Here is a 144,179-nt window from a genome sequence, read left to right as displayed (position 1 = left end):
TCCCTAGCGGAGTCACCACTATGTTATCACTCATATTTTCCGTAGAAGTTATGGGAAGAAGGAAAGGGGTCCGAGATAACCACAAACCAATATTTTAAGTACAAAATCTAGCCAATTTGTACTCAGAGAGGGCTCTCTCTTTATAATTTAGTTTTGTTTAGGTGTGATATTAAGCTAGTTACTAATGTTCAAGGTTGTTTTGTTTGAGAGTGGTGGAATTCTGAAACAAATGGGAAAACTAGGCTTCAGGTCATTGGGCTATGGAGTCAATCAGGGATAATTCACTGGATTAATTCAAATTGTTGAGGTAGGATTTCAACAGGAAGGATAACAAAGTAAAAACAAATTCAGGGCTTGAATGGATGATATTTATGTTCAAAACAAGAGGGCAATTAAGAATCCTCAAGTTAGGATTAGAAAGAAGAAAGGAAGATAGGTCAACTAGCATAAGGCACTTAAGAATCCTATACCAGGGACTTATAAGAAAAAACTACAAGCATAAAGGAGCAATTAAGAATTCCTTTACCGAAATAGTTTAGATGAAAACATGTAAATGGCATACTGTTGATAGCAGAGAGCAATGAAGCTAATTCTGATATACTTTGACTATTTTACCATTTAGTTTTAAGATGCATGGAACATTAAAACATGTAGAAAACACATAAATCACAAGGATAGAATACTTATTTGCAATTAGACTGCACATGAATATGACGAAATGTCCTCAACTTTTTTTCCTTTTCCAACAAAAATACAGACTTGAGTACAAAAGCTTTCTTCGCTTGATAGTGTAGAATTACAGAAATGTTATAGAATCCACCCTCAACACTTCGGATGGAGAAGTATTTATACAAAAATTGTATCAAAATATCTCATAACTAAATGAGATTTATTCTAGGAAATAAAAATATCTTGACAACAATATAGAGACGGATGGTCTAAAATATAGAGACATATGGTAAACAGATTGTTGCCGTCCCTTGATTTGTTGAAGGAGCTGGAGGTTGAAACTCGATTTTGGCTCTCGTTGTTGCCCTTGTAATTGTGTGCTGGGTCTTGATTGAATTTTCCCTACTGATACTCTTTCACCTGTTTCTGATACACTTTACCTGTCCACCAGCTTTCATCCTTTTTACCAAACTTTATTGTGGTAAATATTTCTATTTACCTTGCTGTTACCATAGTAATTTAAAGGATGTCTGTCATGTTAGTCCACCATTCTTCCTTTGGTATTTTCGTCCTTACCAACTTCATGTAAATTTCATCAACCTCAGTATATTTCACAAAATTAGGCTGGATTGTGAATAAGTGCTTTACTTCATGTTCAATGAAAAAGAGGTTCTCTAAACCATCGTAAAGCACTTTTCTTGTGGGTAGTGCCTTTGCTGAGGATGAACTAGCTTGAATTTCAGCTTGCTGATGTAGTTTGTTGATGTAGTCTATCTGAACCATTAGCTTATCATTGATGACTAAATGGCTTGGGAGTCCTTTACTCCTTAAGATTTCAAACTTTCTCAAGAACTCATTTGTGTCTTCCTACATAATTTGACATCTTCGCTCTAGGCCTTGCATTAAGTTCCTTTTTGTCAGAACTTTCTTCAGTTCGAGGATAGTAGCAATCTTATCCTCAATGTCCAGTTGCTCCAACTGTTGCATGCTTTTACTGTTTAGAAAATTTATTAACTGGACTGCCTCTTCAGGCTTTCCACCCAGTTCTTCTCTGGTCTTCTGAATTGCCTCAAGAGCAAGCTTAACCAAATCAATTTGTTCAAAAATAATTTGAATGGATGACCAAATATCATTGTGCGAATCACTGATATTGGTCCACGATATTTTCTTGATATCTGCTAAAGGCCTGTCAAATGTCAAGTCCTTCTCTAATGTCTTGATTTATTCAGCCATGCCTTTGTTTTTTCTTTTCTCCTCTGCGTAATTGATTTTTGAAAGCTCATACTTTTGCTCCAAGGTAGTAAATTTCTCTTTTACCTTCTATAGCTCTGTTACTTGGAGCTTCATTTATTCCATTGACTTAATTAAGTCCTCTGGGCTCTGTGTTGATGTACCTGCCTATGTTGTACCTTTTTCTTCCACTGGTGTGGTTGTTTCCAAAGGAATGGTTGCGCTAAAACAGTTGCCATAGTGGAAGGGATTGTTGTGGAAACTATTGGCACTACATCTTGAGGCTGGGAGGTTGATTCACTTTGCCCTGACTACAATACTTTCTCTAATTCTTACTCAGCTTCCTTTAATTTCTCATTCAACATAAGGACCAAGTCCATAAGTTCCTCATCTTTCTTTTTCTCAATAACCTCAGCAGTTTGACGGTGTATGAGGGGTGGCAATTTCAGTTGTTTTCTAAGTGCAACTATATCTTCATTTTTCTTCTTGATTAAGCTTTCTGTTGCCTTAACATCCTTTGGGTCATGACCCAACTCAATTACTAATTCTTCCAATGATTTTATTCTATTATCTTTAGCTTGTGATGAGGCTTTTTCTAGATGCAATTGAGTTGTAGTGTTGCTCAATGAATTTTGCAACCTATGAGCCATCATTGCTTTGTTGGTCAGTGTTGAGTAGACCATCTCACCCGTTTGCTTATGAAGCTCAATCTGGTCGATTAGGTGGATGTCCTTAGCTAAAACTTCAAAATCAATTTTAAGATAATCAGCCAAGGATTTTGGCTGCTGCACTGTGGGCTTTAGGAAACTCATCTACATTTTACCCTCTTTGATGTCAAAGGCTGACATCAGTCTGGTTTGGTTTGTGGGGACCATTTTTAAGTATTGAGCATAGGCTTGGGCCTTCAATTGCTCATTCTTTGTTTTGATCTCCTTTTATTTCCCCTTTACATCTATGATCTTCTCTGAAGAAGACCTGAAGGATGATACTTCTATGCTGGGTTTCCTTTCCAGTTCTTGCTTGTGTGAACTAGAGGGTTTACAACCTGTTGGGGAAGTCTGTAAGCTATCTGTTGCTTCCCTCCTTATGCTCTCTGTAGTCTCTCCAATGAATTCTTCCTCTGAATAAGGATTCAACCTTTTCCTCTTAGCAAAGGGTTGATCTGTGGGTCTACTAGAAGGGGTAGCTACTTCCCTTTCTCTTTTCAAGTTTCTTTCCTCATTTAGAGGAGTCTGTAGCACTGGAGGATTACCCATGTTTGTTTGAGTTGGTAGTGGCTATGGTGGAGCCAATTCTTCCAAGATCTAAGGTTTCTCAAATTCCTCTGGCTGTTCTGCTGTTTCTAGTTGTTCTGATGTAGGGGCACTTGTTTCCTGAGTTTACCTCTGTGAAGGCTCTGATGTGGGAGCACTATGTTCTGGTGTTAGCCTTTGGGAAGACTCTGTAGGTACCTATACAAAGGAGTCCGGGTCAAGTCTCTTCTCCAAATATTTCATCACATTTTCAACTTCCACTTTATCACTATCTTGTTCTATCAATGTCCCTTCCCTCCATTCATTTAAATTGGCATATTGTTCTATTTCAGGAATTCTGTGATGGAGGTAGGGTAACAACTTATGTTTCATCCTTCTATCACAGATGAAACTGTGAGGATCATATGGCCAGATAAAACTCTTTTTCAACCTCATTCTCTCAAGGATTTATTTTGCTTCTTGCCTTGTTTTTTTGTTGTTGCACACAAATGGGCCTAAGTGGTCTTTTTTCCTTAGCTGGGCTTTCTTTTTTGCTTTCATGAAGTGGATTTGATTAGAGTTGATTATTTGTCTGTAATACTCCAGGGCCAATAATCTCATGGGGACATATTTGGGCAATTTTTAGGGAGGCAATTCACACACATAAACTCTAATCTCAGTATGGTTCTTGTATAAGTACCAGTCACCAATCCTATACTGCTTGGACAACTGAAGGATTATTTTGATGTCATCACTGATTCTAGGGGGAGAATTTCCTGTCAGCATGGTAGTTATAGGATGGACAAATTGATCAATGAAATCTACATAAGGATAAGGAGAAGAAGCTAAACAGTGGAAAATTGAAGTCCAAAAAACAACAGACCTGGGATTCCCTCTGGTATCAAGTTTTTGGACAGAGAAAGGGAATTTATTAGACTCGTATTAAAGAAAAAGATGATACAAGACTGTGGAATATTTAAAAACTCTCTCATTCTCCAATCTCATGAATTGGTCATGTATCTTGTCTGCAATGAATGTGGCATAGTCAAATTTAGCTGCAGGAGGTTGACCAGGGGTAAAAATAGTCATGAAGGCTAAGGTCAACTCATCTACATACTCACTAGTAGTAAAACCCAAAATGCAAGCAATCATGGTGATGATATCTTGGCCCAGATTTGTAAAGAAGCTTGACATATAAGGAGGGGGTTCTTTGGGCCTGTATTTTTCCTCCATGAAAGTCTGATAGACTTGGTTGTTTTCAGAACTGGATAGATTGGTAGATTTCTCAAGTAATTCTGCAACAGAAAGAGGAGTGAGGTTCTGGCGAGGTTGTAATTGCAACATTTTGTTTATGGACTCAGTTGTAATGCTGAAAAGAACTTCTTGGTTAGGGGAAATTACGGCTCTCAAATTGGGGTTTTAATTTGCATGGCATTGATGAAAAATGTTTGGGAAGATATGGACAGTGGGGAACTGATGTTTGGGTAGGTTGGACTCCCAAAGACCTATTTTATCAGAGTGGTTCAGGTAATTGTCTTGGTACCTGCAGTAGAATTTCAAGGGGCTGTCATCAAAAGTAAGGTCTTTGATTTGAAAATCCTTATCGACCAAGGGGAGATAGTCCAAATCCCTGTGATGAGTAGTGATTGGAGCAATGTTTAGGGCAACTGGGGTTTCCATCCCTGGTTCTTGTGTGTTTAGGGAAGAAAATGGGGATTTTCAATAAATTGCTGACACAGAGGTGGCGGGAAGTATTGGGACTAAGCTAGTGACTCAATTGCACTAAAAACTTTGGGTTTTTTAAAGCAATTTAGAGGAAGTTCAGTTCACAACAAGGTTTTCGGGAAGAAAGTAAGGTAAATACCTGTTTTCAGATGGTCGAAGGGACAATTGGCTATGGTGACGGCTCTGCGGGTGTGCACAGTAGACTGGAGCAGTTTTGGAGTTCAGCAACTGTTGGCAGTTGATGGTTGAAAGTCAGTTTCTGGACTAGGACATACTCTGTGCGTGCATGGGAGGCAAAGGTCATTTTCTTGGACAAAAAGGGAAAACAATGAACAGTTTTATTTTTATGCATAAGTCAATATTTTGGCGGGTTAACGACAGTGATAGTTGGTATCAATTGAATGACAGGACATTTTTGTCGTTTATGGGAGGCGGTAAACGGGTTTCATCGCACCGCTTCTGGGGGACGAGTGGTTTCGGAGGAGGGTCACGTGATTCCATTGATTGATTGACATGTTGCATCGGCGAGTTTTGGAAAACCGTCCATATCGCGCACTTAACGTTCGACCAAAGGGCCCGTGCGATATGACCGATAGCCATCGGATCTGGGAGATCTGATCGGATGGTAGTCGACGTTGGAAAGTGCCGGGGAGTTAAATGGAGGGGGCCAACCATAATTAAATTCCTTAATCATATCGGGAGTGATGTGATTGGATGATAAGTTATTAATTAATCCGGATGATTAATTAATCCTTTATTAGGATGGCGAGGGGTTTGGTTCTTAATTAATCGTGGATCGATTAGTTAATCCCATTTATCAAACTTTATTATGCTTATTTTGCAAACCAATGGGGCGGGATACATATTTTTGGGTTTTTTAATAGTAATACGGGAAAGGGGTGATTTATTTTCTTGGGAGTTAAATAATAATACGATTTAAAGTTAATATGACCTTGTAGGATATGAAATGCGCTATGTTAAATGTTTTCGAAAGAATTTTCATCATTTAACATTTATGACTTAGGCTAAATGAATATGAGGGTTTTTCTTTATATACAAAATGTTTTTATAAAGGGGATGAATGAATTCATGAAGGGGAAATATTGATGAAGAGGGGTTAAGTACTTTAGGCATTTCAAATTATTGAGCTGAGGGTCTGGTCCCTCCAAAAGTCAAAGAAATGCTCTGAGCCCCTCTAACTTGTTGTAGGTGCCTTTAGTACTTAGGGGAAATTAGTAAAAATTAGGGGAAAATGATGGAGGAAGTTAATTAATTTGACTTTGAATTCTTGATATGTTGTCTTTACTGTGATCCATGCTTTGTCTAAGTGATGAAATAAAAACAGATTAAAGCATTAAACTTAACCATTCATCACACATTTGTTCTACAACCAACCATGTACTTACCCTACCTACTTAACCTAGCATTTTTAATTCTTTATTAGGGTGCACTTAAACTGGAAAACCCTTATCACACTTTCTTTTCTTTTACATATAGATATTTATCTAAGTCTAGCCTTATTACATCCAAGGGCTCAGATTAAACTGTTGAGCTCCTTTTATTCACTCTACCTATCTCCTTATCTGCCAAGATTAAACAGTTTGGTCAGATTTTATTCTCTATCTCTATAAACATGAAATTGAAACATGGAATAACCAAGTTTAAAATATTTTGCTACCATGGATTGTGGCATAGGTGACAAGCTACACACAACCTTTATTACATAAAAGTAAAGTAGTGGCATTTGGACTTGCACACTTTCATGGTCTTTTCTTTTTGTTGGGGTTCATTTTCTTTCATTTTTTTGACCTTTTCTTTATTCTTTTTGCCCTTTTATTCTTTTTCTAGGACATACCCTCTTTACATTTTTTAATTTTTTGTTTTTTCACAAATATGGAAAACATTTGCAACAAGCAAAGGTATGAGCATATTTCAGATTTAAACCAAGTCAATCATGATATATGACACCTATTGGTATAGAGGCATAACAAGGACCATAATAGTAATGATGGACGCATCATTGTATCTACCGTACTCCCTATGCTAGGATGACCTTCATTGATCTGGGATCAATGATACTGGTCTCGGACCAGTGGTAGGAGTTGTACCCACCATGACACTGACTTCGAGTCAGTTGAGGACTGGTCTGGGACCAGTGGTACATACACTGAGACTGACTTCGAGTCAGTAGAGTACTGGTCTAGGACTAGTGGTAGGAGTTGTACCTACTATGACACTAACTTCGAGTCGGTTGAGGACTGGTCTGGGACCAGGGATACATATTCTGAGACTGACTTTGAGTCAGTAGAGTACTGGTCTAGGACCAGTGGTAGGAGTTGTACCTACTATGACACTGAATTCGGGTCAGTTGAGGACTGGTCTAGGAATAGTGGTACACACTCTGAGACTGACTTCGGGTTAGTGGAGAATGGTATGGCACATTCTCAATCAATACTTCTTCTTCATGGTTCATCAGAGCAAAGTTGAGCAAAGCAGAGCCAGCAGAGCAGAGCAAAGTTAGCAGAGACAGTAGAGCTGAGCAGAGCCAGCAAAGCTGAGCAGAACAGAGTAGAGCCAACAGAGCTGAGTAGAGCAGAGTAGAGCCAGCAGAGTTGAGCAGAGCATAGCATAGCAAACAGAGCTGAGCAGAGCAGAGTAGAGCCAGCAGAGCTGAGCAGACCAGAACAGAGCCAGCAGAGCCAGAAGAGCAGGTCACTGACGACCGAGATAGTAGAATTGGACATATGGATCAGTGGATGGAGTTCTCCCTAGTTGAGAGAGTTCTCCCTAGTTGAGAGGGAGTGTTAAAATTGGAAACTAGGGCAAAACTCCATGTGGGTCATATTATTTATGGTAGCTAATATTTTTATTGGATCCCTCTCATTGAGAGGTGTAAGATTGATCTAAAGATCATCCGATTCCGATAAGTATTTATGAAGTTATGAATTTATTTATGTTATGGACAAATTGTTAAGTCGGCCAGCAACTTATGTAGGTTCAAAAGCCCAGCATTCATGTCTATTCAACCTCTACATTTTAGTATAAATAGAAGAGGACTTCAAGTCATTTATACACACACTTGGATCTCTTCCTCTCTCTACTTGTCTTTGGGTTTTAGTAGGAGGAATCTTAAGGAAATGCTGGAACTGTCGGAATAGCCAGAAAAGCCGGAAAAGTTGGAACTGTCGGAAAAGCCAGAAAAGTTAGAACTGCCAAAAAAGCTAGAAAAGTCGGAACTACTGAAAAAGCTGGAAAAGTCGGAACTGTCGGAGAAGCCAAAAAATCTGGAACTTCCAGAGAAGCCGAAAAAGCCGGAACAGCCGGAAAAGCCGGAACAGCCGGAAAAGCCGGAATAGCCGAAAAAGCCGGAAAAGCTGGAAAAGCTGGAAAAGCTGGAAAAGTCGGAACTGCCGAAAAATTCCGGAAGTGGCGGAAAAGCTGGAACTATCGGAAAAGTCGGAAATTTCGGAAATGCCAGAACTGTCGAAACTGCCGGAAAAGCCGAAACTACCGGGAACTGCCGAAACAGCCGAAGCATCTGTCTCCGAAGGAAGGAAACATGATGTATGAGATCATGGGTAGCATAATAAGCGTCATGATGATATGAGCATGGGTAGCATAATGATGCATGATGATATGAGCATGGGCAGCATAATGATGAATGAGATCATGAGCATGGGCAGCTTGATGATGAATAATACCATGGAAGATGCAACATGATGAGCAACATGAAGATGAGAGCAGCTTAGTCATCAATGTGTCACACGGTAATGTGCAGCAAATAAGACGAGATGCCGCACTATGATATGTGAATGAGTCACCTTAGAGAATCAGTTGAAGCAATATGTCTTCAACTGATCTCATGACGATATCAAAAGTCAAAGTGACTGACTTCTATTGTAAATGTACTATCTCTCTCACTTTCTCTGCTGAACTTTGAAGAACATTAAAGAAGAATTGATCAAGGGTTTCCCCACATTGTGGGGTTTGTCCCTAGCTAGCGCCACATCTTGTGTCCTCTTGTCTTGGCTTGTCTTCTGCGATTTATATTTATGTTCTATCTGCAATTTACTTTATGCTGATGTGATTGCTAATATGGAAAAGAAATTGAAATAAATTGCTCTAGCATAGAACATACCTAAAATTAACACTAACCTACTCTACTCTAGCCTATCCTACTCTAACCTAATTTAGCCTAACCTACTCTAGCATAACCTAGAAAACTCTAGCCTAGCCTAGTATACTCTATCCTAGCCTAGCCTAGGATAACCTACTCTAGTCTTTCGTATTCTAACCTAGCCTACTTTAGCCTAGTCTAGCCTATGATAGCCTACTCTAGCCTTTCTTATCCTAAACTAGCCTACTTTAGCCTAGCATAACCTAGATTACTTTAGCCTAGCCTAGTCAAACCTAACTTAGCCTACTCTAGCCTGGCATAGCCTATCCTAGATTAACTTACTATAGACTAGCCTAGCCTAGCCTAGCCTAGCCTAGCCTACTATAGCCTAGCCTAACCTACTCCAACCTTGCCTAGCCTAGCCTACTCTAGCCTAACCTAGCCTAACCTAACCTACTCCAGTCTAGCCTAACCTACCCTACCCTACCCTAGATTAGATTAGTCTACTATAACCTAGCCTAACCTACTCTAGCCTATCCTAGCCTACTCTAGCCTATCCTAACCTACTCCAGCCTTGCCTTGCCTAGCCAAGCCTATCCTACTCTAGCCTTGCCTTGCCTAGCCTAGCCTAGCCTGACCTAGCCTAGCCTAGACTAGCCTAGCCTAACCTAGCCTAGCCTAGACTAGCCTAGCCTAGCCTAGCCTACTCTACCATAGCATACTCTAGCCTAGCCTAGCCTAACCTACTCTACTTTAGCCTATCCTACTCTAACCTAATCTAGTCTAGCCTACTCTAGCCGAGAATAGTCTAGCCTAACCTAGCCTATCCTATGTTATCCCAACCAAGCTTAAACTAGGTTAGCTTAGCCTAGTATCCTCTAGCCTAACCTACTTTACTCTAGCCAAGCGTAACCTACTTTAGCCAAATCTAACCTAGCTTACTTTAGCCTAACCTAGCCAAATCTAACTTAACCTACTCTAGCCTAGCCTAGCCTAGCCTAGCTTATCCTACTATAGCCTAGCCTACCCTAGCTTAACTTTGTTGAAATGTGGCAACAAGAATATTCCAATTTAATTTATCCTTGAATTAAATTGTGAATTAAAATCAAATTTAGTCTTAACAACTGCTTGGAAATAATTAATTAAGTTATTTTGACTTAATTAGTTGGAGAAATTCAAGTTAGAAGTCTTTATGAAGTCATGCAAGAGTTATCCCTTAAATTAAGGACATAAGCCTTAAATTAAGGAGATAAGATTGAGTTATATTTGAGTTGTAATTAGTTAACTCAATTTACTGAGTTAAGTCCAATTAAATTAGTTCCAAACTATTTGAGGAACTAATAGAGAATTAACAGTTAGTTGATGCATGCATGCACTCAACTAGTGTACTCCAGTTAACAGAAGATTCCCTCATCAGAAACTCATGCATGTCTATTCTGAGAAAGACCCAGTTGAGATTAAAGTCAAGGACAATGTACTATCAGTTGCATGTGTTTTCTTATAAAGAAAACTCATGCATGCAGTCAAGGATCATTCCTTGAGGATTGCGTAGTTCTGATAGTGTGTGTGATCAGGTGATCATCCACTTGGTAGAAGAGTGTTCCACCTGGTTGAAGGTGAATCATGCCAGAGGAACAACGCAAGGAAATAGGAGCTTGGAGGGAAGAGAGGAAGGCTTGAGAGAAGCCAAGATTTCCTGTGAGCAGCTGTGAGGATTGTACTGAGAGATGGCTAGTTGTGAGAGCTAAGGATTTGTATAATTCCTATGTATTTCCACCTTGTATGATAATACAGATAGTGGGGTTTTTTGCTCAGGCTTTCCCCAAAGTATTTTCATGTGTATTGTGCATTGATTCTTCTTCTCCTGGTTATATTTTTCAGCTCAATATTTAAGCTTCCACAAGTTGATAGTAGAAGTAGGTTATAGTATTCTGCTTTGATTTATATTGCATTATCAGGTTAACCTACACCAGATTTTATACATGGTATCAGAGTTGGATTTGTAAAAATTTTCTACACCGTATCGGAGCTGTGAACAGTATACTGAGAAGAGAATTCGAATTTTGAAGTTTGGGATTGCAGGTGCAAATCGAATTCATATCATACTTCAAGGTTGGCCAATGATGTTCTATGGCTTGAGACTCAAATATTCCTTGGAAGGTAGCTCGAATTACATAGCATGGAAAGATAGAATGGAGGTTGTATCAGAAGACAATGGCTTGAAGGATTTCATTGATCAAGAAATCCAAAATCCAGCTTCAACTAATGCACAAGAGTTGGCTGAGTGGAAGAAGTGTGTGGCGAAGGTGAGACGGATCATCCTTGAGGGAGTTCGAGACCATATTGTCTTGAGTCTCCATGGGAAGGATACTCCATTTTCAATGTGGAAGACATTGAAAGACCTCTACCAGAATAGTAGCGACCAAAGGAAATTGGCATTCAAGGAAAAGCTTCGAAGAATCAAGATGGAGAAGGGTGATACTATTTCCACATATCTAAACAAGCTCACCACCTGCAGAGATGAGCTTGGCAATGTGGGAATAACTACTGTTGATGAAGATATTTTGAGCCTTGCTCTCCTTGGCCTTCCAAAGAGTTGGAATAGCTACCAGGACTCTGTGAATGGAAGGGAGAAACCGCTGGATTGGGATTGACTGTGGTCGGATCTCTTGTGGGAGGAGATCAGGAGGAGCACACGAGATGGTTCTTCATCCAAGGATGATGATGAAGAAAATCTGGCCTTAGAAAGTAAGGAAAGGAAAGGGAAGGGGAAGGCTTCCCATTCCAAATCAAATTCTTCTCATGGAGGGAAGAAGGGTGACATGTCTAAAGTGAGATGCTTTATTTGTCACGACATGGGACATTATGCGACTAAATGCCCATCGAACAAGTCCAAGAAGGGAAACTCGGAAGGATCGGAAGGTGAGGCATTAACCTCTTAGTTCGAAATTGAATTTACCCTCATTGCATGCATGGTGTCATCGATGATGGGTTGTGTCTAATATCTTGACAGTGGAGCCTCATTCCACATGACCGGTGATAAAAATTTATTCAGTGCCTTGGAGGAGAAAGACCTCAATATGCGCATAGAGATGGGTGATGACAGAAGGTATATTGTTTTAGGAGTGGTCACGGTTGCTTCTCAAAGGGAGCATGGACCTCCTATCACCTTGACAGATGTGATGTATGTGCCTAGATTGAAGAAGAACTTGGTATCGGTCACGATGTTGGAGGATAAAGGCTACAATGTTGTCTTTAGTAAAGGAAAGGCGTTCCTAAGACACATAGCCACGGGTCAGACCAAGAGAATAGGGATTCGGGTAAATAATCTTTATAAACTAGAGGTAGATGATTGTGTAGCATTGAGTACGAAAGTAGAATTGGTGCAAAGCCAAGACATTGGCGAGTTGTGGCACAGGCGGTTGGGCCATTTGCATCATGGGGCTTTGAAGATAATACAGCAGATATCTATAGGACTTCCCAAAGGTAAACTTGAGCAAGTTGTCACATGCAAAAAGTTGTGCCTTGGGAAAGTACACCAAGTCTTCATTTCATGATCGAGATAGTCGAGCAAAGGCTATCTTAGAGTGAGTTCATACTGATGTGTGTGGACCATTCTCAACAACATCCACAGCAAAGCAAAGGTATTATGTGATTTTCATTGATGACTATTCTCGTAAATGTTGGATTTATTTCATGCAGAAGAAGGACCAAACCTTCAGAAAGTTTTGTGAGTTTAAAGCTTTGGTCGAGAAAGAGTTAGGGAAGAAGATCGAGGCCTTAAGAAGCGACAACAGTGGACAATATGTCTCTCAAGAGTTTAAGGACTTATGTGTAGCAGAAGGAATTAAACGAGAGTTGACGACACCTCATAACCCAAAACATAATGGGTGGCCGAGAGGAAGAATAGAACTATTGTAGGGGAAACATGGGCAATGTTGCATGACCAAGGCCTACCACTTCACTTGTGGGCTGAGGCATGCAACACATTTGTCTATTTGCAGAATAGAAGCCTGCATCGCATACTTGGGATGAAGACACAAGAGGAAGCTTTCTTCAGTAAGAGACTAGATTTGGGTCACTTCAGCATCTTTGGCTCATCGGCGTATTTCCATGTGACAAAGGATGCATGGAAGAAGCTTGAGCCAACAATAGAGTTGGGGATACTTGTGGGTACACTGATACACCTCACAACTATCGGGTGTACTTGTCTACCAGTCGGAGGATAGTGGTTTGCAGAGATCTCAAGTTTGATGAGCAGAAGGTCATGTGAGTTTCCCTTGAGAGGGAGCTCCAACTACAAGCTGTGGAGGAACTGTTGGTTCCTAAGGAGGAGGAGCCTCAGACTGATGCAGAGCAGCCGCATGCAGAGGTTCCAGGAGTGGAGACATCCACTCAAGTAGAGTCTTCCAAAGATGGATGGAAGCACACAAGAGAAGCTGACAAATTGTTGGAGGATGCGAAAGAGAATGTGGGAGCACAATTTTCTCAGCGCACAAAGAGGAGGTCACCTGAGAGGTACACTGGATACATGGCCCTTGCTGGGGAATGTGTTGAGACTGAGCCATCTTCCTTTGAGGAAGTAGTGCAGCAGCCGATTTGGGTTGATGCTATGGTGGAGGAGTATGACTCCATAGTTCGTAACAGTGTTTGGGACGTGGTTTCGAGATTGGAGAACAAGTAATTTGTGAGTTCCCGTTGGATTTACAAGGTAAAGCAAGTTGTTGATGATGGAAGGATCATGTTTCTGCAGTAAATTTTGACAAAGGAGCAAGATGCTGACATTTTGACAAAGGCATTGTCAAAGTGTAAATTCAAGTTCGATAAAGATAGGATCGGGGTGGTAGATAATCCCTCTCTTGTTGAGAGGGAGTGTTGAAATGTGGCAACAAGAATATTCCAATTTAATTTGTCCTTGAATTAAATTGTGAATTAAAATTGAATTTAGTCTTAACAGCTACTTGGAAATAATTAATTAAGTTATTTTGACTTAATTAGTTGGAGAAATTCAAGTTAAAGGTCTTTCTGAAGTCATGCAGAGTTATCCCTTAAATTAAGGAGATAAGATTGAGTTATATTTGAGTTGTAATTAGTTAACTCAGTTTACTGAGTTAAGTCCAGTTAAATTAGTTCCAAAGCGTTTGAGGAACTAATAGAGAGTTAACAGTCAATTGATGCATGCATGCACTCAATTAGTGTACTCCAGTTAACTGAAGATTCCCTCATCAGAAACTCATGCATGTCTATTCTGAGAAAGACCCAGTTGAGATTAAAGTCAAGGACAATGTACTATCAGTTTCATGTGTTTTCTTATAAAGAAAACTCATGCATGCAGTCAAGGAATCATTCCTTAAGGATTGCGCAGTTCTGACAGTGTGTGTGATCAGGTGATCATCCACTTGGTAGAAGAGTGTTCCACTTGGTTGAAGGTGAATCATGCCAGAGGAACAACGCAAGGAAATAGGAGCTTAGAGGGTAGAGAGGAAGGCTTGAGAGAAGCTAAGATTGCCTGTGAGCATCTGTGAGGATTGTACTGAGAGCTGGCTAGCTGTGAGAGCTAAGGCTTTTTATAATTCCTATGTATTTCCACCTTGTATGATAATACAGATAGTGGGGTTTTTAGTTGAGGCTTTCCCCAAAGTATTTTCATGTGTATTGTGCATTGATTCTTCTTCTTCTAGTTATATTGTTCAGCTCGATCTTTAAGCTTCCGCAAATTGATAGTAGAAGTAGGTTATAGTATTCGGCTTTGACTTATATTGCATTATCGGGTGAACCTGCACCATATTTTCTACAAACTTAGCCTACTATAGCTTAGCCTAACCTACTCTAGCCTAGCCCAACCTAACATAGCCTACTCTAGCCTCGCCTGGCCTAGCCTATCCTAGCATACTCTATCCTAACCTAGCCTAGCCTAGCTTACTCTAACCTTTCTTAGCTTAACCTAGCATACTTTAGCCTAGACTAACTTAGCTTACTTTAGCCTAGCCTAGCCCAACCTAACTTAGCCTACTCTACTAGCCTGACATAACCTATCCTAGCTTAGCCTACTATAGCCTAGCCTAGCCTATCCTAGCCTAGCCTACTATAGCCTAGCCTAACCTACTCTAGACTTGCCTAGCCTACCCTACTCTAGCCTAGCCTAACCTAACCTACTCCAACCTAGCCTAACCTAGCCTAGCCTAGCTTAGCTTAGCTTAGCCTACTATAGCCTAGCCTAACCTACTCTAGCCTAGCCTAACCTACCCTACCCTACCCTACCCTACTCTAGCATAGCCTACTCTAGCCTAGCCTACTCTAGCATAGTCTACTCTAGCATAGCCTAGCCTAACCTACTCCACTTTATCCTATCCTACTCTAACCTAATTTAGCCTAGCCTACTCTATCATAACCTACTCTAGCCTAGCCTAACCTAACCTACTCTACTTTAGCTTATCCTACTCTAACCTAATTTAGCCTATCTTACTCTAGCCTAGCCTAGATAACTCTATCCTAGCCTAGCCTAGCCTACTCTATCCTAGCCTAGCCTTGCATAGCCTACCCTAACCTTGCCTAGCCTAACCTAGCTTAGCCTACTCTAGCCTACTCTATCCTAGCCTACTCTAACTTAGCTTAGATTAGCATACTCTACCATAGCCTATGTTGGCATTATGACTAGTGTAGTTGTCGCTGGTGTATGTTGGCATTGATGTCAACCTTGTAGCATGTATTGTAGGTGTTTAGTCATGCATATGTTGTATGGTTGTAACTAGTTGTGTTGACATTGAGATGGTTATTTTGGCATTGATGTCCACCTTTGATGTCAACCTCTTGATGATGTATCTAGTTGGGAGTATGGTCTTCATGGAAGATTTGTATTGTGCTAGCATCTGCTTCATCCAAGTCTTCATGCTTATGCTCATGGAGATGACTTATTGTAGTGATGGTTTTCCCTTATGATGATGATGGAGATGTATTACAGGTTTGTACAGAGATGTTGCAGCTTGTGCAACTGTTAGAGGTGAGTTGTTGGCATGGTGTCAACTTGTTGGAGACCCTAAATTATGTCCCTGCTACCGCCATATTTACCACCTAGGAAACCCAACGCCAAACCAGTCAGATACTCCGCAAATGCAAATAGTTGCACATTTACACCATTTATACCAAAGAAGATACCATTTGAAGGATAATTACATGGAAAAATCCCATTGTTGAAGTTCGAGGATAATGAATTCAACAACCTTGAAAAATACCTGCAGTTTGAACCAAGCAGGTACCTGAAACAGGTGCATTACCTAAAGAGCAGAGTAACAAGATTGGAACCAAATTAATGGGTGCAAGGGTTGGAGTGATCAAGCTTACTAAACATGTTGAACATGCCGCACTTTGGCAGAAGTACACCTAGCACAGCCTACATGAGACAATTACTTGTGCTAGTATGAGATAGATACCTCTGGTTTGGAAAGAGGATCCCCATTGACGAGATGCTAATATCGTGGATTGGTAGGTTTCCATATCAAGGAAGGGACCCCGCCAAAGAGTTCGTGGGTAAGGATTTGGACAGAACGATAATGAAGAGAATGAAGGACAAGTTCATCTTAGTTAAGAAAACATGAGGCAATGACATAAATTCCATCAGTGACCAAAGAGTACGCTTCGCTACGCATATCTAGCTGGGAAGATTATGCAAAAATGTCGAGCCAATGAAGTCCACACTGCAGTTGTTTCCTTAGCTACACAATGCAACAACGGGGTTTAGTACAACTGGGACAAATATTTGTGTAAAGAATTCCTAGAAGATTGTTGGGAAGATTGGGAGGAAGGCAAGACCTTTCATTACACATGGTTGATTATGATCATAGCCTTATTGACATGGAAGGAGCTAGATGATATGTGGTTTCCTCTAGTAGAAGTAGATGTGTGTGAAGTCGTGCAGTATGCATCACTCTGGTATACCAAGGAGACATTGCGAGCACAGGAGAATGAAATATTATTTGTCTTGTATCAAATGGATTTATACATGGTGGTAAATCAACACCTTAGACTGTCACCAAGATTGTACCAACAATATAAGTCTGTTGCAATGTTCTAAGAAGACTTTCATAGGGTCTACATACAGGCTCGAAAGAGTACAATGAAGACATGGAATCCTCTACCATACTTAGTCACCCAAGATGATCTTCTGACATTAATAAAAGAGTGGCCGACATAATGGATGACTGCGATGGAGAAAAATGCAGGAGATACTGAAACAAAGGAAGAAACTTCACATCATGGGGAAACAAATGGAAAATATAAAGACAATCATGAAGAGGAGCAAGAACTAGAGCACGACAAAGAGCATACTTGGGAGCATACATAAACAGAAAAAGGAAAGAGGAAGATACATTGCAGAAATTCACCAAGGAGTAGAAATAAGCAGAAAGGAGATAAATCCAAGGGCCCAATGCCACTGGTTCTTACTAATGGGGACCTATATTAAATTGGGGAGAAGGTTCTAGAATTCACGACAAAGTCATGGCGGAAAATATAGGATCGCTATGGCACGCTCCTGTCAGGTGTTGGTCAGAGTATTGCAGAATTGAAAATATTGGCGCAAACATCTAGATAGCTAGCACAGATTGGCCAAAGTCTCCATCCAGAAAGACTAATAGAGATGACAATTGGGATGAGGATAATGCAGATACCTTCCGGAGCTCCGCATTTTGATTCCTCCAAAGCCAAGCAAAAAGAAAAAGGTTGGGATCATGTCAATATGAACATGACAGCGTTGCCCATTCTGGTGTTACATGAACTACACCAAGGCATCAAAAATGAGCTAAAGGAGGGAGAATAACGCTCCTCACAATTAAATATTCACATAGAATAAGAGTGTGTTGTGCTGAAGAAATAGCTATAGTAGCAAAGATTAAGAGATGTGGTCAAAGCCACTTGGAGGAAATTTCGGACATGGATGTCTGCGGGGAGGAATTAGTAGAAGATAAGGTCCTGAAGATCAAGCTTGCCATCAAGGAATCAAAGAAGAAGATCCTAGATGTGCAATTTGAATATGAAGTAAATATCAAGGAGCTGCAAATGAAGTTGCAGCCAACCACGCCACAAGAAGTGCGCGAACAAAGGGAGATCAACCTAAAGACTGTAGTAGCAGGCATCTCCTAGACAATGGCAGAATATGGAAGATTATTGTACGAGACCGTGTAGATTTGGACTTCACTGTAGGAAGATCGGGAGATACAAAAGATAGAAAATGACATCCAGCAGAAGTGGAAGAATCTAGAGAAGATTTGAGCAACTGTAAAGACCTTGCGAGTCTCACAGAAGCTCGCGAGAATCAGTGAAGCCAAGGCACTTCAGAAACAGATCAAATAACTCAGAAGGGAAGAGAAAATTTTGACGGAGTGAACTAAACCATGGTAGGATGAGGCTCTCCATCTATTGCAGGAAGTGGATGGTAAGCTCTATGAGCTTAGCTAAAAGGAAGAAGCAGTGTTGCAGAAGACTGCAGGACCATTTATAGAGGCACTACTAGAAGAAGTGTGCAAAGAAGAGAAGCAGGCAACAAAGATACTACAACAGTATAACATCATCTACAACAACATCGGAGAAATGATTCGAGGCAAAGTAGCTCAGTGACTCAGGACAAGTCACATGTAAGTGTTGGGGACTAGTTGGGTGGAGCCCAACTTGACCCAAGTTTTGGTCAAGACTCTGCATTTTAGGGAGCATAGTGTGCGGTGCCATGGAGCTATGTACCATGCAATGTTTTAGGGGCTTCGGAGTGGGTCAAAGCCCCTTAATTTTGCAACGGGTTTGGGCAATCATTGATTTTGTTATTTGGACCATGATATTTTGATGTACCCATTGACGTAATTAGTATATATAGGAGAGAAGATGTTTGTCGAAGTAATGAATGAATGGATGAATAATGATATGATACAAGCATAATGAAATATCTTTGTAATATGTGTTTAGGTCTTGAAGGAAAGGCTCTGTAGGTGAGTGCGTGGGGGCTTGAAGTCTACAGTTGAGTGCGAAGACACCTGTAGCTCGGTTCGTAGGTCAAGTATTTGTACATTGCTTTCAAAGAATTAATATAAGAAGTATAATTTTTATGGACATTATTTGTGTATGATTATTATGTATTGTTTAGTTTTTGTTCAACATTTTGGTTATATTTTACTTCCGCGTAGTATTGGTTATGATTGTGAATGGGATGGTTAAGTAGATAATCCAACCTTGCGAAGTAATCTATGAGTTAAGGATAAAAGAACATAAAAATACCACATTACATCATCCCTCAAGGCTGCAGAAACATGGTTCTTCATCCTTCCACAATCACTTCGGGTGAGACTACGATCTCCTTGTAAGTTGTTTCTAAGAGGGCGATTGATTGAGGGTTTTATCGGTGCATAGTAAGCTCTAAACCTAAATCATCCCAAACTAAAGCCAACATTCCTAGCCTCGCCTAGCCTTCTCTAGCCTATACTAGCCTAACATACTCTAGCCTAGCCTAGGCTAGCCTCAACTAACCGACTCTAACCTAGACTAGCCTAGCCTAGTTTAGCCTGCTCTACCCTATCCTAGCCTAGCCTACTACATCATACACTACTGTATTCTACCTTAGGTTATTCTATTGTGCTCTAGTCGAACCTACCCTAGTTTAGCCTATTATACCCTTACCTAGCGTGCTATCTTACACTAGCATAGCCTAACTTACTCTATCCTAGCATATTCCACTCTATCCTTACCTAATCTAGCCTATCCTAACGTAGGTTAGCCTACCCTATCCTAGCATAGCCTAACCTTCTCTAGCCTAGCGTCACCTAGCCTACTCTAACCAAGCCTAGCCTACTCTAGCATAGACTAGCCTAGCCTACTCTGGTCTAACCAAGCCTAGCTTAGCTAAGTCTAGCCTAGCTTATGCTACTCTAGCCTAATCTAGCTTAGTCTATCCTAGTCTAACCTGACCTAGCTAGCCTAGCTTAGCCTAGCCTAGTTTGGCCTATCTTTGAACCAACTCTAGCTTAGCCTCAATTAGCCGACTCCAACCTAGCATAATTTTTTCTAGCATAGCCTATTTTAGCATACTCTACCCTATCCTAGCCTAGCCTACTCTATCATATGCTATTATAGTCTGGCTTAGGTTATTCTAGCCTACTCTAGCTGAACTTACCCTGGCTTAGCCTACCCTAGCATAGCCTACTCTAACTTAGCGTAGTTAGTCTATACTATTGTAGTCTAGCCTAGCCTAGCATAGCCTACTCTAACTTAGCGTAGTTAGTCTATACTATTATAGTCTAGCCTAGCCTAGCCTAATATAGCCTAGCCTAGTTTAGCCTACTCTACCCTATCCTAGCCTAGCCTACTACATCATACACTACTCTAGTCTACCTTAGGCTATTCTAGCATACTCTAGCCAAACATACCCTAGTTTAGCCTATCGTACCCTAACCTATCTTGCTAGCTTACACTAGCATAGCCTAACTTAATCTATCCTATCATAGTCCACTCTATCTTAACCTCATCTAGCCTATCCTAGCGTAGGTTAGCCTACCCTACCCTAGCATAGCCCAACCTACTCTAGCTTAGCCTAGACTAGGCTCACATTGCCTACTTTAACCTAGCCTATCCTACTCTAACCTAGACTAGCCTAGCCAAAGCTAGCCTAACCTACTCTAGCTTAGCTCACTCTAACCTAGCTTATGTTACTCTAGACTAATCTAGCTTAACCTGACCTAGTCTAGCCTAGCTTAGCCTAGCCTAATCTGGCCTATCTTTGAGCCTGCTCTAGCTTATCCTTGACAAGCCTACTCCAACCTAGCATATTTCTTTCTAGCCTACCCTATTGTAGTCTAGCCTACTCTAGCTTAGCCTATTTTATCCTACTCTACCCTACCTTAGCCTAGCCCACTCTATCATATGCTATTGCAGTCTAGCTTAGGTTATTCTAGTGTACTCTAGCTCAACTTACCCTAGCTTAGCCTAGCCTAGCATAGCCTACTCTAGCTTAGCGTAGCTAGCCTAGACTATTGTAGTCTAGCCTAGCCTAGCCTAGTTTAGCCTACTCTACCCTATCCTAACCTATCCTACTACATCATACACTTATGTAGTCTACCTTAGGCTATTCTAGCTACTCTAGCTTAAACTACCCTAACTTAGCCTATTTTACCCAAACCTAGCATGCTAGCTTACACTAGCATATCCTAACTTACTCTATCCTAGCATAGTCCACTCTATCTTAGCCTAGTCTAGCCTATCCTAGCGTAGGTTAGGCTACCCTATCCTAGCATAGCCCAACCTACTCTAGCGTAGCCTAGACTAGCCTCACTTTGCCTACTTTGACCTAACCTAGCCTACTCTAGCTTAGACTAGCCTAGCCTACTCTAGCCTAACCTATTCTAGGTTAGCTGAGTGTAGCCTAACATATGCTACTCTAGCCTACTCTAACTTAGTCTATCCTAGCCTAGCCACGCCTAGTCTAGCCTAGCTTAGCCTAGTGTACTATGGCCTATCTTTGAACCTACTCTAGCTTAGCCTTGATTAGCCTACTCCAACCTAGCATAGTTTTTTGTAGCCTACCCTATTGTAGTCTAACCTACTCTATCCTAGCCTATTTTAGCCTACTCTACCCTATCCTAGCCTAGACTACTCTATCATATGCTATTGTAGTCTAGCTTAGCTTATTCTAGCCTGCTCTAGCTCAACTTACCCTAGCTTAGCCTAGCCTAGCATAGCCTACTCTAGCTTAGCGTAGCTAGCCTAGACTATTGTAGTCTAGCCTAGCCTAGTCTACTCTAGCCTAGCCTAGTTTAGCCTACTCTACCCGATCCTAGCCTAACCTACTACATCATACACTATTGTAGTCTACTTTAGGCTATTCTAGCATACTCTAGCCGAACCTACCCTAACTTAGCCTATTGTACCCTAACCTAGCATGCTAGCTTACACTAGCATAGCCTAACTTACTCTATCCTAGCATAGTCCACTCTATCATAACCTAATCTAGCTTATCCTAGCGTAGGTTAGCCTACCCTATCTTAGCATAGCCTAACCTACTGTAGCGTAACCTACTTTTATAATACATATTTAAATATAAAAGCATTGTCACTTTATATTATATAAATTTAAACATTTTCTGATTATTTATTATATTTTTTAGCCTAGTCTACCCTATCCTTGCCTAGCCTACTCTATCATATGCTATTGTAGTCTAGCTTAGGTTATGCTAGCCTACTCTAGCTGAACTTACCCTAGCTTAGCCTAGACTAGCATAGCCTACGCTAGCTTAGCATAGCTAGCCTAGATTATTGTAGTCTAACCTAGCCTAGCCTACTCTAGCCTAACCTAGTTTAGCCTACTCTACCCTATCCTAACCTAGCCTTCTATATCATAAACTATTGTATTCTACCTTAGGCTATTCTAGTGTACTCTAGCCAAACCTACCTTAACTTAGCCTATTGTACCTTAACCTACCATGCTAGTTTACACTAGCATAGACTAACTTACACTATCCTAGAATAGTCCACTATATCCTAACCTAATCTAGCCTATCCTAGCATAGGTTAACCTACCCTATCCTAGCATAGCCTAACTTACTCTAGCCTAGCCTAGAATTGCCTCGCCTAGCCTACTCTGACCTAGCCTAGCCCACTCTAGCTTAGACTAGCCTAGCCTACTCTACTTAGAATAGCCTAGACTGCTCTAGCCTAACTTAGTCTACCTTAGTTGAGTCTATCCTAGCTTATGCTACTCTAGCTTAGTTTATCCTAGCCTAGCCTACTCTCAGCTAGCCTACTTCGGCATATGCATGAGCCTACTCTAGCCTAGCCTAGATTAGCGTGCTCTAACCTAGCATACCTTTCTCTAGCCTACCTTTCTATAGCCTAGGCTAGCCTACTCTAGTCTAGCCTAGTTTAGCCTACTCTACCCTATCATAGCCTAGCCTACTACATCATACACTATTTTAGTCTACCATAGTCTATTCTAGCATACTCTAGCTCAACCTACCCTAGCTTAGCCTATTGTACTGTAACCTAGCTTGCTAGCTTACACTAGCATAGCCTAACTTACTTTATCCTAACATAGTCCACTCTATCCTAACCTAATCTTTCATATCCTAGTGTAGGTTAGCCTACACTATCCTAGCATGGCCTAACCTACTCTAGCCTAACCTAGACTAACCTCACCTTTCCTACTCTAACCTAGCCTATCGTACTCTATCTTAGACTAGCCTAGCATACTCTAGCCTAACCTGTCTAGCTTAGCAGACTCTAGCCTATCTTATGCTACTCTAGCCTACTCTATCTTAGTTTATCCTAGCTTAGCCCAGCCTAGTCTAGCCTAACCTAGTCTAGCTTAGCGGACTCTAGCCTATCTTATGCTACTCTAGCCTACTCTACCTTAGTTTATCCTAGCTTAGCCCAGCCTAGTCTAGCCCAGCTTAGCCTAGCCTACTTTGACCTATCTTTGAGCCTACTCTAACTTAGCCTCGATTAGCCTACTCCAACCTCACATATTTTTTGCTAGCCTACCCTATTGTAGTCTAGCCTACACTAGCTTAGCCTATTTTAGCCTACTCTACCCTATCCTAGCCTAGCCTACTCTATCATATGATATTGTAGTCTATCATAGGTTATTCCACCCTAGTCTAGTTGAACTCACCCTAGCTTAGCCTAGCATATTCTAGCATAGCCTAGTTTAGCCTACTCTACCCTATCCTAGCCTAGCCTACTACATGATAGACTATTGAAGTTTACCCTAGGCTATTCTAGCGTACTCTAGCTGAACCTACCCTAACTTAGCCTATTGTACCCTAACCTAGAATGCTAGCTTACATTAGCATAGCCTAACTTACTCTATCCTAGCATAGTCCACTCTATCCTAACCTAATCTAGCCTATCCTAGTGTAGGTTAGCCTACCTTATCCTAGCATAGCATAACCTACTCCAGCCTAGCCTAGACTAGCCTCACCTTGCCTACTCTAACCTAGCCTAGCCTAACCTAGTCTAGGTTAGCTAAGTGTAGCTTAGCCTATGCTACTCTAGCCTACTCTAGCTTAGTCTATCCTAGCCTAGCTTAGCCTAGGCTACTCTGGCCTATCTTTGATCCTATTATATCTTAGCTTTGATTAGCCTATTTTAGCCTACTCTACCCTATCCTAGCCTTGCCTACTCTATCATATGTTATTGTATTCTAGCTTAGGTTACTCTAGACTACTCTAGGTGAACTTACCTTAGCTTAGCCTAGCTGTCTACATCATACACTATTGTAGTCTACCTTAGGCTATTCTAGCGTACTCTAGCCAAACCTACCCTAACTTAGCCAATTTACCCTAACCTAGCATGCTAGCTTAAACTAGCATAACCCACTATATCCTAATCTAATCTAGCCTATCCTAGAGTAGGTTAGACTACCCTATCCTAGCATAGCCTAACCTACTATAGCCTAGCCTAGACTACTGTGACCTAGCCTAGCCTACTCTAGCTTAGGCTAGCCTAACCTACTCTAGCCTAACTTAGTCTAGATTATTTGAGTCTAGCCTAGCTTATGCTACTCTAGCTTACTCTATCCTAGCCTAGCCCGGCCTAGTCTAGCCTAACCTACTCTCAGCTAGCCTACTCCGACATATGCCTGAGCCTACTATAGCCTAGCCTAGATTAGCCTACTCTAACCTAGCATAAATTTCTCTAGCCTACCCTATTGTATTCTAGCCTAGCCTAGCCTACTCTAGCCTATCCTAGATTAGCCTACTCTACCCTATCCTAGCCTAGCCTACCCTATCATACACTATTGTAGTCTAGCTTAGGCTATTCTAGCCTACTATAGATGAACCTACCCTAGCTTAGCCTATTGTAACCTAGCCTAGCGTGCAAGCTTACTCTAGCATAGCCTAGCTTAGTCTATCGTAGCGTAGTCCACTCTAGCCTAACCTAATCTAGTCTACCCTAGCATAGCCAAGCATATTCTTGCCTAGCCTAGCATGTTTTACCCTACCCTAGCCTAGTATATCCTACCTTTGCCTACTCTAGCCTAGCATACTCTATCCTCTTCTAGCCTACTCTATCCTAGCCTACTATACGCTACTCTAGCCTAGTCTACCCTTTTAGCCTAGGCTACTAGTGTATCGTAGCTTGCTCTAACTTGGCCTAGCCTACTAGCCTACTCTAGCCTTGTAGCCCACTCTAGCCTAGCCTAGTGTACTCTAGTTTAGCTTAGTCTACTCTAACCTAGCCTAGTCTAACTTACCCTAGCTTAGCTTACCCTAGCCTACCCTAGCATAGCCTAGTGTGGTCTAGCCTAGCTTTTTCTAACATAGACTAACTTGTTCCACGCTAGCCTGACCTATTTTGTCCTAGCCTAGCCTACTCTAACTTACTCTAGCCTAACTTAGCCTAGCCTACTATATGCTACTTTAGCCTACTCTACCCTAGGCTAGCCTAGCCTAGCCTGGCCTACTCTAACTTACTCTAGCCTAACTTAACCTAGCCTACTCTATACTACTTTAGCCAACTCTACCTAGGCTAGCCTACTCTAGCCTAGCCTAGCCTAACCTAACATACTCTAGCTTAGCCTACTCTACACTCACCTAGTGTAAAGTAGTGTTCTAGCCTACATTACTCTAGTTTAGCCTACTCTAACCTAGCCTATCCTATTCTAGACTTACATAACCTAGTCTACTATAGCCTTGTGTAGACTAGTCTACTTTAGCTTATCCTAGTACATTTTAGCTTACCCTAAGCTACTCTTAACTCAATCTATATTTATAAGAGTTTATATATATGTGTTGTAAATTAGAGATTTAATAAAATACATATTCAAAAATCAATCCTAAAAAAATTATTCACATTATAATTTAATTTTATAATACAAATTTAAATATCAAAACATTGTCACTTTATGTTATATAAATTTAAGCATTTTTATTATTTATTAATTTTTTCTAATTAAACAAATACACCCTCTATATTAATAAAATATAATTTAAAACTTAATAACATTAATTATCTAAAATTTAAAATTATTTAAAAAAAAAAATTAAACTAAATTGTATTAATAAAAATTTAAATTTAAAAAAGCCATAATTTAAAGTGAATCATATCTATTTAAATCCAATTTAATAAGTAAAACGCATTTGAACTAAACTATCTGCTTCTGGTTGGCTAAGAGCTCGTCTTCCTCGGACGTAAGGAAACAGGTTAACGGCCCAAGACCCAGAGGCATCTGGCAGGAGTGAAAGCCTGCTCCCTTACGGACCACCAGCGGGTTATTTCAGGTGGCGTGGTTTTCCTTGATAACAGTGATGTGTCAACTGACATTTGCGGATAGCAGCCAGAGATAGCTGTCCTCACTGTTGGTTTGACAAACTGAGTTTGATAGATTTTTCCACCTTTTAAAAAAAAAAAAAAAAGCAAGAAAAAATTCTAACATATAAATCATAATATATAAATGAAAACATATTTATAAAATGTAAAAGCATAAATCAAAATTATTTTTAAAAAATCAGTTAATCTCAACTACATTCTTGGATAAATTAAATTTAATAATAAAACTAAGGGCGGCAAGGAGAGACTGAATTTGAGGGGCAGAGTTTCCATCAACTACTTTTAATTATTGAGAAAGATAATTCACACCAAACTACACAGCTAATAAACTAATTTAAATAAAACTGGGAGAGATAACTCAGACCAAACTACACAGCCGATATACTAATTTAAACAGAACTAAACTGCTGAGGAAAAGCTTCATTGATACATTGACCGCCTCTCTTGAATAGCCGTTTCGCAAACAATGGAATCCTCTTCAAATTTTAAAATTGGTTCAACCCACCGTCCTAAAAAAGCATGCATATTTAGAAAGTTGGCCTGCTTTTATGTTTAAAATTTCAGTGAGCATTAGAATTTTGTAAACTATGTAGTTTAAAATTACAATTATAATAAATCTTTTGACAGAAAAATATATCTAAAACTGGTGCAAAATATATAATAATAAAATCATTTATTGTTTTTTTACAATTTTTTTATATAGAATAAATATCCAAACATTTTATTTAATATGAGTATTGAAATATTTTATTTATAAAATTTAACATATATTTTTAGTATAAGTCAATACTAGTTAACTATTTTTGCATATTGATTTTTTTTCCAATTTTTTTTTTTTCAATTAATAGCTTATTTTTTCAATTAATTCTTCTATTTCAACATTAAAATATTTTGTAATTATTAATATTAAAATCTTTTTTAAAACTTTCTATTTCCATATATACATATATATGACACTGAAATAAATTAGTGAATTGAAATATTTTTAATCTTCATTAAAAACATAAGTTTTTTTGCTTATGCTAAAGCTGATATAAAAATAAGTTATCTGAAATATTTTATTTAGGGTACAGAGAGATAAATATTTTATCACCTCCTTCATACAAAGTTGTAATATCAACAACTAATCAAATGTGAAATATTTTTACTACAACACCTTCATACTGAGTTATAATATTTTTAATTAACATATTTAAACAATAAATTATTTCTAATGTTTTATTATAGCTAATATTATCTTTTTTATTTAGAAAATATTTTATTTTTGAAGGGCACATGTCAACTTGAGGATGAACAAGGGAGGAATTACACATTTCCCTCATAGTGGTTGTAGAATGCACCTCTCAGCTCAACTAAAAGTGGTATGGTATGCAAATTTAGGATTTCAATAATTTTGATTGTTACCTAAAACAATAATGATATGCAAATTTAGGATTTCATTAATTTTGATTGTTACCTAAAACAACAATGGAGGTACCATGCTAAGAGCAAGTTAATGTTATCCTAGCAGCTAGAAAGACTTATATTATTTCTTGTACTATATGTGGATTAGTTCACTCTCTAAATCCTTGTTGGAGGATTGTTATTTGTAATAAATATATATGCTTTGTGATTACTAGTGGGAATGTCCTTATAACACCACTATCCTAATTCCTTTGATCTCTTCCAACATACTTCTTTGGTTTGACATTTTAATCTATTGTTTAGTGTGGATTTCACTTTTAAAGGCTTAGAGACTCAATTTTGTATTGGATGGCAATTAAAATGTTGATAACATTGCAAATATGGATATTTGAGAACACTTGAAAGGCCTCTACATGGAACTTCTAATGTTGATATAAACAATCTTATTCGAACATAATTCAATGAACTTAGGCATCTCACGTCGTTATATTTCTATTTTCTTGGGGTATTGCATTCTTATGCTCATTAGAGTTTTCTATATTAAGGATTTTAATGGAAATCTAGATTTTTCCCATTAGGAAAATATCAGTGCTAGCCATAACTACAAATCCTATGACAAAATGTGTGGCTAGAATGTGTTTCTTAGATAATATTGTCAAGTAGAAATTCTTCTTTGGAACTTAGAAATCAATCTACAATTAAGAGTTATTCATACGAAGTGTGAAAGCATGCTCATGCAAAGGCATGAGTGTATCTAAATTAAGTTTCCCAGTTCTACATTTTAAGGACAAATTATAAGAATTGTTTGGAGATCTGGATAAGTATTCAAGTTTGAGTGCTTGTTTATAAAGAATTGAATGACATGGATATAATTGTTTAGATATGAACAAGGTTGCTACTTTTAGGCATCCTCTTGTTTTTAAGATAACAAACAAGAAGCATTTAAAGATGCTTGAATTTAGTTTTCACATTTATCAACGCTTTCATGCTATTTTATCATTTTCCTAGTGTAATTCTATAGGAAGAAATTGAGCAAGGAATAAAACAAAAGTTTGCATTTGTAATTTCTCTGAAAAGAAAAGTAATCGATAACAAAGGAAAAACTAAAGTATGCAAAGGAAATTGCAAATGATCAAATCCATTGAATCCATACCTTTTCTGATTTGATTGCATTATCTAATTAGCATTGAATCTTTTTTTCTTATATATTAAAAAATATATATTTATATAATCTTGGTGGAAAGGTGACATAGGAAAAAGGGTTGAAGATTAGCCTTACCACAGATACTTTGACTCCATACACGCACATTAAAAGGATAAAACAAGCATTGCTATACAAATAGAAATGTGAATAAGGTTTCTATGAGTACTAAAGATCAAGAGGTAAATGCTTCCATAGACACTTCATAGGAGCATGTGACCATGCATCTTAACATTAATAACTATGGCATCTTCCAGTAATCAATGGTGCACTTGTAGAGGCAAATTGGGCCATGTGAGAAAAGCAAGGAAAAGTGAATATATAAAATGGATGGTGAAAACAATGTTATTATTGGTAAGAAAAATAAACTATTAAAATTTTTGGCATACCTATATTAAACCCGTTTATTACGAAATTACAACATTGGAGACTCCATAGTTGAAATACACTAGGAATTAGAGGGAAGTTATTATGATAATTTTGGGTGTGTGCAATATTCTTCACACAATTAGATACACGTGATTCAAGCGAAAAAGAGGGGTCATAGACCCCTCACCTCGCACACCACCCCCCCCCCCCCCCCCCACCCCCAAAAAAAAATGGGCTCGTCTTTTACATCCATTTTTATGGGTCTTCAAGACACAATTTTTTCTTTTGGCCATTTTATGGAACATGACTATTGTGGTCCATGATAATGTAATTCTTGTTAAGTAACTTCCATTGTATTCTAATTTTTAGTTAATGGGTTGAGGGTTTATGGATTCCAAATAATATATATATTATATTCTAACATTTTTAGGATATAATATAATGAAAAATCATCATGGTTTTCTCAATTTGGATTTCTAAGGTAAATTATCTTTGTTAAATGTGTGTGAGCCATTTCATTTTTTCAATTTTATTAAGAATCTATTTGTAGCAATTAATTTCACAAGGTTAAAACCATTAGAAAATTGCAAAGTATGTCTTGACTCTTAAGGTAACATTACTTTAACTGTGAATTTTGATTCTTAACACTTGCAACTTGACTCTTAAGGTAACATTACTTTAACTGCGAATTTTGATTCTTAACACTTGCAACTTGCAACATGTTTGCATCTCAAAGTTCAAGCATGAACTAAGCTATTGAGGAAAAAGATTGAAGGAATTGTCTATATTAATGGCAAGACAACATAATATTGTCTCTAATTTTTATATGTCAAAAATATTTGTTTTCATTTGTGGAATTGGCCATGGGTTTTTCTTTTGGTATAGTGATTAAATTACATATGTAATATGACTCGGTAATGCTAATTTATTGTAATAACAAAGTAAAACATGAAATGCTAACCTAGATAGTGAATTAAAAAAAGAAACCTGGGCCTATATATGGGCCCTAATGTTGTGGGGATAATATCCTAATTATTTAGAGAAATGTCTCTTAGCTCATACAATATATTTCGCTTAATTGATAACAACTATTATTTTGTATAAATACATGTAGAGAAATGGAAATGGAGAAGGAGGAATAAATCAAGTCACTTGTTGAAATGAATATATCATAAGAGCTAATTCATTAGACTATGTTTATTCTTGAATCATTTGATATCAATAATAGCCAATATTCATATGGATTCTATTCTTCTTATCGTAAATTATCTTGTTTCATGAGTCATGTTGAATTTTACTCTAGGTTTTCAACATCTACATTGAAAGAGAGATATATGAGTTGCATGCCAACAACCTTTGCCTATTTCATTTTCTTCCTATTTTTAGAATTTCATGCAACATTTGGGGTAAAATTCAATCTAGAAACTAAGCTCATGAATATATTATCCTATACAATTTCTTCTTTCTATTTTCATTATAACACTCCCCGATTTTTATAGTAAAGGGCTAGGGCCATTAAATAGAAATGCATATAATTTAAAAGAAATTCCTATCGTCAATTGGAAGTAGTAATTCTTAATGATAAATAGTGTAGTATTGTTAGGATCTTGGGAATATGATGCACTCTTTTTTAGGTTTTACCATATTGGATCGAAATTACACTATTAGCTCATCTGTAGAGTAGTGGTGCTATATGGAAGCATGTTTACTATAATCTAAGGACCTAAAATGTTGTTTTAAAATCAAATAATTAGGATATTTCAATCTAATACATAAGTTTGTTTCAAGAAAAATTTCATTTTTTCAAGGACATATTTACTATTTTCCGCTAACCAAGATAGTTTCACTTTCCCTAGTTATAATCCTAGGGAGGAAGTTCTTGATCCTTTTGAATACAATTTAAGCTATAATTTCATGTGAATTTCACAACATGCATTTAATATAATGGTTTCCTTTTGTTTTAAAATTATCTCTTTATCCCTAAATTTTATAGTGAGCCTAATAGTCTTAAGTATTATTTGTGTTTTCTGTCTACTTGATTATGACATCTTGTCACTCGTTCTCAAGTTTGGGCTAGTAGGATGTTAGGCAACTTTGAATTACTTTATGACCTACTATGAAGCTTTTGGTGAACTTGGATATGTTACTCTCAATTGGTTTAGATTCTATAGTTATTCGTAGTGTGTTCATATAGACTAGACATTTATCTCTACTTATTTTATGTGAAAATGTACCAACTTAGAGGAGCAAGAGAGAATGATCATATGCTTTGAAGCAATGTAATTAGTATATTTGGGATCACATTGAAACTTTTAGCGTGACAATTTTCTAAGCTTTGGTACCATATTGAGAGAGAATGATTTCATATTACTGTTGCATGAACTTAGTAGTGATTCTGATGGCCAAAATCAGCCTTTCTCAATTTCATGGTTAAGATTTTGTTGAGTAATTTATTTTTTATCTAGGATTAAGATAGATATATGCTATTTTAGTCTTTTGGTAGGCTATATCCTTTGTTGGTGTGTGGTCTCGAATTAAATGGGGAATTTTTTGGTCCTCTAGGACTAAGAAGGGACTTTGCTAGTATTTAACTTTTGAATTCACAAAATTGTTGCAGGCCAATCATATCTTCATGGAAATGAGATAGTTATATATATAAATTCATCCTAATTTTACCTCTCATGTTTAGCAGTTGAAACAAATAATTAGTATGCCTTAGTTCCATTTCAAAAAAATTGTATGATATTGAAAAATTTTGGATAATTGTTTTTCAGTAATATACATTTTCATGAGAATAATGCCCATTGTTAAAAAAAAATTGCATTAAAAAATATAATCTACATATTTGATACTAGTGAAAATTTAATCATATCCTTGGAAGTATTCATTTGTTTAGGGTTCTTTACAGTGTTGGTGACAATTTTTTAAATATTATCATTGTATTGGTATTAATAAAGAAATTTGGCATGGCAAGTTGGGCAGTAGCCATGACATGATTCAGAGGTGTTACTACCTAAATTGTATTGATTGATTAAATATCTAATCTGGAAGGTACAATCCAAGAGGACACCTCTAGGAAGGTCACTATTGTTACCTTAGAAATATTATGTTTTACAATTTAGGTTGTCTTTTCTCCAAATCAAGTGGGGTTTCGCAATTAATATTACTAAGACCAAAGTAATGAAGAACAATGTGAGGTTAATAGTATCCTTGGTAAAATAAGGTTTTAAAGTTTTTAGTGTTTTAAAGAATAAATAATAGAGGGACATAAAGAGTATTTCCCTAATAAAATAATCCTTTGGAGTCAAGGTGAATAAAATGGAAATAATGTCAAGAAGAATTTCTCCAAAGGTTTTGTTATTTTATTCAAGAAATATGTTATGAGACTAAACAAAAGAGGAAAAATAACCCTCATCCAATTAATATAAATGATGAATACAAGATGTATAACAAGGGAACCTTCAATGGTATACCTTCATTATCCAACATGAATTTTTTAAATGTCTCCTCCCACATTTAACCATGTTTACAAGCTCTCTAGGGTAAACATGAGAAGAGTGTCACTATGACATGACCCGACCTCCAAGTTTCAATTATGAAAGTGAGGCCGACACACCGAAAACTTACAAATATCCCTCAAGAGAACTAGATCACCCAGAAGTCAATCCACTACCTCTAATCACCAAATCCTAAGTTGGAACTATGTTTTCGCAAGCTTAACCCCTAACCGCACCTACACCACAACATGCATGTGGTTATGAGGCTATAACCACACTCATAAGACTAATTCCATGCAGTTATGACCTAAATTTCCTAGTTCAATGCCAGTGGTTTTGAGATATGAGCCAATTTTCGAGGCTAATCTCAAGTCCACTACCCAAAACTACCTATAAATTTCCACAATTATAATAAAATGAAAGCAATGTCAAATATTCAAACTTGAACCAAGGACTTTCCCTAGAATTCCTAGTATGCATGATACATTTCGTCAAACATATGGTAGATGTGTGAGTTATAGGTCATGAATGCATATCTCATCGTAAACTTTTGAGCTTCATTTGAGAATCACTAAGAAGGGTCCAAAGTCCAAACCCTCCCTAGCTAGCTACAATAGCACTTGATAGTGCATGCATTCATCAACCATTCAATAAATTTTCATAACATGTTAAGAGGCATAGATAGAATACATCATATAACCAACATATAACTAGTAAATAACTAGAATAGAAACAATGGAAAATCAACTGTAATGTCAACATGATAATAGGTACAAGTGCTCATAGATCATAATAGGAAAATAGATATTACTAACATATGAAAAATCCAACCAAGTCAGGGACTTCCACGTACTACATGACTATAGATTGGGCTAAGACAAATCTCTCTTTCAGCCTATCACCCCCATGCTATATTCCAAGCATGAATGTGGGATATCATGGGTTAAACAAAAACAAAACTAAACTAGGGCTTCGAAAGGCCAAACCACCTTAACCCTCAACCACAGGGATTCCACCTCTATAGTCCATAAATCAATTAACATCAACTATATCAGTCTTTACCCAAGTTGTCCAAGGATCTAGGAACTAGTAACCCAACCCACATCCTTCGAGGGCTCTAGAGCATTTGTTCCAACTGCGACTGTAAAAACTAGTAGCTCAACCCACGAAGAGCTCTAGAGAATTTATCCCAACCTATGGCTCTAGGAAGTAGTAACTCAACCCAAATTGTTCCAGGGCTTCTAGAGTGTTTATTCCAACCCGCAGTCATAGGGAACCTAAGCAACAATTAGAAAAACAAGTTGGAAACCTACAACGCCATGGATATCTAGGAAATGGCAAGGAAAGCTGAAACTGCTGCCAATCTAGGAAAATCTCTATGCCAATGACAACACATAACCAAGTAATCAAATGTATATGCCATGCATCCAAAAATAAATAAGGGGATCACACATGAAACCTATTACCTGCAAAGAAATTCAGTTGTAGCTAGTGATCCAACAATATCGTTTTGCTTCCATGATTTCCTTTGCTTTCTTCCTCTAATCCAGGTGGATACTAGAGTGCTCCAATCATGCTCCAAAAATTCTCTAAGTGTGTAAGAGTATGAGAAAATGAGAGAATGAAACGCGAGAGAAAAACAATGAACTCGAAAAATTTGTGAACATTTTCTCTGATGCCTTTTTTTTAGTGAGGTCTCCTTTTTTCTTCATTATCCTTCATGTTTCCTATAATTTCCCATGCATACAAATATGTGTCTCTTCACCTTCCTTTTCTCCTATTTTCCCATATTTCCGTAACTAAATGCCAATTATTGCCTATTTTCCTTTGTCAAAGACTTTTCCAATTTCCATAGTCATTATTACTCCACAAGTGATGGCCACTATAATGTTTTCCCAACATTCATCTTGGGATATGTGTCTCATAACCTTGGTCTTATTTCATTTGCATGGAAAATAAAACAAGGGTTGTTACAAACCCCTCCCCTTTGGGGGACCACCATCATTAGTGTTCAATAACACTTATAACTATAAAAACATGCTCCCCATGGAGCTTTAAAACATAACTCGAAGCAACATTTTCATCATACCAAACTACTAAAACCATAAACTCCATACTACTTATTGCAACTTTATAACACAACTCGATGCAATATTTTCAACATACGGCTTATTGGATATTTATAACAGAACACATTGCAATATTTACAATACACACACACACACACAGATAACCAAAATACATATATCAAACACATTTTCTTAACCAGAAAATAACGAAGGATGCATAGCCCGCATATGATAAGTCATCTCTCATGTAACTTCATCTAGCCCAAATTGTTTCCATTACACTTTAATATGCTTAATTTCTCTATTACAGAGCATGAGTTATTTTTCCTACAATATGCATTGTGGTTTTGCCTAGAATTCTCCCTCTGGTTCCACCTGCAATACATACCAATCAATCACATGACTAACATCTTGGACATATCTCATAAGAAATGAAACATGGAAAACATCATGGACTTTCACAGTGGGTGGCAGTGTAAGTATGTAGGCCATTGTTTCAATCCTCTCAAGCATCTAAAAAGGCCTAAAATATCGAGGTTCTAGCTTAGCACATGACCTAATCCTCAAGGAGCTCTTCTTGGGCTTGATTCACAAGTACACATTACCATGTAAACTTTGAAACAGGAACTATAAACTCAGAACGTGAACTCTAGCCAAAAAACCCCAAAAAAACATGAAAAAAAGTGCTAAAAATGAAAAGTGTTGATGCTCGAATAACATTTTTTTTTCTAGGGTAAATTTTCAACATGTTTTAAAAATGGCAGTGAAAACCAAATTTTTGTGCAAAAAACACCCTCAAAACGAAAAGTGTTGATGCTCGAATAAAACTTTTTTTTTCTAGGGTCAATTTTCAACATGTGTACCGTGAAAACGAAAGGGTAAAGTTTCAGCATGTGTACCTGAAAAAGAAAATTGCTGATGCTCGAATAAAAAAAAAATTCTAGGGTAAATTTTCAACATGTGTTGATGAAATAAGGTCTCTTTTTTTAGGGTAAATTTTCAACATTTTGAAATAATGGCGTAAAAGATTTTATCACGACTCTGAAAAAACATTAAAATTTCAAAAGAATAACGAAAACATAAGTTTAAAAATAAAAAACAAAATTTAAAACAATGAGAAAAAACAAAACAAAACAAAAAAAAAAACAAAACGTAAATAAAAATGTATATTAAAAAAAAAATTGCAAAAAAATCAAATATATAAAACAAACAAACAATCAATCATAAAAATGTTAAAAAAGAAAAACAACATTAACCTATAAAACATAAGAATTAAAAAACTAAAACTAAAAATATAAAAATATAAAAAAACTAAATAATAACAAAAACAAATTTAAAAAAAAAACATTAAAAATGTAGAAAAGAAAATTATCTGGTATAGCAAATGGAACAAATAATCTGATATAGCAAATTAGCTTGGGGCTTTCCATGGAGCAAAGGCCCCAAGCTAAGTTGGATCTCGAATGATGTTGATATTATATTGCTTGTTGAAACTTGCCAGCATAAAAAATCTAAGGTCCCTAGCATAGATGGCTTTGCACTATGGTCTACCTGGAATAAGCGATCCTCCCATACAGGCATTGGGGGTATAGCTTGTTCCATTAAGAAGAACATCTCCCCCTATGCTAGGATTTATAAAAACGACCCTTACACCCAATATAGTTGGATAGAGATTACTGACATTAGTGATAAAAATACCTACATAGCAATATGTTTTTTCCCCAAAGGGTCTAGATAAAAATAGTCCTTACAATGGTTTAGAGAATGATATTTCTAGCTTAAGAAATGAAGGTAATATCCTTTTAATGGGTGACTTTAATGCTCGAACTTCAAGGAGCCAAGCTATTCTTCTAAGCAATCATTCCAACCCTAATCCTCTTTGGTTAGACGAAGACCTTACTCTGGCTAGCCGGTACAAAATGAGCTCTGAAGACCTCGGGGAGAATTTCTTTGGGTCGGAGCTAGTCAACCTCTATAGTGCTCAAGATCTCATAATTTGCAATGGTCTAAAGAAGTGGCCCAATTCTAGCGAGATGACCTGCATCCATGGGCTTGGTAGCAGTGTGGTAGACTATGTTATTTCCGATCTCCCTTTATACAATGAAATAATAAATTTTTATATCTTAAACAACCATGAGCCTGAATCTAATCATAGGCCTTTACTTATAACTCTCAAATTTGTCATGCATAGAGATCCCATAGAAGATAATCCTTATAGACAAAATAACTTAATCTTTGATAGAAATAAAAACAATCTCTTTCTAAATGAATTAAAAACTAATTTGCTTCCTTTATCTAGTATAGACAACATAGAAGACCTCTATCATAATTTTACTACAACCCTCTCATATTCTATTAACAAGTTCTCAATTGAAGTTTCAAGTAATAAAAGAAATAGCAAAACCAACCCATGGTATGACAAAGATTGTAAAAGTGCAAGGAGAACAATTAAGGAAGTTGTTGATGAATCTCTTAAAATTGGCAAGATAAAAATATACAAATCCCTAACTAAAAGGAAAAAAAGGAAATATATTCATAAAAGACAAGAGAATCTCTTACACCTCTCTAAGGTAGCTCCTATAAAATTCTGGAGGCAGATTCTAACTAGGAAAACTAAAGATAATAATAAAATTCCTTTACATAACTCGAATTCATATCTTAAAAAGCTTTATGAATCTCCAAATGTCATGGATAACTTTGAAACCCTGCTCACAACAAAAGAAGTTTTCTCATTAAAAGGCATTTATTTTGGGGTTAAATGCATGGCAAATGGGAAAGCTGAGGACATTGAAGGTTACCAAGTAGAAATCTTAAAAATTGGAGATCATGTCCTCATCCCCCACATCCACAAGCTTTTCAATCAAGTGGTCAAGCAAGGGTTCCCTAAACCTTGGACTCAAAGCCTCATTATCCATATTTTTAAAAGTGGGGATACAAATAACCCATCTAATTATCGGACAATTATGATCAGCCCTCTCTTAGCCAAGTTATATGGTATTATTTTGGAAATGAAGTTGAGCATATGGCTTGAAAGTGAAGGTAAGTAGGCTAAATGTCGAGCGGGTTTTAGAAGCCGGCACTCAACAACGGACCACCTCATTACGCTTAGGATCATTGTGGAGGAATGAGGCAATGATAAATCCAATCTCTTTTGTTGCTTTGTGGACTTTAGAAAGGCTTTCAATATGGTTCCTAGAAACAACCTATCGAATAGATTAGAAGAGCTAAAGGTTCCTTTCGAGTTGAGAGTTGCCGCTATGAGGTTATACGAGAATGTAATTGCCAAGTTAAAGAGAAATGAGGCGTGGTCGAAAGATATTAGGTGTAACATCATAGTTAAACAAGGTTTCCCCCTCTCCCCTACCCTATTTGGCATTTACATCGACAAGCTAGAACGTTGTTTAGAGGAAGCAGGTTATGTTGGCACGATCTTAGCTAGGATAGTCATCATCCTTCTTCTCTATGCTCACGATATTGTTCTTCTTGCAAGGTGTCCATCTGATCTTGATAACCAACTTAGACTTCTTAAATATTCTACTCTAACATGGGTATGACTATTAACACTAACAAAACAAAAGTTATGATTACCAAATCCAAGAAGGACACTTACGTTAATTTTATGTATGACAATAGTAACTTGGAGGAAGTGTCTTCTTACAAGTAGCTAGGAATTGATATTGATCACAAGCTCAACTCGAACTATAGCATTGAGAAAAGGATTAATAGGGGGGTGGAAAGCTTATTTTAGTTCTGAAAATAACTGTAAAATGGAAAACCTCGTAATGTGGGATAAAAAGAAGTTCCTCTTTGAAACTTTAGTCACTCCTGTTATCTTATATGGATGTGAGGTTTGGGGTTGTAGCATCTCTAGAGAATCGTGGAGAAATATTGAGCAAATCCAGAATTTTTTTATACGTATAACCTCAAAATTAAAAGCAACACACCCTATCCTATTCTCCTTATAGAAGTGGGTCTTCCCCCTATCAAGAGCCTAGCTATGACTAGGCTTCTATTGTAGAAACACAAACTCAATAACATAGGAGACCATAGACTTCCTAAGCTAGCTTTAAATTCCAGCCAAAACCACATAAGGCTCAAACAAGGTTGGTATAAAGACACGAGGGCCTAGTTAAACCATTGGGAGATCGACGAGAATGGTGCATTGCAAAACATTAATAACATTAAAAATATTGTTACTTCTAAGTTCAAAGAAAAATGTGGTGTGAGAAAGATTTAACAGCTAAAAGAAAATTAAAATATTATAAGGAGGTCATCAACCCCACCCTAGAAGATCAAAAGTATCTCTCGATTTTAACTAGCTCAAAGAAGAAAATTAATATAGCCAAAATTAGAACGAACTCTCATGAGCTCCACAGTGAAACGGGTCATTGGGAAATTCCTAAAACACTATGGATGGAAATAATCTTCTATTTGTGTGAGAATATGAACATCGAGGATGAAAATCACTTCCTCTTAGAGTGCCCCGCGTACAACCACATCAGATATCAGTTTCATAACCTTTGTTGCAATACTGACCTTTCTAGCCTTTTACAATGTCAAAATTATAGTGAGCTTGGGAGGCTTCTCTCCAAGCTTTTTGAGCATAGGAATAAAATCTTAAATCCAAATAAATAATTCGCTTTCTTTAGGTCTGATAGATCAAAGTTTGGTCTGAGTGGACGTTAACCATCATCATCATCATCATCATCATCAAACTAGATTCAAAAAAAACTACAAAAATAACAAAAAATAAAAATAAAAAAGTTAAATTTCTTAAATAATTTATAAACAAAAAAAAATACAAAACTACTAAAATAAATTAAAAAGATTTAAAAAAAAAACAAAACAAAACAAAAAAAGTGTTTTCTTTTTTTTTCCTTTTTGTCTTTTTTTTTTTTTTTTCTTTTAGGTTTTTTTATAACTTTGTTGGGTTTTTTAAAATATTTTTAATTTATTCTTGGGGACGCATTTTTTTTAGTTTGATTTTTTTTAGTTTAATTTTTTTTTAATTGAGTTTTTTTTGTTTTTATATAATTTCTTTGTGTTTTTTAAAATATTTTTAATTTATTTTAGCAATTTTGTATTTTTTGTTTTCTTTTTCTTTATAAATTATTTAAGAGGATTCTCGTTTGCGGGCTCTGAGGTACGGCTCTGCAACATGATTTTACGGGGCTATGCATGAACGGGGTTTACAGGCCGGAAACGGCCCTGTAGCTCCCCGTCCCCATCACTTTATCGAACCACTCCTTTCGCTGAGCCGCGTCTCCTTCATCCTGCCTCCTCTATTTTGGTTTTTACCTTCTCCACTACCCCGCGCATCGGTTTTTACCCTGTTAGGTTTTTTACTTCGTCACGGGCTCACCTGCACGACCGAAGCTAGGGCTTCCTGCATAGCCGACAGCACACGACAGGGATCCTGCCGCGGCGACCTGGCGGTGCTCCAAAACCCTCCTGCTCTGCCTCATCTAACGGTTTTCCAAAACGGCCGGTGTCGACCCTGGGCGGTTACCTGTATTCGAGGTCTATACAAGCGGTTGGCGACATGGACATCGACGAGGTGGATTTTTCGGATTCCCCGCTGGCTGAAAGCTCCATCTGGCGCTCCACGTTCTCGACTTCTGGAGGTATGTACAGTGAAAATCTCACTGCCAGCTTTGAAGACCCATCTCTTTCGACTGATCTGTCCATCCCTGCCTCTCTGCACCCTGGCGAACCCTCCTCCTGGACTACTTTTTCAGCGCCTTCCCCGGCCACCCTTGGTTTCCTCGCAGACTGTCTACATCCCTCCCCTCAAGTCGCTGGTCCCCCACTACAGCCGGGCCTTCCTGACATCCTCCCTCCGCTCTCTGGGCCTCAGGAGGTTTCCGTCCCCTCTGCGTCTAACCCTCCCCCTCCACCTCCGGCTTCATCCGGGAGCTACCACGCCATCCCACCTCTCCCGGAAGTTTTTCCCCCCCCCCTCCTCAAACCCTATCCCCCCCCTCCTCAAACCCTATCCCCCCCCCGCCCCCCCACAGACGACTCCCGGGGCATCAGAAAACCCTAGACGCATGTCCGCCCGCCCCCTGAAGAAACAGCGCTGCTTCAAATCTAGATCTGAGGACGTCTTCCTTAGACTTGAAGAAGACATCCAGTGGGGAGATGCTATGGATCTAGCGGACAGAGTACTCGTGGGCCGCATTCGGGGTCGTCACATTTCTGCAGATAAATTGAAGACTTGGGCTTCGGAGATTTGGGGCAAATATCTGGTGGAGATCCCCTCTGTCCAGACTTTCGTACGAGGCTGGTTTGCTCTGAGATTTGCAAGGGCGGATCATACCAGTTGGGTACTGTCTTCGTTCTGGCATTATGAAAAAGCCCCGGTTCTCCTCAAACGCTGGACGCCTCTCTTTGACCCGGAGTCGGAACAGATTGGGATTGGGCCAGTATGGGTTAGACTCCCGGGCCTGCCGCCACAGTACTGGTCCGAGGATATATTTAGAAGAATTGGGAACTCACTGGGTACCTTCATGGAGTCGGACAAGTCATATATACAGACGGGGATGATGGCATACGCCCGGGTACTGGTCCATCTTGATACTAGAGGAGGCCTGCCTGAACACATCAACATTCAGTGGAAAACATCCTCAAGGAAGCAGAAACTCGACTATGAGGGCATCCCATATCGCTGCAGAAGATGCCATCAAGTGGGACATCTCTACAAAGACTGCCCTCTTCTACAAAAGGCACAGCAGTCCCCCACTCCTCAGAATGCACCGGCTACTATGGGTTTACCTGATCCCCCGACAGCGGCGGCTCCCAGAGCAGAGCACAATATTACATCAGATACGGTGGAAGCACCGTCGGCACCTCGGCAAAGGAAACAAGGAGTGATCCCGACCCGGCCTCCATCACCTCCATTGACGCGTTCAAAGGCTGCAAAAGGAGCTGTTTTCTCTTCGGGTACGTCTCTTCCTTTAAATGTCTCTGCATCGCTTACAAATTCATTGAGTTTTTCACTCCCCTTCCCCTCACTTAACCCGATCAAGATCCCCCCCCCTTCTTCCCCCTCTGCCCTTGACCTGGTCAAGGCCTCCCGTCTGTCTCATCCCCCTTCCCGTTCGCTCTACCCGACCTGCCCTATTCCCCAACCTTCGGGTATACTGTCCCCCTGCTCCCTCCCTTCCGTTCCCCCCCTCCCTTCCTCCTCGCCCTCCCCCTCGGTAAACTCCACACCGAGATACGCCACCCGCTCGTCCTCAAAGCGCCTTGAAGCGGACGCAGTTGGGCTGTCTGCGGAGCCTCTCATCCTCTCGCCCAAGCAAGGTAGAGGCAGACCCCCAAATTTAAACAAGGCTAAGGTACAAGCCGGGGTTGATGTCATCCAGGGCAAACAACAAACCATCGACAGGGCACTTAGAGCATCGGTCACCCTCCCCCACCCCCCTCCATGAAAATTTTATCCTTCAACTGCAGAGGGATGGCCAGCCCAGAAAAAAAACTGGCCCTGAAACGACTCTTATTTTCTGAACCGGTTGATATCATTTTCCTACAAGAAACTTTATGCAAAGCAGATTTGGCTACATCCATCCTGAGCTCTTGGCTGCCAGGCTGGTCTTTTTTCGCCTTAGATGTCTCTGGGCGATCGGGGGGCATAGCCATTGGGTTCAAGTCCAGTTCCATAAATCTGAAGAATATCTGGGGTGGATGGGGTTTCCTGGGGGCAGATTTTACTCAATGGATCTGGAGGAGGATCTTCGAATCCTAAACGTCTATGGACCCTGCATTAACAGGGAACAATTCTGGAGAAAGCTTTTTACCTCCCCTCTCCTACTAGCCGAGAACACAATCCTAGGGGGAGACCTGAACTTCTCAAAGGGTCATGCTGAATCCTGGGGACACTCGGCGCAGATTGACCCGCTCTCGGATTTCTTTGAGCAGCTGCTGGAGGATCACCAATGGATAGATATTCCCTCGGCAAAGATCCAGTATACATGGAAGAATAATCGAATTGGGGATCACAGCCTTGCCAGAAGACTGGACCGTTTTATTATCAAGGAGGTTTTCCACGGTAATCATCCCCGATCCAGGCAATGGGTGGGAAGCGGAGGGATATCGGACCACAGACCGATATACCTTGAAGTTGGAGCAAGGCAACTGAATCATAAGGCCCCCTATAAGTTTAACTCCACCTGGCTCCGGGACCCTGGCTACATGAACCTTATATCAGATTTTTGGAAGACACATCCTTTACCAGAAGATGCAGACCCGGTTCCCTGCTTTATAAGGAACCTTACTGAAATCAAGGTTCTATCTAGGAAATGGGCGCATCAGAAGAGACTACAAGATGATCAGACGATCTCCCTAGCTGAACAAGCGATTGCCGATCTAGAATCCCAATCGGTGGGCACTTTTATCTCCCCGGAGCAAAAATCTAGGTATGAAGGCCTCATCAATCAGAGAACACAAGTCCTAAGAGATCGAGAAGCTAGCTGGAGATTAAGAAGCAGAGCAATCTGGCTAAAGGAGGGGGATGAGAACACAAAATTTTTTCACCGATTCGCGAATGGCCGGAAAGCGATCAATACCATCTGGGAACTGCAAGATGAACAGGGCCAAAGGATCCACAAATCCAGAGAACTTGCTTTCTTAGCCTCCTCACACTTCAGGAATATATATAAAGCCCCAAGAGAAGCAAACCTGCTTGAAATCATGAGAGTAGCTGAGCTCTTCCCCAGATTTGTGGATGAAGAGGATGCAGCTGAGCTCACTAAAGAAATTACTATGGAGGAGCTGGAAGCTACAATGAGGGGCTTTCAAAGGGATAAAAGTCCGGGACCTGATGGCTGGCCCATTGAGTTCTACTTAGCTTTCTTTGAGCAAATAGGCCCGGACCTCCTCAAAGTAATCAAACACTGCTGCCACTCTGGCATTCCCTCTGCCATTAAAGCCACATTCATTGCCCTTATTCCTAAATCCGACAAGCCTACTTCTTATAATGATTTTCGGCCAATCTCGCTCTGTAACTGCCTCTACAAGATCATGGCCAAAATTCTTGCAAACAGACTCAAGCCCATCCTATCAGCCCACATTTCCCCCGAACAATTTGCTTTTCTTCATCGCCGCCAAATCCATGAAGCTATCGGCACTGCTCAGGAACTACTCCACTCGATGCACAGTAAGCGCTTGAAAGGCATGATCCTTAAGGTAGACCTCTCCAAAGCATTTGATAGGGTTAATTTGCTCTACATCCGCATGCTTCTCACCCATCTGGGGTTCCCCTACATATTTACCAAATGGATAATGAGCTGTATAACAGATGTGTCGTACAGTGTCCTCCTAAATGGGACCCCCACTCCCTTCTTCACTGCTGAAAGAGGCCTTCGACAAGGGTGTCCCCTATCTCCCTTACTTTTTCTTCTCATCATGGAAGGGCTTAGCAGGTTGATCGCATCAGAACACAGAAGGGGAAGGATAAAAGGGATAAAAATCACTGAGAACTGCTCTCTCACTCATCTGTTGTTTGTGGATGATGTGCTTATCTTCTTAAATGGAAGTCTGGCCGATTCCTCTGCCTTACGTCATGTTTTTGATCTTTTCCAGAAGGCCACAGGTATGATCATAAACATCCATAAATCCACTCTTACTGCTACTGGTTGTTCGGCCAACGAAATCATCTATATGGAAAACCGGTTCCCTTTCCAAATACACCAGATGGAGGAAGGACTGAAATATCTGGGTTTCCGAGTGAAACATGGGGGATATAAAATTGCGGATTGGACCTGGCTTATTGCAAAGGTGGAGAAAAGATTACATGTATGGTATAACAGATACCTCACCAGGGCTGGGAGACTTACCCTCATAAAAGTTGTCCTGGAAGCTACACCAGTATACTGGATGTCACTGGCTTGGATACCTAGAGGAATTTTAAATAGACTTCAAAGGATATGCTGTAGCTTCCTATGGAAGGGGAACAAACAAGGGAACCTCTTTGCATGGGTCAAATGGGATACTATAGCAAGGCCTAAAAAATGGGGAGGATGGGGCATAAAGAGACTGGATCTTTTTTCAAAAGCTCTGGCAGCAAAGCTAGGATGGCAACTGCTCACAACCAACAGTCTTTGGAAAAGGGTTGTAGTGGAGAAATATATAGCCCCGGAAAGTATATTCAGCTGGATCTGTAGGGAACAAAGGGAACATGGAAGACACTCAAACATCTGGAAAGCGGTCATATCATCCCTCCCCCTCATCCGGGAAGGTTTAACTTGGAGAATACATCAGGGGAACGCAGTCCGCTTAGGGATCGACCCATGGATTGGATGTGGCAATACCCATCAACTTCCAGAACAGTTAACGGATCATCTGAGGGAACAGGGTATCACTCATATTGCAAATATAGCAGACAATCAAAACTCCAGTCTTTTCCAACAAGCCTGGAAGACAGCTTTAGATCTACACATCCCGGAACAGTGGAGGACAGAATGGGAGAACTACACTGATGCCCTCAACCAAGCACACATCAGGATAACGGAGGAGGAAGATGAGTTGGTATGGGCACATGCAAAAAATGGTGCATACACTCCAAAGGAAGGGTATCTACAGCTTATGCAACATTACCAGCCTGAAAATGTACAGCAGTGGTGGAAGGCTATTTGGCAGCTCAAAGCAGCCCCCAGGACGCGCATGTTAATGTGGGCCATCCTATTCAATAAAATCCCCACTGGATCAAATTTGAAGAAAAGGTCTTTCCATGGACCCTTTTGGTGCCATTTATGTAGGAGCAACGAGGAAGATACTGAACATCTTTTTTTGAATTGCCCTGTGGTCATAGAGCAATGGACCCTTATCACCTCCCATCTCCCCTCCCCTCACAGATGGCAAGGACAGAACATCATTGAAGCCTGGATGCACTGGCTGGAACACCACTCGGGCAAAGACAGGAACATCCCCCTCCTTATGAGCTGGTCTATCTGGATGGTGAGAAACCGCTCTATTTTTTACCATAAAACCCCATCCTGGCCTTCCATCAGAGCTCATATCATGGCAGATTATGCCCTCCTCCCTGATGATCCCCCATCGGCCCCGCCTCGAACCATCACCCCAGAGCACATCGACAAATCCTACCCTTGGGCCTATTTTGATGGCTCAGCACAAGCAGCAGGATGTGGGGGGGGGCGCACTTCTCTTCCTTCGGGAGGCACACTGCTTCAAAATTCAAATGTTCTTGGGAAGGGGCACAAACAACTATGCTGAGCTCTCCACAGCCATGAACCTGATCCTTTTTGCTCTTGAGAAACAATGCACAAAATTACAATTATTTGGAGACTCTCAACTTGTTTGTAATTGGCTCAACAGAAAATCAAATTGCAATGTTTTTTCATTGAGACATTTACTGGAGGAGACACACAGGCTAACAGCAGTTTTTGAAAAATTTGATTGTAAACACATTTACAGGGAGCGCAACTCAAGGGCAGACCTACTGTCCAAGCAAGCAGCGCAAAGGCAAGAGGAAGACTGGCTAATCGAGGAAGAAGTGGATGGAACCTTCCACCGCCATTATCATAGGCCTTTTGTAGATCCACGAGCTCAAAGAGAAAATCAGATATAGAGATGGCTCCATCCCACACATACAGTTTTTTGATTTCGGTTTTGTTTTCATATTTGCTGCAAACATGTTTCGTTTAAATATGTATTTACAGACTTTGTTACCTACGGTCGCCACAGGCCGATATATTTCTAATTTTCTGGGTCTATACTCCGCAGTCCCTGCGCGGAGCTTTAAAACAGAGTATATTACAGGAATTATAAATGTTCACAGAGATCTGGAACTCCCTGCGTGGAGGTAAATGTCAATATTTTTTGGCTTTTGTTATGCTGAATATACATGGTGGGAACACTGTGTATAAATTATGCTACTGATCAGAGAGGAAGTTTGCCTCACTTGGCATATGTTATAAACATCTACAGAATGTAACTTTCTATTGACTAATGGAAATTACGACTTTTTCTACGGGAAAAAAAATTATTTAAGATTTTTTTTTGTTTGTGAATTTTTTAAGTTTTTTTTTTTTTTTTTTTATCTAGTTTATTTTTAATTTTTCTTTTTATATTTTTAGTTTTTTTTCAATGGTTTTTAAATTTTTTGTATTTTAATTTACTTAATTTTGTAGATTTTTTAATTATTTTTTCCAATTTTTTTTGATAATTTTTTTTTTACATTTTTTATGTTTTTTTTGTTTTTTCATATATATTTTGATATTATTTTTTCTAAGTAATCAACATTTAAAAAAAGAGAAATAAAAAACTAGAAAATTTGTTAACTAATCATGATTTAAAAAATAATTGGACATAAAAAATAAAAAAAATTAAAGTGTCAAAAAATGTAACATTTAAAAAAAAAATCCACACTTAATACATTAGAAAATTTAAAATGTCAAAACTAAACCCTCTAAAAAAATGGTTGACACTGCATCAACACGTTTCAAAATTAGTATGAAAATCACTAACATTTATAAAGAAATATTTATATTTGATACATAAGAAAATTTTAAGAGTCAAAAAAAAAAACTCCGAAAAAATAGAAGTGTATTCTGCATCACCACTTCCCAAAATCGAGTCAATTTTTTTATACCTCTACGAAATGGGTAATCGTATCAGTTCCCATTTCAAATTTTACATTATTACATGCTCCCCAACCTGAAAATCCTTGAATGCTCTATCCTAATATGCATAATTCTTCTAGCTATCTCGTGCTACCTTTAAATTCCTCTTAATTACCTACATCTCCTATACCATCTCAGCCAACATGTCCAGTCCAATCAACACCCTCTTCATTATATCGCTCTAGTTGATATGAATATTACAACCCCACCCATAAAGAGCCTCAAACGGATGCATCCTCAAATATTCCTAATAGTCATTGTTATATGGAAACTCCACTAGTGGGAGATAGTCCTCTCGCTTCCAATACTAATGTATGTCATACATTCTTAATGTATCCTCGAGAATCATGTTGACCCTCTCTGCCTATCCATTTTTCTGTTGATGATAAGCTGTACTGAAAACCAACTCTGTCCTCAGGCCTGCAAACAAATCCTTCCAATACCTAGAAGTGAACTTGGAATCTATGTATGATATAATCTTCTTGTGAACACCATGCAACCTCACTAACTATCTAATGAATATATAATCTACCTCACTATCTGAATTAGTAGACTTCACTGTAATAAAGTGAGTTACCTTTCTTAATATGCCAACCATAGTCATGATGGAATCATGTTTCTTCGATGTCCTTGGAAAACATGTAATGTATTCCATGGAAATGACCTCCCATTTCCATTCTAGAAATAGAATAGGATGTAAAAAAACCATTTGGATGCTTACATTATGCTTTCACTTGCTGACAATCCAAACGTCTAGTGACAAACTCGACCACATCTTTCTTCAAGTTCAACTAATGATAAAACGTCTTGACTGTTATCAATGTATTCTAATATCCTAGGTGACATATATATGGTTTGACATGAAACTCCCTCAATATAAGCTTATTGAGCTCACCATGATCCAACACATAAATCAAGTTCCTAAATCTGACCAAGTCATCTAATGTGTGATGATACTCCTAATCCCTATCACCTTCACCCTATTGTTGTAACCTAGATTTAGCTATTGATACCTATCATCACGCTGCCTTACCTGCAGTATTCACTCCTGCAAATTTGTTCCAGAAGAGCTCACAACCGAAATATGATTCACCTGCACTCTTTTACTAAGAGCATCTACAACCATGTTCTCGTTGCCCTTGATGTACCTAATCTCAAAGTCAAAATCACTAACAGTAGCCAACCATATAGCTTGATTGGAATTCAAATTGGGTTGGTCAAACAGATACCTCAATCCATTATTATCACTTATTAGAATAAACCTCCTTCCCAGAAGATAATGTCTCCACATCTTCAATGCATGAAAGATAAAGATAACTTCCAACTCAAGATTGTGAGTCACATAGTTACGCTCATGCTTATTCAACTTCCTTGACTCATAGCATACCACCTACCCATCTTGTTTCATAACTCCACCAAGTCCTTCCTTTCAAGCATTTGTACAAACAAGAAACTCCTTATCAGGATCTACAATCTTCAAGACTGGAGCATTTGTAAGCAAATTCTTCAACAACTCAAAATTAGATGCACACTCCTTTATCCATTCAAATTATTTTCTTTTCTTTACAAAGATGTAATAGGATAGCCAATCTATGAGAAGTTCCTAATGAACCTCCTAGAATAACCTACTAGTCCCATGAATGATCTAACCTCATCCACATTCTTAGCAGCTGCCCACTCCATGACAGATTTAATATTTTTTGAGTCCACCATTATACCTTCTTTAGAAACAACATGTCCCATGTAATGAAATTAAGTCTAAAAGAATCTACACTTGTTGATCTTGACATACAACTAATGCTCTCTCAACAATCTCCACACTACTTCTAGGTTCTTTGCATGCTCTTCATCATTCTTAAAATATATCAATATATCAGCAATGAACACTATCACAAACTTGTCGAGATAAGGATGCAACACATTTTTCATCAATCACATGAAAGTATTTGGATCATTAGTAAGACCAAAAGGAACCACCACAAACTCATAATGCCCATACCTGTATAGAATGCATTATTATAAATTTATTCTTCTTTGATGCACACCTTATGATACACTGATCTCAAATCAATCTTTGAAAACACTACTTATCCCTTCAGTTGATCAAAAAATTCATCAATCCTCAACAATCGATCATTGTTCTTGATGGTCACTTTATCCAGCTACATGTAATCAATGGACAAGCTAAGCATATCACCCTTCTTCTTTATAAGAAACAATGGTGCACCCCAAGGTGACACAGTTGGCATTATGTATCCTTTATCAGGCATATCCTTAACCTACAACTTCAATTCCACCAACTCCAAGGTACTCATCCTATACAATACCTTAGATGTTGGTGTTTCTCTTGGTTCCAACTCAATAGATAAACTGACTTCTCTATGAGGCGATAACTCTAAAATTTCTGCTAGAAGCACATCCTAAAACTATTGTAAAACAAGATACCTCTTTAGGAATTCATCATCTTAAACATCCTTTCCTTTATCACTAAAAACATGCTCTGCAAATAATACACATGCTTTCGTGCAACTACGCTTTTCTTGCATAGTTGTAACCATTCTCACTAATGTAGGCTTCTTCATTCCTTGCAATATTCTCTTTTCTCAATCATGATCCATAGACTCAATAGAATTCTCATACAAATATACCTTAGTCCTCTAAATGGACAATCAATCCATGCCCAAAATCATATTGTATGATCCCAAAGGAAGCACATTTAGATGTCTTAATTTAGGCATACCATTCAACTCAAATGCACAAGATCTCACCCAATGATGAACTCTTTTCTTGGCCCCTATACCCAGCTACACCAACCAAGAATCTACATACACTTATTTATTCAAGCCACACTTATCCACCAGGTCAGGACTAACATAATTATAATTAGATCCATGATCAGTCAAAATGGAAAACACTCAATCAAAAATCTTACCTTCCATATCAATAATGGATTCCTAATGATCCACCTTCCTATTATCAAGTGTGGCATAAATATGAGGAATGTTATGACCATCATATCCAACTGTTTGTGCCTCCTGAGAACTGTAAACCTGAGGTTTTCCATCCTGTTGTTGTGGACGATATCTTATGAGATGCTCTCCTCCACAACTCCTACACTACAAGGGCTTCCTGCTATCACATTTGTTCTACTCCTCAAAATAAAATCCATGTCCTTTGTCAACTACATTGAAGTTCTTATAAGGTGCCATATCCTCCTTATCACTTCCATCCTAATGTCTTCCTCGCTTCTTAATCCACTTTCCTTTAGTCTTCTTATTACCTTTCTAATCTAGTTTAGGCTCAAACTTTTGCTTAGAATGCTCATAACAATGCTTCAACTTTCCAATGACTTACTCCAATGACTAATAATCAGCATACTCAATCCAATCCTTGAATGTTAATGGCAGTCCAGTAATGAACCTTTGAACTTTTGTCTTCTCATCCTTAAGATATGGCACATCCTTCAACAACTCTAGAAACATATTCATATACTCTTCATCTGTCATCGAACCCATCTTAAGATCATAGAATTCATTAACCTTTCCATCTTAATATCTCTCAGACAAGTACTTCTTCTAGAAGAGTATTTTAAACTCATGCCAACTCAAATATTCTAGCATGGCGTACTCTACCCTAGGCTAGCTTAGCTTACTCTAGCCCAGCCTAAGCTAGCCTCACATAATATATCCTAACCTTTCCAAGCCTAGCCTACACTATCATAGCCTTGCCTAGCCGACTCTAGCATAGCCTACTCTAGCCCACTTTATCCTATCCTGCTCTAGCGCAATCTAGCCATGCCCACTCTAGCCTAGCCTAGCCTACGCTAGCCTACTCTAGCCTATCCTAACATACTCTATCCTACTCTAGCATAGCCTACTCTAGCCCACTCTCTCCTAGCCTACTCTAGCCAATTCTAGCCTTTCCCATTCTAGCATAGCCTAGCCTAGCATACTCTATCCTAGTCTAGCATAGCCTACTCTAGCACACTCTATCATAGCCTACTCTAGCCTACTCTACCGTTGCCTACTCTAGCCTACTCTAGCCTAGCATAGTATAACCTAGCCTAGCCCTTAGCCTAGCCTATTCTAGCCTAACCTAGCCTATCCCACTCTAGCAAAGCCTAGCCTCCTATCCTTCCTTGGCCTACTCTCACTTAATCTACCTTAGCCTACTCTCGCCAACTCTATCCACGTATACTTTAGCCCACTGTATCCTTGCCTACTCTAGTCTACCCTAGCCTAACATAGCGTAACCTGTCGTATTATAGCGTAGCATAGCCTAGCCTAGTATACTATAGACTAGCCTATCCTAACTTAGCCTAGCCTACTCTATCCTAACCTAGCCTAGCCTGCTCTAGCATGGCCTACCCTAGACTAGCCTAGCCTCTTATCCTTTCCTAGCCTACTCTAGCATAGCCTAGCCTAGCCTACCATAGCCTAACTTAACCTACCCTACTCTAGCCTACCCCAGCCTAAAATAACCTAACTTAGGCTAGCCTACTCTAACCTAACTTAGCCTGTCCTACTTTAGCATAGCTTATCCTATACTAGCTCAATTTTCTATCCTAGCCTATCCTAACCTACTCTAGCTAGCTTTAGCCTAGCCTACTCTACTCTAGCCTAGCCTAATCAATCCTAGCCTATTCTAGTCTAGTCTAGCCAATCCTGCCCTACCCTAGCCTACTTTATCAAACTCTAATTAGCCTAGCTTAGCTTGCTCTAGACTAGCCTAGCTTAGCCTATTGTATCCTACTAGCTTACTCTATCCTAATCTACTCTAGCCTAGCCTACTCTACCCCACCTTATGCTAAGCTAACTTTACCTAGCCTACTCTACTCTAACCTATTCTACTCTACCCTAGTCTAAGCTAGCATACTAGTTTAGTCTAAGAGAGGTTACTTTAGCATAACCAAGCTTATACTGGCCTAGCCTAGCCTTTCCTATCCTAGCCTGGCCTGCATAGCCTATCCTAGACCAACCTATGCTAGCTTACTCCAACCTACTCTAGCCTCGCCTAGCCCAGCCTACTCCAACCTACTATAGCCTAGCCCAGCCTAGACTAGCCTAGCCTACTCTAGCCTAGCCTACTCTACCCTGGCCGACTTTACTCTAGCCTAGCCTACTCTGCTCTAGGCTAGCCCACTCAATCCTAGCCTATCTTATTCTAGTCTAGCCTAGCATAGCATAGCCTACTCTAGCCTACCCTATCCAACTCTAGCCTAGCCTACTCTAGCCTACTCTATCCAACTCTAGCGTACACTGGCCTAGCCTAATCTAACCTAGCCTAGCTTAGCCTATTACAGCCCGCTAGTTTACTCTAACCTAATCTAAAATAGCCTAGATTACTCTACCCTAGCTTATCCTATAATATCCTTCCCTAGCCTACTCTACCCTAACCTATTCTACTCTACCCTACTCTAGCATAGCATATTACTTTAACATAGTCAAGCCTATACTAGCATAGCCTACTCCACCCTAGCATATCCTAGGCTAGCCTAGCCTACTCTAACATAGCCTAACTTAGCCTACCCTTCCCTAACCTAGCGTGGCCTAGACTATAACAGTCTACTTTAACCTACTCTAACCTAGCTTACTCCATCCTAGACTATCCTAGCTTAACTTAGGCTAACAAACTCTCGCCTAGATTACCCTGCTCTAACCTAGCCTACTCTGGCCTACTGTAGCGTACTCTAGCGTAGCCTAGCATACTATAGCTTAGCCTAGTCAAACCTACTCTAACATAGCCTATCCTACACTAACCTAACCTACTCTACTCTAGCCGAGCCTGCTCAATCCTAGCCTAGTCTACTCTAGGCTAGACTAACCTATCCTACTCTAGCCTAAACGAGCCTAGCAGAGAATACTCTAATCTAGCATAACCTATCATAGCCTATCCTAGACTAGCCTAACATAGCCTAGCCTAATCTAGCCTAGCATAGCCTAGCCTACTATAGCCTTCCCTAGCCTACTATTGCCTACTCTCACCTACCCAATCCTATTATAGTCTAACCTACCTTAGCCTACCCTAGACTACTATACCCTTTCCTACACTAATATACTTTTGTGTAGCCTAACCTATACTAGCCTATTGTACTACAGGCTAGTATACCCTAGCCTAGTATAGCCTAACGTAGCCCAGTCTAGCCTAACCTACCCTATCCTGGCCTAGCTGACCCTATCCTAGCCTAGCCTACTCTATCCTACTCTACCCTAGCCTAGACTACTCTACCCTAGCCTAGCTTAGCCTACTCTAACCTTGTCTTCCCTATACTAGCAAACTTTAGCCTAGTCTAGCATAAACTATCCTACCCTACTCTAGCCTAACCTATCCTTGCCTATCCTAGCCCAACCTTAGCTATCTTAGCCTACTCTATCATAGCCTAGCCTTCTCTAGCCTACTGTAGCCTAGCCTATCCTTCTTTAGCCTAGCCCTACTCTAGCTTATTTTAGTCTAGTGTATCCTAGCATATCCTACTCTACTCTGGCCTAGTCTAGCCTTGCATATCCTAGCCTAACCTAGCCTAGCCTATCCTATCCTAGACAAGACTGACCTAGCTTAGCATACTCTACTCTAACCTAGTCTACTCTAGCCCAACCTAGCCTAGCCTAGCATAGCCTAGCCTAGCCTATCCAAGCCTAGCTTGTCTTGGCCCTGCATAGCCCAACCTACTCTACCCTACTTTAACCTAACCCTATTGTAGCCTAACCTATGTAATCCTAGCCTTGCTTAGCCTACTATAACGTGCTCTATCCTACTCTAGCATACTTTGGACTCGCCTACTCTAGCCTGTTTTATTCTAGCCTAGCCTAGCCTAGCCTAGCCTACTTTAGCCTAGTTTAGCGTACTCTACTCTAACCTATTCTATTCAAGCCTATTCTACTCCAACATAGCCTATCCTATCCTAGCCTAGCCTAACCTACTCTATCCTAGCCTAGCCTACTATAGCTTAGTCTAGCCGAGTCTAGCTTACTCTTGCATACTCTACTCTACTCAAGCCTACTCTACTATAGCGTAGTCTAACCTTGCATAGTCTATCCTAGCCTAACCTATCCTAGCCTATCCTAGACTAACCTAGCCTAGTGTACTCTACACTAACCTACTCTACTCTATCCGAGTCTACTCTAGGCTAGGCTAGCCTCGCCTAGTCTAACCTAGCCTAGTCTATGCTAGCTTAACCTATCCTAGCCTTGCGTCACCTAACCTAGCCTATCCTACCCTAGCCTATTATAGCCTAATTTAACCTAGCACTACTCTAGCCTAACCTAGCCTAGCCTACTCTAACTACTTTAACTACTCTAGGCCTACTCTAGCATTCCTTAGACTAGCCTACTCTAGTCTAGTCTAGCCTTGCCTAGTCTATCCTACTTAGCCTAGTCTATCTTATTCTAGGATATGCCACTCTAGCCTAACGTAGTCAAGTGTATCCTATCCTTGCCCATATAACCCACTTTACCCTAGCTTACTATAGCCTATTGTAACATACTCTAGCCTACTCTAGTGTACTTTAGGATAGTCTAACCTAGCCTACTTTAATCTAGCCTATTGTACTCTAGCCTACTTTAGCCTAGCCCTACTCAAGCCTACTTTAGCCTAGTCTAGCATAACCTACTCTACTCTAGCATATTCTACTCTAGGTTATTTTATCTAAGCATAAATTGACCTAGTCTAGCCTATCCTAGCCTAGCCTAGCCTAGCCTAGCCTATCCTAGCCTAGTCTAGCATATCCTAGCCTATTCTAGCCTGGCTTAGCCTAACCTATACTAGCATATCCTAGCCTAGCCTACTCTAGCCTACTCTTGCCTATTCTAGCCCACTTTAACCTAGCCCTTCTATAGCCTACCCTATTCCATCCCATTCTAGCTTATTCTAGCATACTTTAACCTAGCCCTACTCAAGCCTAGCCTACTCTCACCTAACGTAACTTAACCCACTCAAGCATACTTTAGACTAGACTACTCTAGCCTATTGTACCCTAGTTTAGCCTTGCCTAATCTATCCTAATTTAGCCTAGTATACCCTATGCTACTCTAGCCTAGCCTATCCTAGCCGGGCCTAGCCTAACCCACTCTAGTGTAGCCTATCTTACTCTAACCTATTGTAGCCTACTCTAGCCTACTTTAGACTAGTCTAGCCTAGCCTTTTTTAATCTAGCATATTCTACTCTAGCATACTTTAGACTAGTCTAGCCTAGCCTTTTCTAATCTAGCATATTCTACTCTTGCCTATTCTAGCACACTTTAACCTAGCCCTACTGTAGCCTACCCTACTCCAACCCATTCTAGCATATTCTAGCATATTTTAACCTATCTATAATCTAGCCTAGCCTAGTCTCGCCTAACCTAGCTTAACCCACTCAAGCATACTTTAGACTAGACTACTCTAGCCTATTGTACCCTAGTTTAGCCTTGCCTAATCTATCATAATTTAGCCTAGTATAGCCTATGCTACTCTAGCCTAACCTAGCCTAGCCTATCCTAGCCCAGCCTAGTCTAACCCACTCTAGTGTAGCCTATCTTACTCTGGCCTATTGTAGCCTACTCTGGCCTACTCTAGCCTACTTTAGACTAGTCTAGCCTAGCCTTTTTTAATCTAGCATATTATACTCTAGCATACTTTAGACTAGTCTAGCCTAGCCTTTTCTAATCTAACATATTCTACTCTTGCCTATTCTAGCCCACTTTAACCTAGCCCTCCTATAGCCTACCCTACTCCAGCCAATTCTAGCATATTCTAGCATAGTTTAACCTAGCCCTACTCTAGCCTAGCCTACTCTCGCCTAACCTAGCTTAACCTACTCAATCATACTTTAGACGAGACTACTCTATCCTATCGTACCCTAATTTAGCCTAGTATAGCCTATGCTACTCTAGCCTAACCTACCCTAGCCTATCCTAGCCCAGCCTAGCCTAACCCACTCTAGCGTAGCCTATCTTACTCTAGCCTACTCTAGCCTACTCTAGCCTAACCTTTTTTAATCTAGCATATTCTACTCTAGCATTGTTCTGTGCACGACTGTCCGCCATGGAAGCTTCAAAGTCTATATAAAAAATGTGATGAAACTGCTTGACATTGAAACCCTCTCCTCCTCGCTGCGGATTATTCATCATGCCATTCTCCCCAGGCCTAGGCCTGCTCTCCAGCTTAGTTAAATTAATCTCTGGAAACAAAAATGCCAACAGAACTCTGAACAAAACATTCGTGGAAACCCCATCATAGCCAATCATGTCGGTGGGTCTTCTTCTATGCACAGATGTTCATTGAGTGGCTCTGTAAGGATCGTAGATGCGTCTTAAGTGATTAGTCATTTCAGTGGCATCGTGAGGACTGTATACATAAGTGATCAGTGTTTTAGTACATGCATGACACATTGTCTAGCCCTTGCTTAACCAAACTTTCTATATTTTTAATCCCCAATGCGGAGCTTGCCGCCACATCGATCTCTGTAGCCCTGATGTGGTGGCGGTGTTGAGATCACCATCTATGAAAAATCAAAACCTAAGGTGGACTATGTAAACTCCAATGGTTTTTTTTGCAAAATTTTTGGTACGGATAGAAATAATGCAAAATCATGCATAACAAAACATTACATGATTATGCTCAATATAAAATTATCAATAGAGAATCTTAACTACCTACGGTTCCACTTATAAGAGGGTGTACTAACTAATTTAGGCCTTATTAATAAAGAAGACCATATTAGAAATAATTGATTATTATCTAACTATTTAGTGGGTTTTATTCAGAAAAGGTGGCCTCATACATCAATAAAATAATGGGGTTAGGGTAAGACCCTAACATAAAAAGTTCAAACAAATCTTACTACCTCATTCTTTTCTACAAGATTTTGTAAATAGAGTAGATTTCAAACAATTGATTTTCATATTAAGCCCATAAGAAATTTACAATGCACTCAACCATAAGTAACATAGAATTATACTCATAACATGATAAGAAATTTCAGAACAATAAAGCAATACTTAAATTTTCAAATAAATGAATACCAAGCAAGTCATTCAAATAAAAGCAAGTTTCCACCAAACCATATGTTGAGAAATCTAGGGCATTAGTATTAGGTGATTTCTCTTTAATTGGTAATTGTTTGTGAGTATCTTTTACTTCATTAGCTTAGAATCTTCTCTTTGCTTAAGTTATTAGTGTTCTTCTTCATCAAACATCTACCAATGCGTGAACATAAATAGACAAGATACACAGGATGTAGTTTATCGGAGCCAGGGCCAAAACCTCTCACTCTTTGAGAGGAAAACCCGCACAAATTCTTCTTATAGAGATTCCAATGGACAAATACCAAGACCAAGACCCTTAGCCTATTAGCCTCTCCAAGACCAAGACACTAGTTCTCTTGATTGTCTTCTCTTCTTCTTGACTCTTCTTTCCAATGAGGTTCTAAAGAGCTACATCCTTCATAGTTGACTGTCAGACATCCTTCATGTTTCCTATGGTGATGTCACGAGCTCACTCTTCTAATGCTTTTCCTCTTTCTTGGACTTCATTCTTTTAGTTTAATTCACTTCTCCGGTGAAATGGACTTCTTTTCTATCTTTCTTGTTATTGCCCTACTTGAGTTTAGGAAAATATTTCCTTTAATGCTCACAGAATTGAATCTTAGCTATGCTCTTCTTTCCTTTCGACAAAATTTTTAAATCCTTTCATTTTATCCTTCAACACTTTTGCTCTCAACCTGTCATCTCCTATCTTGCATAGAAACCACAAGTTGTTGAATGGGATAGCTTTCTTATCCTCATAGACATTTATTACCTTGTTCATCAGTTAGTGCATTTAGAACAATGAGGATTATCTCTTCCAGATCTTGCAATTGAGATCTTATGAAGATAACCCTTTATCCTTTGATACCTTCAATTTGTGTAGATCAGATCTAAGTGATGTGACCTTCTTTATCACATCTTCAGATAATAGTTCTACTAGCTTCTCATATATATCTCTTTAATGTCTCCAATACTGCTATATGATGGGACCTTTCATAAGAATCCCTTTCATGTATTCAGAGGAGAACTTTTCATTGATATGTTCAATGATTTCACTTTCTTCGAGGACTACGTCTATCCTCTTTTTCCATGCAAGGAATTTCGATGACCCAACCAGCTTATAGATCTCCTTGCAAAATGAAGTCATTTTACCAAATTTGATTATAGAATGAAAGATACTTACTTGACAAATGAAGATGAAATCTTGATGACATTGATGGTGATTGAAGAAGATGTATTAGTGCTCCTTTCGGATGATCTTCATCCAAATGAAAATCCCTTATGCAATGAAAGGAGATTGCTTCTTTTATGATGACAACGCCTTTAGATCTAGCTCTCTTTGTTGGTGGTGATTGATGAGGAAGTTTTGATGCTTCCTCGAATGATCTTCTTCAAGGATAAGGAGGGGATCCTTGCTTCAATGAGAGGGAACTTGCCTTATATCTTTTGAAGATAATGACAATGCTTTCTCACCTTCAAGATACTTCGACTTCTCGGTGGTGAATGAGTGCAGATCAGAAATGCTTCTAGGGTTTCCAAGATGATGTGATCTTAGTCCTAGAAATGTTTCTCTTGGATGTTTATACTTTCGGTTGCCTTAGGAATTGTACATCTCTTCATCTTGATGAGGGTCTTTGTGGTCTTTTGCTAAGGACTCGATCCAACACTCGTGTTGGTGTAGACTTTTAGTTGCCTTGATTTGATGATCCTAAGACTCCTTGTGAAGTAGACTTTCTTCTTCAATGTAGATCTCGATTTCACTTTGATATCTTTTAACTTGCTTTGATACCTTCCTTGAAACTCAATCCTTGAGTATCTCTTTGATAAGATGTCCCTCCTTGACTTTGACACCTTAGCTCTGGTTCCATGTTGAGAAATCTAGCGTATTACTATTAGGTGATTTATCTTTAATTAGTAACTGCTTGTGAGTATCTTTTACTTCATTAGATTAGGATCTTCTCTTTGCTTAAGTTATTAGTGTTCTTCTTCATCAAAGAGCTACCAATGCATGAACATAAATAGACAAGAGACACAGGATGTAGGCTATGAGCCAAGGCCAAAAACTCTCACTCTTTGAGGAAAACCCACACAAATTCTTCTTATAGAGATTCCAATTTGACAAATACCAAGACCAAGACCCTTAACCTATTAGCCACTCCAAGACCAAGACACTAGTTCTCTTTATTGTTTTATCTTCTTCTTGACTCTTCTTTCGCTTCGACCTTCTTTACATCAAGACACAGTTATCATTGTGATCTCATCATTGTCTTCACGTCGAGATCTCCTTCTCGTTGTCATATCCTCGAGAACTTGCTTCGGTGATAGTCATCCTTCGAACTGAGATGGATATATTACTTCTAATTGTGATGGCATTCTTATTGTTGTAGGTATATGGAACCCTTATCACTGTAATATTGTAATCATCAAGAATGAGATGTTTCCTAACCTATAGTCACTATGAGGACCAAATCATATTCCCTGAGATAGTATTGAATCAGAGACTTCCTTCATGGCACCGAAATGCATGACTGTGATGTAATCTAAACTGTCCCATATCCTTTTTCGTTGCCACTGTAATATGAAATTCAGAGGGATCTGAATTCGCTTAACAACACCCAAACTCTACATCTATACCTTAGTCCGAACTCCTTTTGCTCTCTCATCTGAATCACAGAGATGTCCAAATTCTGAACTGTGTCTAATGAAAGTGCCTACACACCAATATATAGTTGTTTTCCCATTAATATAATCTAACCTGTCATTTCGAATAGATGTGACTCCTTATAATGTGAGCCGACATGAGTTTCTTATGCATCTTAAGGCCGACATGAAGAGTAGAACTAGTGCTTGTAGTTGGAGGGCTTCTAGACACCTTTATTGACTCATATGCATTTGGCACATGCTCAAGAAGAGCTCTTCATATGTGACATTAATTCTTTTGACTTTTATGACAAATCCTAAGGCTCTCAATGGGAGCCATCTAAATAAAATCTCTTGCTCATGAAACCCATGAAGCAAATATCACAAAATTAATTTTATTTTCTTCTTTTCATCATTTGCAAAAATCACAATTACATGACATCATGAAGACCGAACCTAGTTACACTTTTCAACACCATAGGCATTCCTCTAGGGATGTCACCCCTTAGCTGAGATGTGGTACAACGAGGGAAATGAAAACAATGAAAAACTCTCAAGTTAGCCTCACCATCCCATAAAGCAATAAAAGGTTAACCAAGTAAATCACTATCAATTTCTTTAATCAAAATTCCTTCTTTGCCCAAAAATCCCATGTGAACTCTTCCCTCCAATGGTTTTTAATGTGTTTAAAAAGTCCAACTATTTTAAATTTAACTCTAGCAAAATTTATCTTAGTTCCTGGGCATTTTATGATCAACTTCTTCAGGGATTATATGGGTGTATCTCCAGTCAATATGGTTTATATTATTGTACATTAGCCCCTTGCTCTTTCTCTGAATGAATTCATCTTCCTTCTATTGTCTACTAGGCTCTCACTGCTTTCTTTTATGGTCTATTAAGTCCCATAGTATGGTAGCTCCCTTTTTTTGAGGTAAAACTTTGTTTTTCCCTTCTCTAAAACCTCCAAAAATAACTTCCTCTTTTCCTATTTGAATTTCCTCTCTTAGCATGAGCAAAAGACAACAAGAGAGTCCTAATCCAAGATACCTTAGTTCCAATAATGTGAGGGACAAATTCTTAGATTGTAACAAGTGGTTACCTAAATATAGGAGATGCTTAGGTTCACTTATATCTCAAATTAAATTATAGGATCCCTTGGATACCCTTACATTTCCTTTCTAATGATATCAAAACCCCTTTAAGTGCTCATCCTCCATCAATTTCCCTGGAGCATTATTAATTTTTTATATACTTTTTAAAATTTCAAACATTGCATGTATGAATAGTCACTAATCAGACCTTGGCCTTGAGCTCCAAAACTAAGAATTTCTATAAGACATTTACATCATTTAAAACATATACATAGTCAACTCCAAGATATTTGAAGGGTCAAAATCGGGACATTACATCCCCTCACCTTGTCCCTAACACCATCCTCAATGTTCTCTTCTTTTTAGTAATACTTTGTGTCTTCAATCTTGTGTTGTACTTGTAACATGTTGTCCTCTTTATATTGGTGTAACTCCAAGTCTTTAGCACTCCAACATATGCCTACAACAATCATGTAAGCACATATATCATACCCATTTATTTGTAAAAAATGTTCCATTCACAAAATTTAAAATTTCATACTTGAAGCACATATGTTCATAAGATTAAGCATGCAAATTAGTCTAATGTTCATGAATATCTATCTAGTCCACATGGAAACCATTGGTAAGATTTAACTCATTGTCTTAGTTAATACATTGAATTTATGTAATGCACTCATGATCCTAACTAGCATGTAACATGAATCACTCGCCATAGATTCATTCAAGTCACGTATTCTTTGTAGTCACTCACCCTTCCAAGCTCATGCATCCCCTTCTCTAGTAAATAGTCCCTCCGGAAATTTATCACTTTCCAGGGTTTTCTTCCACAAGAATTGAACATACCTATAAATTCTTTACCAATGGGGTCTCCCACTGGCAACCTCAAATATAGCATAGCTCATCGTGATCAAGACATGTCACAAGGCCCTAGTGTCACCATAGTAGAATTCTTCCTATGCTTTCTAGTTTACAACAACCATCATCTATTCTTACTAGATTGATCCATCATCTCACTACCATATCCAAGAGAATTATACTTGCAATTATGTCTTTCTAGATATAACTTAATTTAGCTAAGGAAACTGTGAGTAATTATCTATAAATCTTTCATTGCAATATACAAACAACACTCAAATTAATTTCAGAATTATCATGCATTAATAATCAATCATTTTAATTATCAATAATTTAAATGCAATGAAACATTATTCATTGTACATGCATCATTCATTCACTACACCCTCACATTGGTTAAATTATGCCATTATGCCAATTCATGTGTTTGCCATAGACATGCGCAATATATAGAAACAATTATGCACTCACTATACAGCTTCATCAACATGACTCTTAAGGCAATTACATAGATAGGAGCATGAGTACTGCATTCATTAGCTCAAGTAGGAATTCTACCAATAATAATTGAAATCATGGGTTATAATATCCCTGTGCATTGAGAGGAGTCTCCCTGGTTTTTTTTTTTTTTTTTTAATTTAGGAATGAGTCAAGTGTGCTTATGGGCATTGAACAATTAAATGGAGTAAGGCCTATAGTTTTATTAACCATTGTTATGAAATGCGTAACCTATTTTGTTTTGAGTTTCTTATGGTTGAAACTGTTATTTTAGGGTTACTAGGAAGGGATAAGGTTCTTTGTGAAGTTTATAACTAAAAATAAGAAAGCACTGGAAATTGTTGATATTTCAAAATATATCTAGAAACAGCCTCAGTGGCTTTGGGAAATTGATATTTCAAAATATATCTAGAAACAGCCTCAGTGGCTTTGGGAAATGGTCTGAAATCGAGGCATTTCCATCCTCTGAGATCATCCCAAAGGCCACTTCTGTCACGAGGAGAGCTTTGAGAAACTGGAAACATGTTCAATACCAATCAGAAAAGGTTTTTTTGAATTTTACATTTGGAGACTTATTATGGTTTGGAAAAATGAAATTATGTACAATATGAAGACTTTACCAAAGGTAATTTTTTCATGTGGCATGATTGCTATTTCTTTCTACCATCAAATCAGAGTTTCAACCTGTATTATCAATACATTTCATTTTTTAATATCCAAATAATACATGACCTCTTTTGGTTGAAAGGTACCAATCACGAATTGAGCTGAACCCAAGTTTCCAAATTGCAAAAAATGGTACCATTCATGGAAGATGTATATAATTTTATACATCCATGTCACATGACACTAAAATGTATGAAATGGAGCAAATTAATTATCCGTGGAAAACACTTTTCAGGTGGCTTCAGAACTATTTTTCTATTCTGAAAAACCTCTTTAATAAAAACTCGAACAGTGGCAATTTGAATCCATTTGAAATGTAAACATATCCCCAAAAGTTTAAGCAAAATACTAATAATAATTACTTTGGAAAAACTAGAGTAAAAAAGTGTCTTTGGAAGCATAGATCTCATAAGAAAATATTGAGAGATAAAACAAAATCCATGACATGAAATAACAGACAGTTGCATAACAGCGTTAGAAACATCTCAGCTATATTTATCATTTAACAGTGTCGACACCATCTAGGACATCCTTCTAAAATAGAAGAAACTTTATAAACAGAATGATATATATTATAAACCGGAAGCTAAAGCTAAGAGAATTATGTATATATTGTCTGTATGTTTACTTCAAAATATCTACAGAGAAGAACCTTAATCAAGTACATATATCAATTCCCAAACTAAAACAATAACTCTGATGTCTACTGGCTCGATGGAGAAACATAAAACAGGGCTACACATTAGGTCAACCGAACACCAAAGCTGTACGGGAAAACAGCACTAGTAGATCCTCACTCAGTGATAATAGTTAGGAAGATTGTGTCGATTTTAGTTTATATGGCACCTCAATTTATCTTCGTCCAAAAATGAGTTAGAAATCATATATGACTTCCTTAAACTATCCAAAAGGATATACGAATTTTTATTCTTACACTTCATCTTCATGAAGCAACATATTTGGAATACCCTTGTTTACTGGAAATCGTCTACCAGTTTCAGGGCAAATTAGGGCACCTTCTTCTAGGTGCAATTCTAAAAGAGCATGATGAAACCTGTGCAAGAAATCATCATTTTCTAGCATATTTGCATCTGCTTGTTCTGGGAGATCATTGTCATCCATCTTCTTTGCTGCGTCATGGAGAGCCTTCCATTCGATCTTTGGGAATATATGCTTCAAGAAATCAGGGTTAAAGGGAACCTCCTTTGTGACAAAATTTTCAACTTCCAACTCTAAAGGAAACCCCTTCGTCACTCCCCTAATGTTACAGGATAGCATATTGTGTGTCAAAAGCCTCATCTTTACCAATTCTGAGAACCACAAAAAAATGCCCAACCAAACTAGCACCTGCAGCACCAACACTATAAATTAAAGCTTTATTAGAACAAATGAACAGTATGGAAAATATAGATCATAACTCAGATTGAAAGTCTAAATTTGTCACGGTTTCCAAATAAGCTTACAAATTTATTCCTGTTTTATTAATTATATATCAAATTTATAATGAAATTTGGATAGTCATAAGAAATATTATATCACTGTTTTATTATCATTCCTATTCCTTAAATTGTAGTTAAGTTTAAAATGCTATTCCATTTTATCAAAATCCAATTTGTTGTGTCCACCTTGTTATGTTATCAAATCTGAGCAGCACCATTTTATCAAATTTTGCATGCAATCTAACTTTAAATATGGAAAATCTCCACACTCTACATTGCATTCATGGGAAATTATTAGAAATGTATTTTAGAGTTCTATTCTAATCTCTTAAGCTCAACCAATCCAGTGAAGTCTTCTAACTTCTAAACATAATCATTTATATCAGCATTTCACACCTGCTTCAAAATGTCTTTTCATAGAAAACCATTCCAATCACTAATTCAGCATTTAGAAAAACGGCGTAACTGTGATTTGAAGATTCAATTAATGAACTGTCTTGACATACATTTAAATTAACCAATTTGAAATATATGCAGGCCAGACAGAAATAAGCAAGAAACGAACCCTAGAACCAATGACCCAAGGCAACTGCCTATATTCACTCAGGATTGCTCCTCAGCCAAGTTTAACCATTAAAAGAATGCCAAAAACTCTAAAACTCCTGCTCAATATTTACTGCCATAACACCTAACAGAGATCAATATAGACAAAAAAGAATCATATAATATAAAGCGTACACCCATACCCCTGTAATATATAAACAAATCCCAGAGCAATTTTCAATGCCTTGAAATCCCTAACGATTAAAAGGTCAATAACAGAGGCTTAAAATGCCAACAAAAGTCCCTTCCTCTGAGCAAGTCAAATTGATGCCAAATCTGGTATCATCCAATCAAATCCTAAAAAAGAGCCTAATCTTCCTTTTCTTCACAAAGAAAAAGAATATCATAACAGAAAGCATGCAAATCTGAAAACCCAAGAAAAAAACAAACTAATTATCTAAACCATCTGCATTATGCTTTGCTGTGAGAACCTGATCCGACCTCAGTTATCATAAAAAATGAATGTCAACCCCTTTGCTTTTGGATTGGCATCTGCTATAGCCTATGATGCACAACTACAGAAATATGTAGACAACAAAAATAAACTACAAATTTTTAATTTGTTTTCACCTGATCAAGTCCCCTCTTTTATCTCCATTTATATATTCTGGGTGTTCTATTAATAGTGTTTAGTATAATTTTAAATTGTATTGTCTGTTATAAAGTAATTAAAATAATACATGTATGAAAATAAAGGCCTGTGAGCCTAAACGAGGCAATGTAATTTGTAAAAAGAGATCTCTATTGAGGTGGCATGGTTCCCTAAAGGAAGCAAATTATGGACAGGTGGCTATATTATGAAATTTTATGCATGTGTTGGACTGGTTTCATGTATAGGTTGCACCAAGGGAGCAATGGTTTAAGTTCCTTTTTTAACTGCCACACACAACAGTGCAGTGTTTTAACTTTTGTGTGTTAGTTTTTTCTATATTTTGCATTTTTCACTCTGCCACCAGCTTCCATGTATATTATATGCACTTACGAACTACCACAAAATAATTGACTCTTGCCTCTAAAATGAAAGGTGGGATTGGTACAACTTTAATTTATGGGCACTCCTGCTTTTCGGTTTGTGTAAAGTACTGTTGAATGGTGTTGTCATTGATGCCAATGTTGGTCTTTGAACACTCTTAATATACGTATGTAGGTTGCATTGATTGGAAGCTTTAATAATCAATCAATCCTGGAAGGATGAGGTGCTCGTGGTGTGGCCATGATGCCCCACATTTGATGAGAAATTTGGATGTGAGGATCAGTAAATTTGTAGGTGAGACTATCCTCATTGTGTTCTCCTCGTCGTGCCGATTCCAATGGTAGGTGGCACACCACATAACTCCTCACAGTTAAGGAGATATGGCTGTTCAAATTTGAAACCACAAAATTTGGTCAAGGAGCCCCAAACTGTGATGTTAATGGCATCTTGTTGATTGGTTAAATGATGGCAATTTTTCTCAAGAAAAATTGTTTAAATTTATCAGCCAAGCTATCCTAAGCCCATTTTGACTTGCAAAGGAAGTTATGTCAAGGGTATTCTTAATTATGAAAATTGAAGTTCAAGTCAGCCTTAAAAGATATTCAAGTTTTGGCTCAAAATTTTTGAATTTTGAAAATTCAAATCTTAATTTTGTAAAGTTGGCTCCCTTGCAATAAGGCCAGGTTGGCTCCATTAGAAGCCTTGCCCCCCCCCCCATTCATCACTATAAATATATGCTCAATTTCCTCCTAAAGGGTATCAAATCATTCACAAGATTATCCTTCGTTCAGAGGCCAGGGGCTTACATGTTAATCTGAAGCAGGAGGCTGAAGTTCAGAAAAGTTTTGGGTTAATCTTTTTCTTGGTAAAGGATTCTCGCTAGAGTTGTGAAATGCTTTATTTTGGCCCTATTTCTGTCTCCTATTGCAGGCGTTCCGAGGCTCGGACCTGGTGTCCTGAAGCCATTTTGGCCTGCCTGAAGGCCACCATCTAAGGCATGGTTCGGCGATTATATTCGGCCTCCTTTGTCACAGTTCTCTGCGGCCCCTGAGGTTCAAAAAGAAGCAATATTCCACCTCTGTGGCAGACCTTGACACCTATTTCTGAAGCTTATTCTAGGACATCTGATCATTGAAATTTCATCATCATTCTTCGCTGGACTGAAGTTGCTTCGCATCAAATCTGAGGCAGGCTTATTCAATTTCGATCTTGGTAGGCCTTCACTGTCTTACCTTCTTGTGAAAGGCTTTCCAAGGCAGACTTCAGTATTATTCTCTGTGGACAAACTTTTGAATTTTTCTGTGTCACCTCTCTGGGGTTCCAAGTCTGATCTGTGGTCCATTTAGTATTTACATATCTGTTCTGGGCTCTTCTGAAAGTAACCCTTTCTCTGTTCAAAGTCCTCCAAGGCTGGATACTTATAGGACAAAGATTTGTGTTCACTGAGACCTATCTTAGGGCCAATCTGACATCTATCTCTGCGATCAATCCTGAGGTTAATATGAATTATTGAAAAACCTTTTAAAGCAGAGCAGAGTTTGTCTAAGGAAGACTTGTCGATTGTCTTTTGGATCTATGCCAAGGATTGGAGGCATTTCAGAACCAGATTTGATGGTTGATATATCTCAGCAAACGGAAAAACAATTTGAAGGACAGACCTCTTAGTTAGTGGCAGAGAAGGCATGTTTTTAAATACAGACGTAAGTAAGCCTGTCAGACTTATGATGACAAGTCCTTTCTAGAATCAGGTATAAGCACTGCAAAATTGAAATGTTAAATATCCTGAGGTATCATTAATGGCATTTTGCAATCAAAAGAAAAAGGTCATCTTCAGGTATGAATGCTTGGCAAGGTCTGAAGCATATCAGTAGCACAAAAGGCACACCTCATATCAGCAGATTGAAGTATGTAACAAGTTGTTCAATTCATGATTAAGTTGTTGAAGACGAGAGTTGAATAGAAAGCCTAAAGAAATATCCACGAAGTTTGGCAGAGTTTGGGACACCACTGCATATCTGGGCATGCATACTACAGTTTGGAAAAACAGTGACCTTGTTGCAATGAGTTCTTATTGATACCATGCATTTGTTGAAACTGCCATGGTTGTTTTTGTGACCAGATTAGAGGCTATTAGTATGGTATCTCAGAGACTTGTACCAGACTATTCATTGATCACTGACATTTGCTCATAGGGTTTCCATGTTGAGCAGATGCAGTTACATGTACCAGGGTCCAATACCTTACCGTATTGCAGATGTCATTGTAAGAAAGGCTGATCATTGATATGCCGATGGTATTAGGTTTTAACAGTGGAATCTGTTGAATTGTTGAGTCAAAGCTTGTTTCCTAAGGTTTGATCTTTTGAACAGAAGCGGTGCAGAGATGCTAGGGTTCTCTCATTGATGATAGAAGCAAAGTAGTTGTGATGATGCTCGATTTTTTGATAACTGTTGCTTTGAACAGCTAGAGTTTGATCCTTGTGCAAAGAGAGTTGGTGTTCCTACTAAAGTCCTTGTGCCGGTATTGCAGATCCACATAGCTAGCAGGTTGTTTTGTTGCAATTTATATTGATATTGAGCACAGGTGGATCCAGTTTGAAAATGAGAAGAAATCGTGGTCCATTGTGGTAAATTGAAGGTCAGAGCCTTCAGGGCAAGTGGTGGCTCACTGAGTAGGGCGGCAGGGTGGTGCAAGGCAGAGAGTGGAGTCTCCTTCAAGTTGGGGCCTGAGAACAGTTCAAGGTGGCAGGGTGGTGCTAGGACAAGTTGGAGCTTGTGAAAGGCATTGGAGCATCTTTCTAGTTGGAGCAGGGAAACCAGGGTGTTAGAGCATCCTTTCAGTTGGAGCTGATAAAACCAGGGCATTGGAGTGTCCTTCCAATTAGAGCTGGTAAATCAGGGTGTTGGAGCATCCTTTCAGTTGGAGTTGATAAATCAAAGGACTGGAGCCTCCTTCTAATTGTTGCTAAAAAACCATGGAAGTTGGAGCTTCCTATTGATGTAATCATTAAAGACCTATACTGTAAGACACCCTTCTTGTAATACTTCAGATTTGCCAATAAATGACTTTCTATTGTAAATTTCAGTGAGAGTTTTTGTCAAACACTTTGTTCACAAACTACTGTAGATGTCAAATTTTTGCTGGTTCAAATTATACATCAACATACCAAGATAAGAATGTATAACCAGATTGTAGCCAGCTACTAGCATGACATTTTTAACTCAAAAATAACTCAGATATGTTGATACAAATTGCATTACTAACACATTGGCAAATACAGATTCATCATCTCAATTCTGGTAAAAGAAATTTATCACAGTAAGCACAGTATGGAACCTGATTTGGTCATGATGAAACGCCCAGCCCTTGCTGTATATGAACTTATATATCAGCAGTGCAACTTTCAGAGAATAGATGTTCCATTCTTCCACTTTATGCCCTCTGCTACAACCATGTGAAGCTACAGGAATAGATTCAATTGAAGAGTCATAGATACAGTCAATCAAACGACTGCATCCCTCTAGGAACTCATGTTTCTGCTACTTGAAAGGCACACACAGTCAACAGAGAAGAAGAGTGGCTCTGTTCTGTGCAAACAGTGGTCTAATCTTCCTCAAAGAGCACCCAGCAAACATAATAAAGGCAGTGGCTTAGTTCAGCAAAAGAACACGGCTATCTCAGGGCCACTTTTGAACTCCAGAAAGGAAACCCCCGCAGCCAGCAAATAAAGAATGCAGACTCTCCCTTGGCAATGAAACTCGTGCCTTTGTACCCAGCTATAGACCCTCCAAGAAATCCAGACAGCAAGGCTCTTGATAACAGTGATAAAATCGACCCTTCAGCAGAGAGAAAGTAGGGCTAGGCAACAAGCAACTTGTCCCTGCTATACAAAGGGAAATCGGCCTCTATTTCACCTTCAGAACTCATCTTTCTTGGGCTTGGAGTCTTCAACTCTTTTATGGTGATGTGATTCTTGTACAAGAGATGAATAGAAAAACTATATTAGAGATAAATCAACTTATAAAATCTCTTAGAGCTCAATATCTCCTGCAAATTATTTTCTCCTTGAAAGCGCAATGGTGAAATCCATGTGATTTCACTTTCAAATCAAACTAGGGTGTCTAGTTTCAACACCGAAGTCAACTATGGCAGCTAGGGTTCCAAACCCTAAGGTTCTCCTTCAAACTCTCTCCAAGAGCTCCTTTCTCCAAAAACTCGAATGCACGAATGAACATAATAAAGGCAGTGGCTTAGTTCAGCAAAAGAACACGGCTATCTCAGGGCCACTTTTGAACTCCAGAAAGGAAACCCCCACAGCCAGCAAATAAAGAATGCAGACTCTCCCTTGGCAATGAAACTCGTGCCTTTGTACCCAGCTATAGACCCTCCAAGAAATCCAGACAGCAAGGCTCTTGATAACAGTGATAAAATCGACCCTTCAGCAGAGAGAAAGTAGGGCTAGGCAACAAGCAACTTGTCCCTGCTATACAAAGGGAAATCGGCCTCTATTTCACCTTCAAAACTCATCTTTCTTGGGCTTGGAGTCTTCAACTCTTTTATGGTGATGTGATTCTTGTACAAGAGATGAATAGAAAAACTATATTAGAGATAAATCAACTTATAAAACCTCTTAGAGCTCAATATCTCCTGCAAATTATTTTCTCCTTGAAAGCGCAATGGTGAAATCCATGTGATTTCACTTTCAAATCAAACTAGGGTGTCTAGTTTCAACACCGAAGTCAACTATGGCAGCTAGGGTTCCAAACCCTAAGCTTCTCCTTCAAACTCTCTCCAAGAGCTCCTTTCTCCAAAAACTCAAATGCACGAATGAATGAGGAGAAACCCCCTCATTTCCCTTTTTATAGCTCACTTACCTTTTCCCTCCAATTAAATACTTAAAAGCACTTTTCCTTTCTCTATTTAATAAAGTGACTTTTATAAACTAATTAAAGTAACTTTTAATGCCGGAAAATGCTTAATTCACCTCTATGGTCACATTGGCCAACCAAAGCCCCTTTTCATCATCCTACCCAAAGCTATTACACTAAGGTGTTACTCCTAGTAATCGGCCTGAAACAACACCTTAAGTGTATTTAATTAAAATATGTTTGTTAATAATGTCGTTTTACGGAAATCGTCGAAATGCAATGGAACCAAGAGCAAACCGTGCACAATTGATCTCGATGATGAAATATGGTAAGTGATCCCAGTCGGACCCATAACACTCCTCTAAAACCCTCTGGGCCCACCAATGTAGTAATCCAGCCCTTGTGACCTGGCTAACATAAGCTCCGGAGACTCCTCCTAATCTCATCATAAGATAATGTAAAAATTGGGGACATTACAATCTCCCCTCCCGAAAATTGCTTGTCCTCAAGCAATGTCATCACATGCTACTTCCCCAAACTAATACCAGGATCCCAAACCATGATCATCATGAAGCATTCCTTGCCCCACGCACTCCCCAACTAGGCATAGATAGCAGAGGCCCTTTGCATACTACCAATAAGTAGAGCATCTCGAAAATGCAAAATCTCCACCATCTCCTCAAGAAGATGCTCTATTGGAAAACCAACCTCATGCACCCAAAAGTGAACTCCTGGAAGTACAATCCAATTCTTGCTGAAAAGGGTCCTCACCCACATAAACCAAACATTGTCACCTTTGATGCCATCAATGAATCACTAAGAAATGAAACACCCTCCTTCAAACTAAAGTCCAATGGAAGATCTGAGTGATCTTCCCCTGTAAAGACTAGCTCACCCATAATGATAGTTGAGTTGTCGAAACCTGTAACGCCAGGGCCCCATGTTGGTCTCAAAAGGAGGCTACCTTGTTGTTGTTGCGCCACTCTGATCATAACTAACTATTGCGACAAAGTACTACTAATTGTTGGCGTGCATCCATGCCTCATCACTAATGCCTATATGCAACCAATAGACGGGCACCATGTATCACGAATCAATCCAGTGCATGCTAAATTGCCCTGCTCCTACCTAATCACACAGCGCACTCTACTATCCCATCCCCTAGTGATGTACCCAATTACTATGTGGAGCCCACACACCCTCCTATAAAAGAGGCCTACCATCCACTGTGCCCCATGCTCGTGCGATGCCTCAAAATGTCCTGCCAAATTTGTGTCATGCAAATCTCTCCTGACCATCTCCCCAAGTGTGTACTCAGAAGCAGAACATATGTTGCCTCTGTAGTGGGTCACGCCATCCCTAATCCTATATTTTTCAACTCGCGCTCTGACTGTTTGCCTTGACTAGGAAGTCATTCCCCTCTCCACGCTGCACTGTGTCTCACCCAACTGTTTCAAGTGACCCCCATGTGTCCTGCTATATGTGATGAGAGCATCAAAGAACAACAACAAAATCCTTTGTAATAGTATGCACACTCGAAAATGATAGGGGCATGGATCAATCCCAATGGCATGATCAAGAACCGATACGGATACCCAAAGGCAATCCTGCAAGTCTCCTGCTTTCCGACCCCGATCAGATGATATTCCAATTGAAGATCATTCTTCAAAGGATGCAATGTTCCATGACGCTCATCCATCCACTCCTCGATTCTGGGTAAACTAGACTCCATGGTATGCCTGACGTTCCAGTCCTCCAATCTCCTCGGAAGCAATGCTCCAAGATCCCGCTATGCAACACCATACATTACTGCATATGGCCACATAACCACGCACTCCAGTGCATAATACTGTAATCTGTGGCATATCTAGGTGCACCACTGGACACCCCTGCCTACTGTTGAACCACCTTGTATCATTTGGTATCCTGCATGTGCCAATGTATCTGCCACCCTACTAGTGGACTCATTATGATGTGAGTCATATCTCCTTCTCTATCTTGGTAGACCTAAGTGGCATGACTCCTCACATGCTAATGGGGATGTCACTGCTACGCCTATCCTCAGTGGCTCTTATGCCCAATACATCAGTGGAAGAACACCATCTCCATATACTACTCTGTCTGGTGGTATACAATTTACAAATGCCTTCCCATCTAAATAACTCTTGTCGGGGCATGTTGAACACCCCGCAACCCCAATCATGAGCGATGTGCCAAGACGTCTCCCGAAGTCTGCACACTCCATCAAACCAACTCACCACTAGCGTTGGCCAAAACTCTGGTGGAAGTGTGAAGGAACGTGAGTGTTTAGTCACTAGGTCAATCACCCTGTCAACACCATAGTCATCCTTCACACCTGGTGAATGATTGAAAACCCCACTTGGATCCCAATGCCAATCAGGGTCTCCAGCATGCACTCCAATCATGTCAACTAAACCTAGATCCCAGATGGATGTAACCTCATGTGAAATATGTATGTCTCCACATCCCATGGGTGTATAATCAGAAACCTATAAAACATACTTCTCTGCAAGTGCCAGTTCATCTAGGTGCTCCTCGTGCTCCATTATCACTAGAGGCTCCTCTATCATATCATGAGTGCCCCGAACATCTTCTTGTGTGATGGTTTCCATAGTTAACTGACTGTCTGCTATGGAGGATGAAGAATGCACATAACTCAACTCCATATAAAGTTGCTCAACCTGCAACTCTGATTCTTGAAGGACCATTTGAGTGCTCTTCAAGGACTCTTGGGCAGTATCAAGTTCATGTGTAAGCCTGTCAATTTCCTCCTCTTTCCCCACTAGTGCATCATGATATATCTTAGCAAGCATGAGTACGTGATCTTTGTCTAAGATGAGGTGTAGGTAATTAGATTTCATCTCTACCAATGTCTTTCTGAGGGTCTGAACATCTGCAAGTGAAGGCTCTCCTCCTAAACTACCATGTGCCACTGCACTTCTCCAACAATAATCTGTCACCAATACTAGTGCATCATCATATTGCCTCGTCACTGCCCTAATCTTGTATGTGTTCATCTTCAATTGGTTTTCCATGTTATAGGCATAAGTGGGCTTGTGAGCAACATCTACCTCATCAACTGATGGGTTTGGGTTTGCACTATCAACAACATGTGTCTTATCATCTTTACACACCCCTTGGGAATCATCATCAATTGTTGTAGCCTCATGATTTTCTTTGTACTCATCATCTAACTCAACAATCTCGCTAAGTGACGATAGGCATTCTATAGCAATTTTTTATTTCCTTTCATCCCAAACTCCCATTCCAACCTATTGGGGTGCATCTTTGATAGCTTAATTTTCAACAAGCGTGATTTTTCCCAATTTCGTCCTAGAAGATTTGGCCATGGTTTTCACCTTCAATCCTTGATTCTTGGTCCTTGACTACATTTTCATCTTTGGATTTGCTATTTCTTTTCCTATTTATTGCCTTTGATGAAACCCATGCTTCCATGTCCTCTATCACCTTTGCATATGTATTTATATATCAATAGTGCAACTTTCAGAGAGTAATTGCTCCATTCTTCTACTTTATGCCCTCTATTACAACCATGTGAAGCTACAAGAATAGAGTCAATTAAAGAGTCATAGGTACAACAACCAAATGATCGTATCCCTCTAGGAAACTTGAGTTTCTGCTACTAGAAACTCAGAAAGGCACACACAGTCAACAGAGAAGAAGAGTGGCTCTGTTCTGTGCAAACAATGGTCTAATTTTCCTCAAAGAGCACCCAACAAAGATAATAAAGGTAGTGGCTTAGTTCAGCAAAAGAACAAGGCTATCTCAGGGCCACTTTTGAACTCCAAAAAGGAAACCCACACAGCCAGCAAATAAAGAATGCAGACTCTCCCTCGACAATGAAACTTGTGCCTTTTTACTTAGCCATAGACCCTCCAATAAATCCAGACAGCGTGACTCTTGATAACAGTGATAAAATCGACCCTTCAGCTGAGAGAAAGTAGGGCCAGCCAACAAGCAACTCGTCCCTGCTATACAAAGGGAACTCGGCCTCTATTTCACCTTCAGAACTCGTCATTCTTGGGCTTGAAGTCTTCACCTCTTTAATGGTGATGTGTTGCATGTACAAGAGTTGAATAGAAAAACTATAATAGAGATAAATCAACTGATAAAATCTCTTCTAGCTCAATATCTCATGCAAATACTTTTCTCCTTGTATTAGTGGAAAAGTGTGAAGATGCTTGTGAAGAAGAAGATGAAGAAGATGATGGAGAGGGTGGAGGTTTGTCTCCATTCCCATTACCTCCTTTTCCATTACCTCCTCCTGAAGAGCCTTCTCCTTTGGGAGGTTTGGAACTTTCTCCTTGCAACCTGCTATTCCTCTCTTCATAGAGGACCTTCACCATCTTTGTCATATCAAAGAAAGCCTTCCTTACGATCTTCTCATCTTCTGTCATGTTTATAGGTTCTCCTTCATGAGACATGTTCTCTAGAGTCTCAACTACAACTTGAGGCTGAACTGGTGTTGGATATTGTGGCAACCTTTCTCTTCTTTCCCTTGACCCAACTTCAGGCCTTCCAACCAGCTTTCCTTCACCTCTTTTGGGTTTTAACCTTATTAGCATGGCACAAAACTAACAAACAATACTCCTTTGCACAATCAAATCTAGTAAGCAAAAACCAATGCTCTAATACCAACTTGATCTAAAATGGAGCAGATTAGTAATGTTGTGATAATTCCCCATTCAAAATAAAACCCAAGATGCTTATCATTTGCTTATCAAGTGCTCAAGGATTCACCATTTTTGCTTAATTAACTGATTCCCATGAGAGTTTCTTATGTAAATGTTATAAACAATTTAACATAAAACTCATGCTGAATAGCAGCAAAATAACAACAAAGAACATCAAAATACAACACACGACACAAAGATTTGATGAGGAGTTCACCCCTCCTGGGCTACGTCTCTTTGGTCCAGCTTCCAATGCTTGGGCCTTTCTATTATGCTCAAAATTACAACAAAAGTGTGCTTACAATGCTCAAATGCCTCTGAAACCTGTCTTAATGAGTTCAGAATAGCCAAAATTGTTAGAATTGTTGTTTTCTTTAACCTAATTTGGATAAGAACTAAAGAAGTTATCACTTCTCCTAGTTTTCCACTATTTGTTCCACAATATGCTCCACATTCGGCATGATCCTACAAGTTAGCCCCAAAAACCGCTAACTGGGTGAAAATTTCACTGCACGACGGGCCATAATCTGTCGACCGAATCGCAAATCGTAATCGGCAAGGATCAACAAGCTTAAGGTTTGTGAACACGACGACGATGTACGATTGCGATGAGCGCGGACCCGACGGGTGTATTAACCGGAGCCTATAACCTTATCGCATCTGAAATATCGCGATCGACAGAAAACTAATGGTCTTAGATATGCAATATTGTGCAGTATTGCGATTTGTGATTGCGATATCACATCGCAACCCTGATCTCGCTGGGGGCCGATTTTGTCGTACTTCACTCCCTTCACCGATGTGCGATTGCGATTTATTGCATCACAACCCTTCCCTGCTTGGGGTGGATTCTTTAACATGATTTGCCTGCGGACAATGGCGGCATGCCACTTGACGCCTCCTCATTCGGTGAAGGGCTGCCACGTCATCCAATCCTGCCATGTGTCTAAGTCAAACTTGAACTTTGACTTGCTCTAACTTCTGCATACAAGCTCAGATTTGAGTTCTGTTCACATCTTTGGAATTACAATGACGAGCTCTTTGATCTGAAGCTGAGTTTAACAAAATTCTGACACTTTAATTTTTGAGCATAATTTTGAGCACCTGTTCAAACTATATCTCAATAAAGAGCTCAGTTGGGCAAGAGAGAAAGGCCTCCTTATCTATATCAAGGATCAAGGATAAAACATCTCTTCTAGAGCTCACATAATAAGGTCTATCATCAGTTGCCAAAAGAAGGAGGACGAAGTGTCGGGGAACGAAGTGACGGAAGAAGGAAGACTAAGCATCAGGGAACAAAGTGCAAAAAGGAGAAATAACTTAACTTCTGCTTGGAGGACATTCTAGTCAAGGGTCTAGGGTTTGGCATTTATCAATAGAAGCTTCAATAAGAGAAACTTACCAAAGGGTTTTCCTCTCAAGAGAAGAGAGGTTTTGGCTGTGGAGGAGAGCCAACATCTTGTGTTCTCGTTCTTATGTTTTGGTAGCAATTTGATGAAGTACACACACATGCATTAATAATAAGAAGAATAAGATTAAGCTAACAATACAAATTGTAAAAAGACTTCACAAATTGTTATCAAGTCAAGAAGAATCATACTACACCTAATTGCCCTAGATTCTTTAACAATCAGATCCGCATTCGTCGTCTATGATCAAGGCTGAATGCGTTTTTGCATGTGAAGCGGGCTTTGTGAAGAATACCCAATCCAACTTCCTTGCTTTCTCCCCTGGGTAATAAGGGGCCAAGACCACAACATAATGTAGATCTGTCACCACGGTTCCAACCCTGCCGCCGACGTCCACCAGAGAAATCACTCCATTGAGGTCGTGAAATTTGGTAAGAAGAGTTGTCAGCACGATCCTCGAGTTGGAGGCATGGCTCCGTCCATTTCTCTCGATTCAAAAATCTCGATGCATAGTAATAATTGGTACTCGTGTTATTTAAACTTGAAACCATTAATGAAGCCACATCCAAGAACTCATACACATTTTCCCATTCTTTCATCCTTCTTTCTACAAAAGTTTGAATTCAAATTCTTAGTTGCTCGAGTTTAAACTTTGTCTTCTTTATTTCTCTTCTAAACCATTTCTTTAGTTCAAAGTCCCTGCAACTCCCAATGTTTCTGGCCATTATGGTTTTGAAGGTTAGAATTTTGAATTAGAAGATTTGTTGCAACCTCTCAAGGTCAATCCCTCCGGCTACCTATTTTAAAATCTTGATTAGTTTTGTGGATGTCCCGAGCAATGGTTCCTTGCAGCTAGGGATTATCTTCGGGGTTACTACATCTTCAACTGCGAGATATTTTTTCATATATTTTACCGACACTAAAAAACATATTTAAGAATAAAAATTAGTACATCGATAAAAATGATTTTAGTGGGGAACCAAAGATTAAAGGTTTCGATCTTTGTGGATATGTGGAGTATGATATGGATTTAGTACCATACATTGTTTTTTAAAATGGATTTTAGAGAGGTCCAATGTTTTCAAACCCATAAAAATATTTTTGCACATAAAGTTTAATGCATAGATAAGAAATGTAGAAAAGTTGGGAGCATGGTTTGTTATATTTTTTGCAATTTCAATTTTAATAAACATGTTTGATTCTTTGTGATAAGGTTAAAAGGATAAGCACCACACTCGCAAGGACATTTTGACCTTTGCTAAGTCACAAATTATTGACATTTGACTTACTAGCCGTTAAACATACTCTAGAAACTTACTAAATCATAAATTATTAATATATGTAAGGGGTAGATTATTGGATATCTTCGACATAGTATAATGGCAAGTGACCAAAGCCAAATTACTAAAATGAAAACATTTGAATGGAAGGTTCTCAAAACTCATCCATATAATTGAAGGGTTTCGGTTTCATAACCTTTGTTTTGTGTTAATGGATTTGATAAATGCATGATACAATTATTTAATTAAGCTATTAGTGATCAGGTCGAATAATATTGCTTGCAACTGTATAAACTTACTCTTTGCCTCTTTGCTCATCACTACGTCGTCGCGAACAGAGTAGGAAAGACCAAACAGGCTCAGTTTCTGCTTTTCTCATAGGCCAACCGAATTACTTTTTAAGGTAACCATCTCATCTTTTCCTTCAGAATTACTTCTCTTGACTACAATTTATGGAAATTCAAGCGAGATTTGTTGTAGCCTCTTTTATTTGTAACTGGAAATTCGTACGAGGCAGAAGTTCTTACTCTTTTTGAATTCGGAACAAATGCCTGAACTTAACTTGTTTAACTGTATATGATTTTTTTAATCCCGTAATGCGGTGCCCACTTTCTGCGTGTTCTTTGCGTGCTGTACCAGCGAAAAATTCTGCCTTGTGAATTGAACCTGCGGCCGACCTTTAATAGGCTGCGCTCTTAAACCCTAGGTGTAATCCTAGTTAGCATTTATGACCTCGTTTCTGTGCAGAAACGTCGAGAATGATTGTAATCAGTATAATCTTTGAGCTTGTTTTTGGTACAGGAAGATGTGAACACCCTTGTCATGTTATACACATTTTTGGTCCAGACTTTCTTGCGAAATAAAGCACAAAATAAAGATATTTATATGAGAATTAAGTCAGGCGTTAAGATCTTATCCTCCTCAAATATTGCGACTATTTTAGTTCCACACAAACTGCTTGCTTATATTCCATACACAAACTACTTGCCTACATTCGATACAGCAGTGGAGTTTTCAGTGTTTCATGCTTGTATTCTATTTTTATTCTTATTTTGTATTTTTAGTTCCAAATCTTTATATTAATATATGAAGCATTTACATTACCTGTAATTGTTTAGATTCAAACCAAACCAATGGCAAAATTGAAGGATTTTGTTCAAAGATTTCAAAATAAGCTTCATAGCCTTAACATAGTAGATAACAAGCATAGAAAATGGTGGCTTATCAGCAAGTATTGAGAGGCTAAAACTTGAAGAAACATGTAGATAACATAAAATGAAACATTGCTGCCACATGCGGCTATACCCAGAGTGTCATTAAGGTTGATTTGTTGGCTCTGCTGGATCAGGATTGGGTGGGGGAAGAGGATCCCTGTGCTGAAGTATGGCAGCCTCCATACGCCCCATTCTTTTGTCCATGTCCTGGTAAAGCAGTTGGAGCTTCTCCATATGAAGAGACAACTCGTCCCTGCTCTCATTGCATTCGAACAACACTTTGCCTAGTAGTTGCTTAATGTGCCAGTAAAGGTTAATGCTAAGTAAATATTGGTTTTGTCGAGCCCCCGCAGTTGGAGCTCCTCCATCTGAACAAACAATTCAGCCTTGCTCTCATTGCATTCAGACAACACCTTAACCAGTAGTTGCTTAATGTATCAGTAAAAGCCAATGGTAAGTAAATATTGGTTTTTCTGAGTCCGAGCATTGCCTAGGTCCAACATCCATTCCGAAAATGTAGCCAAAGCTTCTGAATATGATTGATTTTCTCCGTCCTTGATAACTACTTGTTTGATGTTGTGCAGTTTCTGTTGCACCCCAGGGGATCTGTTGGTAGTAAAGTCTTTGTTGAAGCACAGGCTCTAACGCAAGCTGATCCAGGTGGATATTGGTGGCCACTTGCCTATTCCACTTGGAACTCTAGCTGGTTTCATCAGTGTCCTTGATTATAGCACAATTAACTATTTTTAGCAGTTTTTCCAGTTCTTGAATTTCCGGAGCTGTTTTGACCCCCTAAACAACTTTTTTTGGAGGTTCACAACATTCTAGTACTTGGAGAAATCTTTCTAACAAGGTATCGTACACGCCAAACGAAGATTATTTGACCATGTTACGACCTCGAGAAAGTTGGATGTCCAACTAACCCCAACGGGGTCCACAAACTCTTGGCATTCCATCTCCTAGGGTTAGGGTTTTGGTTGTTTAGGGTTTTCCTTTGTTGTTCAATAATAAAAGGACCTTTGAGCCTCATTGTGACACAGTTCAGAGGCATGTAGCTACCACATCCCTTCTCAGAGAGAAGCTACCATCGCCTGAGCTAGTTTATTTCCATTTTGTATGTAAGCATCTTTCAGTTCTTTGATATTAATGAAATGAAGATTTATTTCTGTTGTATCTCTGTGTTTATGTTTATATTTGTATTCTGTTTTGCTCCTGCATAAGTCTAGACCAGTGGTATCAGAGCGGTCTGCTCTTTCTTTGTTGTTCTGTGCATGTCCCTAACGAAGTCCAGGTATAAGAAGTTAGGGCTCGAACTGGTTGGACCTTTGTAAGACCGACCTCGTCAACCTTGATGACCTCCCATGCTGTAAGAAAAGAAACACGAGGGAGCAAGAGATCCTTTCAAAATATTGCTCGAAGAAGCCCTTGAGCGACAAAGGAACGCGATGATGGACAACTTTGCCTAGATCCTTAGGCAGATGCCCAAAAGCGACGCTTTTTCATCCGACAACCACTTTGGAGGCGCCACTCCCTTTAAGGTATACATCAACTTTGACATTCCCATATTTGAAGGGTAGATAAATGCGAATGTCGTAGATAAATGGTTAAATTTGTTGGAAAGACATTTTTCGTTCATGATTTTTCCAATAGGGAAAAGATTACTTTTGCACTTCTCAAAGTCGCCCCCCACATTAAGGACTGGTGGGAAACCTACTGTGAGCAGAGGGACGAGAGGGAACCCTCACTGTTTTTAGCTGCATCCACTTGGAATTATTTCCAAGATGTCATCAAGGAACAGTATTACCCTATCGAGAGCTATGACAACAAGTACATACAATGGACTACGCTGCGACAACAAAGGGATCAAGATGTGCATGAGTTGAGGAAACTTTTCCATACCCTGCTCGCAAAGTTGGGTATCAAAGATTTCAAGAAATATCTGGTGCTCAAGTACCATTGTTGTTTGCACAAATACATTCAGGAGGAAATGCAGTTCTTGGACATCTCCTCACTTGGTGCAACATACCAATATGCTGCTAAGATTGAGTATAAATTCAAGCAAAAGAAGTAAGACTTTGGATCTGTGAACCCAAAGCAGAGCAAAAGCGCCCCCAAGCCACAAAGCAAAGGGCAAAGCTAACTCCTCGAAGCCGAAAGCCAAGAATAACGGGAAGGAAAAGAAGGACACCGACAAGTGGTGTGAGTTCCATAAAACTCCCACTCACAACACGAATGAATGTCGCACAAAGCAGGCGTTGGTGGCCGAGCTAAAAGACTCAGAGACAGATGCATGCTCTTTGATTCTGAGCCAGAACCTGACAAAGCAACTAACAGGGAAAGAAAATCAATTATGCAGGACTCACTGTGATGGTAGCCACCACCAAGCTCCAAAAGGCAGAACCTAAGGATTCAGAGGAGGGGGAGTGCCTCTTCCACTCGCAGATGAGGGTAAAGGGGTCGTTGATGCAGTTCATTGTTGACAGTGGGAGCCAAAAGAACCTGATCTTAACCGAGGTCGTTAAGAGATTCAGGCTGCCAGAAACACCACACCCACATCTTTACACCATTGGGTGGTTCCACTAAGGGCAAGATCTCTGTGTCAGCCAACAGTGCCACCTACCCTATAACATCAAGCCCTTTGCACCTCTGGAAGTCTGTGATGTTTTATTAGGTTAGCCATACCTATGGAAGCGTCATGTTGTATATGAATCCATACCTTGTTCTATTATTATTACTTTGGGTCAGAAATTGTACAGGATACCCAAGGTAGTGCCGCCTACTGCCTTTTCTTTGATCTCTGCTAAACAATGCAGTAAGATAATTTCCCAGACTGGGAAATTTGTCTTCCTTATGATTCGCCCTCAAAGCAAGAGGAAGATTATAGCCACATCCACAACCTCCAAATAGGGCTCCTCCGCATGGCAGCAGCAGATGGACAAGGTCGTGGAGGAGTACAGGGATATCTTCACCTCACCCATAGGGGTACCCCTATACTGTCAGTTCAAACACTCCAGTGATCTGACACCGGGCGCGTCGCTACCTAATGAACCGATCTACTGACGCTCTGATTTGGAGAACGATGAAATCAAGAGGCAGATTCGGGAGCTATTGCAGAAAAGGCACATCAGGCCAAGTTCATCACCCTGTGGGAGCCCGATCGTGTTGATACAAAAGAAGGATGGAACTTGGAGGCTCTGTATTTACTATTAACTATCGGGCACTGAATAAGATCACTGTCCAGAATAAGTATCCAATCCGACGGATTTATGACCTTTTGAACCCAACTCAAGGGTGCCAAATATTTCAGCAAGATTTACTTGAAGTCCTATTATCACCAGGTACCAATCGAACCCTCTGATGTGTGGAAAACTGCCTTCAAATTCAAGGAGGGCCTTTTCGAATGGTTGGTCATGCCTTTCGGGTTGACGAAGTCCCCCGCAACCTTCATGAGGCGGATGGATGACATCTTGCAACCCTTCACCAACTTGTTAGTGGTAGTGTATTTGAATTTTGGACGACATTCTAATCTTCAGCCTGAGTTGGGAAGAGCACCTACACCATATTCGACAAGTCCTCCAAACCCTGCGACAACACAAATTGTATGCCAATTTGGAGAAATGCACTTTTGGTATGACCCAAGTTCAATATTTGGGGTACATTAATGATGAGTAGTGTGTGCATGTGGATCCAGCCAAGAGACAAGTTATTCGGAATTGGCCAGCCCCAACCACTCTAATAGAGCTCCGCAATTTTCTGGGTCTTTCCAATTTCTATCGTAGGTTCGTGTTGGGATTCTCTCATATCACTTGGCCTTTGAGTCAAGTCACCAAGGGCAGAGCGAAAACAACATTCTTATGGTCCAAATCCCAACATAAGGCGTTTGCCGAGTTGAAGCATTGCATCTGTTCTGCACCAATGCTCACATTACTAGACTTGCAATAACCATTTGAAATTGAGACAGACGCCTCCGAAAATGCTATTGGTGCAGTTCTTACCCAGCAGGAGCATCTAGTGGCATATCACAGTGAGACACTTTCAGATATAGTCCAAAAGTATCCCACGAGCCACCTATAACAAAGAAATGTATTCCATTGTGCAAACCTGCCGATAATGGAAGCATTACATCCTGGGGAAGGAAACAATCATCCACACAGAGCACCGACCCCTGTAGTTCATACAAACACAAGGAAAGTTGCAGAACAATCGCCATCAAAAATGGTCCATATATTTGCAACAATTCCATTTGAACATTAAGTACAAGAAGGGCAGCACCAATAATGTTGCACACTGCCTCAGCCAACTGCCGGTTATGGCACTGACCACTGTGCTCGACTCTTGTGGACACGAGACTTCAAGATGGCCGCATCTTTATAAGAGTGATCCAAAATTTGACACCACATACCAGATGCCCTTGGAAGGCAAGAAAGTTCCAAACTTTCACCTCCAGGACGCACTATTATGCCACCTAAGACACCTCTGTGTTCCTTCAAGTGAGCATGCCAAGATGATTTGGGAGGCGTACTACAGTCGGGTTGCTGGACAGTTTGGGGTAGAAAAAACAGTTGCAGTGTTGCAGAAGTATTTTTATTGGCCGAACCTTCGACAAGATGTTGGGAAGTACATCAGATCCTGTATTGCCTGCACCATTGCTAAACCTACAATCAAGAAGCAAGGCCTGTATACTCCTTTGCCTACTCCTAGCCGACTCTAGGAATCCATCTCCATGGATTACATGTTGGGCCTTCCTTTTACCAAGCATGGCAACGACTGTGTTTTTGTGGTCATCGACAAATTCTCTAAGATGACCATTCTGGCGAACTACAAGAAGAGTATCACAACAGATCCACTGTCAAACTCTTATTTGAACGAGTGTGGGTACACTTTGGGATCCCACAGTCTATTATCTCAGATCAGGACAACAGGTTCCTAAGGACATTTTGGTCAAGCCTCTGGTCGTTGTTGGATACCAAGCTCACTAAGTCCACAAGCTTCCACCCCCAAACTAATGGCCAAAAAGAGGTTGTCAACAAGATGATCATGCACACCTTACGCATGTACAACTCGAAGCATCCACACACATGGGATGAAAGCTTCCCCTATGTCCAGCACAGCTACAACAAAGCTCTCCACAAATCAACTGGCCACAACCCCTTTTAGGTGGGGTTGGGATTCCAATCTCTATGTCCCATTGATGTTGCCATACCACTTGCAGCTACTCAGGCAAATTTGGCTCATGTCCAGTCCAAAGCTGACAAAGCTACCAACTTCATTAATGCATTCAACACATCCACCAACAGGTCCATGACATGTTGGACAGAGCAAATGCTAAATACAAACAACATCATGATTAACATTGAGTGCCACACAAGTTCCAGGTGGGAGACAAAATTTGGTTACATTTGCAGAAGGAGCGCCTTGTTGGGGCCCATCGCAAGCTTCGCCCGCTCCGATATGGGCCTTACACCATCACTAAGGATGTAGGAGACAATGCTTTCGAGCTCATCATTCCACCGTTCCTTGGCTTGCACCCAATATTCAATGTGGACTGATTGTTGCCATACTTTCCCCCATTGTTGGACACATAAGACATTGTTGAGCAACTGACACCAACAAAGCTCAACCCAAGTTGTATCGAACTGGTCACGATTGATAGGATCATGGACACACAAATGAAGAACAATCGACAACTGTTAATTTTAGATAGCAATGGTATGTTCTATGCTTAAGCACAATTTACTTCAATGTTCCTTTAGCAGCCCAATGACAATTTCCAATTATATCCAGTAGCAATCACATTCACTTATAAACATTGACAGTAAATGCAGATATAACATAAAATCATATGCAGAAAACAAGCCAAGGCAAGAGGACACAAGATGTGGCGGATGCCAGAGACAAACCCCAATGTGGGGAAACCCTTAGATCAAATCTTCTTATTATTCTTCAATAGTTCAACACACACAGAGAGTACAAATATCATAAGTACAAGCCCAAAACAGATCTGCCAAATCAGCAGTCAAACCAGCCCTAACCAGAAAGTCAACGATGGTCAAAGTTGTCCCAAAATGTCCTCCAAACAACAGTCCAATTCAGCCTTCCAGGAGAGTCAAAGTCAGCCCAAAACAATTCAGTTAAACCCAGTCAAAGGACAGAGAAACAGTGCTGTAATTTTCTACAGTCAAATCTGAATTCAACGCTTGTCAACCTGTCCCAAACTTGAATTTTATGCGAATAAATGTGATCTAAAGAAAATAGAATTTTGGCCCAAAAACAGAGGTCAACGCTAGTCAAATTCCCCTTGGTCAACGCTCTGAAACTCGACCTGTTTTGACCTAGAAAAACTTGGCTTCCTACCACACGTGCGAAGAAGAGAAGCTGCCTCCCAGAAGTACAAACCAAATAAGAGATGATGTGATGTGTGATGATTGAATGTCGAAATTGTGAAAATTCCACAAGAGGAACCCCTACTGCAGCATACTAATGTTACTTCTCCTACTTGTTAATCCATACAAGTTATTTACTGTGTGCTACGACAAATATCAAAGTAAATACCACTGCAGCGTTCACTTAATTAAATTATAAGTAGAAACAAGATACTGAGCAAGAAAGAAAATACAACACAATAGACAGCGTTATTTTTGGACAAATGTCCCCAAAAAAACCCAATGCGAGAAAATCGGTGCAGCAGCTCTGAGGGTTTATTATTATTAAGCAATGGTTCTGAATACAACTCTAGAAGCCCTTCCGGCAATCCAGTTACAAAGAAAAAGATATTGGCAAAAAACTTAGTGAGATTACCTCACTCCACCCAGCAAATCCTAGCTGATCCGGTAGGTGAACTGATTGTCCCCAGCTACAACTGTGCTACCCCTTCGTAGTAATAACTGTGTGGGCCTGCGTGGAGCTCTCTGAGGCTCTGTGTCAACTCTGCGCTGGGTCTCCCTGCCTCCTGGAGCTCTGACGTCAACCGTCCCGGCTGATCCGACAACTCCCTGACAATTTCAGACTTCTGCTGGAAGGCAGCTCTACCTCTGCGTTGGCCCTTCTAGCTTTGCATCAAGCACTGCGTGGGCCCTCCTGGCCTAGCGTCAGTCCTTCTTGGGTCTACACTGCCTACACTGGTGCTTCTTTGCCTCTCTGCTAAGTATTTGGGGTCTCGAAGAAGATACTCCAACCAACTATCCCTGCCCCTCAACTGCAAGAAATCTCCTCAATCGAATTTTCCTCCTAAGAACTTCTCACTTTAGAAAATCGATTTCTTGATCTTTCTTGGTGTATTTTCCAAATGACCCTCAAGCCCCTTCTTATATCTTTCTATTGGACAACCAACGACCTAGATTAACTCCTAATCAAAGGCTCAGATAATATTGACTCGATTTCCATATTTTTTCTAGAAGTTACACCCACAATTAGATTAATACCCATTATTATTTTAATTTTCCTAAGTTTAGACTTAGGAACTCCATTAAAAATACTAATTATTTTAATAAAATAGTCTCTGAGTGGAATTTCCCAAAATGGTTTCTGGGTTCTTTGGAATGCATGTGCCCAAGCGTCCCTGCAAAATTTTAGGCCTAGAGCACATCCAATGCTACCCCAAATCAACACTCCCTCTTAGCGAGGAATGTGCTCTAACAATATACTGTCGCTGCATACTGCTCTGACTCTAAAGCATCGTCCTCTGTGTTGCCGATGTCTGACATGTTGTCCACCAACTACTGCGTTGCTGCTGCAACTGTATTGTTACCTTTGACACTGCCACTGTCAATGTTACATTTATACTACAACTCCCTCTCAAATGCTGCATCTGCTATGCTGCTAGCACTGCCACTGCTAACACTGCATCCGTACTGCAACTCAATTGCTAAGAGAAGCAATTAAAAAACATCCAAAATTACTGAACTAATTGTGTTCAGTATGATACCACGTGAATGTTGGAATTGACTGCTGCTAGTCTCAGCACTAACCCTATGAATCTACGGCGTTGTTGCTGACCTCTGCTCCGTGCCATCTGCACCGCTGCCAACTCTGCTCTACGCTGCTCAGACTCTGGCGCTCCTAGCCACTGCAATTGTCTCCCCGACACTTGGCATCATCCAACACTAGTCCATCCTACTACTGCAAAACTGGGCTCCGTAGCAAGGTATTGATCCAAGAGGTGGACTCTTCAAGGATCCTACCCATCTGTAGCTCTTTTGAACTACAACTCCAAATCAGCCCACCTCCCTCCTGGAAGTATCTCGACTGTCATGGCGATTTCCTCCTCTTCGATCTTCGCGGCTGCAACCTTAGGATGCTTCTCATCCTTGTCCTTTTTCTTCAAAGGACACTGGGATGCATAGTGGCCTATCTCGCCACATCTTAAACACTTCACTTTGGAGACGTCCTTCTTTCGTCTTTGTTGCCCCTGCTACCCCTTCGATGCAAGGGCTGCATTATCCTCCTCCTCCTTGGGCTTCGACCCACTGCTGCTGCTGCTGCTTCCGTCAAGTTTGACCTCAACCAAGTCTCTCCTCAGCTCCTCTTGTTCTAGAGCTGCCCGCATCTCATCCCAATTAGACAATGTTGCTCTGCCTAGGATACTCTAGACAAAGTCTTGCCACTCATCTGAGACATAATTGAGGGCCAGTCTAACTAACTCTGAACCCTGAGGTGTATGCCCTGCAGCAGACAACTCATCACGAGTTTCCTTCAACTTCAGTGAGGAATGGATCCACACGCTCTCCCTTTTGCATCTGAGCAAATCTCAACTTCTGCTCCAAGTACACCTTCTGCTACTTGGAAGATCCCCGATATAACGTGGCCAAGGCATCCCACATCTCCTTAACAATTGATCTGCTAGCAACGTGACACACCACGTGATCCTTGACTCCATCCAAGATCATCCTCTTAGCCTTTGCCATCTGAGCGTAGTACTTCTTCAGCAGATCTACATCTACAGGTTCAGCCACCATGCTATCGACGTACGTCTTGAGGGCATGCTCATCTAGAAGGAAAGACATTCTAGCCTTCCAGATGACATAGTTGGAGGCTCCGTCCAACTTGTCCTGATCCCTCAAGCCACTGGTTGCCATATCTGCGAAAAATGTCGAAAATCCCCTCTGCTTCTCACTGTTGCTGCTCAGTCATTGAGAAAACGGACTTCTCGACAGAAAGTTTGCTGAGGAAAAGTTCACTCAAGGTGCTTCTCTTCTCTTTTCTGATGTTTTTCAGCCCAACAAATGGCCTACTGAAAATCTGCATCCCACTAGCTCTCTCACGCCGAGGCTTCAATGTTGCTCCCTCTTCCCCTGCAAAAATTCGAATTGGAAGTCCTTCTCTCCGTCGACTCACTCGGAGAGAGACTGCCCCGAAAATCTGCGTCCCGACTTGGAACTGTGTCAACCTTCTGGAGGTTTCAAACTGCTACCTCCTGCAGCTTTTTCGAACTCCCTTCTTCTATTCAGTGTTGGATCTATCAGCTCTACTCTTCTTGCTTCACTTGTAGCTTTGATACCATGTGAAAATTCCACGAGAGGAACCCCTACTGCAGTAAACTGATGTTACTTCTCCTACTTGTTAATCCATACAATTTATTTATTGTGTGCTATTTGTAGCCTTCACTTAATTCAATTACAAGACAAGATACTGAGCAAGAAAGAAAATACAACACAATAGACACCGTTATTTTTGGACAAATGTCCCCGAAAAAACCTAATGCGGGAAAACCAGTAAAGTAGCTCTGAGGGTTTATTATTATTAAGCAATAGTTCTGAATACAACTCTGGATGCCCTTCCGACAATCCAGTTACAGAGAAAAAGACACTGACAGAAAACTTAGTGAGATTACCTCACTCCACCCGGCAAATCCCGACTGATCTGACACCTGAACTGATTGTCCCCAGCTACAACTGCGTTGCCCCTTTGTAGTAACTGTGTGGGCCTGCATGGAGCTCTCTGAGGCTCTGCGTCAGCGCTGCGCTGGGTCTCGTTGCCTCTTGGAGTAATGACGTCAACCCTCCCGGCTAATTCGACAAGTCCATGGCAATTTCAAACTTCTGCTCGAAGGCAACTCTGCCTCTACGCTAGCCCTTCTAGCTCCGCGTCAAGCATTGCGTGGGCCCTTCAGTAGCGGCATCAAGGAAAGGCAAAGAACCAATTGAAGTCACTAGTTGTGCAAGTCGACAAACTCGTGCTTCCATTAGGTCCACTTCTATTGTTATTGGTGGCATTGCTCTCAGGGTGAGGCATCCTCAAACTTTGAACCAGATGATGTCTATGTAGCTCTTGATGATGATCATGTGGCTAGTAGTGGTGATGAACTTGATGATTGATCATGTGTACACTGTAGACTTGTAGTAGGCCAATGGCCTCATAGCTTGCAGCATTATTTTTGGACTTTATAGGCCATTTAGAGCCTCATTGCTTATGTATTTTGCTATTTTTTCGATAATACTCAGTGCCATTTTGATATATTCACCTTTACATGGTATATAAATGAGCAAACTTTGCATATTTTGTCTCTATTAGCTTGGAATCATGGTTTTAAATCTTAAAAATAGTTTTGTTTCATTAAAAATTAATTATTTAATGTATTTTTCTAAAACCGGTTCATTTAGACCAAACCAGTCCCGGTTAGACCGATTTCGGTTGGTAAACCGGTTCATTAGGTGGACTGGTCCGGTCACCGGTTCTGGTTTTAAAAACATTGGTGGCACCTAATATCAATGTGCTTGGAGCGGTCGTGGAACACGGGATTCTTTGATAGACGAATCCCACTCTAGTTGTCGCAGAAGATCATGGTGGTGTCTAGCACATGCTCAAATAGCTCACTAAAGAGCTTCCTCAACCAAACTGCTTCCCAACAAGCCATACTCACAGTGATGTATTCGGCCTCGGCAATGCTTAGTGTAACCAATGTTTGCTTCCTGCTCATCCAAGATATAGAAGTAGACCCCAAAGAGAAGCAACATCCAAACGTGCTCTTACAATCCACCAAACTGCCAGCCCAGTGAGCATCTGTATATCCATGTAGTCTCAAATCCTGACAATGTATCTTAGTCCATAGTGGATTGTGCCTCAGAGATATCTCAAGAGATTCTTGGCAGCAATCCAATGAATGTGATGAGGCTCGACTGTATATTGACTCAACGTGTTCACAACGAAGCATATGTCAGGACGGGAGTTGACCAAGAACATCAATGCCCCCTGCCCCCACAAGTTGACGATACTCGGAAGGGTTTGCCAATCCGGGCCCAGCAACACTTCTTCTTGAAGTTGAGTTCCATCGGAGTAGTCACAGACTTGCAGTCCATCATCCCACATCTCTCAAGTAGCTTCACAATATATTTTCCTTGAGAAAGGAAAATCTCACCTGGCTTTTGCCAAACCTCCAACCCTAGGAAATAATGCATCAGTCCTAGGTCCTTTGTCTCAAACTCGGAAGCCAACTCCCTCTTGCATTGATGAATGAGAGGGTCACCTTGTACCCAGTGAAGTGCCTTGAGGCACCACTATCAATCAACCAATGGCCTAATGTCTCTGGAGGAGAGCCGGTGGAGAGGGCAAAAATAAGATAAATTTCTTTTTGCTTTACAACATTAACTTCATCATACTTGGAGTTTCTCGACTTCTTGGGAGAACGACCACCTCCATTTCGAGCAGCAGGAGCATTCCTCTTTCCTTTATTATTGAACCTGTTGTTCCTTTGATTGCCATTGCCTTTGAATTTGTTGTTATTGTCATCATCTCTTGGAGTATCCTTCTTGTGAGGACATTCTCTGGCGAAGTGGCCAAACCTGTTACAATTGAAGCACCTTCTTTTCCTTCCTTCTTTGAATCCCGGCTTGAACCCTTGTCCTTGATTCCTTGGGCCAGCATTGTTCCTTCTCTTAGAATGAACGGAGAAGGCAGTATGATTGTTTCCATTTGAGGGCTTGTCTCTTTCCATCATCCTTATTTCTTCTTGCGTGCATCTGGCCAATAGTTCATCAAATCCCGAAATACTGTCATTGTTGAGGATGGTAGTGTTAAACACATCCCAATCTCTTGTAAGGCCACCAAGAGAAATAAGAGTAAGCTCCCTGTCACCAATGACTTCTCCAATAGATAGGAGATCATTCTTGATCTCGGTAATCTTCATGAAGTAGGATTGGATGGATTCTCCTCTATCCATCTTAATGTCTTTCAACTTGTTCTTGAGAAAGAGAACTTGATTTGCATTATTTACTTTGAACATCCCAACCAACTTGTCATACATTTCCTTAGATGTTTCCAAATCAGAAATATAGGCAACCAAAGTCTTATGAATGGAATCAACAATAATCTTCTTAGGTTTGACCTCACCTTTCTTATACTTGGTTTGGGCAGCAACGAATGCATTTGAAGGAGGCTCTGTTATTTTTCCTTTGACATAATCCATGGCATCATTCTCTTCCAAAGTCAAATCCAAAGTCATCTTCCATGCATGATAGTCAAACTTGTCCTTAAGCTTGTCCTCGGATTTGAAGAAAAATGTAGTCGTCATTGGGACTAGTTCCAAGTCCTTGTCCAACAACTTTTCTTAGTGATTGCTTTGTTTCACTCTTGCTTGGGATTTGTCTTCACCTGAGCTTTGAAACCATGTTAATTTTAGATAACAATGGTATGTTCTATGCTTAAGCACAATTTACTTCAATGTTCCTTTAGCAACCCAATGACAATTTCCAATTATATCCAGTAGCAATCACATTAACTTATAAACATTGACAATAAATGTAGATAGAACATAAAATCATATGCAGAAAACAAGCCAAGGCAAGAGGACAGAAGATGTAGCAGATGCCAGGGACAAACCCCAATGTAGGGAAACCCTTTGATTAAATCTTCATATTATTCTTCAATAGTTCAACAGAGAGAGTACAAATATCATAAGTACAAGCCCAAAACAGATATGCCAAATCAGTAATCAAACCAGCCCTAATCAGAAAGTCAACGTGGTCAAAGTTGTCCCAAAATGTCCTCCAAACAGCAGTCCAATTCGGTCTTCCAGAAGTTTCAAAGTCAGCTCAAAACAATTTGCTCAAACCCAATCAAAGGAGAGAAAAACACTGCTGTAATTTTCTGCAATGAAATTTGAAATCAACGTTGGTCAACCTATTCCAAACTCCTCGATTTTTGTGCCAATAAATGCGGTCTAGAGAAATCGGAATTCTGGTCCAAAAATCGAGGTCAACGTTGGTCAAATTCCCCTTGGTCAATGCTCTGAAACTTCGATCTGTTTTGACCTAGAAAAACTCGACCCCCTGCCACAAGTGCAAAGAAGAGAAGCTGCCTCCCATAAGTACGAACCAAATAAGAGAAGAGAGAGATGATGTGATGTGTGATGAGTGAATGTCCAAATGAGGGAAGGATCACTCCTATTTATACAATTCGTTGAGGGTGAGGAGACCAATCCATCATAGCAAGTCATCATCATGTCATCAAATATATCATAACAAGTCTTTACGATTGTCTAGGTTGTACAATGTGTTTACTTCTACTATAGCTTGTTTCATAAAGGGAAAACACGTCCTTTTCCCTTTTATCCCATTTATAAATTGTGTCCTTCTTGATCATCCTTTTGTTGGTTTAAAAATATTGGCATAGTCGGAGATGAACTTACGAAGGAAGTTGATATTTCCCAAGATAGACTACATGGCTTTCTTATTCACTGGGTGGGAAATCTACGTGATAGTTCTGACCTTGTCCAAGTGTTAAAATTGGCAACTAGGGCCAAACTCCATGTGGGTCATCTTATTTATGGCAACTGATATTTTTCTTGGATCCCTCTCATCGAGAGGTGTAGGATTGATCTAAAGATCATCTGATTCCGATAAGTATTCATGGAGTTATGAATTTATTTGCGTTATAAGACAATTCGTCAAGGTCCAAAAATAGAGGTCAACGTTGGTCAAATTCCCCTTGGTCAATGCTCTGAAACTTCGGTCTGTTTTGACCTAGAAAAACTCGGCCCCCTGCCACACGTGCAAAGAAGAGAAGCTGCCTCCCATAAGTACGAACCAAATAAGAGAAGAGAGAGATGATGTGATGTGTGATGAGTGAATGTCCAAATGAGGGAAGGATCACTCCTATTTATACAATTCGTTGAGGGTGAGGAGACCAATCCATCATAGCAAGTCATCATCATGTCATCAAATATATCATAACAAGTCTTTACGATTGTTTGGATTGTACAATGTGTTTACTTCTACTATAGCTTGTTTCATAAAGGGAAAACGCGTCCTTTTCCCTTTTATCCCATTTATAAATTATGTCCTTCTTGATCATCTCTTTTGTTGGTTTAAAAATATTGGCATAGTCAGAGATGAACTTACGGAGGAAGTTGATATTTCCCAAGAAAGACTACATGGCTTTCTTATTCACTGGGTGGGAAATCTACGTGATAGTTCTGACCTTGTCCAAGTGTTAAAATTGGCAACTAGGGCCAAACTCCATGTGGGTCATCTTATTTATGGCAGCTGATATTTTTCTTGGATCCCTCTCATCGAGAGGTGTAGGATTGATCTAAAGATCATCCGATTCCGATAAGTATTCATGGAGTTATGAATTTATTTGCGTTATAAGACAATTCGTCAAGGTCGGCCAGCGACCAAATAAACCCTACATGTGCTAAACGTTTTAGTATAAATAGAGGTGGCCTTCAAGTCATTTCAACACACTTGGGATCTCTTCCTCTCTCAACTTGTCTTTGGGTTTTAGTAGGAGGAGAGATCCTAAGGAATAACGTTGCCCTAAACCAAAGGGCAGAAAGCCAGAACTGCAGGAAAAGCCGGAAAAGTCGGAGCTGCCGAAAAATTCGGAACTGCCAGAAAAGCCAGAACTCCTAGAAAATCCAGAATTGCCGGAACTGCCGGAAAAGCCGGAAATGTCGGAAAAGCCGGAACTACCAGAACTGCCGAAAAGGCAGAACTGCCGGAAACGCTGGAACTACCGGAAAAGCCGGAAAATCCGGAAACGTTGGAACTGCCGGAAAAGCCAGGAAAGCCAGAAAAAACGGAGCTGCCAAAAAAGCCAGAAATGTCGGAAAAGCCGGAACTGCCAAAAAAGTCGGAAATGCCGGAAATGCCGAAACTACCGGAAAAGCCAGAATTGTTGGGACTGCAGGGAACAACCAAAACTTTCGGAACTGCCGGGAACAGTCGGAACTGCCGGGAACTACCGAAACAGCCGGAGCATCTGTATCCGAAGGAGAGCAGCATGCAAGGGACAGCTAACTAACATTGGGACAGTTGTATGGTACTTAGCAACAAATACACCAAGCATGCTATGTTACAGCTAGCATGCAAGGGACAACTAGCATGCAACAACAAGCATGCTAAGGACAACAAGCATGCTAGGGGCAACTAGCATGCAACAACAAGCATGCTAAGGACAACAAGCATGCTAGGGACAACAAGCAAGCAAGGGATAACAAGCAAGCAAGGTGCAGCCAACACATAGGTCAGGATGGCAACATGGTGCAACAATGGCACATAATGTAGTACAGTGATGGGTACAGGCATGATTAATGAAGCGTGATGAGATGCAACATAGTGATGATGGGTGCAACATGGTGCAGCGCGGTGAGGTGCAGCGTTATGCTGAAATGCAACACAACGATAGGTGAAGGAGTCACCGTGGAGAATTAGTTGAAGCAGCATGTCTTCAACTGATCTCATGTATCATCTTCTTAGAGATGATCTATGCTCTTATCTAGATAAGTCAAAGTGTTGACTTCTGTTGTAAACATACTATCTCTTTCTCTCTCTCTGCTGAACTATTGAAGAACATATAAGAAGAATTGATCAAGGGTTTCCCCACATTGGGGTTTGTCCCTAGCTAGCACCACATCTTGTGTCCACTTGTCTTGGCTTGTCTTCTGCGATTTATGTATGTTCTATTTGTAGTTTACTTTAATGTTGATGTGATTGCTAATTTGGAAAAGATATGGAGCTAACTGTGAAAATTGAAATAAATTTCTCTAAGCATAGAACATACCTAAAATTAACACCAAGTCTACCTTGATTACACTTTTAGCAATGATATGTACCAGGAGGTTACCTTTGGACACTGCAAATACACTCTTATTGGGATTCAAGGATATCCCGTATTTACGACATCGCTCAAAAATATTCTTCAAATGATGTAGGTGGTCTGGACTTTGTTTGGAGAATATTGTCACATCATCAAGATAGACCACTATGCTCTATCGAATAAGCCCGTGAAATGCAATGTCCATTGCATCTTGGAATGTTACGCCGTCATTGAGTAGCCCAAATGGCATTCGTCGAAATGCGAACATGTCCCACTTCATTCTGAAAGTTGTTTCTAGTCTATCAGTATCTGCTACTAGAACCTGGTTGTATCTAGAAAATCCTTCAAGCAAAGAAAACATTTCAGCCCTCGATATTGTTTGTAGTATTTGCTCCAGGGACAACATGGGGTAGTTATCCTTGTCTGAGGCGTCGTTGAGATTTTGGAAATATACACACTGGCAGATCTTTGCGTACTTCTTTCTCACAAGGACCAAGTTTGATACCCATGATGAATTTCACACCTTGTATATGATTCGAGAATCCAACAGTTTTCTCAACTCCTTTTCTATGAGGGGCTCAAGTGTTGGATCAAATTTCTGTAGCTTTTGTTCAAATTGCTTGGCCCCTTCCTTGATTGGTATTACATGATGGATGATTCATGTGTCATATGTCGTGACTTCATCGTACGTCCACGTGAAGACATCACAGTAATTCTTGAATAAGCGTATAGGCTTTCCACCCTTGTGGTGTGAAACAAGTACCAAGATTAACATACATATTTCAGATCCTTCCTAGTCCCCAAGTTTATTTGTTCATGCAACGGAGTGGAATTGTTATTTTTGGCATTAATGGGGCCGCGAAAGCGGTTATGCAGATCAAACAACTTTTCTAATGATACCACACCCTTGGGGATGAGGTTCGCTTTACTTGCATTGGCTGCATCCTGCAGTGCCTTTTCGTGATCATCCTCGTCGATTGCTACATCTTTGAACATGTCAACATTCACCATAAAATACAATATTTTTTGGTCATGATACAAAATGTGTAAGTTAGTGATATTATCCAGGATGGAAATTTTATATAAAATATTAATAGAAAAGTCATCCCTTAGTTGTGACATCCTAGCAGTAGTGTCTTCTAAGGCATCTGCAGCTACATTACGCATTCTTGGAACTAAAATAGTATTAAAAGCTTGGAAGTGTGAGATGAGTCGTCATACCTCCTGTTGATAACTTCTAAGATGAGGAAACACACAATGTATGGTTTTACGTGACTGACACACCACAATTTATGAGTCACCTACCACTTTTTAGAATGAAAAATGTTGAGGTCGATGGCCTTCTGTAAGCCCACGACATGTGCTTCATACTCTGCAGTGTTATTCATGCACTTGAATTCCAAGTAGATAGAGATCAAATGTTTTCTCTACAACGGGTCTATTAAAATGAAACCAACTCTAGATCCCTTCTGTGTCTTGGATCCATCAAAATACATAGTCCACATATCATATGTACAAGCACTGTTAACAGCACTACTAATACTACTACTACTACTACTAACTCTATAAAGTTCATTATCGCGAGTTGGACATGGAAGGAGATCTAATTGTGTCTCTGGTTGGACTAGGAATGGCTCTGCAAGATAACACCCCAACTGTGTCTGCATAAAATAATTTCCAAATAATAGTTTTGTGAAACCCATTGGCTTGTTGTGTCCATTCAAGGGAGTCACCGTATGCTTCATGTATCTCTCTTATTCTACCCAAATTTGATTGTTCCAACCCCTATATCTAAGCCATAGCTGTGACGAGTCTATGGAAAAGTATCCATGAAGTTTGCTTAACCAGTGTCTGCTTAGTAACACTCTGTATACTTTCAGAATGTCCACAATAAATATGTTGATACATTGGTGAACTTGTCCGTCAGATGATAAACGGATGACGACCTCCCTGAGTTCACCAATTTCTTGGACATGAGTTTTGTCCGGATGAATAATTTGTGAATCTATCCTTTCCCATTTAGCATTGGTCTTCTTGGCAATAGATAGTGGCATCATATTCACCGATGCACCCAAATCAACCAAGCAATTGTGTACAATGAAATTGAAGATTTCAAATGTTAATAAGAACGGTTGGAAGAGTGTGTTTGCATCCATTGTGAGTGCATTAACTTCAAATGCGAGAGTATTACAAGACTTACTAGATCCCTTGTCTGAAGAGGTGGCATTACCTAGAGGTTTTCCCAAGTAACTGTAGAAGGATATCCCGCTGGCTCGTGATATTTGTAAGTTCGAACATGGAGATGTTTGCATGAACCTTTCATGTCATCCACAATGATATAATCCACACCCAGAAGATTGATTGAGGTGTCCAGAGATGGAGCTTGGTTTTTGGTTTTCGGGGGGATGGTTTTGTCCTTACTGCTATCAGAAACACTTTTCATTGAGACTGCTTTCCTAGACTTTCTCTGAGTGTTCTCTATTGAGTTAGTGAGGAGATTGATTTTCCTTGATAAATTTTCTTTGAATTTTTTCTTCGAAAACTCAATTACAGTGGTCGAACCATGGCTTCTTAGGCTATATTGGTTTTTCTGCTTCTGGATCGGACCATCACTCAGAGGCTCCTTCTCAACAGGCTCTTTTGGGTTGTGAAAATGCAATGATACATGTTCATTTCATGCCCAATCCTTGGAGCTTCATCAGCCACAGCAAATTCTTTCTTCTCTTCATCGTGCTCAAACTGCTCCTCAAGCATGGCTGAATCAAAAAACGTCGCAGCCATTCTGCTCATGAGTTGGTTCCTTTATGGAGACATATTTTCTAAAGGATGTTCATTATGAAACATGTAATACAAATCCATGCCAATTTTTTCTATATTCAAGACAACATTGGAACTCTATGAAAACTTCACTGATTGATTGTTGTTGCTACCAGAAGCTGAATTCCTTCTGAACAGGAACTTGGGGGGCTTGCTTCTCATGGTAGCTTCACTTGTCCTTTGCTTGAGTTCAACAATTTCAGTGGTAAGGGAGTTAGCGAGACGAGTAAGGCTTTCAATATCATTTGGTTCTTTCCCCTTAGCCTTGCGCACAAAGGCCTGATACCTGTTATCCGTGTCCTTGGAGTATTTAGTTGATTCATCATCTGAGATGACTGCAATAGCACGCAAGTCCTCAACGATGATAGCCTATTCGTAGTTTTCTATCAATGTCTATCTCACAGTTCGCTTTACAAACTGTGCAATATTTTCTAGCAAGTTAGAAGTGTAGTAATCTATGGTGATGGAGTCACAAGGTTTTGTGTTATTTGGAAACTTATTCAAGATGCGATTGAACCTCTTATTGAAATATGAAACTTTTTCCTTTTGCTCCATCTTAATATTACCGAGCTCCTTCAATAACATGGGAGGGGTCTTATCTTAAAGAAATTGTTCAAGGAATATCTTTTTGAATCCCCTCCAATTCTGGATGGAGTCTAGAGGAAGGTTGTGATGCCACACAACTTCTCTACCATCAGAGGTACATGGAAAAAGTTGGAATGAAACATCATCATAACTTGCCTCAAGTGTTTGGAGATGTAGGTAAAAGTTGTCCAAGTGATCTTTAACCTTCATTGCCTTGTCATGATCATACTTTGTCAAGGGCTTCTCTACATTCCTTGCCATCTTGTGCAGTACACCCAGAAGTGACAGTGGGCCCTAAGTCATCCAGTCTAGATTTCTCTCTGCCATGTCTTCCTCTTCGTTGTACTACTCTTCCTTTTATGAATTTGGTGGTTCCTCTTCCTGCTCTTCTTCTTCTTCTTCTCTCCCTATCCCACCAAAATTTGAACCCAAGAGTAAGGGGTTGCCTATGTTAATTCCATGAAAGAGTGGAGGCTCTTCTTCCCTTTCCACAGTGTCTTCTAATTCTTGAAGAGTTGCAAGGAACAATTCTTCAAAGGACGATACTACTATCCCTATGGGGGTTGTCCTGATCTTCTTTTGAAAATATGGAAGATTGATTACACTCGGAATTAATCCAACTACTTTTGCAAACTGACGGATGACCACCCGAAGATGATTATACAGGATTTCACGTTCAATCTTGGGCGGGGAAGAGTCACCAAATTCAAAAGTATGAGTAGGGGAGATGGATTAAACATTGCTGCCTTGACAAGACGATGGATTTGTTGGGTCAGTGGGTCTATCAGCCATAAAACACTGGCTTCCATCATTCTAGCACCAGAAATGTTGATTTTGTTGGACTTGCCAACATTTAGTTGATCTTCACGATATGAAGTCCCAATCACACCTCACACCATTTAGTGTAGGAGTCCCATCCAATATAAAGGCCTAGTTTCCAAATCCTTAAAGATTTTCCTTGGCTCTAGCTGTCAGCACAAGAGAGTGATGCAATGGAGTCTTCAAAAAGCAAGGGGAATGCTTGGTGAGTGTGCAGTGCAACAGTGTCGAGGTTCTTCTACTACAAAGTGGGAGAGAAAATTGAGCCCCTAAGTGAGAGATAATAGTATCACCCAGGAAAAGCCACACATGAGCTAGAAGGACCAATCTAACAGCCAGTGGAAGAGTCCACAGTGGATACGAAAATCGTTACAACCAACAAACAAGGAATGATTTGTCTAGTATCATCCAGAATAGTTCACAAGGATGGGACAATGATAAAAACCATAACAACAAATTATCAATAAGATAAGCAATAAAATAACTGAAATATTTCAACTATCATAGTACATGTCAAAGAACTTGAAATACAAACGTGCACAAAATAGTCTTACAAGCATTCATAGTCCATGCATGAAGATAAAAACCATAACAACAAATTATCAATAAGATAAGCAATAAAATAACTGAAATATTTCAACTATCATAGTACATGTCAAAGAAAACTTGAAATACAAATGTGCACAAAATAGTCTTACAAGCATTCATAGTCCATGCATGAAGAACATGCTAGTCTTGAAAGGGTTTTGTTATTAAGAAAAACTTCCAAGACACATGTTTAAAATGTACATCACTAGCCCCAGTAGTGGGACACTGTAGCCACTCCTTTCTCCTCAAAGAACTCGTTGATCTCTCTAATGATTTGCGCGGGAGGAGCCAAGGTCAAAGGTCTTTTGCTTATACAATGAGTGGGTATATATAACCAAGGGGTGATACTTACCCCTTGTGAGTCTTTGACTACCTTCATGACTGTTCAAATTCTTATGACTTTTCAACTTACATGACTCTTCATATTCATGTGTGTCCTTTGGACTCCAACTTTACAATACATTTGATTACAATATACATGGTCCACAATAGTAATGTTGCATATGAAAACTCATAACACGACTTGACATGACACTTCTGACATGGAATGGCTTGATGATGTGGCAATGTCAAGTCACTGTTGTTGCTCAGTGCTAGATGTGTTCTTGGATATGCTTTCTCTTCTCCTTAGGATAGCTTGGTGATACGGGGTATTCAATGATGTTCAGTATTGGAAGGTGGTTCTAAACGTATGTCCATTGCTAGCTCTTGATAGTTCCACTTGCAATTCTAGCTACAAGTGAGTCTTTAGGCATTCTTCCTTCCTTCTTCTCTTTCTTCGTCATCTCACCATGACATGGTAGTGTATATGTTCCTGCAATTCATTCATGACAAGACAACATCAATCAGAAAACTACCTAGTCTAAGGTGACTCATTATTATCCATGAAATGACCTAAGGACAAGTAAAAGATTGGGATTAAAATCTTAGTTACTATGCATTACTTAGTTCCAACCAACAGGGAGAGAGATTGATCATTGAGACTACACAGAGCGCAACTTAGGCTTGACTGAGGAAACTTTTTGCACAATCCTCACTAAGGAGAAAAATTGCGCAATGCCCACTCAATGTCAGAATTGCGCAGCTCAATCAAGAAGTGGTTATTGCGAGATGGGCCCTTGGGAGGCCCAACTTCGCCTTCTAAAGAGGCAAGGGGGATTGGGTAGGAGAGAGGACTGAAAGACATATTTGCACAGTTTCTAGAGGCAGTGAGTTTTGGTTGAGGGAAGGGCACTCGAAGAACCATTTCCATAATTTTGGAGGCCAAGGGAGGCTAGGCTCTCTAAAAATTATGTATTTTGAGCAAGCAAGGGAAAATCTTCAGGGTTGAAGTTGTGAAGTGCACAGTTCAAGACAAATTGGGAGGCACAACTGCACAATTCTGGAGGTCAAGGGAGTCTACTGGACTCTCTGATTGCACAGGGCAGTAGCCCTAGAGGACAGTCATTGCACACTGCGTATGTCAAGGAAGGAAGGTCACATTAATGAGGTTAAGACTGCGCAGTGCGCATCTTAATCAAGGACCGGTGATGCTAAGTTGCCCGCTCATGAAGATTTCTTAAAGTGGCTAAGTGCAGGAAGGGAGATGGACTCGTGACGAACTTGAATTGTGATCATACACTTAGCATACTTTGATGAAATGAAAACATAGATCATCAGAACAAGAAAAAAAAGCATTCCCCTTCGTGTGACTTCCTCATGAAAAGATGGACAAGTGTGACAATTAAGATAGAATTTGGGATAACCGTGACGACACTTGTGTGACATCGCTGAAGACTTTGTGTATGAGTGCAACAAATGTTTACATGGCCAGGATGTTTACATGAGACTGTCCTTTGAAACCACCAGAAAAGGCTTGCAAACATTCATAACAGTCAAACATGCCAAAAGACGACAGTTAATCCAATAAGGAAAATGGGTCAAATAACTTCAAGAGAGCTCATGAAATGAGCTTGAGTGTTTGCAACAATCAAGGAAAAGACCAAGGAAGTCTCCAAAATTTGAGTGCAAGCCAACATTTTGGAAGGTGTTGCAGCAAATACAACACTAGGAAGCCTTTTAGCTTTCCTAGCCTAGATACTCCATTCCACTGCCAAATAAACCATTGAGAATATAGCCTTTCTATTATAAATAATCATTGTAGTATTCTATAAGGAATTTATTTTCTCTTCTCAATAGTTCGTTAATAAACTCACTCACTCTTTATTGTTCTCAAAGTGTGCATGAGGAGTCCAATATGATGTTTTCCTAGTTCAAGATCAACCCAATAGAGTTGCCTCTTGACTCTAAAGCAATTATGGATTAATCAACATCAATCTATAAGGATTTGAAGTAATTCCTATTAAATTGGTCTATATTCTCCTTTGTTAGTTTCAATTCCTCCTATATCTCAAGTCCATGATATTCTCTTTCATAGATCTGCTTGGTCACATCACATGTCTAAATTACAATAATTAATATGAGAACACATCAACCAAACTAAGTTTTAGATGAAAAAAATACTCCATAATGACTAGTCCTCACACTTAAGGGACACCGTGCTCATAAATAAAGTGAGTACTACAAATACTGCTGGAAGAAGCCTTAGTGACTTGAAGGTAAAATAAGGCATGTATGCTTGTGTTTAATATTATAATGTCATGTCATATGGTTGCAGGTAACATGGATCATTTCTTATATCTTAAGAAGCATGATCAAGAGAAAGAGGACCTCCTCCTCTGAAAGGATGCAGGAAGGCATAAGTCACACTAGATGGAATCAACATAATATGTCCTCATATGAAGTATGAGGTGGTTGGCTACAATGAAGAAACTCTTATTAAAATGTACTGAGAATGGAATGTGTGAGGAAGGAAGAGATCATGAGATATGCAACCCTAATGAATGTGTTCAACATCCAAAAGATCAAGACGTGACTAGAAAATCTCCGGAAAGATATGAACAATTTCATGGAAATGATGAAGACCCTTGACAGTGGATATCTTTGTGAGATGTGTCAACATGTATGCAGGATGATGATACCTACACAAAGATTCATGATGAAGAGCCATATCGTAAGGTATGATTTGATGTAATATGATGTTTTGATTTCTTGAATAATATTTGCATAATGTGGGGCTACTCGAACAAGAGTTGTAAATACAAGAACAACTAGAACAGTGGATATCTTTGTGAGATGTGTCAACATGTATGCAGGATGATGATACCTACACAAAGATTCATGATGAAGAGCCATATCGTAAGGTATGATTTGATGTAATATGATGTTTTGATTTCTTGAATAATATTTGCATAATGTGGGGCTACTCGAACAAGAGTTGTAAATACAAGAACAACTAGAATTCATGCGATGGATGGAAGAAGCATGATGAGAAAGAAGTAGTCATATAACGAAGGTTCTAGATATGAAGAAGGCCACTATCAATGAAGAAAGGAATGACATGACAAACTAAGGAGGAAAGTGATCAATGGTTGTTGCCCTATAAGGAAGAATCTTAATTAACCTTCATAACATCAAGGAGAAAAGTTGATCAAGCAGCTGAAAGACCCACGAATAAGAATTTGTTGATGTATGGAATAATCCCTAGCTAAAAGGGAGCTCTGACTCATCCCTGATCAAGAGGAAGATTGGATTAGATCACCCTTGATTACAGAGGAGTGACAATTGCCTTTCTCTATTTCATGTGTCATGCACTAGACCACGGCTAATAGTTGTAATTCTAGGAGAAGGCCATGAATGAAAATGTAGACACATGATAGACACAACATTCTTGTCTTCACATGGGAAGAAGGAACGGAGGATTAGGTAATCATCTGGCATCTCATGCTCTTTGAGGATGTGTAGGGCATCCAAGATAAGAGTAGGAAAGAAAACTCATATTCTTTGAGGGTTGGGAACCCAAGATAAGAATAGTCCTAAAAGGTCATACTCAGTGAACACTCGTGTGGGTATGTACCCTGAGAGACAATGATGAAGGTGTCTATAGTCATTGGTGTCGCTAGCATTGTAACTCATGGTCTTGTGGAGATATGGAATTATTAGTCAAGGCCTTGCATTATGACAATGATGGTTGATATGATGTTATACAGATGGGTTAACAATTTTATTCTTCTCAGAAATTCTTCAGGTTGAGAATGACCAAGTACCATTGTAAATACCTCCCAAGTTAAGAGGGAGTGTTGAAGAAAATGTAACTAGGTTCAGTATTTATACATGTAATTTTGACTCAAAGAGATCTTCTTGGAAATTTATGAAATGTATATGAGTCATCCTAGAGTCAAGAACAACCCTCCAAGACCAGAACAATCCTCCTGAAAAAAGCAATCAAAACGATGAAGAGACCAATCAAGTCAGCCATAAAAATTGATATAAAGAATAGACACGTCGGCTCAAATGAAGTGACTCAACAGTTCATTAATTCATGTCGGCTTGAATGCATGGACATACACTTATAAATATGCAGTTGGGGTCACCGTAAAAGACAATAGAAGCATCTCGCATCTCTCTGAAGAAACACGGATGTGTATCGGTCTGTGACTTCGCATATTTTGAAGGAGCACTCTCTCGAATAAGTCTAATATAGATACCATCTCAGACTCACCTGAAATGTCACAAAGAAGTCTCAGTCTGCTCCTTGGTACAGGCCTCGGTGCATTGCTGATGTAGTCTACTCCTCAATGGAAAAGAGATGATAAGAAGTTTGGTGTCATGATAAGTGCAGTCAAAAGTATACAACCTCGACAAGAAGGATCTCTATCAGAGTCTGTCTATCATGATTTCGATGACGATTGTGTCACTGTCTCGAAATATACATGGTAAAGAGGATCTATGTGATCTCTGTGTGATGAAGTAGAAATGAAGCTCATAGTTATGACGAGTCTCTCATTGGAAGCACAGTGATATTGCAGCATTAATGAATGTCTTCATGATGCAGTGATGATGATGAACTCAACCATACAAAGAAGAAGATTTGTGCCTTGGTCTTGGAGTAGGCTAGTCATTCAAGGGTCATGGTCTTGGTGTTCATCGTTTGGAATCTCTATAAGAAGAATTTTGTGCCGGTTTTCCTTTCCAAGAGGGAGAGGTTCTGGCCCTCGAAGAAAGAGAAATTTTTTGTCCTTGTCTCTTTGTTATGATAGCTATTTAATGAACTAAAAAAGACACAAATAATTATCGTGTTAAGAAGAATCTCATTAACTCCATGCCGTAGATTTTTCAACAGATGGCTGCTATAACATCAATACCAAAGGATACAACAAGGCTTTAGAAAAACATTTAATAGCTTCATCTCAACTCTTGTACCTAGGAAGGTGAAAATGTAAGAGACGTAAAAACTCTATTTTCTCATAACTAAACAATTAAAGAAGTAGTTTGTTGTGTTGACATTTTATCCTATAGTTATTTCATGAAAAAAAGAACACTTAATAATAAATATATTACGCTGCTACACTAGTCATTATTAAATGATAGAATTTTATGCCTTGATGACTGTAAAAAAAATATAATAATAAAATGCTATAATCACTCAGGGTAATGTTAAGATGACAGTAATGCCCTCATTGTGGAAAAATAAACAATAAATATAACTCATTTCTTGAAGGTAAACATAAAAATTATAAGAAGTAATTCTTAAAGAAAACAAATCATAGATAAACATTTAGGGTTTGAACAAATCCGAAATTAAAAAAAATATAATGTGTTGTGCTTCTTATTTGAATGAAGAAGTTAAAAATTGTAACAATTGTATCCACTTAGAAAAAAAAAAAGCTTGCATAATTCTATGTCTCGGCTAAGAATGCTGATCGGTAACTCTAAAATTGCTTCCTATGGAAAAGACAAATTATTATAAATTCGGAAGAGGAAAATAGAGACGGTTATGGTCTCTACCTCCTATACATCTCTTAGTATAGAGGATAATATAGAGAATTTATTAAATAAAACTAATCGAGGATTTCACTTTAACTAACAATAATAATAAAAAATGGCCCATCTGTTTTCTTTAGAAAAAATAAACTGAACCTGAAAACCCAAAACTTCGTTCTTCTTTTTGTTTGTAGAATCTGTTAAATACTAGAACCCTTCCTCAAATGCAGGGAAGGTTGACCCATGAGGGAAAACAAAGAACCTGGAGACATCTAACTCGCGTTAGGATTGCAGAATGATGTTGCAAAAAATCCCAACGAAAAGAAGAGATTTATGAGCAATTGGTTGAGCTCGCACTCACCCCATAGTAAATCATTTTTTTTCCGTACGAAAAAAGCGCTATTTATATTAATATCAGAGAGTAATCTACAAACTTATAAATAGTCTGGCACAACTTGCCAATCAAAAACAGTAGTCAAATACAGTAAGCTTCCCCTAAAACATTAGAAGGAAGGACCAGTGAAAACCAGTTATGGAATCTGAGTGTAATAGTAACATATAGGTAGAAATACAGCTCGATACTTGGACCAAAAAAAAACCCTGTTGAAAAGAAAAAGATAGTCACCATCTGTGAAGGAGAAACCTCACTTCGCAGAGGACACTGTGAGATGCCCAGTGGCCAAGCAGAGGAAGTTCAACAACAGGGAAAAAAAAGAGAAAATATGTTCAGAGTTATGTTCCTGGAAGGAGAAATTCTTCCATGTTATAGGTGATGTTTTCCACAAGAATATCCATATACCATTTGCCCAGTTCTTGAGATAGACCTTTCTTTGATAATCTGTCAGCTTGTTCATTTTGGGATCTGTCAACATGCTGGATAGAGAATCCATTTTGTGCTTGCCAGAATATCTCAATTCTCTTCATCCATCCTATTAGAAGAGGGTTGTTTATGGAAATCTTCCCTAAGACATGATCAATTATAATTTTGGAGTCTCCATAAATATGTAAAACAGGTATGTTTAGAAATTTACTGAAACATAAGAGGCCAAAAAGTGCCATTGCCTCTACTTTGTTGTTGGTACCTTTCCTTCCATTCCAATAAATGTTGAATTTTAGATGTTCATTCATGGAGATGTAAACACCACAAGCACAAATTCCTTTTTGTGTTGCACCATCAAAAAAACCCATTGGCTATTCTAGCAAAAAGTTGCTATGTCGACCGGGCTTACTACTTAGCTGTTTGAGCTGTGGCATGAACATGTTGTAATATGAGATAACCTTATGGGTTATTTGCTGAAACTCTTCCTTTTTGTTTTGGAACAAAAAATTGTTCCTCCATTTCCAAATTGTCCATATAACTATTTGGGGGATGGATCTCCAAGAAACCTTCTGCACACTCCACCATTCCAGTGAGTCCTTTATGGAAGAATGCATTATAAAACTGAAACCAAATAAATTTGATAAGTTTTTCCATACCTGAGAGGTGAGATTGCATTGTAGGAAGATATGCTCATTATTTTCAGCTTCAGCTTTGCAAATTGAACAGATGCCCGACCCTTGCCACTGCCTCTTTTGCAGATTCTCCCATATGAGGTTTTTATTATGAAAAACTAACCAAGAGAAAATTATGATTTTGCTTGGAGCTCCTGTTTTCCATAAAGTAGTAGGAAATTGGCGTCCTGTTTGGGGAGGTTGTATATTGGATATGGTTAAATAGGTTTCAGCAACACTTATACTATCTGTCCTCCTTCTCCCCTTCCATGTGAGATAGTCATGTGGCTCTGTACGACAGATTCCAATATTTTTTATGATTGTCAATATCTTGTTCCATTGTAAAGCCAATTGTCCTTGTAGACCCAAAACTTGTGCTTCTTTCCATATAGGAGAAGGTCCCTGCCAGCCCGCAATGACCTGTCCCCAAACAAAGATGCCCACTCATTGAAGGACGTTTATAATTTCCTGAGGAATAGAGCAATCCTTCCCAGCACCAAAAATTGGGTCCAAGTCAATGAAAATTCTGTTCCCGTTCTGGAAGCTCCATGAGAGATTTTGTAAGAAGAAAGATTGTATTTTGTGGAAACTTTGCCAGATAGCAAAGCCATGAATGGATCCTATAGTGCCTTTTCTGTACCAAAAAGCAAAGTCTTTATTGCCCAAATACCTTTTTTTTATGGATATACTCCAGGTGCCCTCCCCGTATAGACCCCTCCATAAGGATTTGCATAATAAGGCTATTCCAAATTTATGAAGATTCATAATCCCCCAACCTCCCAGTTCCTTTGGAAGAGTAATATTAGAAAGTTTGGTTAAATGAAATTTCTTCTTTTCATTGCAGCCTCCCCAAATAAAATTTGTTGTAAGTCGATTTAGCATGTTAATAATGCTAGCTGGTATATAAAAAAGGTGAGCCCAATATACAGTTAGCTGTGCTAAAACTGCTTGGGCCAGTATAGCTCTCCCTCCCATCGACAAGCACTTGCATTCCCATCCAGAGATTCTTTTATAGTAACGATCAATGATCCATTGCCAGTTCGCTCTAGTGTAGCAGGAGGGTTTAAGGTGATATCCAAGATACTTCATTCCCTCCTGTATAGGAATTGCTTTAATGTTATACAACCCTGCAATGTAATCAATGGTTTCCCTGTCACATTTTCCATGAAAGATAATAGATTTCCTTTCATTGATTTGTAAACATGTAGCCATTGTGAATTTCTTTAGGATGTTATAAAGACATATCCAGGTGAAACGACAGAGCATTCTGAGAATCAGGATGTCATCAACAAAAAGGCTATGAGAAATGTTGTTGTTTTTGCTAATCATCAAAGGCCGGAAGTGTCCCTTTGTAACAACCCTTTTGATATGCAGACTTAGGCAATCCATTGCCAGGATGAACAGTAACGGGGATAGGGAGCATCCCTGCCTCAATCCTCTAGTAGCACGGAAAAAGATAATAGGGTGTCCATTTATAAGAATGGCAAAATTAACCTTTTCAACACAAGCCATAATCCAGTTTGTACAGTTTGGTCTGAGACCAATTTTGGTAGAACACATCTTAAAAAACCCCAATCTAGGCAGTCATATGCCTTCTTTAAATCAATTTGAAAAATGGTTGCTTCAAGTTTTTTTGTGTGGATGGAGTGCAAACATTCCTGTGTGTTTGCAACAGCATCATGGATAAGTCTATCTTTTAGGAAACCATGTTGTTCCTGTGAGATATAGTGTGAGAGAGTATCTCTTATTCTGCCAGCAATGATCTTAGAGATAATTTTATAGATTGAGTTGCACAAGGATATTGGTCTAAAATCCAAGAAGGAATTGGCATTTTTTTCTTTGGAATAAGGGCAATGTAGGTTGATGATATATATTGGTGGATTTTACCCGACATTCTGGATTCCTCAACCATACTCAGAAGATCCTTCTTTACTAGATCAAAAAAGTGAAGGAAGAATTCTATCGTCCATCCATCCGGACCTGGACATTTATCTTTCTTAAAAGATTTCATTACTTTCAAAAGTTCTTCTTCGAACACAAGTTTGTATAGTTCTTCATTATGCTCACCACTAAACATTGTAGTGTATGGATCGATTCCCCAGATAATATCTTTAGCCATTATGTTCTCATTCCCACTGTAGGATTCCTGGAAGTGTCGTACAGCCGCATTACAAATATCTTCCTGAGTTTGAAAAGTTTTTCCCTCCTCGTCCCTAATCTCCCAGATTGTGTTAATGTTCCGCCGATGGTTTGCATATCGGTGAAAGAATTTGGTATTACGGTCTCCTTCCTTTAGCCATATAGCCCTGCTTTTTAGTCTCCATGTGGCTTCCTCAATAGACAGTAATTTTTGTTTCTTAAATTCCAGTTCTTTTATGCGGAGACGAAACTTTAAGGGAAGACAATGAGTTGTCATCCTTGAGGCAATCTTATCCAGTTCCATTTGTATGTCTTCTAGGGCTTTTCTATTCGATTTTTGCTTCCGGATTTGCCAGGGCTTTACTACTTTCTGAAGGGAGACTAAATTGTCAAGGAGATGCTGAGAAGGGGAGGTGCTAGTGAGAGGAGTGCGACATTTCCAGGTTTCCTGAACAAGTTCATTGAACTCTGGGTCATCCAACCAAGTTCTATTGAATTTGAAAGGAAAGCCATTTCAGTGTTTTTCCATTGCAGTGAGATGGGCCTGTGATCTGATGTGAAATTGTTAATGATTTCCATACCTAAGAGACCCAGACGTTCCAACAACTTTTCATGGACTAAGAAACGATCGAGTCATTTGGCCAAATAAGCAGAACCAGATCTCCCATTATCCCATGTGGGGGCTATTTTTGTAGGACAGACGTCTACAAAATTGTAAGTGAGCAAGGCATCTTGTAGAAGGTCGGCCAAAGGATCCACCTTCCTACCGCAACCCCAAACTTCATCACTGCTTAAAGTACAGTTTAAATCTCCCACAATCATTAAGGAGTCCAGTTCCATTATCTCAGACGAGAGAAATCGATTCTAGAAAATGAGACGGTCCTTGTAAGGGGCATATACATTTAGTATGTGGATGAAACCAGGAGTGCCGCGAAAACTGGCTTCAAGCAAAATGCCAGCAAAACATCTGAAAGCCTTGACCGAGACCCAGGATGGATCCCATAAAGCAACCAGACCCCCAGAGAGGCCAATGGAGTCAGTGGCTGTGATATGCCAGCTCGGAAACATTTTCCTAAAATATGAGACAGCTTTAGTACGCTTATGCATCGTTTCTTGTATGAGAATGAGATTAGGATATAAGGAAAGGAACAAGTCTTTGAGAGCTATGAATTTTGGGTCCGCTCCCAGCCCCCTGATATTAATAGACATGATGCGAGTCATGGAGAAGGATCAACGGGCTGTCGTGCTCTAAGCTTCCCACGAGAAGAAAGATCTGTAATAAGAATGTCAATAAGGAAACAGTCCATCGCTGTGGAGTGAGAGTTACTGGTTTTCCTACCGCGGAAATGTTTGCTACCCCTATTCTGCTTCCGCCTGATAGTAATATTACCAGCCAAAGTTGGGTTGATGTGAGGGGAGCCAGGTGAAACAGGTTTGTGAATGGTGAGGGTTTGCAGGTCCAGAGTCTTTTTTTTAAGAGAAAATCCAGGTCGCTTCCCACCGAGTTAGGAGAAGTTGAAACGGGAGAGTTTGGAGGGGTAACAGAAAGGCAAGGTTCTTTGCCTTTTATTTTATGAGAGGCCATAGTAGGGGAAGGTGTAGGTGAGGGTACGTCAGTGATGTGCAATGATGACGGGATATTGTTGAAAGGGTGAGAGAAAGGTAAAGGGGCGGGAATTTCCTGGCAAGGGATAGGTTCAGGTGGGGGGGGGGAGGGAGAGCTAGGGTGAGCTGGACAACCCAAAAATGGTGACGCAGACTTTCGAGGGTTGTAAGGCGAAGATGGAACAGGCATAGGGGAGATACCCCTAGAGTCTACAAAAGGAGAAATATGGGAAAAAGAACAGTGAGAATTACCTGGATGTGTCACATTATGATATGACACCATCCTTTGACCAATATTTCCAGTTTGTTCCTTCGCGAAGTAAGCCATCTTTGATTTGTTTAGGATTTTCCTTCCCTGTAGGCAGCCGCCCAGACGGAACGGGCACTGGTCTTGTAGATGTCCTGTTCTATGGCAGGTCGAACAGCGAAAAGGCACCCCCCAAAAGTCCAGCCTCTGATGGAGATTGATGTCCCCCCAATGGAGGTTAATGTGATCAAGAAAACCGCCATGGTATTCCTTCTCAATTAAGATCTAGGCAACTCTCTTGTCCTTTGCACCAAGACATTTCAGGTCCACGTAAACAAATTTGCCAATGGCGTTTCCGACATCAATTAATGCATCCTTTGTCCATAATTCTATCAGCGAACCAGGTAATTTGGCCCATATGAGCTTATTAGTAGGGGTATTATGCAAGGGATTATATCCAATGTACCAGTTATGTAGGGCGAGGAAACTCTTGCCATGAACCCAGGGAATGGACCTGATAGTCTCAAGATCCTCCATACTAAGGAAATGGAAACTGTACCAATTTTTCATGAGCCTAACGATCGTGGGGATGTATCCTAGCAATGCTTTCCACTTTGTTCCCAGCCAATTCCTCATTTCGGAATCCTCCATATCCGGGAAATACCAGCGGCCAACTAATGCACGTTTCTGCAAGCTAATAATTCGGTCCACAAGGGTGGCACTGTCAAGGTTGATAACAAGGGGAGGCGGGATGGTTTTTATGGGACGTTGTCTATGTTTACGATGTTGGAGCACATGCTCGCCACCCTGAGATGAATGTGTCGGAAGGCCTGGAGAGGATATATTAAATTCACCTAAAGTGGATTGCCAGGGATCCGAGTGGCGTGATCCAGCGTGGAGCATTTCCACTTCAATTGTTGCACGGACCAAAGTAGATGAAGCAGACACGTCGGACACATTTTCCATCATGGCCCTAGACATAAGCGTGTCCAAGGTGGAATTCACGAGGTTTGTCAAAAAGTGTATCGGGAAAAAGGCGTCGACTGACCTGGAGGTGAATAATTTAGATCTGGGAGTAAGGAAAACATATGTGGGCAGACACACTGACAAGGATTAATATTGGAAAGGACGCAGCCCCGTTCCACGAGGGGAATGTTTGAATGACCATTTAAATTTCCAATAGATTTTTCCTATCATGGTAATAAAATATCAACATCATAGTACAAGACCATAAACGGATGCGAAAACAAGTGTACTTTCCACTTTGCAACCTACTTGATGAGGAATGTGTGATGTCAGAGGAATGTATGGGGATGTGAAAGGGATGACGTGGGTCGAAGAGTTTTGGCGGTGTCAAAGTGGGGAAATGGGACAATGACGAGAGCCTACCATGTGGCCGGTGTCATCCAACACGCGTTCATCCACCCGCCTAGAATGTAGAGAAAATGTCACCTGAGAACTATTTCCGGTCACCGGAAAAACCACAAAAACCATGCAGAGCGGAAAATGGAAACAGAGGTGAATTCCAAGTGCAGCAACGAGATAGTAAGGGGAAAGGATGCTGAAGACGAAATAATACAGGATAATTGAAGACGCTCCTTTATACTTAAATTTGGAAATAGTATGGACTAAGACGACAGAAAAATGGTTAATAGATTGTGTAAGGAGAAACAGCAAACTACGCAGCATTCATATCATTCCTGTATATTTTCTAAAACACTATGCAACAGCAATAACATCCTTTGCAATTACACCAAAACTTTCCTATTCTATACCTGAATCCTAGGCATGGACGAGATATAATACAAATATCAGATAGCCAAAACCAAAAATGGTGAACTATAGACGGTTCGAGCATAGGAAATTTAAGGCAGAAGAAATTTTTAATATCTATACAGATAGGCATGAACCCTAATAATTTTGCAGAATCGAAAAAACTTGTTGATAGATAAGTACTATTGAGACCAGGACCCGGGAAACTAAGCCAGAATGGGGGCTAAATACACTATGGTATACAAATATATTTGTAAAATTATCATGAGGAGAGCAGGCATACCTTACATAAAGTCGCCAAAAACGATAGTGTTCATCCCGGCCATTTTCTCCGAGGCGCGACAAAGAGTCAGAAAACCCCTCTCTCAGGTCGTGCTCCTTCTGTAGCCCGGCCGGTTCTCAGATTTTTCTCCCCCCACCTTTTCCGCCTTGATCTGAGTATGTTCTGTTCCCTTCCAGAGTTCCCTGTGGCCGTGAGGCACGAAAACCACGTCAAAAAGTCAAAACCCCTTTGTTCTGTGCGGCCGAAATCAATTATGTCAATCCCTCACAGAAACAAATCTCTTCCTGTAAAAAAGTGTCTCACGGCGAATTTCACCCGAAAATAGAGAACTGGATTTCATATCAAAAGTAAAAGAAAAAAGAAATTTGTTTCCATTAATTTTTTTTAGAAATACTAAATGTGCATTGCGAGAAGGGAACATCTGTTTTACCTACAGTGGAATTCTGCCGGAAACCCTACTGCACCATCAAAAGGAAAAATTGTTTAAAAAATACGCTGAATGGGTAATGATTTGTATAGAATTTTCTTATAACTACAAAAGAAAATGGAGTTGTCTTTAGTGCGATCTTTTGGAGATTCTGGTAACGGAATCTGGGAGAAAAAATTGAGGTTAAATCTTGATTTGTATTATTTAAAATGGTTTTTTAACTGCATATTTGGATTCAGCACCCTAAAAAACCCTGGAAACAAATTTTATGTAAGAAAAACCCTGGAAACAAATTTATGTAAGAAATGATTACCTCAAACCCCTAATAAACACAAAAACTGACAAGCTCTAGATTCAAACTCCAATGTGTAAAGAACTGTACTATGAAAACCCTTTTAAAAAAAAAATTGTAAGAGAGAAGCCAATAAAAATATGGGGTTACATATAAAAATAAAATAAAAAGGAGTGGAAAACCCCCGTTTTTTACATGATAGGAAACGAGCGAACTTTACATTTGGCTAAGATCGAAACCCCGAAAGGTTGAGCCTAGCAGCATTCCAATTCGAAGAAAAGGAGTTGTTGGTGGACATTCCAATTGGAAGTAAAGGACCGGTTGGGGGACAGATCTAACAACCTAAGAAGTATGGCTACATGCTAGGGTAGCAACAAAGGAAAATCTTAAAGACGAGTGCAAATATTGCTATCCATGGTGGAGTGGCACTGAATGAGGACATCCACGATAATGGAGTGGCACTGAATGAGGACATCCACGATAATGGGAGGTTGGGGTAGTTACACCAAAACTACCTTAGAGGTTTCCATCCATCAATCTCCTTGTTAAAATCATGAGTAATCATATAGCACTATGTTATTTTTTGGTATTAGTGACAAATTCCAATTATTCGATTAGATTTCTCATTTTCGAGAGAACCAATTTTGATTATTTAAGCACTCAATTTGGATAAGAGAAAGTTTAATTTTCAATTAAGGCACACATGTGCACAAAAGGACAAGTCGGCCCAAAAGAGAAATTAGACACCCATGGATGGCTATAAATATAAGTCAAGTAAACCTCATTTGGATATCATCATGAAGTATTATTTATTCTGTTCTTTGGTTTTAGCTCGCACAGGTCTGAGATTGGGTCGTGGAGATTGGTTTCTACATCTCTGAAATTGCAAGGCCTAAAGGTCTCTCATGTGATATAGGGTTTTGGCTGCCAACCGCCGACATGCTACAAGGAAATTTTCGTTGTACCCACGAGCACACAGGCCTATACATGCGGTTTAAGGGTTTTAAGTTCACACATTACACTCTCTCCATGCAGTTAGGACCTAAGGGTTTAATTTTTACAGTTGAATGAAGATTTCATCAGTTGATCGAAGAGTTCGTCAATTAACCGTAGAGTTTGTTAGTTGGTTGTAGACAGTGACAGTGAACTGTAGGCTTCTAAATCAAGGTGTTGATTATTAGCATTGTTGGGTTCATCTCATGGATGTTATTTAGTTGGTTTTGCTTGATAGGTTTATGATGGAAGACATGGATAATTGTACTCTCTCTTTATTGAATCATTTAATGACGGTCTAATAGGAAGAAGAATTTGAAAGGGTTTTCCCTTTAGTGGGGTTTTGCCTAGTCTCTAACCAATCCTGATGTCTTTATGTATACTTTCCTTCTGTTGTTTCTGTATGTTCTGCTACATTGATGATGATGTTGTTCTTTCTATATAGTTTCATATGTTGCTAAATAATTTAATGATGTTGTGGGGTGATTTTAATGTCTAAACGAAGGAACAAAATTATTTAAAGTAATAAACAATATAGCCCTATGAAAAATTAACATTGTATCAGAGTTGGGTTGAAGAAAATTCATTGAGGTAAACCTTGGGAAGACACATTTGATGGAAGAAAGAGAAGATGAAGGAGACCTAAAATAATGCTAGGGTTCGAAGGAAATCCTAGGAAATATGGTTATTATGGCTTGATATTAGTGTTTGGAAGAAACTCTAAGATAAAATGATGCCTTCAGTTTTCTATTTTTGAAACATGATAAGTGTGAATATGTTCTAGCTTTGTGTGAGGGTTGATTTCGATCGTTGTTAACGAAGTCAATGGAAATATGGAAGGCAGCATTGGCATGGACGGTAATAACTCTTGAAGTCAGGTTCAAGAGGGAGATGATCAACTCTCATTAAAGATAAGTACCATTTAAATCATGTTATTCGTTGATTATATTTATTGTTTTTCTTACACTTTCTACATCAATATTTGAGTATATGTATACCTCTAACCTCTAAACGAGATGTCAAAAGGAGATACTTCTTGAGGATCATCCAATGTTCAAGAAAATAAAGCTAATGCAAAAAATAAGAGCTAGTTGAAAGTTGACAGAGATCTACAACTGCCAATGAAAAATAAGTGTTACAAGTTATAAAGGTACATGAATACTACAAGGTATGTAAGTTGTAATATTGGATGGAAAGGTAAGCCCTGAGGTATTACAAGAATATGAAAGTAAGTTTGATTTATGATACATGTGATATATATTGATGCTCTTGATATTTGACAAGCGTTTGTAATTTTAGACATGATGGATTTCATAAAGAAGACTAGCAAATTGATTTTGATATATGGTAACCTGATATTGTTCTTAATGCGTGATTAGTATGATGAAAGTGTGACAATAAGATTGATTGACATGTGGTAGAATTGGATGCCCTCACTTGATTATCATGATCCTTGAAGTATGAAGGTACTCTTATATGAAACTAACCCATGATGAATATTTGCTGACATGATGATGACTTGTTATGATATATGTGTGAAAACCTGGTATAGTTTGTGATCTAACAATTTTATTGTAGCATGACAATACTATGATGGATAGGCTGATAATGATGATTGAAGAGGCTTCTCATTCAGAGGGAGAAACACTTCATGAGATTTGAACACTTAGTACTTGACTGTTGAAGGATTCTGGTCATGAATATACATATGATGTTGTTGAATAAGTTAGGGCAAGTTTTGATTTGAGCAGAGAAGATTTCTCCTAGTCAAACTCACAACCGCTGGGAGAAAGGATTAAGAGTGTGGTTATAGGCCTCACCACCACACGAATGAAGGCCTATGATGCAATTGTGACTCTAGGTCACCAAATATGAAGTCTTATGCATCATATTAGGAGCACACCATGAATTTGACATACCTACAAACATGGAGTAAATCATGGAAGATTTCTATGACTAAGGAAGTTTCTAAGAAAACATCGTATGAATTTTATCAAGATCCTTGAGCCAGATAAATAGTTATTGAAGCTTAGAAGTAGTTTTGATCCATACCTCTAAGTTGGTCCAAGGTATGCCTTTCATTTTGGTTTGATATGTTGATTATCTATTCTTGAAAAGAAGTGAGCCTCTCATGATTGAGCGTAAGAGGGATATGGACACTAAGTTCGTCATGAAATATCTTCTGGTGATATCAGTACGCATGGATACACTAATAATTCGAAGAGAACATTAAGTGAAATGTTCCTAGCATGGCTTGCTACGAGGTAATTTTGTTAAGGAAGCTCCTTGGAGAGTTGTGTGAGCAAGCTCTAGATAGCAAGATTGGGATTCAATTTCAAAGAATCCCATATGTAGCTAGGAAAAGATATCTTTATAGATTTAGATGGTGTTTCTATATGAGACAATATTAGGCTTGCGGTTGCTTCCTCCATGAGAGGGAGGATGAATAAGGTATCCTTTTTGTGACATATTTTTTCTCTAACATAATGTTTGACTTTGATCCTTCATGAACAAAAAATCAGAGGACTCTTGCTCTTGGTGATGTTTGAGGAAACTCTTCGATGAGTTGGTTAAGGTTGTACCGAATGTGAGTACATTGATATGTTTTTTATCTATGGAGAGAAACATGGATTTATGGATGTGACCCTTCTGAGGTAAGGGTTAGGGCTGATCGAGGATATTGATTCAACTCTTCCCCCTTGTCTAAGATCTCAGGGTAGTTGAAGTGGCTCCCCAATGGAGAGAGGGTGCTAGATTGAGCTCCCCTCCGGTATCAAATTGTTCTTATTTTATATTCAAGAATGATCATGATCCAAATGGAAAATGGCATCAACCCTTGGTACTCATCCACCCATATTATTCATCGACCCATGGAATTTACCCATGGTATTGTAAATGGCATCGACCCATGGTATTGTAAGTGACATCCACCCATGGTATTCATTCACCCATGGTAATGGCCCATGGTATTGTGACATCCACCCATGGTATTCATTCACCCATGGAATTGGTCCGTGGTATTGTGAAATCCACCCATGGTATTCATTCACCCATGGAATTGACCCGTGGTATTGTAACTGAAGAATACTATAAGTAACAAGTCACATTTTGTAAAAGGACAGATGGTCCGCCACAATGTAGGCTTTACAGTTATTATCGGTTTTAATAAAAAGTTCTTTTGTGGTTTTTTTTATTGGGCATTCTCCTATTTTTCTTTTGGCAATTCAAGTTTTCAGATCTTGGGGGCCTTTTCGCCAAGATCCATTGAAATTTTTCAGATCTTAGGGGTCTCTACCCCAAGATCCATTTGAATCTTTTAGATCTTGGGGGCCTCCTCCCAAGATCTGGATCAGTGGTATCAGAGCAGGTTACGATTCCATGGGAATGAGGGTTTCATGCATATTTCAGTCTCAATTTATTTTTTGCAGGAATTTTTTTGGGTGGCGACTTTGCAAATCAGATCTGAAACATTTGGTACAAAATTTACAAAAACAAATAACAGATCTGGATTCCTCTCGAAAAATCACCCAATTTAAAAAAAAAATGGGTCAAATCGGAGTCCGGATGTGGGAGATATTGCTAATTTAAAATCAGCTATTTTATGAGAATTTTTATGACGGTGGAACTGTTGCAGCGCAAATCTGAGATCTCAGAGTGTCCAGATAAGGATTTCCAACTCATGGGAAGATGCAAAATGATCCTTGTGCTTCTAAAAACAGGTTATAATAAATATTCTGAGTTATATTGACCGATTGATGTCCATTTTAATCTGGAGCAACATTCAGAGTGGGTTCCCATTGGAGACGTGCCCTCCCACCCACTTTAGTAGGCACATGCTTCACATTCATCAGTTTCAACATAGCAGCATTCGGCTTAGGTTATTTGGAGACGTGCCCTCCCACCCCACGCTATGTAGGCACCTGCTACTTCATCAACAACCAACATCATGGTTATGGGTCATCCACAAACCCACACTTCATCGAAGTCCATTTGCGAGGCCGCACAGTGTCATCATCACAGTTGGTCACAAGCATTACAGGGTATCTCTATCCTCGGATCTTCGTTTATCATGGTTATGGGTTAACCACATAAAACCCTTATCTTCAATGGCTTTTCATATTCAACAAAGGCTTCGCAGGAGGGAACTTTACGCAATGGGGACCATTGCTTCTTAAGGAGGGAGGAATGATCCAAATGGAAAATGGCATCAACCCTTGGTACTCATCCACCCATATTATTCATCGACCCATGGAATTTACCCATGGTATTGTAAATGGCATCGACCCATGGTATTGTAAGTGACATCCACCCATAGTATTCATTTACCCATGGTATTGTGACATCCACCCATGGTATTCATTCACCCATAGAATTGGCCCGTGGTATTGTGAAATCCACCCATGGTATTCATCCGGATTTAGACAGGAACGCAATAAAACACAGAGATAACCATAAAGACAGATATGCAACGGAAATAATACTTCATTTCATTACTGTAAAATACTGAAATATGCTTACAAAAAGAAATGGGAATAAACCAGCTAGGGCGATGGTAGCTTATCTCTGAGAAGAGATGTGGCGGCTACATGCCTCTGAACTGTTCTAAACTGAGTTACAATGAGGCTCGAAGGCCTATTTATTGTTGAGAAACAATGGAAAACCTTTCACATCCCGAAACCTAACCCTAGAAGATGAAACGCCAAATTGTGGGCCCCGTTTGGGTAAATTGGTACATCAATTTCCCGGGGTCGTAACTTTGGCATACGATCTCCGTTTGACGCGTACGATAGCTCGTTAGAAAGATCTATTCGAGTACTACCACTTTGGGAGGCAACATCGGTCCATGGACCCATGTTGCCCCAGATTTTCGAAAAAAACGTCGTTTAGGGCCTCAAAACGGCTCCGGAAGTTCAGGACCCGAAAAACTACTAAAAATAGTAAACTGTGCTACAATTTAGGAAACTGAAAAAGATGAAAGAGACAGTTGTGGGGGTCCAAATGGGATAGGTGGGTGGCCACCAACATCCACCTGGATCAGATCAACATATGAGTATACACAAGCAAGAGATAGGGTTGGATAGGAAGAGATGAACCAAGATGAGCAATGATGACGTTTGATGACAAGATAATTGAGATGGGACATGCTATGATGCCGGGATTGTAATTTTTCCCTAGTTGAGACGGATTGTTAATTTTTTGGCAGCTCAATCGCAAATTCAAAACATTAGATTAGATTCATCTTTTTGAGAGCAACAATTTTGACTATTGAACTGCCAAAATATGGACAAGGGAAAGTTTATTTTTAATTAAATCCCACATGTGCACAAAAGGACAAGTCAACCTAAAAGAGAAATGAGATACCCATGCTTGGTTATAAATACAAGTCAAGCGACCCTTATTTGGATATCATCATGAAGCATTTTTCTATACTCTTCTTTAGTTTTGGCTTACACATCTCTGAGACTCGGTCATAGAGATTGGTTCGTACAAGTCCGAGATTTTAGCATCCGAATATCGCTTGTGTGATCTAGGGTTTTGGTTTCCAGCCACACGCATGCTATAAGGAAAATACAGTTGTAACCATAGATACACAAGCATGTGCATGCAGTTGAAGGGTTTCAGTCGCATGCATGACACCTTCTCCATGCGATTGGGGCCTAAGGTCTAAAATTTTACAGTTGACTGAAGATTTCATCAATTGACCGCAGAGTTGTTCATTTGACCATAGAGTTAGACAATTGACCGCAGATAGTGATAGTTCACCGCATGCTTCTAAATCAAGGTTTGGATTATTAGCATTGTTGGGTTCATCTTATGGATTTTGTTTAGTTGATTTTTCTAGATAGGTTTATGGTAGAATATATCAATCATTGTGATCTCTCTTTGCTGAATCATAAAATTACAATCTAATAAGAAGAAGAATTTGAAAGGGTTTTCCTCATAGTGGGTTTTTCCTTGGTGTTTGACCAATCCTAGTGTCACCATGTATTCCTTTCTTCTATTGTTCCTTTATGTTTCATTTTGTTGATGATGATATTGTTCTTTCTATGTAGTTGCATATGTTGTTGAATAATGTAATGATGTTGTGGGCTGAATTTAATGTGTAAATGAAGAAAATCAATTCTCTAAATAAAAGAACAATATAACCTTAAGAAAAATTAACACGAGACACGTAACCCTTTGTCAAGTTAGAGGACTGGTAAATCAGAGTTGGTGTAATTAATACTTGTATAATATATTAATTATTCTATGGAGACTTCCATACGGAAGCTAAGGCAAATGATAAACCAATGTTAATCCAAATATGGAAAACAACTATCCATGATAAGTTAGGTATGTGTGACATTGTGATATATATAAAAGATATGCTAAAATTTTGTTATAAATATGGTCAGAGTCCGAAGAATATGTAATGGAGATAATGTTAACCAAAGGATTATAAGAACCAATGATATTCTAAGTTGAATAATAAGAAAATTATGAACATAGAAATGTGGATAGAGGAATGTATATTTATTATTACTACCACAATTTCTCTTACCTACAAAATCCCATTAGAAAAGATATCATATTACAAGGAAAGAAAATATAAAAAGAGATTTATAAGTTAACACTATGTACTATTAATTCATCACAAAAGGAAAAGAAGGCTAGACATAGAGTTTTTTGATCTAGAAGTTTTAAATAATCATTAGAGAAGTTTGTAAAACATGTGGCTACAAGTCAAGTTTCTAAGAGTGTAGTTGATCTAGTTAAGAACATAAGTCAAAATTGCAATGATGAGTTTAGTGATGTTATATAAAAAAAATCACATGTGGAGTAAGAGGAATATTACAAGGTGTTCCTACTTTGATCCATTTTTTTTAATAGAGATAATTCTCCCAAATCAGACTCACTATATCCATGATCACTTATATCCTTGAATAGGAGACATGTTGCTTTACTTTACACCAATATGGGAATCAACTAATCCCCTTAAAAATTTCTTTGATTAAGGAAAGACAAATTTACCACTAAGTATGTTTTTGGATGGATACCAAACGTAGAATTAATAAAGAATTGGATTTTCTTGGCCAATGGAGTTTAGTCAACTAATTATCAAACATATAGGCCCAAGTTTTAAGCATTATTTCAATATGAGTTACCTTTGCAAATGTTTCCTACCAAACCACCAAGGAAAAGGGAAAGTACCTGAATAAATGAAGATGTTTTTCTTCCACAGACTTACAAAAAACACATCTTGATGGACCTTTGATATTCCTTTTTCTGATATTCTCAACTATTATGATTATCCTGTGAACCAATTCCCAATAGAGGGTATTAAATTTATGGATTTCATCAGTCTACCATATTATCTTCCATAACCTATTTGGTGTAGGGTGTAGTAGCCTTTTCACTAATAGATGATACCCTTCTTCAACAATACATCTTTGATGGGAACTGATCTTCGAAGAATGCTTATCTTTTGACCTTACAAATATTTGAGCTAATCATTTTAGGATAGCGATCAATTTATTCCCTTGTGACTGAAGATTTATTGGTAGATCCAGTCATGACCAACCTTTCCATGCACCTTGTGTACCCTATTGTGAGATTTCCTTTAGCCTTACATGTCCTTCAAGCTTCATCTAATGCCCCATGTGAAGGGAGATTATCCTTCCATAAATTAGTATGGGCTCCATTACCAGATCACGAACGTAGACTCTCTAGTATTATTCGAGCAAGCTCTTTTGATAACTTCAACTTGTTAGATCCCACTCCTTTCTAATTTGCCTTTTTAGCTATAAGAAGTATGTTTTGTGGAAGTATTTGTGCAAGAAGCCTTGTTTCCATCATTCCTTGGAGTTAGATAGTAGGCACAAAATTATTTTGGCTCTTAGCACAAGATTCATTAGGTACGGATCTTTGATCGCTAGAACTCCATATATTTTGGGGAGTCCAACAATGTTCTATTGAACCAAATGGAACATTTTATCATTTTGTTTACCCCTTTTCTGAATAAATTTTCATATTAATGCCCCAATATGATTAGAAATTATTTTAGGTCAAGGATACTAAAGCACAAGTAGATCAGTGACAATAATAAAATGGAATTAATCAATATTGTTTGACCCACCATATTTAGCCATTACACTCCCATTATTGTATCCTTTTTTCTTATATTTTGAAGAACTTCATACCAATATTCCATATTCAATTCTTTTAGATAGACAAGAACTCTTAGATATTTAAAATTTTTCCATGAATTTCCATTTGAAATTCGAGTGAACTGGAGGTCCCTCTCAAAGTGGTTTCAGAACAATTCCAACCACACAACTAGCTCTTCCTTTTATTTACTAGACCACCCAAATGTATAAATAGGAGGCTAGTAAAAATTTGAATCACTTTGCAATGATTATTAATAATCCACCTAGGAAGAGAGTCTAACCCACAAATTGCGAGTGTTTAACTTCCTCGACACTCATTGTGAAATTGAGACCCATAAATCAACCTTCCATTTTTTCCCATTCTAATTTTCTAATCAAACTTTCGAAAAACCAAATTGAAAAAGAGGAGAAAGAATACATCATTTCCTTGGACCCCTTGAGGCTAGAAGGACATTGGTTTGTCATTTACTAATGGAACTATCCAAGGGGCACTTATACAAGATTTTATGGACCTAGTCAATTCAGTGTTAAATCCCAATTTTTCTATGCTTGAAAATAAGAAGGAATTCCCTACTCATTCAAGCGCATCGGTCATATTAAATTTGATAACAATAGCTAGCTTCCCCCTCTTTTTGTTGAGTGGATTGGTTCTTGTACCAAAATAATATTGTCCAATAGTCAGTGTTGTTGCATGAAGCCCCCTAGGTTTTCTGATAATATTTCTGACAATATATTCTTCAATATATTTACTAACACCTTAGTAATGATATTATATGCTACATTGTGAAGTGATATGGGTATAAAGTGAGATAAATTCTTATATATTTGACTCCTTAGGGATCATACACTAAAAATTCGAGTTTGTGCTTCCACCTCAATTATCCTTATATCTGGTCTAATTTACCATTCACATCAAGTCCTTTTTTATTATCTTTTTTTCTCATGGAAAATTCGTAATTTCATTAGATTAAGAAATTACATTATGTAGATGCATAAGCATATTCCGATATTTCTATCAAGGAACACTGCGTCGGAAGGGGCAGTAAACAACAGCTACCCTTACACAAGGAGGTAGTCCAGACAGGGTCTAAATGAAAATCAAAATGATACAAAATAACAACCGAGAGTATTATCTTGATCCACGCAGGGAGATAATAACAAAAACAAGAAATAGTACCAGCACTATGGCCGCATATCAAAACAAAAACAGCATAGGAAATATGTACAAATATATATTTCTGGTCCAAATATCATATCAAAATGTCCATAAATGGCCTATGATAGAACTGGTGGTGATCGCCATCAATCTGTTCCATAATTAGCCAGTTGCCTTTCTCCTTGATCGTGCCTTCTTTGGAAAGACGGTCAGCCTTTGTGTTCCGCTCCCTGTATATATGATTACAGGAAAAATGGTCAAATAATGAAATCAATCTTAAAGCCTCATCTAGAATGTGTCTCAATGTGAAAGTCTTGCAAGAAGATACTCTATTCAACCAATCACAGACTATCTTTGAGTCACCAAACAGCTGTAATGCAATGCAACCCTTCTCCAATGCAAACCGGATGATATGATAAGCTGCTGAAAGTTCTGCGAAGTTATTAGTGCCCCTTCTAAAGCCCATAGATAGGCTGTAAGAGTGCCTCCCAGATAAGTGTAGAATGGCCCCTCCACCACAGCCAACTTCTTGTGCTGCCCCATCAAAGTATGCCCAGGGTCTACCAGGGACAATCTGTTCCCGGGAGATAGATCGGGGAGGAGGGGAAGAAGGGTCATCAAGAATGAGGTCATAGTCAGCTTTGATCATGGCCACCAGACAAGGCCATCTAGGGGGGATGTTATGGAAAATCAAACGATTCCGGGCAATCCAAATAGTCCAGCAGAATAGCAGGGGAAGGTTCCTCAATTTATGAGGCATGACAGAATGGTACCACAAATCCCAGGCCTCAACCAGAGAGTTTGAAAGCCAATCACAATTAGAGGGGATAGCAGCAGACACCAGATGCCAAGCACTACGCACAACGTGGCAATGAAGGAAAATGTGAGAAGCAGACTCCCCAACATTGTTGCAGAAGTAACACCAGTGTGGGCCATTAAAAGCACGTTTCAGCAGGTTATCCCCCGTGGGGATCTTGTTCTTCAAAATACACCACATAAGAACTCTGGATCTAGGAGGCGCTTTAAGCTTCCAGAGGAGTTTCCACCATTGTAAAATGACCAGAGGCTTACGCGGATTAGCCAGGACCAAATAACCCTCCTTGGGTGTATATCTTCCAGATTTCGCCAGGGCCCAGATAATCTCGTCCTCCCCTCCGTGATACGGATATGTGCCTCCAAAAGAGCCTGTGTGAAGTCCCTCCAGTGCTGCCTCCAAAGAGGTGGGATATTAAGCTAGCCAACAGATTTCCAAGCCTGTTGAAGAAAGGAGGAGTTGTGCTCGTCTGCAATATGTGCCAGGTGTGTAATATTTTGCTCCTTTAAGAGTGCTAATAGCTCTGGAGGCAGTCTATGCCTGTCCCCACAACCAATCCACGGATCAATGCCTATGCGAACACTGTCCCCCGAATGAATCCTCCAAGTAATGCCAGCGCGAATGGGCTCCAAAGCCTTTAGGACAGCCTTCCAAATAATCGAAATGCCAGTGAAGGGGCCAGCCGGCCTTCTGATCCAATCCACAACACGAGCTGGAGCAATGTATTTCGAGTAAGCAACCCTGGTCCATAAGCTGTCCGAAGCCACCAATTGCCAACCAAGCTTCGCAGCCAGCGCAGAAGAAAATTCATCCAGCTTCTTGAGGCCCCAACCCCCCCATTTTTTAGGGAGAGTGAGAGCATCCCATTTAACCCAAGCAAAAATCCTCCCTGGCTGTTTACCTCTCCATAAGAATCTGCTGCAAATATTTTGGATCCTGGAAAGAATGCCTCTAGGGATCCAGGCCAGGGACATCCAGTAAACAGGAGTCGCTTCCAGAACACTTTTGATGAGGGTCAAATGGCCAGCATGAGAGAGGAACCTATGGTACCAAATGCTGAGTCTTTTCTCTAGCTTGGCAATGAGCCAAGTCCAATCCGCAATCTTGTACCCAATTGGTTTCAACTTGTACCCCAGATATTTCAATCCCTCTACTAGTTCCAGCTGCGTAAAGCGGAATCTGTCAAGTGCAAAATTTATTTCGTGCTGAGAGCATGCCATGACTGTCAAAGTGGATTTTCCTTCATTAATGAGCATACCTGTGGCCTTCTGGAATAAGGAGAATATATTTCTGATCGATGTGATGTCCCCAACGCTGCCACTAAGAAAAACTAGCACATCGTCCACAAACAGAAGGTGTGTAAGGATGCAATTCTCTGTAATCTTTATTCCCCTGAGTCTGCCCCGCCTATGTTCCTCTGAAATGATCCTACTAAAACCTTCCATAACTAGAAGAAAGAGCAATGGAGATAGAGGGCACCCTTGCCTCAGTCCCCGAGCCGAGGTGAAGAAAGGGGTAGCGCTACCATTAACCAAAACACTGAAAGGTATATTAGAGATGCATCCCATGATCCATTTAATGAATGAGAAAGGAAAACCAAGATGGGTAAGAAGCATCCTCAGGTAAAGCCAGTTAACCCTGTCAAAGGCTTTAGATAGGTCCACCTTCAAAATCATACCTTTACCTTTTTTGCAATGAAGGGTGTGCAGCACCTCCTGAGCCGTCCCAATCGCCTCATGGATTTGCCTGTCCTTCAGGAATGCAAATTGTTCAGGGAGGATATGCTTGGATAGAATAGGCTTCACACGATTAGCAATAATTTTAGCAATAATCTTGTATAAACAATTACAGAGCGAAATGGGTCGAAAATCATCAAAAGTAGAAGGATTATCTGTCTTGGGAATGAGGGCTATGAAGGTGGAGGTGATGGCAGCTTCCAGTCGCCCCGAGGTCCGAGACTCCTCAACAACACTGAGAAGATCTGCCCCAAGCACATCAAAGAAAAATAAATAAAATTCAATGGTCCAGCCATCAGGTCCAAGGCTTTTGTCTTTACTGAACCACTTCAAAGTGGCTTCCAGTTCATCCAATGTGACTTCCTGAACAAGGTCCCCCTCATCTTCAAGCTCCACATATCTGGGGAAAAGCTGAGCAACTTTGATAATCTCTGCTAAATTAGTGTCTCTGGTGTCCCGGGAGGCAGATTTAAAATGAGAGTTTGCAAGGGAGGCAAGCTGAGGGAAAGTGTTAGCAGTACCTCCCTGACCGTCCTGCATTTGCCAAATAGTATTAATAGCCTTCCTGCCATTAGCAAACTTGTGATAAAATTTTGTGTTAGCATCCCCTTCCCGGACCCAAATGGCTCTGCTCCTTAGTCTCCATTTTTCTTCTCTATCCTTGAGAATTTTCCCTCGATTCGAATAGATGGAAGAGATATGGTGCTTGTGTTCTTCGGAGTGATAAAGACCACCTTGCTCCTGCTCAAAAAGCCCTAGCTCTGCCTCAATTTGTCACAGTTCAAGGTCCTCCTATAATCTTTTATGATGAGCCCAAATTCTAGACATCTTTTCAGCTCAACGAGGTTATGGATAAAACCGGCAGTAACAGAGCCCCTTTCCCCAGGAGGGTTCCTTTTCCAATAATCTGTGACCATGCTGATGAAAGAAGCATCCTTAAGCCAGGTAGAACTGAATTTGAAAGGCCCTTTCGGCTTGTCTCGACCATTATCCAATTCCAGAAAAATAGGAAGGTGGTCCGAGAGACCGCCCGAGCCTACCCAATGCCGGATGTTAAGCCCCAAATCCATAACCTGTTCCTTGACTAGAAATCTGTCTAGCCTTCTAGCCAGACCATCCTCCCCCACTCTATTGTTCCTCCAAGTAGCATGCAACTTAGCAGCCGGGATGTCAATGAAATGGTGTTGATCCAAGATGGAGGAAAAGTAGTCCGAGAGGGGATCCCTTTGTGCTCGGTGACCCCAGGATTCTGCATGGCCAATGGAAAAATTGAGGTCCCCCCCAACAATAAGGTTCTCAGCCGAAAAGAGATCCATCTTCAGTAGGCGGTCCCAGAAGTCGGGGCGGTTCTGGCAAGTCCCGTAAATGTTAACAATCCTGAAGGAGAGTCCCAGCTCCGCAGAGAAAACATCAGCTCCAAGGAATCCCCGACCACCCCAGCCATTGATCTCCTCAATAGAACGAGTATTAATACCCACAGCAAGGCCACCAGAACGGCCATGGGCATCCAAACCAGAAAATCTCCACCCTGGCAGAAAATGTTCCAGAGTTCGAGAAATGTCCAATGCAGGACCCAGGGTCTCTTGAAGGAAAATGATGTCCAAAGCTTCAGCCGCAAGTAATCGGCAAAGAGCTAGTTTTTTATCGGGCCTAGCTAGCCCTCTGCAATTAAAGGATAAAATCTTCATGGAGGGGGTTCTGAGGGGGTTGTTCTTGCTCTAAGAACCCCAGGAATGGTTGATTTCTTGCCCAGAGCAATGTCAACATCTGCTTGGGCTTGGCTGATCTTGAATTCAGAAGGGCGACCTCGGGAAGCCTTGATAGAAGGTGGAGGGTGGAGGGTGGAGGATATCAAGACCCACCAGATCAGGGTCCATGTTCTTTAAGCGAGACCGGGTGATGTATCGAGGAACCAAAGCCGACGACAAGGATGTCAAGGGAATAGGGGAAGGGGTGTAGAGGGTAGAGGGGGAGGAGAGAGGGAGAGAGGGGAGGGGGGGCAAACTTCACAAGCATTATGAACAGGGGCCTCAACAGAGCCCAGACCCAAAATCTGCTCAGCAATTGAAAAATGAACATCAGATTTACAATGAGAGGGAGGAAAATGTGAGGATTGCATACTTGAAGTGATGGAATCCCCTGAGGCAGCAACGGTCGAGCCAGGAACAGAAGGCGAGGATTGATGGGGTGGTCGACCACGCTTCCTTGGAGCGCTGGATGCCGGTGCCGGAGATCTCAAAACAGGTCCTGAGAGAGTGGTAGTTCTGCCAGAGCGAGGGGAAGCCAACCTCTGGAAATCCACCGAAGCTTGAGGCAAAACCTCATCGACCGGGTCTTCAAGTGCCTGAGCCTCCTGCTCATGTGCAATCAGAGGGGAATGTCTCACAAAATGTCTGTTGTTCCACTTGTTCAGAGGACAGTCTTTAAATAAGTGCCCCACCTTGTGGCAACGACGACACCTGAATGGGACTCCCTCATAGTCTAGCAACTGCCTCCTCGCAACATCCCTCCACTGTATGTTAATAAATTCCAGAAGCCCATCAGTGAGGTCCAAATAAACTAAAATCCTGGCAAATGCCATTTTCCCGGAGGAAATAAAAGAGTCATCATAGGTGAGGAATTTTCCCATGGCATCCCCAATTTGTTTAAAAATCTGCTCAGTCCAGAAATGAACGAGAAGACCAGGGAGACGAACCCAAATTGGTCCCGCCCTCGCCCTTTCCAGTTCTGGGTCGAACAAAGGCGTCCATCTTCGGAGGAGGATTGGAGCCTGGTCTATGTGCCAAATGGTGGAGAGAACCCAGTTCGTGTGGGCAAGACATTTAAACCTCAGCGCGAACCACCCATGAACAAATGTTTGTACCCTAGGAGGTTCCGACAGGTGGTGACCCCAAACCTCCAAAGCCCATTTTTGGGGCCGCTCCACATTGTAGTGCTGGCCCCCCACACAACCCACCAGGACCTTCTCCGCCGAATCCATGGCTTCATTGAATGTTGTATCCTCGGCAAGCTTGAGAAATATTTCGTTACAACGCGAAGGGAGGCGCTTTTTTCTCTTAGAAGTCCCTCTCTGGTTGCCGCTCGAGCCCCCAGCCAAATTTTCCTCCAGTGACGCCTCGTGTGAAGCCTAGACCTTTTCTGTCAGAGGGCCTTTAGCTCCAAGGTTGTCAAAATGCCTCGAAATGATCCCAATATCCGTGAAATTGCCCATAGAAGGGTTTCCCAAGATCTGCGGCGGAGTATGTGCCTGCTTCCTACCCACCATAGACGAAGGGTCCTCCTCCAAGGGTTTTTCCCCAACTATCTCCCCAGGAGTGGAACCCTGATCGAGCCCAAGGGTTTGAGACACCGGGGCGTTCCAAAGCACGGCTTCTACTTGAGCGTCAGTGAGAAGCGGCAGGCCTGTATAATCTCGGATAGCAGTCGCTTCAACCAGAACCGAGATGGAAGGAGTGTGCCGAGAGAGTGTGGGGAGTACGTCAACCTCGGCTGTTAATTCATGGTCGAAGACTAAAAAATCATCCACTGTGGTCCCCGACTGCACCCAAATCGGCTGGTTTTCCGATGGAATCGCTGAAGAAGCGGTTTTATCCTCCATACTTGTCTAAAACCTGTGCTGACAGCTGCCTGCTGGACTGTCAGAGGGGAAACACAAACCGTCTAGGGGAGCTCAAAACTAACCGACCGTAACCGCTAAAAGCTACCGCAAACTGTGAAGGTTGAGACCGTGGATGAACCGAGGAAAAACGCTAGCAGTTCATGAGGGTATCCACCGAGAAACTTCCTCCGAACCAGGTGCACCACAGGGCTCGAAACCCTAACCCCAGTCTCCACGCGCGAGATCCATCTTCTCTTGGTGAGTACGCGTAAGCAGATATCACTTTTCAAGTCCTTTTTATTATCGTCTATATATATATATATATCTATATATATATATATATATATATCTATATATATATATATATATATATATATATATATATATATATATAGATATAGATATAGATATAGATATATAAGATTATTGTAAATTTATTGGGTTCAAAGGCTTTGTTAGGATCTAGAGACCAAATTTCCTTAATTACTTCATCTTCCTCAATTTCCTTGATTAATTGTTGGTTTTCTTGATTTAAAAAATTGTTGGAATGAATGAAAGGAAGTCCCTTGCTTTCTTATGTATCATATTCTTTGTCTTCATTATATAGAATTTGGATGTTTTGTAATATTCATGTTTTATATCATAAAATAATGAGATTTTTGGCTTACGTTTAGGGTCTATTTCGCTTGATTTTCTTTTCCCCAAGCCTTAGCCTGCATATGGAAGAAAGATGTTTTATGATCAGCAAATTTCAACCATGTGCTTTGTGACATTAATCTCTAGTATTGCTCCTCCTTTCTATTTAAGGAATGTATTTTTTTCTTAATTTCTTTTCCTTTTGAGTATGAAAATCCTTGACTCGAACATTGCAAATAAAATTTTGATGTTCTTCTAATTTTTGTATCAGTTTATTTTTCTTCTAGCATGAGGGTTTGTATTTCCCTTTCACCCAAATCCAAAGGGCCTACTTGATAGTTCTAAACTTTGTTTCCCACACATAGCGGGAAATCCTATTACCAAAGTCATCCAAACCTGCTTAACTAATATAATTTTTCATTCTTCCCTTTGCCACCCTTGGTTATTTCAAAATGGTATCAGGCCCAAATTTTTCAAAGCACCTATCTAGAGAAATATAGGCCCATGATCCGACTCTCCTTCTGCTAGGATTGAAGAAAAATTATCTATTCCTTTTGTTAGCTAGTTATTATGTAGTAGGAACTAATCTAGCCCAACTGCAATATGGCCTGCCCCACTCCATCTCTTGGTCCATGTCAATTTTCCTATTTTTGGTACTAGATCTAAAAGATCCAATTCACTTACCAGATCTTTCATTCTTTCCCTGAGAGTATCTCTCACTATGTTACCTCCTCACTTCTTTGAAGAAAAATCAAAATGTATTGAAATGTCCTCCTACTATGTTGTTTATTTGTCAATAAGTCTCTTTTAGGACAATCAGTGAGACCAAAAATTCACTTTATCTCCATATTTTACTGGGGCTAAACATTTATTATGGGAATATGTTCCTTCATATCATTCTTTTCAAGCAGAACTATTATCTAATGTTGATTTTTGATTTTTTTTTTTCAATGTGAAGTGAGAGTCTTGCTAGAAGATGCTCAAGCCACCTAAGGCTCCACGAGAAGTTTGAGCCACCCCAATGCTATCTGTCCAAAAATTTCTTGCATAAATTAGAGCGATATTTTACTCTAGCTTTGTTTCCTACCGAAGAAGGATATGCAATTTTTGTTGTTTAACTAAGTCTTTAACCAACAGGAATTTTAACAAGTTTCCTAAACCTTTTATATTCCATGAAAGTACATTCATTTATTTTTGGCAAGGTTAGATTTCTTACCTACTCCTACTTTTTCAAGCTCCTAGATAGTGGTTGTTATTAGCTTTATAATCTCAGTAATTTGAATTTGGCTTCCAAGTTTTATATATTTTTAGCTCATGCTTCTTTGACTACCTTCTTCGAATGTCGCCCTTTCCGTTTGCTAGAAATCTCAATTTCTTGACTACTGACTTCATCTCCCCATCTCATTTTTTCTACACTTTTCTTGTCATTATATTTCCAAAGCCTACCTCTTGAGCCTTCATTGTTGTCAATTATCTCGTTTTCCTCTAGGTTTCATTTTTTTCCAAATATGGGGGTTTTAATTTTTCTCTTGAGTCAAATTATTGTCTCGGTCCACTTCATCCTGATCCTTTCCATCTGTTTTCTTTGGCTTGTGGATTTCCCTTTCCTCTTCTTCTGGTTCTCGCTCTTCTTCCTCAAGGGATTCAATTCTTTCATTGTCCCGGGGTACTCCTTGGTCATTTTCTTCATGTCTTTATAGGATCTTGAATGGCTTTGATGATGAATACATTATATTCCTTTTATGGACTAGGTGGTTTTTATTTACTATCGTTTTTCCTTTCTTTCCCCTTTTTTTTTATAGGTTTTCCACTACTCTACTTGATTTTTAGGTATGCCTTGGCCTTTGTCGGATCACACCTTTTTGTAGTCCCTTGTAAAATGGCAATATTTGTGACAAATCTTGCACTTAAAAGGTGATTTTTCAAAGTTGGAAACCTCACAATGGTTCCATTTTCCTTGTAAGTTTGATTTCTGAGGGAAATCCCTTCTTTAGATCAACCTCTAGACAATTATTGGCACATGTGAATTGATAACCCTTGGGTTTAAAAGGATCTAGATATCTACACATGTCATTTCAAATTATCCTCAAATAATCATCACTCGAATAGGATAATGGTAGCCTTAAAAATTTTTACCTAGATTGGCACCACATTGGGTATATCGTCATCTGGGTTGAAGTATAATGACCAAATATTTAGAGACATTCCTTTTGCTCCAAATAAGTATGGACCTTTCCAGAAAATTACATCTAAGTTTTCTTTGAACTCAAAGAGGAAGGTGTCAAAACCATTACCAAAAGCGTACACGCAAAAGTTTCTTTTCATCATTGGTTTCCAAGGCTTGTCTAGCCCTTTATCCATAGATTTCGGACATGGCCACATTCTAGTAGATTCCTCAACTAATGCTTGATTTATAAAATCCATAGAGGATTGGGCGAAATCTAGGGGGAAGCACTACCGAAGGTCTGTTTTCTACTTTTTTTTTTTTTTTTACAAATTGGGACTGAGATTCTTTCATTTGTATTTTCTTTTTGAGAGAATATACCATAGCTTAAAATGACATGGCATTGTCCTATGGAGGCGGAGAAGCCCTCTCCAATCCGGTCGCTAAGAGCTAAACAAGAACAGATAGGCAAAGAGATTTTGTTAACTTAAAATCTCCTCTATTTGGATTCTATGAACATTTCATAAAAGGCTAGCTACCAATTCAATCATAGTGCACTATTGTGAATAATTTTATAATTAAAAAAAATAAAATATTATATATTATTTAATAATAATTATGTGCTTTTATATTAATTACTAAATTAAAATTATGTGTTTTTATATGAATTACTAAATTAAAATTATATTTATAAAATGTTAGTTTCATTAATATTAATTTCCTTTTAACTTATAGTTTGTAGATACATTTAACTAATAGAAAATTTGAATGAAAGGAAAAATAATAAAAAAAAAACAATGAAGTAAAAAAAACATCACTATAAAGAAGGAAATAATCACATTTAAAGGCATTTAATATTCTTTTAATGACAAAAAACTAAAATATAGAAATATAATAATTGTATAGTGTAATTTCAATATTTTGTGATATTGAAATTAAGTAAATATTATTTATCTATTTAATTGATATTTTTATTAGTTTTTTTAACTATGACTTATTATCATTACATTATATTATTTTTACTTATGTTTAATAGATAAGATAACTTATGTTTAATAGATAAGATAAGTAATTTTCTTAAGATTTAGAGATAGCTCACTCCTTTCACTCTTAAAATGGTTCATTAATAAAAATTTAATATTTAATTTTAGTATCATATTTTAAAAATAAATTTATTATGATATATTTATAAGGGTTCATTAATAAAAATTTAATATTTAATTTTAGTACATTTTTAAAATAAATTTATTATGATATATTTATAGGTTATGGTGTTTTATTTTATTGTTATTTTTTAAAATATTTTTTTATTAATTTTTTCAAATTCATTTTAATGTTTTGAATTTTTTTATTCAATTTCAAACTATGTAATTGAACATTTTCATACTAATATTCATGGTGATATTTTGAAAAATAATTGATATATAGTTGAATACCCCAATATTAAAAGAAAATATGTTCATATTTAACTATATCTATCAATACAATCAATTTCTCAAGTTATGAAGTCGTCGATATTTCACTAAATAGGTCTAAAAGCATTTGAGAAAAAGATCTGTGGTTTTTTTTATTATGTTTCCACTGCTTTTTTTCTCTCTCTAATATAATACGAAATGACTTAGCAAAAGGTTTATCAATTGTGCTGGATGTGTAGTTTTCCGCATATACCCACCTTTATGAATAGGTATGAGTGTGTTAGTTATATCAATTTAAAATGACTTTTTCCTCCACATAAAGATTATTATGTAAATTTATATATTCTTAATTAATTTTGAATTTTTTGTATTTTCACTAAAATGTTAATGTTCTAATCCTCTCTTAATATATTTTCATTGAATTTAAGTAAATATATTAATTTTGATAATTTCTAATCCTCTTTTAATATATTTTTATTGAATTTAATTAAATATATTAATTTGATAATGGTAAATTATTGAGAAATTTTATATTTTATATTTTTTATTATGCATATAATTTTATTAGTCTATCCACATACATCAATACTTAAAGTTTTTAATATTTATTTCTCCTTTTTGCATTCTTTATTATATTAATTATTTAAAAAAAAATTGATAATTTTAATTTTAATTTTATTTATTTATTATTATTTTTTTAAATTTCAAAAACAAATCATCTCTTTTATGAATTTTTCGTATTATTTCTTTTCGATAGATAAATTTTGTGACATTGTTAGTTACACCCGTAACAAATATATCTCATAACGTTTAAATAATACCATGTAAACTTGCAAATTTCATTTTCATAAACCCGCCTCTTCCGAGACACATATATAATGCCATTACAAATCAAAAACTAAAATCTACTCTTTAAATAATACCCACATTTTAAATAATAGATGCTTACCCATTTTTTTATACTTCATATATATATTAAAATTATGGACCAAACTTTCTCTCATATGTTCTCTACATCAAGTTATTCCCATCGACCTAAGATCTCTACCTGGTACGACGCTCATGTATACTCACATTAAATTGCTATCAATGCTCAACCATCTTTTTGGTACTTCATATATTTCTTATAATTGTGGACCAAACTTTCTCTGATACGTTCTCTATATCGACTTATTCCCATCGACATAAAATCTCTACCTTGTATGGTGCTCGACGTATACTCACTTAAAAATGCCATCAAAATAACCTTTCAGTTTGTCAAAACTTCGAAATATGCACATTAAAAGGTATCCTTCTTAGGATATTCCGACACATAGGAAATATTTAAGTATAACTTGGTCTAGTGTAGAGTTAGGTAAAGTGTGTTTCTTTACTATGTATTTTTGTAACTTACAATCTGGTGGTCACGATATGTAGTGATCTGACAGTTCATTGTCTCTTCGGTATTAATGACACTTGATCCATGGCTTAACACCCGATTGGTCCATCATCTCTTTTTAAAGAGCATGGAGAGTCATTTGTAGGATAATCGTTCATGAGAGAAGCTTATGTAAATTTTCATTCTTTTATTAATAAATTGCCTGAAGTGGCCGTGTTGGCTCAAGCCGTGGACTGTTTTTCTCTTTGAGGGTTTTAACCACGTCAAGAATACTGGTGTATTGATCTGTGATCTGTTTGTGAGCGGTGTATTTTGGTGTTTTGTCTAAGGAACTTACCCTGTAAATTCCTACATTGTATTAGAGCTATTTGAGGGTTGCATCCGTTGGTGATCCAAATATGAAGCCGATACAACTACATCTGACTGTCGTTTCCTAGATATACTGTTTCTCACTGCTTTTGGGCCAAGAGGACTGCTCTATTGTGTTAGGAGCATATGTTCCAGTGAGATACCCCTTTCGTTTCACGTGAAAAGCTTTTTAGTAGCCCTAGCTACATCATTTTTAACATCTGGAGGTATACAATGCTTATTTGCAGTTCTAACTATTCATCTCTCTGTTTATATCGGTTTATTTAGCTCTTTATTTTTTATTACTGGATATATACCTTTCATTTTTGTGTATGCTCTTTGCCCCGTGACTCTGTTTGATCTGGGCAAATCAGAAACAGAAATGAAGGATTTTTCTCATGCATATGCTCTTTTCCATCGTGCCTTAGTGTGATCTTGGAAAATCAGAAACATTGAGGAAAATAGTTTCCGGCTAAAGCTAACTTCAAGCTGTAAGGGTTTTTTTTTTTTTTGTATGTTCGTGTTGGGTTTTGTGGTTTTTGTTTTGTAGGCAAAAAAGAGTTTTTCAGGTAAGCACACACTCCAAAGCTTCAACGACTAGGGAAAAAAAGCAAACCCTTCATCTTTTCTAAAAAATACTAATCTTTTAAACTAGCTCACTTGGTCCAAAGTTACTTTATGAGAATAGAGGTCTTGAGTTCAAGTCTTTTTTTTTGTTGAGTTACTTTTTCAAAAAATACATGTAACTTATGTTTTAAAGTTACTTTATGTAAAAGTGTTCTCACCCATTATAAAAAGTGAGTCACTTATAATTCTAAAGTCTCTTTATCTTTTAATTAAGTTACAATTTAATGGCTAGCTCATAAAGTACCATTGTAAATGTGACTTTCACTTATTTATAAAAGTGAGTCACATAAAATATATTTTTTTTTTAAAGTGAGCTAATTAGATTAAGTTTGGAGGGGGGGGGGGATTTTTTTTTTAAATATAACATTATCATTCATTTCTGCACATTCACGCACTTCGTCGGCATCTTCAACAACTTTTCTTCAAAAAGCCATAACTTCTTCATCCGGAAGCTGTTTTTAGATGATTTTTTTAATCAACCTAATTTTTTGAGATCTTTCCATTGGAACACTTAGTTTCAGAATCTACAGCTTTAGTTTCTGTTAAAATGGAAAGTCCATGCGAAGTTATTCTTGACAACACCAACTACTTCCAATGGTGGTCCCACATTGTGGATTTACTTAGAAGTAAAGGTCTTTACAGAATAGCCTCAGGCCAAGAAACCAAACCTCAAGATGAAGATAAGACAACCAAATGGGAAAATAGGCAAGATCAAGCACGTGGGTTGATAGTGATGTCTATGTCTTCAGACCTTAGATTCCATATCGCAGAACTTGATACTCCTAATGAAGTAATGAAACAACTCACAACATTTTTTGGAATTAAAAATGAAATTAGAGCCCATCAACTTGAAAATGAGTTGCTTACATTGGACCCCAATAATTTTTCTTCCATTGAATATTTTTTGTCTAAGTTCAAGACCCTTAGACTTCTCTTGGAAGGTGTTAATGTTAAGAAAGAACATGGTAGCGTTATCTATTCCATTCTTACTAAGTTGGGACCAACCTACTCTGTGTTTGTTTCCACCTTCCATTATACTAGAGAAGCCTTTATTTCTCAAAGACAAGACTATAAGTCAACCTCCTTTGATGCCTTTTGTGATTCTTTAATAAGAGAACAAGAAAATATCTTATATCTTGGTCTTCTTAATCTGGGAAACTCTTCTAAGAAAGCCTTAATCACCCAGTAGCAACCAAATTCAAAGAATCCTAAGAAGTAGTATCCTAAAAAGAATGGTCGTAAACCAAATAAGGGTCCTAAGCAATTTCAGTCTCAAAATGAAAAATCATTTCAACAAAATGATAAGGAAAATAAAAACAAAGGGAAGAAGACTGATAAAAATTACCACTTTTGTAATCGAGATGGCCACTTAGAATCCAAATGCTGGAAGATGCAGTTGAAGACACATGATCCCTTTGGCGAGGAACAGACGGGGGACTTAAGTAGCAGCCTCCTCTACTTCCTCCTGTAAAGTATTTAAATCACAGAGTAATCAAATGTGCAAATAATGAAACATAAAACTTGTCATAGTATCTTTACATTAAATCATTGCTCAATCTTTACATCACAAAATAATAGTTGAGAGTCCAATGACCAAAGGGAGCGAACCAAGAATCTAAACTAGCAACATAGTATTACAAAGGTATCGCTAGCCAAGAAAGAATTCATGGCTTGCCTTTTTATACTATTTAAATTACAAAAATAATCTTCAAAACAACCATAGTAAATACAAACAAAATAGATATGCATCATAAAAATATGTGGAATAAAATAAATCGGTTGCACCCATATGCCAATCAAGAAAATTTTTAGATCTAGGTTAACAAGAACATGGATATTATCTCCTCTAAACTTAGTGATGAACCAAGCAGAACCTCATTATAACGCGCTTGACCTAATCCTTGATGAGGACTTTAGCATGGTGTAGAAGATGCTAATTGTTCATAGGCCACACGACAGTCTTCAAGTAAAATAGTCATACACTTCTCTTTTGCTCAATTGTAGGATCGTATGTGGAGTGTGGAATCTGCACAACTCTCATTAGAAACTTTTGAAATAACAATTAAGCCTAAAAAATTCATGTAAATGAAAGTTTTAGGAACAGATAAACATTTACCTCTTAAGTTTATAACAAAATACCTATTAGACACATTCCTTACCATTGCACCAAGAAAGGGTATGAGAAGTGCAAAGTATGAGGCTTCAAAATGGTAAACATGGGACAAAATTAGGCATTATAGTGATAGTTTCATGACAATTATTGGACCTGACATCTCCCCTAGCAGGATTTTTTTTGTGTGGCCCATCGCAAATAAAATAACTGTTGTAATATACTGACGTCACTCCCATGCAAAAATTTGAAAAAAATGGAACTCCCCTTTGACCAATTTTTTTATTCGAATGTTAATCTCTAGGCTAGTGGCCTGTATCTCTTTCAACTCCCATTTAAGTCTCCTATTACAATCCTACACATAGTTGAAGTTCACCCTCCACTTCTTGTACTGCTTAACAATACCTTTATTTACCTCCAATTTCTCAAATACCCCAAGTAGTTCTTGATTCCGATTCTTCATGATCGAGTTCTAAGTTTTTAGATATTGATCCAGAATTTCAATCTCCTCAACCTTTTCCTCCAAATTTTTAGTATTTTTGTCATCCCTAGCCTTTTGTATCAGGATATTAACTGGAAGTGATTCCCCATAATCTTCTAAAGGTGTAAAGCTAGGTTCATTCATAGATGCAACAACTTAGACCAACACTGAAAATTTACCTTTCCTAACCATCGGTTCTTTTCCAAGAGTAGAAAATTTATCACTAACTGCGTTCTTCAGCTCATCGACCACAATTATTTCTTTGGTAGGGTTTACATTGTTAGGTAGACTATGTCCTTTAGCAAAAAAATGGACTTCTTCATTCAAACTGGGTTCACACTCTAGGTTTGGTTCATCACTAGATAAGGAAATTTTATGTGATTCAATATGTACATGGATTACAAGATGAGGGGAAACACAATTTTATTTCATCGTACTCCTTTTCATAATTATTATGGCTAGAACAAATGTTGGGTTTTCCACTGTGACCCTTTTCCCTACTCTTTTCTTATGCTGTCTTGGAATCCTTTCTTCTTCACCTTGCAAACTAGGTCATTTAATTTGCACCGAATCCAATTCAATGCCCTTCTATTTACCTCCAAATGTTTCAGCCTGATTCTTCACTAAACTTATATTTGCGTTTAGAACATTGTATACCCACATTTTTGAGGTTTCCAAGCTGGTTATTGGTGAGGAAGTTATTCCAACTAGAATCTCACCTTCATAATTCTTCAGAAGTTAAAATTTTAACCAAACCATGATGATAGAGATTATATGAAATTTTTGTTTGGGGGCTCTACTGGAGCCCCCATGCCATTTGACCTACACTTTTAAAAATGAAATAGGTGAAATTGATTAACTAAGCTAATTCAAAATGTAACGACATCTGGATGTATTGCAAGAATGTATTGAATATCGGCCATTAGAGGTAAGAACATTCTATAGCACATACAAAAGGCACTTCCATTTGTGCATAATGAAGTGCCTTAGGATGCCCTTATTCCAGTCAGGTTCATACCATGGTTGTGACATAAATCTCTTCCATGCTCCATGTTCCACTTGTAAATTCTTAAACCACTTCTCCCTTTGGCAGGAAAGGCTTGTTGCTTGGGAGATGAAATCCTCTAGAACTCTAGTTACCAAATTTCCCTTAGTGGCAACCTTCCCGTTGAATTTTTTGGTGAATGCCAAGTAACTATTGTTTCAAAACCTTGACACTTCTATAAGAATGGTATCCAACTTGTTGCTTGTAATATGGGTAAACTTGCATTTTACTTAGGAAAACTTTCTATCTCCTTTATGGACCATGGCTCCAACCTAACTCGGCCTAATTTCCCCATACTGGTGATGGATGGAACCCCTTTTGTTTCATGCAAAAAGGTTTTTGGTAGCCCTAGCTACGCCATTTTTAAGATCTAGAGGTGTACAATCTTTATTTGTAGTTTTAGTTATTCATCTCTCTGTTTATTTTGGTTTATTTAGCTCTCTGTTTTGTTTTGTTTCATTTTTTGTTTTTTGTTTTGTTTTTGTTTTTTGTTTTTGTTTGTTTCTTTTTGTTTTGTTTGTTTTTTTTTTTGTTTTTTTTTTGTTTTCGTTTTTTGTTTTTGTTTTTGTTTTTGTTTTTTTTAACCGGATCTACACCTTTCATTTCTACGTATGCTCTTTGCCTTGCAACTATGTGCAATCTAGGCAATTCAGAAACAGAAAGGAAGGATTTTTCTCATGCGTATGCTCTTTTCCGTCGTGCCTTAGTGTCATCTCGGAAGATCAAAAACATTGAGGAAAATATTTAGGTTCTGGCGAAAGCTAACTTCAAGCCATAAAGTTTGGTTTTTTTTGTATGTTCGTGTTGGGTTGTGTGGTTTTTTGTTTTGTAGGGAAAAAAAGATTTTTGAAGTAAGCACGCACCCCAAAGCTTCAGTGACTAAACAAAATAAAATAAAAAACCCCTTTCTATTTTCAAAAAATTACTAACTTTTTAAACTAACTCACTTGGTCCAAAGTTACTTTATGAGAATAGAGGTTTTGGGTTCAAGTCTTTCTTTTTGTTGAGAAAGCACATGTAGTTTATGTTTTAAAGTTACTTTATGTAAAAGTGTTCTCACCCATTATAAAAAGTGAGTTACTTATAATTCTAAAGTGTCTTTATCTTTTATTAAGTTACAATTTAGTGAGTAGCCCATAAAGTACCATTTAAAAAGTGATTTTCACTTATTTATAAAAGTGGGTCACATAATTTTTATTTTTTTAAGTGAGCTATCATTTGTGTAATGTAAAGGAGGTTTCCCCCTCGAAGAGGCTTATTTCTAAGGCGTTGATATATCTTTTCTATCTTTTTGTGAGATGGTTTCACAACATCGATTCAGTTAGATTCAATCGATAATTCATAAGGTATAATGATTTTATATATTTTGAGATTATATGTTAATTTTGAAAGGTAAGGTATGTATATGATTTTTAGGATGAAAATTAGTAAAATTTTGTTTGGTTATTGGTAAAATCGATTTTTTTTGTCTCTCTTCTTGTTTCTCCAAGGATAAATACAACTCATCTTGATATATACTTTTGATTTTTAGGAAAAGTATATATAATTTTTAAACTAAAGAATCAATGGATTTCATCACGTACAGATAAATTTAGTATCTTAGTAAGTTTATTTATTTATTTTAATGAAAATAAGATTTTAATTTAATTATCAATAACTATTAGGTGGATATATGCGACGAGAAGAAATGAGAAGAGGGAAAATATAGATCAAAAGGATAGAAAATCCAACGAGCAAGCAATCCACCTCCACCAGGTGAAGAACAAGTTCGCTTAAGAAGGGCGAATAATTGTCCACCCTCTATGATACAAATGTGGTCATGCTCATGTTGTCAAGCTTAGGAAAGTTCTTCAATCACTCCAGTTGATCTGAACTTAAACAAGAATGCAACAACTTACTGATACAACCATAAACACAGAGATGCAATAGAAAAACACTTCATTTCATTAATAGAAAAATACTGAACTATGCTTACAAACAGAATGGAAATAAGATAGCTCGGGCGATGGTAGATTATCTCTGAGAAGAGATGTGGTGACTACATGCCTTAGAATTGAGTTACAATGAGGCTCAAGGGCCTATTTATTATTGGAAAACATGAGAAAACCCTAAACAACCAAAACCTTAACCCTAGAAGATGTAACACCACGAGTTTGTTGGCTCCGTTGGGGTTAGATTGGTAGCCAACTTCCCAGGGTCGTAAATTCGTCATATTATCTCCGTTTAGCGCCTACGATACCTTTCTAGAAAGGTCTCTCCAAATACTACAGGTTTCACCGCATTCCCTTGCATATAGCTATGGGCTTGCCACACACCCCAAAACAACTTCGTCTAGGCGGTCAAAACTGCTCAGGAAGTTTAGGACCCGAAAAATTGGTAAAAATAGTAAATGCTGAAATGAACAAGGAAACAGATGACACTGACTGGGGGGTCTAGGTGGAATAAGTGGGTGGCCACCAATATCCACGTGGATCATTCCTCGCCCCTTGGGATGGAATGGTCCCCATTGTGTGCAGAGCCTCCATGAGGTGAGGAAATTTTTGTTGAACTTGGTCCCTGGTGAACCACTTGCCTTGGTGAAGGAATTGGCCTACTTTTAAAATTTGATATAGTTGTATCCTCTGTTGGCGAGTGTTCTTGATCTATGTGTCCATGATCTGATCAATTGTGGCATGTTCCACACAATCTGGTTTGAGCTATGTTGGTGTGAGTTGTTATGCAATCTCAGATTTGTCCAACTATGGTGGAACGTATGGTCAAAGGGGATCTACATTGAACATTGGGTGCATACCAAGGAAAGGTGGGATGTTGAGCTCGAAAGAATTGTCACCAATGGCCTTGGTGATGGTGTATGGCCCA

At 39.1% G+C, this 144,179-nt stretch overlaps 2 protein-coding genes across 5 annotated transcripts; both read right to left on the bottom strand.

Moving 5' to 3' along the window:
- Positions 1-63,743: 63,743 nt before the first annotated feature.
- Positions 63,744-114,321, bottom strand: LOC149204451 (multifunctional methyltransferase subunit TRM112 homolog A-like). 4 transcript variants are annotated; one of them, XM_089394717.1, is made up of 2 exons: positions 113,959-114,321; positions 63,744-64,572 (listed from the first exon to the last, which is right to left on the bottom strand). In XM_089394717.1, the coding sequence occupies exon 2, from the start codon at positions 64,508-64,510 to the stop codon at positions 64,142-64,144; it is 369 nt and encodes a 122-aa protein (XP_089250843.1). In that variant the 5' UTR covers positions 64,511-64,572; positions 113,959-114,321; the 3' UTR covers positions 63,744-64,141. The 4 variants fall into 4 exon arrangements, with proteins under 4 accessions (XP_089250843.1, XP_089250844.1, XP_089250842.1 ...); XM_089394718.1 differs by having other exon boundaries at positions 63,744-64,558; XM_089394716.1 differs by having other exon boundaries at positions 113,954-114,320.
- A 10,741-nt stretch (positions 114,322-125,062) lies between these two features.
- Positions 125,063-130,498, bottom strand: LOC149204450 (uncharacterized). Its single transcript, XM_089397127.1, has 4 exons — positions 129,640-130,498; positions 128,378-129,046; positions 126,265-128,279; positions 125,063-126,178 (listed from the first exon to the last, which is right to left on the bottom strand). The coding sequence occupies exons 1-4, from the start codon at positions 130,496-130,498 to the stop codon at positions 125,063-125,065; spliced, it is 4,659 nt and encodes a 1,552-aa protein (XP_089253253.1).
- Between the last annotated feature and the right edge of the window lie 13,681 nt (positions 130,499-144,179).

This window comes from Pinus tabuliformis, chromosome 1_2, assembly GCF_031772625.1.
Source record: "Pinus tabuliformis cultivar Carrire ecotype Pingquan chromosome 1_2, CPIR1, whole genome shotgun sequence".
In the NCBI taxonomy this organism is placed as follows: Eukaryota; Viridiplantae; Streptophyta; class Pinopsida; order Pinales; family Pinaceae; genus Pinus; species Pinus tabuliformis.
Note: the sequence above shows the minus strand (reverse complement) of the source record. Positions and strands in the feature narration are given on the sequence as shown.

Excerpts from the sequence above, each read along its gene's own strand:
- LOC149204451 (XM_089394717.1), bottom strand. The coding sequence starts at position 64,510 with ATGAGGCTTTTGACACACAATATGCTATCCTGTAACATTAGGGGAGTG.
- LOC149204450 (XM_089397127.1), bottom strand. The coding sequence starts at position 130,498 with ATGGATTCGGCGGAGAAGGTCCTGGTGGGTTGTGTGGGGGGCCAGCAC. Across the intron at positions 128,280-128,377 it reads AAGGGGCTCTGTTACTGCCG|AGCTAGGGCTTTTTGAGCAG; the intron begins GTTTTATCCATA and ends AAATTGAGGCAG. Across the intron at positions 126,179-126,264 it reads AGCAAAATATTACACACCTG|GCAGCACTGGAGGGACTTCA; the intron begins GCACATATTGCA and ends ACCTCTTTGGAG.